This window comes from Sus scrofa, chromosome 15, assembly GCF_000003025.6.
Source record: "Sus scrofa isolate TJ Tabasco breed Duroc chromosome 15, Sscrofa11.1, whole genome shotgun sequence".
Classification (NCBI taxonomy): Eukaryota; Metazoa; Chordata; class Mammalia; order Artiodactyla; family Suidae; genus Sus; species Sus scrofa.
Window position 1 is genome coordinate 75,836,944 of NC_010457.5, and position 144,179 is coordinate 75,981,122.

The 144,179-nt window shown below is 39.0% G+C and overlaps 5 protein-coding genes and 1 long non-coding RNA gene across 19 annotated transcripts in view; 3 read left to right on the forward strand and 3 right to left on the reverse strand.

The window, feature by feature from the left end:
- On the reverse strand, positions 13,411-15,336 carry LOC110257198. The gene is made up of 2 exons (XR_002339480.1): positions 15,182-15,336; positions 13,411-13,923 (listed from the first exon to the last, which is right to left on the reverse strand). It is a non-coding gene; the product is annotated as an uncharacterized LOC110257198 (long non-coding RNA).
- On the forward strand, positions 13,917-38,007 carry BBS5 (Bardet-Biedl syndrome 5). Of its 3 annotated transcripts, none has more exons than XM_001926348.6 (12): positions 13,917-15,347; positions 18,450-18,532; positions 20,338-20,403; positions 21,746-21,795; positions 21,927-22,054; positions 25,510-25,645; positions 27,256-27,351; positions 29,430-29,492; positions 31,163-31,297; positions 34,860-34,943; positions 35,856-35,879; positions 36,025-38,007. In XM_001926348.6, the coding sequence occupies exons 1-12, from the start codon at positions 15,289-15,291 to the stop codon at positions 36,124-36,126; spliced, it is 1,026 nt and encodes a 341-aa protein (XP_001926383.3). In that variant the 5' UTR covers positions 13,917-15,288; the 3' UTR covers positions 36,127-38,007. The 3 variants fall into 3 exon arrangements, with proteins under 3 accessions (XP_001926383.3, XP_005671969.1, XP_005671968.1); XM_005671911.3 differs by lacking the exon at positions 13,917-15,347 and adding an exon at positions 15,396-15,627; XM_005671912.3 differs by lacking the exon at positions 20,338-20,403.
- Positions 38,751-56,846, forward strand: KLHL41 (kelch like family member 41). Its single transcript, XM_003359548.5, has 6 exons — positions 38,751-40,101; positions 44,936-45,093; positions 45,210-45,317; positions 48,677-48,862; positions 51,277-51,423; positions 56,101-56,846. The coding sequence occupies exons 1-6, from the start codon at positions 38,992-38,994 to the stop codon at positions 56,210-56,212; spliced, it is 1,821 nt and encodes a 606-aa protein (XP_003359596.1). The 5' UTR covers positions 38,751-38,991; the 3' UTR covers positions 56,213-56,846.
- FASTKD1 (FAST kinase domains 1) lies at positions 58,618-88,346 on the reverse strand (the record flags this gene model as incomplete). Its single annotated transcript, XM_013984245.2, is given in 15 exon segments — positions 58,618-58,814; positions 58,984-59,098; positions 59,712-59,793; positions 59,796-59,849; positions 60,760-60,873; positions 61,429-61,557; positions 63,503-63,631; positions 69,176-69,290; positions 70,954-71,440; positions 73,091-73,222; positions 74,240-74,350; positions 77,122-77,520; positions 78,392-78,517; positions 84,844-84,912; positions 87,964-88,346. Coding segments are annotated over 15 exon segments (2,556 nt in total), but the record flags the coding sequence as incomplete, so codon positions are not given.
- Positions 103,454-142,225, forward strand: PPIG (peptidylprolyl isomerase G). Of its 8 annotated transcripts, none has more exons than XM_021076271.1 (15): positions 103,456-103,610; positions 105,024-105,073; positions 107,662-107,708; positions 108,307-108,415; positions 108,507-108,581; positions 109,831-109,938; positions 111,197-111,241; positions 112,420-112,507; positions 116,752-116,781; positions 116,873-117,012; positions 129,777-129,990; positions 131,265-131,432; positions 133,264-133,351; positions 135,986-136,122; positions 136,322-142,225. In XM_021076271.1, the coding sequence occupies exons 4-15, from the start codon at positions 108,355-108,357 to the stop codon at positions 137,427-137,429; spliced, it is 2,262 nt and encodes a 753-aa protein (XP_020931930.1). In that variant the 5' UTR covers positions 103,456-103,610; positions 105,024-105,073; positions 107,662-107,708; positions 108,307-108,354; the 3' UTR covers positions 137,430-142,225. The 8 variants fall into 8 exon arrangements, with proteins under 8 accessions (XP_020931928.1, XP_001926896.1, XP_020931930.1 ...); XM_005671915.3 differs by having other exon boundaries at positions 108,339-108,415; XM_021076268.1 differs by lacking the exon at positions 105,024-105,073 and adding an exon at positions 106,812-107,040 and having other exon boundaries at positions 108,339-108,415.
- The window catches only part of CCDC173 (coiled-coil domain containing 173), a 27,091-nt gene continuing 26,070 nt past the window's right edge, over positions 143,159-144,179 (reverse strand). For all 5 annotated transcript variants that reach the window (XM_003133469.5, XM_021076275.1, XM_021076272.1 and 2 more), the window contains one exon: positions 143,159-143,611. In XM_003133469.5, the coding sequence (XP_003133517.2) occupies positions 143,267-143,611 (345 nt within the window). In that variant the 3' untranslated portion in view covers positions 143,159-143,266. The remainder of the gene's footprint in view (positions 143,612-144,179) is intronic.

Below are 144,179 nucleotides of genomic sequence, written 5' to 3' on the forward strand. Positions count from 1 at the left end.
GGGGTCGAATGGGAGCTGTAGCCACTGGCCTACACCAGAGCCACGGCAAGGCAGGATCCGAGCCACATCTGCAACCTACACCACAGATCATGGCAATGCTGGATCCTTAACCCACTGAGCAAGGCCAGGGATGGAACCCACAACCTCATGGTTCCTAGTCGGATTCGTTAACCACTGAACCACAATGGGAGCTCCCATGATGACTTTTTTAAAATAAAGATAGTATTAACATAATTCACTGTTTGGAAGTTCAAAAAATACTGCAGCGACATATTTCAGAGTACACTGCAATTGTCCTAGGTGTAAAGCAAAACAAAAACTAAAAAGCACTGTTTGAGTTCAGAGACTTTACGCCAACGCAGAGGATCCAGGGAAAGCATCTCGATCACTCATTTATTCATTCCTCAAAGATTTATTGAGCACTTGCTATGTAAGAGGCACCATGCAAATCACCATGCCAAGAGGTAGGCAAATCCGGTCACTCTCATGATAGCTCTGTATAATTAGGCCCTGCTCAGGGTAGTAAAAGGGTAGAGATTTAGTTTGGGATCCCTGTAGAGAACTTGGTCACCCCAAAAGGCCTCTCATAATTACTCGGCCTGAAAAATGTCATCATAATCCTACATCCCACAGTGTTGCCTGAGGTAATAGCCATCCATCACTGCTAAGGTGAGCAACAGTCATCTGTAAAATATCCATCTGGCAGGTGCCTTCCTCTTTCTGGGCACCACTGAAGGCCAAGAGACAAAGCCAACAACATTCACAAGAACAGTTTTATTTCATAACAGCACTTGTGTGTGTGTGTGTGTGTGTCTTTTTGCCATTTTCTTGGGCTGCACCTACGGCATATGGAGGTTCCCAGGCTAGGGGTCGAATGGGAGCTGTAGCCACCAGCCTACGCCAGAGCCACAGCAACGTGGGATCTGAGCCATGTCTGCAACTTACACCATAGCTCACGGCAACACCAGATCCTTAACCCACTGAGCAAGGCCAGGGATCGAACCCTCAACCTCATGGTTCCTAGTTGGATTCATTAACCACTTCGCCACGACGGGAACTCTCCCATAATAGCATTTTTGAGATACTTAGACAACATGAATTCACCTATTTAAACCGCACAAGGTGAGGTTTTGCATATTCAGAGAATTATGCAATCATTACCACTATCAAATTCCAGGACATTTTTGTTACTCCAAAAAGAAACCCCATATCCATTAGCAGTCACTCCCTCTTTAACCCTTTCCTCAGGCCCTGGAAATCACTAAACTATTTTTTGACTCTGTGGATTCCCTTATTCTGGAAATTTCATATAAATGGAGCCATACCACATGAACTGTTTTTTTTTTTGTTTGTTTGCTTTTTATGGCCACGCCTGCAGCATATGGAAGTTCCTGGGCTGGGGTCAAATCAGAGCTGCAGTGGAGGCCACAGCCACAGCAATGCTGGATCCAAGCCACATCTGCAATTTATGCCATAGCTCATGGCAACGCTGGATTCCTAGCCCACTGAGCAAGGCCAGGGATCAAACCCTCATTCTCACAGAGACTAGGTCAGGTCTGTAACCTGCTGAGCCACAATGGGAATGCCACATGACTGTTTTTAAATGGCAAAGGAAAGGGATCTTTTCATCTCTACTCCAATTACCATGACTTGATTGGGTGGATTTCTGCTTCCAGAAAAGTGCTTCTAGAGTTGCCAATATATAAATTTATACCTCCTTAGAGGATAATATATCATGGGCTTCGTTGAAGGAATTTCTTTCTTTCTTTCTTTTTTTTTTTTTTTTTTTTCTGCTTTTTAGGGCCGAAAACTGTGTTCAGTGGCATGATGAAATAACAATTGCTTTGGTCACTACATTTAAAGATTCCTGTTGTGAATTTAACAGTTGTCTGAAATACATTCTCATACATGGATTCTATAAACATGGAACTATAAACATAGTTTTGAAAAGCAATGAAAATGTTTCACTTGAAAAAATGAGATAATGAAAAAGCCTTTTCTTACCTAAGATGAACATTTAAATCTGTAGCTCAAAAAAAAATTTTTTTTAATTTATTTTACTTTTTTGTCTTTTGTCTTTTTAGGGGAGCACCACAGAATATGGAGGTTCCCAGGCTAGGGGTCCAATCGGAGCTGTTGCTGCTGGCCTACGCCAGAGCCACAGCAACAGTTTTTTGTTTTTTGTTTTGTCTTTTGTCTGTTTAGGGCCTCACCTGAGGCATATAGAGGTTCCCAGCCTGGGGGTCCAATCAGAGCTACAGCTGCCAGCCACAGCCACAGCCACAGCAATGCCAGATCCGAGCCGAATCTGCGACCTACACCACAGCTCATGGCAACGCCGGATCCTTAACCCACTGATGAAGGCCAAGGATCGAACACACAACCTCATGGCTCCTAGTCGGATTCGTTTCCACTGCGCCACAACGGGAACTCCTCAAAAAAAAATTATTAAAAAAAAATATAATCACTTGTTCCTCTAAAAAATTAAACATGGCTTGGGGTGATCAAATGATGCCTTTTTAAAAAAATGCTTTTAAAACAGAAATTATAATTAATCTAATTAAAAATATAGTAATTTTTGTCAAAACATAGATTCTTTTTTATTTTTTTAATTTGTAGATTCTTTTTTAGTCAATTTTTAATTTTTATTCCAAACTAGTGAAAAACACATAGCTCACTGGTTACTTGAGTCCACTCCTTGCGAGAGGAAGTTTTTATAAACTTGTCCCAGTTTATTCTGGGAACCTGGATATCTCTGGCTGTTAATCAGGAATGGTCAATGTTGAAGGGTTAAAAAGTCACTGATGTTGTCAAGAAGAGGTGTTTTGTGTGGGCTGGTGAGGAACACGGTGCTCCAAACCTTCCCCGGATTCCATCTCCGCACAGCTTAGATTGCGGTCTTACACAGCTCATCCACCCGACTCTCCTTTCATTTGCAGACAGACATTAAAAACCAGTGACTCAGTGAGAAAGGAATGAGTAAGGAGCTGAAAACATAAATAGAATCCTATTATGCCTGCTCCTCTTTCAAATATGCCTTTGGAGTGAGTGAGAGAGTGAATGAGTTAAAAAGCATGTGAATTTGAGCAACAAAATAAATCTCTAGAGGATTAGATTATAACCCAAAGAATAAATTAAATATCCATACATCCATACGGATATAAATAAATGACCAAATAAATAAATAAATGAAAGAGAAGGGGAAATCTTTCTTAAAATTCCAAAGAATATATTTAGTTACTTCCCCCTCCAGGATATGGAGCTTAATTGCCCTTCCCTTAAGTGTGGGCTAGACTTAAGTAACTCACTTCCAAAGAATAGAGCATGCAAAGAGAAAAAGAGCAACTGTGCTGTGGAGAACCCCCGGGGCAGACTAAGGCTGACATTATCAGTAACAAGTCAGATTGATATTTATGTTCCCTGACTTGATACATATGCTGCAGAACAATACATGCAATACAATCCCTTTTATTTACACACTTGCCACAGTTGAGGGTATGTGCATGTATGTAAGTATATTCAGAAATATATAGAAGAGTTTTGGGAGGAAATGGACCAAACTGCTAACAATGGCTACTCTGGGGGAGCAAAGTGTTTTTGGAGAAAAGGGGGCAGATCAAAGCATACTTATCCTCTTCATTCTATACATATCTGTGTTGTTTTAAAATCATGCAGCAATCATTTTTGTAATTTGTATTAATTTTTTAAAACAGAAATATTCTAAAACAGAGAGTGTGAGCTCTGGGGAGGAATTTGCCACTTTACATTCCATCGGTCTGGTCTCCTCCCAAATATGAAGAAATCCTCTTGAAAAGCATCTTTTGAAGACCTTTCCTGATTAGGGATTCTCTACTTTCACTATTTTCAAAATGCTTAATTCAAACCAACATAACTTAACCCTTCTCTTAAATTTGAATTTTCATTTATCAAGTCTAAACTTTAATGACTTTTCCAACTGGAATGTTAAGGCTTAGTTGGGTGGTGAGTACCTATGTCTCAACTACTCCAAAGGCCTTTTCTGGTATATCCAGGATGAAGCATTGATATATATCAGCTGTTGGAGTACCTATGATTTAAATGATGTCAAATGAAAGTGAAATATAATCGAAACATTGGTATGTGTGATTACATAACACCAAATTCTGTCAATGTGGAGATGGGTCCTTGTGAATTTGTTTCCATGTGACGTCATATAGATAGAATCTTTGGCTATCTTTTTCACAAAGCTGAATAAATGCTTGTTAATTAACTGAAGAATAATACTGCACTGAGTAAAATAGTGTTATGTATGGTGAATGCAATTGGAAAAGATAAAGAGTAGCTCCCAGGGCTCTAGGAAGGAGTCCAAGGCCTAACCTTTGACCACCCCGTGGTGAGGCAAGTAGCAAGTGTGTGAATAAGAGAATACACATCTCATAGACCAAAGAATCACTGAAGTGATAAGATGAAGTCTATGAGAATGACTATAAGAAGGGGAAAGAAAATTCTCTGTCTTCATTGAATCCCCAAGATACCATTATTTTCAAATGTGAAAATAGGCATTAAGCTATATGAACCTCAGGTGTCAGCAATATCACCTTGCCTCTAACAATGAGACAAGATTGGCTGAAACTTCACTCCAGATTCTGTGTGCTATCCAACCATGTACCCAAGATGCCTGTGAAATCCCAGAGGGTAAGCTTCTCATAGTTACCTCAGCCCCACGCTTTGACTTGCTCTCAATTAACTGGCTCAGATTATTCATTGGTGCATCTTCACAGCCCACACTCACCCTGACCCTGTTCTGAGCCATGAAATACAGCACCTTTCTGATTTCTACAGGGGAGAAAATATCCACACAAAGCTTTTGTATTTTAACAGATTTTGCTTAAAGTTTTGTGAGCTGAATGGCGTATCCATCACAATGCCACAGATAACTTAAAATCCAGAGTTAGATGTCCATGCTATTCAAATGACCTTCCGCCATTATGTTGAAATTGCCATTTCTACTTCAGCTACCTCCAGGCTTCATGCCTCTTCTCTCCCTGATTTTCCCCCTTCCCTCACCATATGTGTATTCTTTTTTTCTCTCTCTCCTTTTTGGCTGCACTTGAGGCATGTGGAAGTTCCCAGGCCAGGAACTGAACCCCTACCACAGCAGTGACTCAAGCCACATCAGCAAAAACACCGGGTCCTTAACCTGCTGAGTCAAGAGGAACTCCCAAAGAGTATTCTAAAAGTATACAAGCTGACAGCTTCAGGAAAACATTTTTCATACTGTTTACTTTTTGTTAATATAGATAATATTATAGCGTACAAAATGGATTTTCTAAGCTTTACTGGTTATGTTAGTAGATAATAGAAATTCTAAGAAATAGACAATAACTTATTTCTATAGCCCCTTTAATCTTTCAAATTTAACCTAGTGGTTAATGTACTGTAAATAGTTCGACATCATCAGATTATTTTTGTGTTCTGGATTTGCATGAAGAATAACAACGATTAAACCCATTCTATTCATAATGCTGTGAGAAGTTGCAATTTTATCAGCCCATTGAGCACTGAAGCTCAATTTGAGTGTACAAATCATACTGCAAAACAAAATAATAACCTATGTACTATTAATAGCATGCTATTAATATAGCTTTGGGCACCACAGTAGAGCTACTTTGGAGGTGTGAATTTAAATTGTTTGTGAAATGTTTTATAAAAATGACTAATAATGAAATATAAATAATTCCATTTTCCTTGTCAATTTCTCTACAGAAAATACACAGGAGCCATCATGTAGATTGACTTAGATCAAGGCCATGCAATGTACGTAATACAATGGATATTATGGTACTATTAAATAGATATCAATGAGCACCTTACTTTTGATAGGGTGATTGCCATAGAAATATCTATTGTTTTGTCAATGATGGTCTACATCTAAAAGCTTGCCCATTTTTCAGTGGAGGTTGGGGTAATATAAACATGAATTCAGGAGTATAACTTATAGTCTTATAGGTTTGGACTGGGAGAAGGGTGTATCCAGGCAGAGACCAGCATAAAGAAAAACACAGACACATACTGGAAATCATGAATTCAATAGCTCAGAATTCCTGATCATTGGCAAATAATGAGATGTAACGTTAGTGTTCGGGGGTAATCCGCCTTTATAATGATAAGAATAAGGATAATTATAAAGCCTGAAGCCCTTTAAAGGGTTAGAGAAGAGACAGTGAAGTATGATAAACAGAAGCAGAGTGATTCACTTAGAAGTCACTGCTTTCTTTCTAATTTGCCCAGATTGGAGGTCAATGGAGCTTTCTCCCAGGGAAAAGAAAAGACCTGATTTCTCCCATCAACACACGGGCTGCAGTTATTACAAAGACAACTAAGCGTCTTAGTAGGAAGGTATAAGGTGATGAGAACATAGCCTGCCTCATTTCCTCACATCCCTGCTCTACCCTTTGCTCCTATTCTGGGACTCGCCTATTCTGCATAGTCCACTGCCAATCTTACACTAAACGTCAACTCAATCCAATCGAGCAAGAACATCTCTTTTGGATGTGGTACATTAAGGAAATGAACATGTTTTTAAGCATGGAATACTGTTCCAGTGTATATTAATTGCTGATGAGTTTAGTCTGAAATTGAGAATTTTTGTGTTTCATTTGATAACATAAGCAGTTTGTTCCTTTTCAGTGATATAACTTTTTTTTTTTGTCTTTTGAGTTTTTAGGGCCGCACCCTCGGCATATGAAGGTTTCCAGATTAGGAGCTGAATCGGAGCTGTAGCTGCTGGCCACAGCCACAGCCACAGCCAGAGCAATGCCAGATCCGAGCTGCGTCTTCAACCTACACCACAGCTCATGGCAAGGCTGGATCCTTAATCCACTGAGCAAGGCCAGGGGTCGAACCTGTGTCCTCACGGATGCTAGTCAGATTCGTTTCCACTGAGCCATGAGGGGAACTCTGGTTTTACACTTTTTATATCTCAAGGTTATAAAGTATATTTTGGCATACCGGATGCCTTCCTAGTAAATTGTGTCTTTTCTTGGCAGAAGAAAAGACAATATCTTGGGGCATCCAAAATCTTGTGGACACTCAATGAAGGTGAAAGCTGATCCTTTGGAGGAAAGATTCTTATTATTACCCATGAACTGTCCATATTAATAAAGGTGTTCATTTTAAAAAAGAAATGTGTGGAGAAGGGAGAAGAAAGAACTCACTGACAAAGAATAGCAACTAATATTGTATTCTTGCTGTGACTCTACTGTGCTCCTTTGCTATACAGACTAGGCACTGTCTTTCACTAGGCTCTGATGTTGTTATATGTTTCCCCCATCAAGGGCCTTAACTTTGTTTTCAGGATAAGAATGAATGGGGGGTGATAAAATTAGCCAAAATGGGCTCTTTTATTACATATGTAGTTGTTAGAGAATAAATAGGTGTTCTTGAAAGGAGTGAGCAGGCAGGAGTAGTTCAAAAAATGGTGCTAGATACTATCCAAGGCAATCTACAGATTCAAAGCAATTTCTATCAAAATATCAATGGCATTTTTCACAGAACTAAAACAAATAATTTTTTGTTTGTCTTTTTATAGCCACATCTGCAGCATATGGAAGTTCCCAGGCTAGGGCTCAAATTGGAGCTGCAGCTGCTGGCCTATGCCACAGCCACAGCAGTGCAGGATCCAAGCTGCATCTATGAACTACACCACAGCTCACAACAATGCCGGCTCCTTAACCCACTGAGAGAGGCCAGAGATAGAACCCATATCCTCATGGATACTAGTTAGGTTCTCAACACACTGAGCCAAAACAGGAACTCCAATAACAAATGATTTTTAAATTTCTATGGAAACACAAAAGACCCTGAGTAGACAAAACAGTCTTGAGAAAGAAGAATAGAGCTGGAGGAATCAGGCTGCCTGGCTTAAGACTACATTACAAAGCTACAATAATCAAAACACTGGAACAAAAACAGACATATCAATCAATGGAACAAAATAGTGAGCCCAGAAATAAACCCATGTGCTTAGGGTCAGTTAATGTACAACAAAGGAGGCAAGAATATACAATGAAGAAAAAACAATTTCTTCAATAAATAGTGCTGGGAAAACTGGACAGCAACATAAAAGAATATAATTATTTTGTTTTCTAATACTATATACAAAAATAAACTCAAAATAGATTAAAGACCTAAATCTAAGACTGGAAACCATACAATGCCTAGAGAAAAACATACACAGAACATTCTTTGACACAGATCATAGCAATATTTTTTTGGATTTTCCCCCTAAAGAAAAAATAAGCAGGAGTTCCCATCATGGCGCAGTGGTTAACGAATCTGACTAGGAACCATGAGGTTGCGGGTTCGATCCCTGCCCTTGCTCAGTGGGTTAACGATCCGGCGTTGCCTTGAGCTGTGGTGTAGGTTGCAGATGTGGCTCGGATCCCGAGTTGCTGTGGCTCTGGCGTAGGCTGGTGGCTGCAGCTCCGATTAGACCCCTAGCCTGGGAACCTCCATATGCCACGGGAGCGGCCCAAGAAATAGCAAAAAGACAAAAAAAAAAAAAAAAAAAGAAAAAGTAAACAAATGTGACCTAATTATAATTAAAAGCTTTTTCACAGCAAAAGAAATCACTGACAAAACAAAAATACCATCTACTGAATGGGAGAAAATATTGCTAATGAATGACCAATAAGAGGTTAATATTCAAAATATATAGAAAGCTCATGCAATTCAACATCAAAAAAAAAACCAATCTGATTAAAATGGGTGAATGATTGGGGGGTGGGGGGATGTGTTTGGGTTGTGGGATGGAAATCCTGTGAAACTGGATTGTTATGATCATTATACAACCACAGATATGATAAATTCATTTGAGTAATAAAAAAAATTTTAATTAAAAAAATAAAAAATAAAAATAAAATGTGTGGATGATCTGAATAGACATGTTTCCAAAGAGGACATGTAGATGAACAAGCACATGAAAAGGTGTTCTACAATGGCAATCATCAGGGAAGAGCAAATCAATACCACAATGAGATACCACCTCACATCTGTCAGAATGGCCATCAAAAAGAACACAAATAACAAATATTGGTGAAGATGTGGAGAAAAAGGAACCTTTTACACTGTTGGTGGGAAGGTAAATTGGAGCAGCCACTTGTGGAAACAATATGGCAGCTTCTCAAAAAATTAAAAATGGAATTAGCATATGACTCAGCAATTCCACTCCTGGGTACATATCCAGGAAAAAAAAATGAAAACATTAATTTGAAAAGATACATGCACCTCAATGTTCACAATGTCATCATTTACAATAGCCAAGATATAGAAGCAACTAAATTGTCCATTAACAGATGAATGGGTAAAGATGTGCCCCCCCAACACATAATGGAATACTACAAAGCCATAAAAAGGAATGAAATTTTGCCATTTGCAACAACATGAATGGACTTGAGGATACCATGCTTAGTGAAATAAGTCAGACAGAGAAAGACAAATACTGTATGATATCACATGTGGAATCTAAAAAATACAAAAAACTAGTAAATATAACAAAAAAGAAGCAGATTCACAGATATATAGAACAAACTAGTGGTTACCAGTGGGGAGAGGGAAATGGGGAGGGGTAAAACAGGGGAAGGGGATTATGAGGTACCAACTATTATGAGTAAAATAAGCTACAAGGATATGTTTACAACACAAGAAATATAGTCAATATTTTATAATAATTATAAATGGAATATAACCTTTAAAAATTGTGAATCACTATATTGCACATATGTAACTTATATAATGTTGTACCAACTATACTTCAACAAAAAAAGTGGTGCTAGAACAACTGAATATCCATATAAAAAATAAAGGAATCTCATGGATAACAAAAATGAACCTCTAACTTTCCTTGTGTTATATATTAAAATTAACCTGAAACATATCAAGCATAAATGAAAATCTAAAACTGTCAAGACTTCTAGAAGAAAATATTGTGATCTTGGGTTGGGACAGATTTCTCAGACTGGACACACACACAAAAAAACATTAAATAGAAAAGAAAAATATCAATTAAATTTCATTAATGTTAAAAACTAAAAACTGCTCTAAGGAAGATAAAATTAAGAAATGAAAAGCCAAGCCAGAGACTGAGAGAAAATATTCACAATACATATATCTAACAAAGGACTTTGCTCTTACAAACTTCAATAATTAGAAAACCACTCATTGCACAATTATACCAAAAAAAGGGGGACAAACCAACCATAGAATTACACAGAACCCTTTTTAAAAATACATTGGCATTGGAGTGTTTAAAAAAAAAAAAAAGAAAAAGAAAACCACTCATTAAAAATGTAAAATGACAAAAATGTAAAACGACAGGAGTTCCCGATGTGGCACAACAGGATCAACAGCATCTTGGGAATACTGAGACGCAAGTTCTATTCCCAGCCCTGCACAGTGGATTAAGGATACAGCATTGTCACAACTGCAGCTTAGGTCCAGTCTGCTGCTCAGATCTGATCCCTGGCCTATGCCATAGGATGGCCAAAAAAAGAGAAAAAAAATGTGAAATGACATAAACACTTTACAAAAAAGCTTTACAAACGTTCAATAAGCACATGAAAAGATGGTTAATAGCATTAGTTAACAGGGAAATACATGTAAAACCACAATGAGGAGTTCCCACTGTGGATCAGTAGGTTAAGAACCTGACTAGTCTCCTGTGAGGATGCAGGTTTGATCCCTGGCCTCATTCAGTGGGTTAAGGATCTGGCATTGCAACAAGCTGTGGCACAGGCCAGCAGCTGTGGCTCTAACTTGACACCTAGCCCAGGAACTTCCATATGCTGCGGGTGCAGACGTAAAAAAAAAAACCCAAAAAAACACCACAATGAGTTACCCCTATATACATACCCACTAGAATGTCTAAAGTTAAAAAGATTGATAATTGATAGAGATGCTTTGTTGATGGAAATGCAAAATGGTACAACTGTGACGGAAAACAGTTGGCTATTAAACATACACCTATCGTATAACCTAGCAATTCCACTCCTAGGAATCTACCTAAAAGAAACGAAAATCTATATCCACAAAAAGACTTATGCATGATTGTTCCTAGAAATTTTATTAAGGATAAAAACCAGAAATTACCAAAATGTTCAACAGGTGAAACAAACTGCAGTATATCCATAGAATGCAAAACAAGACCTCAATAAAAAGGAACAAACTATTGGCACATGTATCAATATGGATGAACCTCAAAATATTCTGCAAAATGAAAGAAGCCAGATACAAAGGAGACTACATAGAGTAAATAATTTTTTTTTTTTTTTTTTTTTTTTTTTTTTTTTTGTCTTTTTGCTATTTCTTTGGGCCGCTCCCGCGGCATATGGAGGTTCCCAGGCTAGGGGTTGAATCGGAGCTGTAGCCATTGGCCTACACCAGAGCCACAGCAACGTGGGATCTGAGCCGCGTCTGCAACCTACACCACAGCTCACGGCAACGCCGGATCGTTAACCCACTGAGCAAGGGCAGGGACCGAACCCGCAACCTCATGGTTCCTAGTCGGATTCGTTAACCACTGTGCCACGATGGGAACTCCAGAGTAAATAATTTAATACACATTTATATAAAATTCTAGCACACTCAAAATTAATTTACAGTATGGCATATTATGTAGTGTGTTACCATATTTAAAATAATGAAAAAGGGAGTTCCTGTCATGGCTCAGTGGAAATGAATCTGACTAGTATCCAAAAGGATGCAGATTCGATCCCTGTCCCTTTCAGAGGGTTAAGGATCTGGTGCTGCCATAAGCTGTGGTGTAGGTTGCAGAGGTGGCTCGGATATGGCATTGCTGTGGCTGTAGTGTAGGCCAGCAGCTGTAGCTCCAATTCAACCCCTAACCTGGGAACCTCCGTATGCCATCGGTGAGGCCTTAAAAAGACAAAAAAAAAAAAAAAAAAAAAAAACTGTATAAAGCAAACAAGTGGGACCTGGAGTTAAGGGCAAATGTGCATGAAGATACAAACTTACTGTTTCACAGTGTTTTCTGTGGGTCAGGAGTCTGGACTGAGTTCTTTGTTCAGGGTCTTCCCTGAAATGGAGGTGTCAGCAAGGATGTGATCTCATCTGAGGTTTGGAGTCCTCTTCTAGGCTCATTCAGGTTCCTTGGCAGAATTAGTTCCTAGTGGCTCGTTGACTGTAATTCCGCTTTTCTTGCTGCCTCTCAGCTCTTAAAGGCTGACCTCAGTTCCTAGTCATGTGGCTCTCTCACAGCTTGGAGACTGTTTCATCAAAGCCAACAAAAATGTTTCTTTTGAGGGCTCACCTGATAAGGTCAGGCCCACCAAGGATAGCCTCCCTTTTGACTAACTCAAAAGGCATTAACATATCTGCAAAACTCTTCCATCTATGCCATATAACATAATATAGCCACAGCACTGATATACTATAATTTTCATAAATTCTCCCACATTCCATGGGAAGGAGATTACATAAGGTATGTATACCATGGGAACCTTAGAGGCCACCTAGAATTCTGGCTATGGTCCTCGACAATTCATGACTCTCCCAAAGGGAAAAAAAAACCGTTCACTCCTTTCATGGTTCCCCTCTCATCACATTATAGCATCAGCTCAGACGCCAAGATTTCATCATCTAAATCATTTATATCTGAGCAAATGAGGCTCCTGACTGTATTAAGAGCAGTTCCTTGAAGCACGATGCCCCTTGATGACCTGTGAAACTAAAGAGACTGATGATCCCAACATTCCCATCATTCAATGGTGGGACAGACACAGGACAACATTAGAGACATTCCAGTTAAAAAGTGGGGAAATGGAAGGTACAAATGAGTCACTGGCATATAAAAATTCTGACATCCATTCTGGCAAATGTTGGACTTTTATTAAATTTTAAGATCTGGGAATTAATCTTTCATGGCTCTTAGCTATGCCCTCTAGGCTCTTGCTTCTTTCCTCAGAATCATCTTTCCTTTTTCTTTTCTTTCTTTCTTTCTTTTTTTTTTTTTTTTTCCCTTTTTCGGGTTGCACCTGCAACATATGGAAGTTCATGGGCTAGGGGTCAAATCAGAGCTGCAGCTGAAGCCCACACCACAGCCATGGCAAGACTGGATCTGAGTCGCATCTGTGACTTATGCTGCAGCTTAAGGTAATACTAGATCTTTAACCCACTGAGCGAGGCCAGGGATTGAACCTGCATCCTCATTGATACTAGTAGGGTTCATTACCAATGAGGCACAGTGTGAACTCCCCATCTTTCCTTTTTCATGAAATGTAGTATATGTTTGCAGGTAACTTTATCAGCCTGCTTCCTACCAGTAGAATTTTGCTGGATTTAATAACCTCTGCCGTTTGTTAAAGTAGCACAACACTCCTGATACCAATATCTGTCTTAGATTTTTTTTATTTCTTTTTTTTTTTTTTTGTCATATTGCAGCATATGGACTTCTCTGGCCAGGGATCAGATCCAAGTCATAAACGGGGCAAGGCCAGGACCTTTGATCCCAGCTAAGGATCAAACCTGCATCCAAGCGCTCCAAAGACACTGCCTATCCAGTTGCACCACAGCAGGAATGCTCATCTTAGTTTTCTATTGCAGTATTTAACAAATGACCACATCTTAAAACAACAGACATTTTTTATCTGCGTTTCTATAGATCAGAAATCCAAGCATGACTTACCTGGGTTTTTTGCTTAGGGATACAAACTGGCTGCAATCCAGATATTTCCTGGGGCTAAAGCTTCATCAGAAGTTTTAATGGGGAAAAGATCTGGTTCCAACCTCATTCAGGTTGTTGGCAGATTTCAGGTCCTTGCACCTATACAACATGAGGCCACTGGAGTAAAGGAGGTCTCACAGCAGCTGGCTTCTTCAAGGAAAACAAGAGAGTCTCTCTTGCTCAGTCAGCTGAGATCCAGTCTTCTATAACATAGTATAAAGGAGGGAAGGATATTCCATCACTTTTACATCCCATCATCCTTTTTATATATTATTGGCTAGATGCAAGTCACAGGTTCTGCTCACATCCAAGGGCAGGGGACTATACAAGGGCATGACTCACTGGGGGCCACTTTAGTATGTGTCCACCACATGTTCCTTTGTCTCAGTTACACTCTTCAACCTGAGAAAAACTCCTCATGCCTTTCATATTAGTAGTATCCCATCTTTGGCACAGAGACTGATACACAGGAGCACCAGAGAAATTAAAGCTGCAATTATCAAGCTTTTTATCTCAGGACCCCTTCATGCTGAAAGAGCTTTTGTTTATATAGGCTATACCTACTGATATCTATTGAGCTATTTAAAAATTCACCGAATTCATTAAAAAGTAAAAATAACCTCACTATAAATGAACATGTTATATTTTCACATATTTTTCAAAAAATCTGTGAGGAGAGTAAGATTGCTTTACATTTTTGCAAATCTTTCTAATGTCCAGCTTACTGTTAAGACAGCTGTCTTCTCATTTCTCTTCCACAATCAATTCCACATCATATGGCCTCTGAAAAACTCCTCTGTATTGTATATGCAAAGATTGAGAGTTAAAAAGGCAAATAATGTTATTATGAATACACTGTGACCTTGTCAGCACCCTGCAAGGATCTTGAGGACCTCCTGGAATTCTCGGATCACACCTGGAACCACTGGTTTAAAGTGTCCCAAGCTGAGGAAAGGACGGCACTTTGATTCATTCAAAAAGTACTCATTGAGTGCCTACTCTGTGCTGGGCTCTGCTCGAAGGGAACTAGCTCCAGCAGGCCCCGTCCTCGGGGCACTTAGTAGAAGAAAGCTTAACGACCGCTTCAGTTCACTTCTGAGGGGAGACTTGAGTGATAAAGGACCGCCATGCAGAGATCTGGAGAAACAAGAGTTCCAGACAGAGAAAGAGGCCTCTGAGTCCAGCCGGGGTGGAGAGTGGGCAAAAGGCGCGAGGACTCCAAAAGGTGGGCTGGGCCAGTTGAGGAATTTAGTTTTAAGTCTAAATCTTAGCAGCAAGGAGAGATGTAGGGAATGAGTGGGGCAGCATAAGGAGGCGTGCCAGGAGGCGAGGAAGGTCGCTCATAAGTCAAGCACCCGCTCCTGAGAGCTGGCCAGCTACGCTTCCCTGAGTCGCACAATCTTGCCGAAAGCCTCAAATCGGCTTTACCAGTCGACTAGGGCCGGAAAGCGCGCAGACTACCTGGAGGAATTTTGGGCCTCGGCACCCCCCGTAGACGTCGTGACCGAGGTGGCTCCGTTGCCTTGGTACCGGCGAGACGCCGCTCGGCCTCCACCTCTGCGGACATCATGTCGGTGTTGGACGCGCTTTGGGAGGACCGGGATGTCCGCTTCGATGTGTCCGCACAGTGAGTCGCCAAGATTCCCCAGAGGCCTGGGACCTGTAGAGGGCGCCGCTGCGCGCGGTTTCTAGACTCGCGGGCGGAGCCTGAGACCCCCACCGCTCTCCTCGCGAGGGTGGGAAGAGGTTGGCGCCAGCTGTCCTCATCTCGGGATACCAGAGACTGGCTGGGGCCCTGCGGCCCTCCCGAGGCTGGCGCCACGGCCGGAGCACGCCTAGAATTGTACCCGGTTTCCGCCTCGTGAGATCTCCGGCCCAGTCTTGGCCACGGGGGACCTGTCAGGAAGGTGAACCCAGACACAGCAGGGACCACCTAAGGCTTGTGCGTCCAGCACACCCCAGTGAGCTTGGGGTGCCGGTGTCGCGTGGTGGAAGGAGGGACTCAGGAAACTAGGGTTCTGAAACTAGGTTTAGAATAGAGACACACATTGTGGGTCCTTAGAAAAATGACTTGACCGTTCTAAGCATAAGTCTCCCTGTGAAAACGAGGCAAGTGGGAATAACATTCTCCAAAATTCCTAGTCATGGAAACCTTATTTCCATTATAAGCATATATCTAGTTATTCATCCAAATCACCCACGAGAGGAAGGAGCCTCCTTTTGGAGCCTCTCAAACAGAAGTCCTGCTTTTGGAAATTTTCACGTTTTAAAGAGATAATAGTTAGAAACCTTCTGTCCAAGGTCCGGGGAAAAAAATGACCATTCTAGGTGCTGGAAAACAGTAAAGCTAAGGTGCTTGGGTCAAGGTATGGCACTTTTTAGCTTCTTCTCATTAATCTTTATTATGAACAGAACTTTATTAGATGGAAAATGAAATATTAATTTCCCAGGGTTAGCTGTGGCTAGACATCTAATACATGGTCTTATATCCTTAAAGAAGTTGTGAGGAAAGGAAAATTTACAAAGTTGTAAGCCACAGTTACATATTGCACACATTCTATGACTTTTTCTGCTTTTCTTGAAGTGGTTTTTTTTTTTTTTTTTTTCCTTTTCCCTATCTTTAGTCTTTTTAGGGCTGCACCCTTGGCATATGGAGGTTCCCAGGCTAGGGGTCCACTCAGAACTGAAGCCACAGCCTACACCACAACTCATGGCAATGATGGATCCTTAACCCACTGAGTGAGGCCAGGGATCAACCTGTGTCCTCATGGATACCAGTCAGATTCGTTTCTGCTGAGCCATGATGGGAACTCCTTGAAGCATTCTTGAGCAAAGGTCCAGTTCATGAACTTTTTCAGTTTATTAAACATTTATCAAATGCTTACTGTGTGCCAGTTACTGTGCTGACAGCTAAAGATGCAAAAATAATAGGAAATGATACCTTTTCTTTCCCATTCTAATGCAGGATATACACAGAGAAAACTAACTATAATAATGTGGTAAATACTGTCCTGGAAAAAGCAAAAAGCTAGAGGACCATAGATACAGAAAAGTTTATTTTACCTAGGGAAGACCTCAAAGAAAAAATAATATTTGAGTTGAGCCCTGACACATGGGCAGAGCCTTGCCAGTTAGATAGGAGAGTATTAAAAAATAAAAAAGAAAAGAAAGGAACAAAAAAATTAGATGCAGACTCTTGGAGTTCTAAATCTCACTGGTTGGAAGGCAGGGTCTGGCAGGTAGAGGAAGGAGGTGCAGATAGAAAGGTAAACTAGCTGGCTTGTGAGGTATTCAGTTGAGGATTTCGGTCTTAATTCTAAACAGTGGGATGTTTCTAGGATTCCATTTCCTAAGTGCTTTTCCAACAATCAGTTGATACTCACTTTAGGTTCCAAACCTTTTGAGTTCAACTGGTCAAACCAAAGGAAAAATGTTGCTAGAAAAAATTAGGGGAAAGGTAAAAAGAAAGAAATGGTGGTAATTGAATAGAAAGTAATTTAATTTATATATAGATAGATAGATAGATAGATAACCAGAAGAAAAACTATATATTAACATCTCCTAAGTTGTCATTTTGTGGCTTAGTCATTGGGGAAATGTTTGGGGTAGCTCCATTTGTGATTAGCTCTCCTTTTATGTATGTTACAATTTTGAGGTCTCCCCATTTTAGTTTTCTAGGATTGAAAGTTTTATAAACTAAAAAAATAAATAAATAAATAAACAGTGGGATGACTTGGAAGATTTTAAGCAAGGAAGTGATATGATCATGTCTGAATTTTCAATAGGTAATCGAGTTGGCTTTATTGAGAATGTGTTAGAAGGCTCTACCACATGTTCTGCTAGGTTTTTCTTTCTTTTTTTTTTTTTTTGTCTTATTGCTATTTCTTGGGCCGCTCCCGCAGCATGTGGAGGTTCCCAGGCTAGGGGTCTAATCGGAGCTGTAGCCACCGGCCTACGCCAGAGCCACAGCAACGCGGGATCCGAGCCGCGTCTGCAGCCTACACCACAGCTCACGGCAACGCCGGATCATTAACCCACTGAGCAAGGGCAGGGACCGAACCCGCAACCTCATGGTTCCTAGTCGGATTCGTTAACCACTGCGCCATGACGGGAACTCCTCTTTTTTTTTTTTTTTTTTTTGACACTCTAGAACACAGTCTGTCAGTTAGCAACCTATTTTTCATTCTTTGTGTCCTTGTATCTCCTTTATCTGATTGTTTACAATTTGTAATGTTGCTTTGTTCTAATCTGTTCCATCCATAACTGCACAACCCCTCTCCTCTACTCAGAAACCTTTGCAACTTCTCCACTGTCTGCAGGATAAGACCCCTACCTATCTGACTGGCGTTCTATGTTCTCCATATTCTGGTTCCTCTGTACTTAAGCCTGCTACATTTTTCACTACTTCACAGTGTGGACCTTCTTAACCCAGCCAGTCCAGTCTTCCCACATTCCCTTATCATATCTTATTTCTGGTCTTCAATCACCTCTCTCTTTTATTTCTCCAAATCCTACCTCTTCTTTAGTTCTGGCTTCTTTGCATGTCCCTGGTTATTCCAGGCGCCACTCTCTCCAGACTCTTGAAAACCATAGTTTTCAAATGCTTGAGCATTTTGTATCATTTATACTGTTGGTTATTTTATCTACATATGTCTTTTCTCTCCCTCCCTAGACTGTAAGCAAATGTAGTTGTAGCTAAAGAAAATGAAAGCCTTTATATTTATTTTAGACAAATGAAAACAAGACCTGGAGAAGTCCTTATTGATTGTTTAGACTCAATTGAAGACACCAAAGGAAATAATGGGGATAGAGGTGAGTATAGTATTTTTACATTTCTGGTTTAATTTACAAATGTAAAATCACATTAGCTGCAGAATGAGTTATGAAACAGCATTATATGTAAATGTAACTGTCAGAGTGGGAGAGTTACATCCACATAAGACTTTTCTCAGACTGGAAGAAAGGATGGATATTAAACCTATAGCTGGAAAATATTGATTGTCCTTCAGAACTCGGGTCTTCAGTGAGTCCTGGTTCTGACATCAACTTTGCCTCCTATAACTGTTTGCGAGGAGCATGGCTTTTGGCCCCTCTTGGCCTGGGGTGGTAGCAGGTCTGCTGTACTTGTGGATCCTGACACTCTACCAGTGCCACTGTAATAGGTCCTTCTGTAAATAAACCTCAATTATCCTAATTTAGGTGAGCCAGGTCTTTTCTGTTTGCCCCTGACTGATAGATGCAGTGTCTAAGTCTACTATGATTTTATGGGAACTTTACAACTAGCCATGCTGGGTGACTCATTATTTGTCAGATATACCACGTAAGGTTCTTTTCCTGAGAACCCCTTTCTTTGTATTTGGAGCTTCCTATTCTATCTCACTCCAGCATTAGTTTCTCACTCCAGATTAGTTTCTCTGATTTTAAATATTCTAGGGATTTATAGGGAGATAGGACTATGACAGGGCTATAGATTATTCAACAAAATAATTTCACGGTTATAATTTGTCGAAGAAACATTGGGTTAAACAAAGAGTTTTAATTGGTTCAGGATATTTCAGAACTATTCGAATACACTAATTGCATTAAATTTCTAAGACACATAGTTTACCATGCACAGATTTACTTGATTTTTTTTTTCTTGGAGCATCTATAGGGACTACTATTCCACAGGACATATTTTGAGGAATGAAGCTCATCTAACTTTGTATGTACTTCAGTGTAAGAACGTTACTTTGAGGCTAAGAGTAAAAGCATAAAGCCTTAAACAAACTTCAGCCTAGCCATAACTTCAGCCTAGCCATAACTTCATATGAGAAACAAGTTTACTCAAAGCAAAACAAACAAACAAACAAACAAAAAAACTAGGTCTGTAAGAATATGGCTCATTTATTCTTTTTAGCCCGCACTCATAGCACATGGAGGTTCCTAGATTAGGGGTCCAATAGGAGCTGTAGCCACTGGCCTATACCCCAGCAAAGCAGCAAAGCAGGATCTGAGCCACATCTGCGACCTACACCACAGCTCACAGCAACGCCGAATCCTTAACCCACTGAGCAAGGCCAGGGATAGAACCTGCATCCTCATGGATGCTAGTCAGATTCATTTCCACTGAGCCACAAGGGGAACTCCAAATATGGCTCATTTAAATGAGAACTGCTAAAAGAATGCTAAGAGGGCAGGAATTCATTTGGATATGAGAATTCTTTGAGAAGTGTTAATCTCACTGAATGACTTAGTAATTATACTACCCTGTACTCATACTCAGTTGTACACACATGACCTGCTGGGACCCCCAGAACAGCTTCTATTGAGAAAAAAAAAAACAACAGCAACAACAATACAAAGTTTTCTCCTCTGTCAGTTTGAGTCAGACCAAGCTGTTGGCAGTGAATACCTGTATTTCTTCTGTAACTATCAGATTTTGTAGAATTCTGAATCCCACATTTACATACCTTACATAGGGTAGAAATATAAAGTGTTTTCAATTACTAAATTTATGAAAAACTCTATGGGTGTTGCTTCTGGTATGGGCCCAGACATTTCCGTTCCACCTCATTCTGTACTGCAAAAACAGGTCCTTATTAAGGTAACCTGTTTTTCTGTTTGTTTGCTTTTAGGGAGACTCTTAGTAACAAATTTAAGAATTATCTGGCACTCTTTGGCATTACCCAGAGTCAATCTTTGTAAGTATATTTGTTAGCACAAAAAAAAAAATTTCCCAAGTGAACTTGCGCAGTGGCTCTTGATACCAAAACAAAGTGATACTGTGGAATATGTGAAGAACTTAAAACTTAAGAAATCCTGCACTAACCACAGACTGCATCAAAATGTAAAAGGAATGTTTTTTCAAGTCTGTCCGTTTTGTCTCCTGGACATATACAAAATTAGTGCTTTTACATTTAATGATTTTTGTCTGTTTTTGGCTTATCTTTGACAACTTGGTATAACCTGTTTCAAGTAGTACCAAAGAAGGGAGCTGTAACTTCTAATAAAAGTACAGCCTTTCATTGTATTAAATTTTGTTTCACTTGTATTTTTTAGCTATTGTAGATTATTCAGCTAGACTTTTTTCCTTGGTGTTGTGGTGCTAAGATTTTTAGTAAATAATACTGTATATGTTTTAGAGAAGCAAACTTCCTTTTCCTCTATGTTATGAATATTTTTGTTTGTTCAAAAGTAGAAATAACTTTCTAGTCCCTTTAATTATTTAACTTAAATTTGTAGTTATTTCATAATTTTTTTGTGTGTTTTTTTTTTGTATTTTTAGGGCTATACCCACAGCATATGGAGGTTCCCAGGCTAGGGGTCGAATTGGAGCTGTAGCCGCCGGACCTACACCACAGCAACAGCAACTTGGAATCTGAACCGGGTCTGCAACCTACAACACAATTCACAGCAACGCCAGATCCTTAACCCATTGAGCAAGGCCAGGGATTGAATCTATATCCTCATGGATGCTAATCAGATTCATTTCTACTGAGCCACAACGGGAACTCTAGTCCTTCATAAAAATTTTTTTTTGTTGTTTGTTTGGTTTTTTGTTGTTGTTGTTGTTTTTTGTCTTTTTGCTATTTCTTGGGCTGCTCCCGCGGCATATGGAGGTTCCCAGGCTAGGGGTCTAATCGGAGCTGTAGCCACCGGCCTACGCCAGAGCCACAGCAACTCAGGATCTGAGCCGCGTCTGCGCCTACACCACAGCTCATGGCAACGCCGGACCGTTAACCCACTGAGCAAGGCCAGGGATTGAACCCGCAACCTCATGGTTCCTAGTCGGATTCGTTAACCACTGCGCCACGACGGGAGCTCCAAAATTTTTTTTTGATAGGCAAGAAATAGATTTATTAAGATAGGATGCTTGTGAGATAATGCAAGCAGGCAAGCAAGGAGGCTCTGCCCCTTCATAAAATTTTTAAGTCGTATTTTTACACATATTTAATTTTTTGAATGTTAAAAAATTACATATACATATTTTTTTTCTCAGCTTATTGTATCATGTTCTTTAAATTCTTTGCTTTTGAATTTTAGCTATCGGTTACAACTGCATATTGAATATTACAACAAGAACTGCTAATTCTGTAAGTCTAAAAAATCTTACTGAAATACATATACTAAAGAAACAATACATATTTGAGTTTGATGTTTGTTTTTACTATAAATGAGAAATTGTTCTTAAAATCTGAAGTTGTAAATAAATTTGTCTTTACAGAAATTACGAGGCCAAACTGAAGCTCTTTATATACTAACAAAATGTAACAGTACTCGTTTTGAGTTTATATTTACAAATTTGGTTCCTGGAAGTCCTAGACTTTTTACATCTGTGATTGCAGTACACAGGTATGTTATTACTTTGTGGATTATTTAATATTTTTATAGAATATTTTAATTCTATGATATAAAAGGTTAGAGGATTAAGTTTAGTATGTGGTACTGTCTTCTTCCAAGTTCTATTGCAAACATCCTGAAGATAATATAGAACATGTTACATTACCACTTAGTAAACACTTTGAAAGTATTTATAAAACACATAAAACTGCTGAAGAGTCTATTAAATTAGCTACCAGAATAGTTAACAATGAAATAGATATTCAGCTATATTGACTATCAACTACATTGATATTCAGTGTAGATGACCAAGTTGAATCATTCACTTGAGGAATTAATAACATTATTTTTCTAATAGTAGAAGCCATGACTGGGTGATTTCTCTAAAGATTTTTATGGTTTTGTGGTTGTTTGGGTCTTTTGTTTGCTTAATTATTCTCTTTTTACTACCTCAGCTCTCTCTCTTTTTTTAACCCACATTAAGTACTATGAGGTACTTAAGGTTTTTTTTTAAAAAAAAAAAACTCAAGGTTTTTTTAAACCTTGGCTGAGATGCAGGCAAATATATATATATATATACATATATATATATATATAGTTTTAATTTGAATTTCTTTTATTCCTAGTGATGTTGAAATTTTTTGTATTTTTTGGGTATGTATAGTTTTTTTGGTTGTTTTTTGGTTTTTGGGGGGGCCACACCCACAGCATATGGAAGTTCCCAGGCTAGGGGTCTAATGGGAGCTACAGCTGCCTACCTATACCACAGCCATAGCAACGCCAGATTCGAGCCACATCTGTGACCTGTACCGCAGCTCACAGCAACACAGACTCCTTAATCCACTGAGCAAGGCCAGAAATCGAACCTGCATCCTCATGTACACTAGTCAGATTCGTTTCCATTTGAGCCGCAGTGGGAACTCCAATGATTTGTGAAATCTATAAAATGCTTTGATATGTTTAAGCTATAATTCACATAACAAAAGTTACCATTTTAAAGTTTGGAGTTTGGTAGTGTTAGTATATTCACAGTGTTGTATCACCATTATTCAATTTCAGAGTATTTTCATCACCTCAAAAAGAAACCCCTATAATAGTCCTCATTCCCTTCTTAGCCCCTGGCAACCACTGATTTACTTTCTGTCTGTGTTGATTTGCTTATTCTAGGCATTTCACATAAACGGAATCATGTCATTTTATGTCTGATTTCTTTCACTTACGTAATGTTTTCAAGCATGCTATATATGTTACAACATATATCAGTATGTCATTCCTTTTTATAGCTGAATAAGATTCCATTGAATGGACACATATTTTTCTATTCGTTCGTCAGTTGATAGACATTTGAGTTGTTTCCAGTTTTTAGCTATTATGAGTAATACTGCTAAGAAAATTTGTGTGTTAGTTTTTGTGTGAAAACATATTTTTTTAGTTCTCTTGGGCATATACCTAATTCTTATCTCTTTATTTCACTTAGAGAAGTAGCATGGAATGGAGTATGAAGGGAGCAAGGAAGCTGCTTTTCTTTAATAGTATAAAAATGTTATGTGTCACCCAAAACAAATTATAGCATAAATAGGTTCCACTTTTTCTGCTGGCTAAATATTGATAATTTACAGTACTAAAGGAAATTAAGACTTATAGGCAAATGTTCAAATCCTGCTCTTTTACAATTTATATATTAGAAGATTAATTAAAGTAAAAATCAGCAGTTTTAACAATGCATATTGTAATATCTAGAGAGTTCTCGTTTTGGCTCAGCATGTTAAGAACCCTACATAGTGTTCGTGAGGATGCAGGTTTGATCCCTGGCCTCGATCAGTGCATTAAGGACCCAGCATTGCCACAGGCTGTGGTGTAAGTCACAGTTGCAGATCAGATGCCCATTACTGTGGCTGTGGCGTAGGCCTGCAGCTGTAGCTGCAATTTTTTTTTTTATTTATTTTTTTTTTTTGTCTTTTTGCTATTTCTTGGACCACTCCCGCGGCATATGGAGGTTCCCAGGCTAGGGGTCGAATTGGAGCTGTAGCTGCCAGCCTACGCCAGAGCCACAGCAACGCGGGATCCAAGCCGCATCTGCAACCTACACCACAGGTCACGGCAACGCCGGATCGTTAACCCACTGGGCAAGGGCAGGGACCGAACCCGCAACCTCATGGTTCCTAGTCGGATTCGTTAACCACTGCGCCACGACGGGAACTCCTGTAGCTGCAATTTGACTCCTAGCCCAGGAACTTACGTACCACAGGTGCAGCCATAAAAAAAAATTCATATTGTTATTTCTATAAATGCCTTCTAAAGTTACTCAGGCTAAGAAAATCCCTTAGTTTTATTAAAAGGTTAAATAAACTTATATTTTTGTGGAGTCAGAATTAACCAAAAGTTAATCAGAATTTTCTTCTGCTTTTATTATTTATCAGTAGGAAGACATGGAAAGAAAGTTACAGGAATTTTATTACACACACACAGATACATACACTGTCTTAGGATCCCTTTTGGAGTTGGTGCAGATTTGTTCTAATTTTCTCTGTAGAGGTAGATGTGAGTATGATATTTTCAGGTTTCCGTGAGAAAAGTAATTGCACTCTTTTATGTCAAAAGAATAGTTGTGCCTTTGACTAAAACAAAGAAATGAAGAAAAGTTTGTTTTATAGTAAAAGTAATTTCCATGTCTATTTTTGCAAGTATTGTTTTTCAGCTTGAAGAAAATCTGTTTTCTCTCACTTGTGCCATACAATATATATTGCCTTAAAAATTAGACATCTGAAAAAGCAGGTTACTGAGATGAAATTTGTAAATACTATACCAAAATGCTAACAAATACATACAGTACAAAAGACTATAATCACCAAAACTTACTGAAAAGAAAAAAAATTGTCTTTTTTTTTTTTTTTTGTCTTTTTAGGGCCGCTCTTACAGCACATGGACATTCCCAGGCTAGGGATCAAATCGGAGCTGCTGGCCTACACCACAGCCATAGCCATGTAGGCTCAGATCCGTGTCTGCAACCTACACCACAGGTCACAGCAACGCTGGATCCTTAAGCCACTGAGCCTGAGCGAGGCCAGGGGTCAAACCTGCAACCTCGTGGTTCCTAGTTGGTTTCCTTAACCACTGAGCCACAACAGGAACTCCTGAAAAAAATTTATCTTGATAACTATTTAAGTGATGTATAACTGTGTATTTTTGTAGATAAGTAAACTTAACCAAGAAAAATCACATTTTTAGTTTGTGTTAGTCTGTTTGGTTTTTTTCTAAGGATTCTTACTTTTTCTATTATAGTTGATTTACAATGTTCTGTCAATTTCTGCTGTACAGCAAAGTGACCCAGTCATATATATATTTTCTTTCTTTTTCTCACATTATCCTCCAGCATGTTACATCACAAGTGACTAAGTATAGTTCCCTGTGCTATACAGAAGAATCTCGTTGCTTATCCACTCCAAATTGTTTGTTCTTTTTTATAGAGCATATGAAACTTCTAAAATGTATCGTGATTTTAAATTGAGAAGTGCACTAATTCAAAATAAGCAACTAAGATTATTGCCACAAGAACATGTATACGATAAAATCAATGGAGTATGGAATTTATCCAGTGATCAGGTACCATGCAAAGATCTAATGAACCTTTGGGGCAATGCTTTCTTTGGTAATCATTTTTCCATTTATGATTGGGTTTGTATATTAACTGTTAACATTAGCATTATACCTCTTGCTATAGAATAACATTCCGATTTTCATATTTTTATGGTTTTGTGCTTTTTTAGTCACATTTGTTATATGTAGACTTTAGAGCTGCAATGTACCTTAGAGATCTATTTTAGTCTCTGTTTTCTTACAAATGAAAAACTCAGACCCTAAGGGAATAAGTGACCTCACTCATCTGTTTTGTCCCACAGCCACACTCTTCCCCCTTGACTACACTACCCTCCACGTCATGATAACTACGACTAATGGAGGAGAGTCATAGGGTGGACAGTCACTGGAGCCTTTTAATCCAGTCTTCATGGAATTAAATATGTAACTCATTTTATGACTCCTACATCCGTTATTGTAACTTTTCATTTGCTCCTGAAATTGTGACCAGATGAAATGAAATAGTTGGAATAAGTAAATCAATTTCTAGTTTCCAACCTTTGTGGGTATCACAGCCTAGATTCTACTGATAAACACTGTTGTAAAGCTGTAGCATTTAATTAAATCGCTTCTTGCTGAACATTGAATCATAAGCTTAAATTGTAAAGAAACTTTTCTCATTTGAAAAGTTCTAGTTTTATACTATGACAGAGATTCTAGGAGTTCCTGTTGTGGCTCAGTGATAACGAACCCAACTAGTATACTTGAGGTCATAGGTTCGGTCCCTGGCCTTGCTCAGTAGGTTCAGTGATCTGGCATTGCTGTGAGCTATGTTGTAGGTCACAGATGCGGCTCGGATCTGGCGTTGCTGTGGCCGTGGCGTAGGCCAGCAGATACAGCTCTGATTTGACCACTAACCTGGAAACTTCCATACGCTGCAGGTGTGGCCCTAAAAAGACAAAAAAAAAAAAAAAAAGATTCCATAGGATATTAGTGGCTCCCTATCTGATTAACTCCTCCTCATCAGGAGTCAGAACACTTTTTTCTATAAAGGGCCAGATGGTAAATATTTTCGGCTTTGCAGACTGTTTTCTGTCCCAGCTTCCTACCACTCTAGTGTGAAACCTGCAATAGACAATCCGAAAACAAATGAGCATGGCTGTGGTCAATACAAATTTTATTATGAACACTGAAATTTGAATTTCATCCAATATTCATGTATCATGAAATATTGTTCTTTTGACTTTTTTCCAACCATTTAAAAATGTAGAAATTATTCTTAGCTTGCAGGCAGTCCATACAAAATGTGGCAGCAGGCCAGATTTGGCCCACAGTCCATAGTTTACCAACACCTGTTTGAGGTCATAGCTTTGATGTCACTTTTAGAAAGCTTCCTTCTGTGTGTTCCTTATACAGCTAGCAAGTACTGATGGTGCAATGATAGAGTCTTAACTTGAGAGTCTAGGCTCTCAGTCACCTAACTGACTGCCATCCAGTGAATTATGAAGTCATTAATATTCCATAATACTCAATTCTGTTATTTTATGATGCTATGATAAGCAGAATTATTTTGGTGTTTAGACAATAAAAAGTATTCAAGCATGATTATTGATGTATCTCTCGTTACTCTTTTACAGGGAAATTTAGGAACATTTTTTATTACCAATGTGAGAATTGTGTGGCATGCAAATATGAATGACAGTTTTAACGTCAGTATACCGTATCTGCAAATTGTAAGTGCATGCATTTTAATATTTAATGTAGAATAAATTATTTCTGTTCAACAGTTAATACAACTTTGGGGGGAGTTCCCATTGTAGCTCAGCAGAAACAAACTTGACTAGTATACATGAGGATGCAGGCTTGATTCCTGGCCCTGCTCAGTAGATTAAGGATCCAGCGAGCTATGGTGTAAGTCACAGATGCAGCTCAGATCTGGCATTGCTGTGGCTGTGGCGTAGGCCAGCAGCTGCAGCTCCAACTCGACCCCTAGCCTGGGAACTTCCATATGCTGAGGGTGCAGCCCTAAAAAGACAAAAAAAAAAAAAAAAAAAAAAAAATCTAATCATTCATTTGCCAAATACTGAGCACCTTCTCTACACTCAGTGATGAAACTCATTAGCCAGTATGCAGTTCCTGCCATCAAGGAGCTTTCAGTCTGGTGGAGAAAAGCAAACATGTCAAATAGAAAAGCATAGGATTTGATAGGAAGAAAATTATTTTTAGCCATCTAAAGAATATAAGAATTTATAATCATAGCTGGGAGAATGTGACAGAGCCTACATAGGTATTTGGTAAATAGGTGTTTTTTATTGTTCATTGCTGTTTTATATTGTCCTTACATATATTATAATTTGCCTAACCTTTGCTCTACTATGCTGAATAATTACTGAGAAGTAAACAGTTCTTTATGCTTTCTGTTCTTCAAGTAGGATACTTTTTGTTATTTAAAAATACAGTTGCCAAATACAGACTCTGGAATGAATTCAGCCTGGCCCAAACAACTTGCAATCTGATATCATCACAGTCTGTCACTGTGGCAGTCATATTCTAACTTCAGCTCTGTGTCCTCAGCCATTGCCCTATAGATGTATATTTATATATATCTCCTTGCCAGTTTCTCTTGTTCAGTTTTAACAGCCTGTGTCAACCATGGTTACCTGGGTAGATTACCTATTGACACCAGGATGTCCATGTTCTATGGTTCTTAACCAGGAATGTGTGTACTCCTGGGCAGTATGAAGTAGTCCAGGCATGGACACTGGGTTTTCATAACAACTATCATTTAGTCTGTCTATCTGTCTGTCTCTCTTTCTTTCTCATTATCTTTCTCAACTTCTAATGCCCAGATGTCCAGAAGTGTGCTTCATTGTCACCTGCCATAGATTATCACCTTTGTTGGACTTCTGGTCTGCTAGTCATGTCAGATTGCTCCATGGTTCTTTCTGCCAGCGGGTACATTTTGGGTCACTTTCTAGAGGTCATGCGTGTCATTATGCTTCTACCCCTCTACCCTTTTCCCAGGCCACTGATGTCACTGCTCATCTCTTGCTGGGAAAGCATCATCCTCATGTTACATTTACCAGTCGAGTTAATTACATTTGACCTATCCAAGCCTCCCTTGGTGCCTGGTGATAGATGAATGCCAAAACTTAGTATTTTTTAATTTCTTTTTTCTTTTTGGGGCAGCATCCGCACCATATGGAGGTTCCCAAGCTAGGGGTTGAATTGGAGCTGAAGCCACCAGCCTATGCCACAGCCACAGCAACACCAGATCCCCAACCCACTGAGCAAGGCCAGGGATCAAACCTACATCCTCTTGGATACTAGTCAGGTTCATTAACCACTGAGCCATGATGGGAACTCCCTTATTATTTTTTTTAATAAATGGAATGGAGGTTCTTTAAGAATTTAGCCATTTAAGAAACAGAAGGCATGTGTGACTTCTAAAAACTAACCCAGCCTTAGAAGCCCAAAAGACACTGGCTCTCCATAATTAAAAAATTGTTTGGCCTTTGGTTTAAAATATTCAGAAAAGTTGTGAACTCCCTGAAGCAGGGAACATTTACATCAGAAAATTTTGTACATATTTTAGAGATGTCATCTTTGTATTGCCTTACAAGTTTGCCACTGGTTCCAGTGTGAAAATTTTCGTTTACTTGACCTCTGTGGGAGTGTAATGAAGGAAAAAGGGAGAATTCTTTTTTTGGATTATGAAAAGTAGTTACTGTGTAAAAGTTGAAAAACTTAAAAAAGTCACTACCATCATATAATAAAAACAATCACTTTTTTCTTTTTCATTTAAATCTAGAGGTCGATAAAGATTAGAGATTCAAAGTTTGGCTTAGCTCTTGTCATTGAAAGCTCTCAGCAGGTAAGATACTTTATATTTTTATTAATCTTTAATAGGTTTTAAGAACTGTGACAGCCTATATTTTTAGTTTTTGTAATGTGGTAACTGGTTTGTATCCAAGAAGAATGTTAGCTATAACGTGAAATTATATGATGAGTTTGAAGTCATACAGTAATTGTCCCCCATAGGAAGAATCCTGCTTATGTGTCTCTGTTGGGCAGACTTATTCATTATGATTACAGGCGAGTGTCATTATCTCAATCTTTTTTTTTGTCTTTTTTGTCTTTTTTGCTATTTCTTGGGCCGCTCCCGCGGCATATGGAGGTTCCCAGGCTAGGGGTCGAATCGGAGCTGTAGCCTCTGGCCTACGCCAGAGCCACAGCAACGCAGGATCCGAGCCTCGTCTGCAACCTACACCACAGCTCACGGCAACGCCGGATCCTCAACCCACTGAGCAAGGCCAGGGACCGAACCCGCAACCTCATGGTTCCTAGTCGGATTCGTTAACCACTGCGCCACGATGGGAACTCCCATTATCTCAATCTTTACACAGCCCTATGATACAGTTACTATTTTCTCCCCATTTTATAGTCAAGAAAACTGAGGCCTGGAGAAGCTAGGAACTTTGCCTATGGTCTCATTTCTAGTAAATGGTAGGGCTAGGTTTTGGTTCCAGGTCTGACTGATTCACAACACTGTCTTTGAGCAACACAGGTATATGCAGATAGACATACCCTAATTGAGATTTTATACTATCAAACACAGATTATATTGTCTAATTATAAACTGCTTTGCCCCATTATGCCTGTTTTTTTGGGGAAATATGTTTAAATAAATCATTTACTTACTTATAAAATCTCTTCTAAATTTTAAATTTAGATGGGAAAGTCTGCTCACTCCTTTCCCCTGGCCTACAGATTGGTAACTGCCTTTCATTAAGCACTTACTATGTTCCAAGAACTACACCAAATGTCATATGTACATTATTTTACTTAATATAACAACATGATAACCACTTTATAGTTAGAAAATTAAAGTTTAGAAAGTTAAGGAAAGTAAGTTCCCAAGCTGCGTCAATTTGTTGCAAAACCAGAGCATGTGCTCTCAACCCAGAGCATGTGCTCTCAACCCAGAGCATGTGCTCTCACTTCTCACACCGTGCTTCAGTTTTCTAACATTTCTTTTCCAACAAACTGTCATGGTCAAGTTTCTTTCCTAATGCTTCAAGGAGGTAGCCTCAGATACACCATTCCCTTTCTCCTTTTAGTATATATAGTCTATTCCTTTTCAATGTCTAGCTCAAGGAGAATTTAGTACCTTTGGCCTTCACAAACTACAGTGTATTTTTTTTTATCTTAAAGTGTTAACTTTGATATTTACAGATGAAATTATGTGCTATCTGAACATTCATTGAAATAATCCTGAATAGGTGGGGGAGGAGAGTTAGAGCAGAGGGAAGTTATAGATGGAATAGGCCATAGGTTGTTACTAGTTGAAGCTGGATGATGGCTACATGGACATTTATTGTACTCTTCTATTTTTGTATATGCTGGAAGTTATTCACAATGAAACATTTTAAAAATCAGCTTACAGGTTGTGCTCTGAAATAAGGACAATGAGAGCTGTAGTTTATCATGCTATAAATACCATTCCTTAGGTTTGTTTGTTTTTTTCATTATTTTTTCTTGTAGAGTGGAGGATATGTTCTTGGCTTTAAAATAGATCCTGTGGAAAAACTACAAGAATCAGTAAAGGAAATCAATTCACTTCACAAGGTCTATTCTGCCAGTCCTATATTTGGAGTGGATTATGAGATGGAAGAAAAGGTAATTTGTTCAAGTGTGTGATATACAGAGTTTGCTGAATTGGCTTTACACAGTCTGTAAAATTCAGATATAAACACATTGTGTACAATTTAATTTTTTTTTTTTGTCTTTTTTTTTTAGGGCAGCACCCACAGCATATGAAAATTCCCAGCCTAGGGGTCGAATCAGAGCTATAGCCGCCGGCCTATGCCACAGCCATGGCAACTCGGGATATCCGAGTCACATCTGTGACCTACACCACAGCTCATGGCAATGCCAGGTCCTTAACCCGCTGAATGAGGCCAGGGATCAAACCCGCATCCTCATGGTTACTAGTCAGGTTCATTACCACTGATCTACAACAGGAACTCCCCACAATTTAATTTTATTTTTTATTTATTTATTTATTTATTTATTTTGTCTTTTTGTCTTTTCTGGGGCCGCTCCCGTGGCACATGGAGGTTGCCAGGCTAGGGGTCTAATCAGCGCTGTAGCCGCCGGCCTACATCAGAGCCACAGCAAGGCAGGATCCGAGCTGCGTCTGCGACCTTCACCACAATTCACAGCAATACCGGATCCTTAACCCACTGAGCAAGGTCAGGGGTCGAACCCACAGTCTCATGGTTCCTAGTCGGATTCGTTAACCACTGAGCCACGATGGGAACTCCACCCACAATTTAATTTTAAACTGTGCCGAAAATGAGAAATATACAGACTCTGCTCAATGAGTATGGCCCCTGGGCCAACCCTAATTTGTGCCTACCACCTGTCTCCTCCCTGGCTGCTTCACATTCATTCCTGACCAGCTAGGTAGTAGCCTTTCCAAGGAAGTCTCCATATGCAAGGCTCTTGCGATGTATTCAGACTCGAATCTCTCATTCGCACATATTTTTATTTTTATTTTATTTTACTTTATTTTCTGGCTGTACTTGGAGCACATGGAAGTTCCCTGGCTAGGGTTTGAATTGGAGCTATAGCTGCTGACCTGTGCCACAGCCACAACAACACAGCCACATCTGTGACCTATGTCGCAGCTTGTGGTGAGGCCAGATCCTTAACCCACTGTGTGGCCAGGGATCGAACCCTCATCCTCATGGGCACTTTGTTGGGTTTTTAACCTGCTGAGCTACAACAGGAACTCAAATAATTTTCCAAGTCAGAAAGATACAGTAGGTCATGGTTGAGTACCTCAAAGTTGGCCTACTTAAAGTCTTGTGATTTTTTCCTCAAAAGTAGTATCCCACTGATTTATCTATATATCTATTTACTATTTATTTTTAGCATTGTCAAAGTCACATGTTCTCAAAACCCTAAAGTTTTTCTCTTTTTATTTTTCTCATTATCTTACTTTACATATTCAATCAATTATACCAGCTCTCTCCCCTCTGCCTATCCCTTTCTCTCCATTCATACCATAGTCTATTACTCATTTTGCTTATAGAATAATGTTGTAGAATAAGCATAGTTCTTAGAACCTGACCAAACCTGACAACAGTCCCAATTTCACCCTTCAGTTGTGATCTAGGCAAATGTGAGCTTCAGTTTTCACACTATGAAATGAAGACAATCTCTCACAAAGTTTTTATTCATGTCCATAAAGTGGCTGGCACATGGAAGACACTCAGTGTTAGGTCTTCTACCCATTCTCTCGCAGCCTTTCATTTCTCCTCTTTTCACCCTTTTTGACCCACTACATAATAATAACAAGCCATAATAGCTTACTTTGTCACCTCCTGTAAACCCCTAAATCCACCTCTTCAGGGAGGTCATCCCTGACCATCCATCTAAAACAACAGCCCCCATCTCTGTTTTATCCTCATTCTGCTTGCTTGTTTGCTCGCATGCTGGCTTACTTTTTTTTTTTTTTTTTTTTGTAACACTCTTCAGTCTCCTCCACTATAAATAATCTCCATGAAGTCAGGGATTTTTGTCTATTTTCTTTAATCAATAGACCCCCAGCAATCAAAACTGGCACACAGTAGACTCTTAGTGAATATTCGTAGTTGTTGAATGACTGCGTTGAACACCTCCTCTTTGCAGTTCACTGCTCCAAGAACTTTATACGGATCTGATGCTCATTTAATCCTCCCAACTACACTGTGAAGTGTATTGTCATCATTATTATTATCCTCATCTCACAGTTAAGGAGACCGAGGCATAGATAGGTTAAATGATTTGTATAGTCACACAGCTCTAAACATGGCTGAAACATCAGCTGTCCTCAGACCAGGGCATCAGGTCACTTTCTCGTCAGCAGTACACATCTACGACCATCCGCCCTCCCCCACCAATTATCTGTAACAGCCCCCCTTCTCTGAGCTGGTGTCAAAGAATTTCAGTAGACTCCGGTCTGCCTTTCCCACCTCATCTGCACAGCCGCAGTGTCTGGTTCTGTAGGCTGTGTGTGGCCCAGCTCTAGAGAACACTGTCGACTTCAGTGTGAGTGATAGTCCTTGGCATTGTTCAGTACAACATTCCTGCTTGGCTCCTTCTGTCTCGTGGGACTCTTCTAGTCTGACCATGCGGATTATTCTTCAGCCACATCCTGTGGCTTCTCACCTTTGTTGATGCTCATCCCCTCTGCCAGGAATACCCTTTCCCTTAATCCTACCTATGAAAACCATCCTCATTCTAAAAGACCTAGGTCACATGCTAACCTTTTTTTTTTTTTTTTAACTTTTTTAACTTAGTGTTTTATTTGTTTTTTGTTTGTTTTTAAACTCAATGAATTTTATTATATTTATAGGCTAGCCTTTTCTTCATGAAAGTTTTGGGGGTGTACAAGCCAGAAGTTGTACTGTCTCCAAGCTCTTTTATTATAATAGATATTACATTTGTTACAGCTACTTTGTGTAGGTTGAACCACATGATATTATTAATATTTGACCATTTTTGACTAAAAGGCAATTTCATATAGTTCAACCAGCGTTTAGTTATTTATAAATGTGTTTTATCCTTCACTCCACTCCCCCTAGATAACACACCTTTTGTAGTAAGTGCAGAGAGTTTATACCTTATGTTGGTAGTATCAGTGTAGTACCTAATATACTAAAATATTTGAATATTTGAAAAATGAATTAATAGACATCAGCACTATATTTTATTCTGCTTTACATTTAGAATATTCCATACAAATCGTAGTTCTTTTTTTTTTTTCAGAAATTTCTTTTTCACAAATTCTATTTAATGTCTATTTTCAGGAAAATTGAAAATTTGCTGTAACACAAGTTAGGGTTTTTTTAAACTATCGCATAATTTTTAATGTTCAGAAAATCAGATAAAGTTCGAAGAGAGTTTTTTCTTTAAGCATATATCTAAGTATGTTAAGTTTGTGTAAATTTGCCATTTTAAATCTTTTGATGATGTTGACTTCAGATTTAAAGCTTAGGTTTAAATGACTCATTTTATTACTCATGTTAGTTTTAATAGAATGTAAGTTATGCAGTGATTTTTATAAGGCTTGAGTAGTTTGTAATTGTGATATTCTTTTACAAATATCTACAGTTCTCACAGCACACTTTACTAAAATTACTTGTTTAGTTAATATTGTCTCTGATGCATTTTACCATCTACTGATTTTTAGCCACAGCCCCTCGAAGCTCTGACAGTTGAACAAGTTCAAGATGATGTAGAAATAGACTCTGATGATCACACGGATGCTTTTGTGGTGAGCATCACAAAAGAAGAGCTACTAAATTTCTTGTGATTTTTTTTTTAATATCACAGTCATGTTTAATTAATGATTTAAGTATGTAACTTTTAAGAGTGTCTTTAACATTAGTTGGAGAGTAATTTCTTTTGTAAGTTAGGGATTTTGTGTGTGGGTGAGAATACTTGTGAATTACCGAACTGGGAAATCGTTTGAGAACATAATAATTCATAGGATTCAGATATGTGAAAAGTTTTATCATATTTTATATTTTAAATATAGTTAATTTAATTAATTTAGTATCTGTAGTTCCCGTAAGTAATCTTTATGAGATGGACCTCCTTCCTTTCAATTTATAGTTATATTAAAACAGATTCCTATTTGAACAGTAAATTTTCTTGTTTCCAAATTTGTGTTATTTAATTAACAGCCAAAATAATATAATGCTTTCTATACACTATGATCTGTAAATCTGACTAGAATACCTCTCTTGAAACATAAATTTTTAAGCTAAGTGTGAAATAAGTATAAAATATTTAATTATAAGCTACTGCTGCCTCAGTGTATTCATTTGCTGACACACTGAAGCGCTGATTGCTTTGTTTTGCCAGCATCTTCTAAACCAAAAGTAGGGGTGAAATTTTATAGGTTCTAAGTGATTCTTTTTATCTCTTTTTGAGTTAACAACGCTAATTATACACCAATTACAAAGCACATTTTCTAGCACTTAAAACATAACTCTTGAAGACATTAATAGTGATTGACAGAAGAAGTGAATTCTGTTGTAAGGCTAGGTGAGAAAACACACACAGCAACAAAATATAAAATACAGTTAGTTACAGAATTATTCTGTAAATTAATAGCTTGTTCCTTAGCCCATTAACCTATTATATGTTGACTATGTGAAATATAATTTTCTTTTTCTTACAGGCTTATTTTGCTGATGGCAATAAGGTAAGGATATTCTACCTATAGTATATATTTTTAAATTTTTCTATATTCCTATTTAGTATTCACAAACTTATGTGAAACCTTTTTTTTTTTCCTCTTCCTTACCCATCTTCTCTGTTCCCATCGTATCCTCTTATCTCCCAAAAAGCAACAAGATCGTGAACCTGTATTTTCAGAAGAACTGGGGCTTGCAATAGAGAAATTGAAGGATGGATTCACCCTACAGGGACTTTGGGAAGTAATGAGTTGATCTTGAGTTGAACTGGATTTCTGTTTAAAGATACCTCAAGATTAAAGATACTAGTTGCCTGCTATAAGGCATGGAATAGTTTTTACATTTACAGAAAAAGCTTTTAACAAAGTTTTTTAATGATTAAGGAAAAACTCATCGATCTAAAATTTTACTGCCAGTCTTCTAAAAATTGTATTTGAAATTGTAGTTGAAATTTATCTGGTTCATTGTACATTTTTTTACCCAATACTTGTAAATTATTAGTCTGTGGATATTAAAAGATTGATTCATGTCGAGTTTAATAAAGAATTTATGCAGCTACATTAAATGTTTTGAAAGTATTATCTAATTTAAAAAATAAGACTGTTCTTTTGGAGCAAAGTACTGCTTTTTTAATTATAAAAATCTGGTTTAGATATATTTATCACATAGCTCCAAATGTAAGCCAACTCTAATATAAATTACAAACCTTAAACTTGTCATTTTTATATAATAATTTCTGTAAAAACTAAAAAGTATAGCTAACTCTGGAGAATATCAACCCCTGTGTGAAATTCTGGGCACTATTTTGTAAGTAATTTCAATACAGTTTTGGCAAGAACACATTTATTTTGTAAGAAATAGTTTTAAATAGTTGATAAATAAATAGGTCATTTATTTACTTTCTCCTTGTTTCTATTCATTGACACTTCTTTGAAGTTTTCAAAAATAGGATATTATCTTCTGATTTCTTGGTCAAGTAAGATTTGGTGACCTCTCTGGCATCACGTTTTTTTACTACTACTTCAGTATAAAGGAACTTTTGTCAAATCGTTAAGATTAGCCGCAGGAGCCCTCTTTCTGTAGAGGGAAAGTGAGTGTGTAAAGCATTTAAAATAAGATGCGACGCTATGTACAAGCACAAACACGTAGTCAACCATGTGCTAACCTGAGTTTAATAAGGATCAATGAGCAAAAGCTATTGTTTTTTTTCATTTAAATAGGAAAGGATTTTTCCATTTTTGAGTGATGTGTTTATAATAATCTATATTGGGGGAAAATGTTGCTGAAAAATTTATGCAGGTCATAAAATGCAACAGGAATATTGTTTCAGTAGTTTTTCAAACAAAAGAGACTAAAATTGCTGATTAATAAGGAATAACCTCAAATGTCACATCATGGTGTTTGCATATGACTCGTTAATCTTTTCAAATGTTAGGTGTTACGTGTAAAGAGAAATGAGTCATTTATTGTTTTAACAAGGGAGCAGCTGTTAGTTTTTTTCTACTGTGTTAAAACCTTTAGTGGCATCTATATATGGAAACGAGTCAATGAGCTCTTCTCTCAGCTGTTGGTTTAGCAGCTGACAGTACCATTGACTTCACCGTGATGTAAAATAAGAGAAAAAACCTTTACTCTTGGATGGAGACCTTGAAGTTTAAAAATACATAATTCCCTGATTGGGAGTGGAATTCATTTGACAAATATTTATGGAGCACCCAAGAAGCCCTGTGGCTGTAGTGCTGAACAAAACAAAGGTCCCCCAAATCCCTGTCTTTATAGAGCTTATATTCTTTTGAGCATGTTTAACCTTTGAAACTACAGTGTTTCTACAGCCCCACTGCGTTATGACAGTATAATTTTGTGATAAAATAATTCATGAAGATGTATTGATTTTTTTCAAATAATGCCTTCTGCATCCCTTGGTTGATATGGTGTCCTATTCCAGTCAACAAATTACAGCTCTAGTTCTATATATATATTTTTTATTCATGTGTAAGTCCTCCTGTTTTTCAAGTTATATCGGTGAGGTAGCACTTTGTTCTGATTTTGCTATGTTCTGTTGATAGCATTGTTCTCATGGGGTTATATCTGTTCCGTTTTACTTTTTATTTAATTAAAGATCAACACTTAAAACCACAGTGATCATATTTTATGTGTGTATACCTTCAGTATAAAGGAACTTTTGTCAAATCATTAAGATTAGCCACAGGAGCTAATTTTTCTTTTTTCTTTCCCTAGTGTTAGCTTTTAACCTTTTTTTTTTTTTTTTTCTGGTCTTGATTCCTTTTAACTTTTGCCTTTAATTTGCTTGTTTTATTCTTATTATTATTTGCCACATCAAGTACTTTGTAGAGCAGGGCCAGGTGTGAACAAATTAGATAATTTTACAATTTAACTCAATACTAATTATAGTTTTTCCGCCTGAGAATAAAGATAATTTAGAATGTCTTAGAAAATTAGCAGTTTCCCTGCATTTATTTCAATCATGATGGGGAGTATTATTCTAAAGTTTAAAAAAAAAAACTGTAATTAGAGTAACTAAGTAGAAGTTTTATGTTTCCTACATCTAAAAGAAAATTACATATCCCACTGTTTTAGGTAGAAAATAAAAATTTGTGTGTAACAGTTATTGGAAAGTTATGAGTATCCAAATGAACTCACCTCATATTCTTGACCTTTGCATCATTAATTCAGATAGCCAAGTAGTTTGCCACTAGACCATTTTTAGCGGACTGACTCATTTTTATGATTCAGTTTTCTGTTAGTTCAATAAGCATTTTCTTGTGGTAGCCTTTAATAGCATACCTCCTAATACCTTATGTATTTTAAAGCTTTCCACCTCATTTAAATCTCTTGTTTCTTAGCTGTTTCCTTAGTGATTAAAAGTTCCAGTTGTGCCTTTCAATCTGTAACAGCTGCAAGAACAACTCTTCTTTCCAAACCAGCTCTCTCTCCTAAATTCCCGTTGTTAGAGTTGGTATCTATATTTAGCTGGTGGGATTAAATTGCAAAGGCTTCAAGCTGGGCAAAGCACACTGATCTGCCTTTTTACTGCTAGACCTGTGTGCTGTGAGGAGCTAAGGCCTTAGTGTCCCCTTCCTTACCCAGGTTACTCACAAAATGGATTCCCAGCGGGAACTCGCAGAGGAACTGCGGCTTTATCAATCCACCCTGCTTCAGGATGGTCTAAAAGATCTCCTGGATGAGAAAAAATTCATCGATTGCACCCTAAAAGCAGGTGACAAAAGTCTTCCTTGCCACAGATTGATTTTGTCAGCGTGTAGTCCTTACTTTCGTGAGTATTTTTTATCTGAAATTGATGAGGCGAAAAAGAAGGAGGTAGTTCTAGATAATGTGGATCCTGCTGTACTGGATTTAATCATTAAATACCTATACTCTGCCACTATTGATCTCAACGATGGAAATGTGCAAGATATCTTTGCCTTGGCCAGCCGCTTTCAGATCCCCTCGGTGTTCACCGTCTGTGTTTCTTATCTTCAGAAAAGACTTGCTCCTGGTAACTGTCTAGCTATCCTAAGATTAGGACTTCTTCTCGACTGCCCAAGACTTGCCATCTCCGCTCGTGAATTTGTGTCTGATCGCTTTGTACAGATTTGTAAGGAAGAGGACTTTATGCAGTTGTCTCCACAGGAGCTGATCTCAGTCATTTCCAATGACAGCCTAAATGTAGAAAAGGAAGAAGCAGTCTTTGAGGCAGTGATGAAATGGGTGCGAACAGACAAAGAAAACAGGGTTAAAAACCTTAGCGAAGTGTTTGATTGTATCCGTTTTCGCCTCATGACAGAAAAATATTTTAAAGATCATGTTGAGAAAGATGACATAATTAAAAGCAACCCAGAACTCCAGAAAAAAATCAAAGTTCTCAAAGATGCCTTCGCAGGCAAACTCCCAGAACCCAGCAAAAACACAGAGAAGGCTGGGGCTGGTGAGGTGAATGGTGATGTTGGTGATGAAGATTTACTTCCTGGTTACCTGAATGACATTCCCAGGCATGGAATGTTTGTCAAAGACCTCATCCTCTTGGTTAATGACACAGCTGCGGTGGCTTACGATCCCACGGAAAATGAATGCTACCTTACTGCCCTGGCTGAGCAGATCCCTAGAAATCATTCCAGCATCGTCACCCAACAAAATCAGGTATATGTGGTCGGAGGACTATATGTGGATGAAGAAAATAAAGATCAGCCTCTACAGTCATACTTCTTCCAGGTAAGAAAGGCTGTTTTCATGTAAGTAGAGACATGAGGAAAGACTGTTGCTCACCATCCAGTTAGTTGACTTGTGAATTACTCAGACTGCTTGGATTTTTATTCTATTTGACATCCTATCCCAGTCCCTTGCACTTTCCCTACTTAGAGGGCTGGAAAATATGTAGTCAGTTACTGCATGTTAATGTTTAATAAACGTTTAGGTAAAGAATGAGGTTCTAATTAATGTATAAGTGATGGCTCCCGATTTTCTTTGCAGTCTTTTACCCAAAATGTCATGTTTGTAGTTGATTGTGACTGTAATCCTTTAAAACCCAGTCTTTTAGTAAAAACAACATTTAATCATGTATCCTCTTTCTGAAAAATAGGTTACTGCATTTCCCCAACTCAAAGTACTTGACATATTACAGAAAGTTATAATTGATCTGATTTTCTATCTTTTGCCAAGTTTCCTTGAACTGATTTGAAGTTCTTGGAGGTAGCATTTCATCTCTTATACATGGTGATTGCCTAAAATATAATTCTGTTGAAAGTGAAAAGGACTTATATACATATTTTACACACTTTGGATTACCTTCTAGGAAATACAAGTGTCATTGATTTGAATTAATTAATCATATTTAGAAATTTTTATTTATGATAAATATGCAAATTTATTTAGATCAGAGTTATACTTGGACACTACTGCAACTTAGTCTGTTTTATGAGGCCATAGAAAGTTTCCAAAAAAATAAATCCTCCTCAACTAACAGATTCTTTGTTGTTTGTTTCAAAGGAGTACGTTTCATATCATCAGCGTATTATACTTTACCAGTTTATGAAGGAATCAGTGGCTTAACCTTCGTCTTTAATAATGCCAATAGCAGTACTTTGTAGCTGACAGATAGCTCAAACAAGTTTGTTTAGGTCATAACTACTCATGACCTGAGGCTTCTGGGCACTTGAGTTGGAAAGGCCAAAGATAAATAAGTGTAGAATGTCATACCACTGTCACTGAGTGCTCTCAAAGTGTGTAACATACTGTGCATTTACAAAATATATCCTTTAGCTAGCTTTTCTAATCTCGAAAAAATGTAATTGTAATAAAACATGTTAGTCATGCTTCTTAATTTTCAGAGTTCCATTAAAGAATGTAACTATGAAATATAAAATAAAATAGAAGCTATAATCATAAGTATTTGAATGAAGACCAGAGAATTTCCTAAGCTCTAATTTTAAATTCAGATAAATTTCAGAAATAGTAAATTCAATTGAAAAGGCAATAATTATATCTAGGAAGTAAAAGTGATATCAAAACCCAGACAGGGAGTTCCCATCATGGCACAGTGGTCAATGAATCCGACTAAGAACCATGAGGTTACGGGTTCCATCCCTGGCCTTGCTCAGTGGGTTAACGATCCCTCGTTCTGTGGCTCTGGTGTAGGCCGGTGGCTACAGCTCTGATTGGACCCCTAGCCTGGGAACTGCCATATGCCATGAGAGCAGCCCAAGAAATGGCAAAAAGACCAAAAAAAAATATTAATAAAATAAAAATAAAAACCCAGATACCTAGAAATCATAGATCCAAAGAATATCCTTATATTTATTCTCTTCCATCCTGTTAATAACCCTACTTTTATTAACACAGCCTCTCATTTCCGGTTCAAGAAATCTACTTGATGTTCTTTATAGCGACAAAAACAGTTGTGCAAAGTTGAAAGGGTCAACTCCCTGTCATTTCCCATGTCTTGCTCCTTTTTAAAAGCACAAATAGTGGATTAGAAGCCGGGAAAAAAACACCTGAACATAAAAGAGGGTTATGACTCACAAGAAAATATATGTATGAGAACTTCAGGTTTTGTATCTTCTGCTTGGTCACCTCTGTTTATTTTATTTTGTCTTTTTGGGGCCACACCCTTTGGCATATGGAACGTCCCAGGCTAGGGGTCCAATCGGAGCTGTAGCCACCAGCCTACACCACAGCCACGCTGGATACAAGCTGCTTCTGCAACCTACACCACAGCTCACCACAATGCCAGATCCTTAACCTACTGAGTGAGTCCAGGGATCAAACCCACATCCTCATGGTTGCTAGTCGGGTTCGCGAACCACTGAACCACGACGGGAACTCTGGCCACCTCTGTTTAAGATGTATTAAGTTAGAATTAACATGACCTTTGATTGCATACTAGAATTAGCTTATGAGAATTTTTTTACCCAGGTAAGAGAGGTTTTTTTCCATAAAATTAATTTCTTCTATCTTTAAACAGTACCACATCTGAAAGTAATTTAGGTCCAATCTCTAGTTTTAAGGATGAGAAAACTGGAGCCAGAAAGGTTAAATAGCTTGACAGCTCCTCTGTTAGGAACAAAAACAAAAACAAAAAAACCTGGCAGGCAGTCTACTGTCTCATCTACTGTAGGAAGGGCCCTATGGGTGATGCGGGGGGGGGGTAGACGATATTGTATAATATGGGCAGTATACTCTGGTTTGGACAGCTGCGTTCCCACTGAAAAAAACAAACTATGTATATATAGAGAGTGCATCGAATATCATTTAAGAGCTCTGTGAGCTTGGGCAAGTTATTTCACCTCTCTGTGCCTCAATTTCCTCATCTGTAAAACGGAGATAATAGAAGCGCCTATCCTGGAGGACTAAATGAGATTACCTGTGTAAGGCATGTAGTATGAAGCCTATCACAGAGTAAAAACTCCATAAATGGGTTGTTTTGTTTGTTTTTTTTGGCTGCACCATAGCTTGTGGAAGTTCCCAGGCCAGGAATCAAACTCACGCCACAGCAGTGACAATGCCAAATCCTTAACCACTAGGCCACCAGGGAATTCCTATAAATGTTTGTTATTGCTACTACATTACATACCACTTTCTTGGTAAAGGATTTTTTTTTTAAAAATGAAAACATTCGTGATCACAATCTAGATGTTGAAATTAGTGAAGACAAACTAACAATGTATGTGTGGGGATTAAACTGCTCATGTCCTCTGGTTTTAATTAGTGCTTTGCTTTAACCAAGGTTACTAGACCAGGTAGAGATAGGTTTCCATATAGACCCCTCCCTATATACTACAGCCTTTAATATAGGCCGCTATTCTTAGTATCCAATTATTCTGAGTTGTATTCTTTATTCTTCTCTCCTATAGAAGTAGCACTAGAGAGAACAGCAAATCTGTGCCTGTGCTTCCTCAGGAAGCCATTTTCTTGCGCCTTAGTGTCCTAAAATTCAAGGTGGAAAATCTTAAAATTACCAATAGTAAATACTAAAGCTGATACCAGCCATACCAGAATCACTGACCCCAGAGAATGGGCTCCTGGAGGGCTGTCTTAGGCTTGTGGCATTGGCAATTAGCAAAAACAAGGAAAGTTACTTCCAAAGAGAGGGGCTGGTGGTATTTCAAATGACTCCCAATAAAAGGCTAGGATGTTAAAGGCTGTAACACCTGCCTATATCTGAAGTAATAAAGTGAAGCATAGAGAATCTCAAAATGTGCAAGGAAAGAAAACAGATAATGCCTTAACATCCCAGTTGCCTGTGAACTGAGCGACAGTTCCAGCTGTCCCAGGTGCCAGCTTAAGAGCCTGTTAAATATAGCATTGGGGGTCACTCACATACTGTGACCCTCCCTACAGTGGCAACCTCTCTTTCCCCAGTGTCCTACAGTATTATGATTCCTTGGAATTCCCATAGTGGCTCAGCAGTAATGAACCCAACTAGTATCCTTGAGGACTCAGGTTTGATCCCTGGCCTCACTCAGTGGGTTAAGGATCTGGTGTTGCCGTGAGCTGTGATGTAGGTCACAGACGAAGCCTGGACCCGGAGTTGCTGTGACTATGGTGTAGGCCGGCAGCTGCAGCTCCAATTTGACCCCCCTAGTCTGGGAACTTCCATATGCCACAGGTGGACAAAAAATAAATAAGAAGTATTATGGGGAGTTCCCGTCGTGGCGCAGTGGTTAACGAATCTGACTAGGAACCATGGGGTTGTGGGTTCAACCCTGCCTTGCTCAGTGGATTAGGGATCCGGCATTGCCGTGAGCTGTGGTGTAGGTTGCAGATGCGGCTCGGATCCCACGTTGCTGTGGCTCTGGTGTAGCCCGGCGGCTACAGCTCCGATTGGACCCCTAGCCTGGGAACCTCCATATGCCGCGGGAGTGGCCCAAGAAATAATAGCAAAAAAGACCAAAAAAAAAAAAAAAAAAAGTATTATGATTCCTTGTTCAAACTTGAACAGGCAATGTGAGAAGACAAATTGACAAGAAATCTCACAGTTCTTACTAATCTCTGATGACTCTATTTTATTCTCACTTTCCTTTCTTCAAGTTCTGCAGATTTAGATACTTGTAGCTAATTTGGAAGGCCAAGCATATTTTCTCATTTTTCTGGGTATTTCAAAGGTCAAATATGATTCTTTGAGGATGTAGGTGTTTTGGGGTTTTTTTTGTCTTTTGTTTGTTTGTTTGTTTTTTGTCTTTTTGCCATTTCTTGGGCTGCTCCTGCGGCATATGGAGGTTCCCAGGCTAGAGGTCTAATCAGAGCTGTAGCCACTGGCCTACACCACAGCCACAGCAACATGGCATCCGAGATGCGTCTGCGACCTACACCACAGCTCACGGCAACTTTGGATCCTTAAGCCACTGAGCAAGGCCAGGGATCGAACCCGCAACCTCATGGTTCCTAATCGGATTCGTTTAACCACTGCGTCACAATGGGAACTCTGAGGATGTAGTTTTACTTGTGAGTTCTTTGATTATCTCAATGAATTCTGAACAAGTAAAGCATAGTGTATTTTTTGGTACATCTGTAACAAGCTCCACAATTTCTCATGGACTTTTTATTTCAGCTTGATAACATAGCATCTGAGTGGGTTGGACTTCCACCTCTGCCTTCGGCCAGGTGTCTCTTCGGTCTGGGAGAGGTAGATGAGAAAATCTATGTAGTCGCAGGCAAAGACCTTCAAACAGAGGCTTCGCTGGATTCAGTATTATGCTATGATCCTGTGTAAGTTGGCATGACATTCCCATTTCCTAATCATTCAGGTATATGTGGCCTATAATATAATTTTAGAACCTGAAATTTACTGAAAGCATATAAATTCTATCATCTTCTGATTTTAGGACGGCAAAATGGAATGAAGTTAAAAAACTTCCTATCAAAGTCTATGGCCATAGTGTGATTTCACATAAGGGAATGATATATTGTCTTGGAGGAAAGACAGATGACAAGTAAGTACCCTGAAATTTCCCTATGGTTTATAGCCAAGTGATTTTTTTTTATTACAAGAGTTCCTTCCTGTTTTCATTTGAATCTACATACTGAAATGGGACTTGGTTCTCACCTATATTTTGGAAAAAAAATTTCAGAATAAAATTTTGAGAAGTTATTGGAGAATATTAAAAATGATTTGTGAAGGAAAACTATAAAATTTTAAAGTTGCTAAAGTCAATTTTTATATGCTTAACATCTTACTGGAAATGAGCGTAATATCTCCATCTTAAGCCTTCTCACAGTGGAAAAGCAGCACTTAGGAGCATAATCAAGTCTTTTATTTGGCTAATTTATAATTATATTTTACTACATTAAAGCTAATGGATTTTTTTACTAATTTAACTATACGTAGATAAAAAGTGAGTGTATCTCTTTAATGTATTTAAAATATAACTAAAATAATAGTGCATTTTAAAATCATGGATTTGTACTTTACATTCAAGAGAGAGTTGAGTTTGAAACTGAAAAGAATGGTGACTGAAAAGGGGGCATTTCTTTCCTCAGCAGTGTTTTACCTAGTTACTCTTGGACAGGTGATATTCAAAATATTTAACAACTGATCATAAACAGGCACTGATCAAACAGAATAGATAGATGCCTGATATACCCAGTAGTACCCAAGCTATTATAAGAAAGGTTGGAATTTCACATTACTTGATGTCCCCTCAAGGGACAGGTAATTAGAGAAAAGATCTTATACCCCAAAAGGAGAAGTGAGTTCAGAGTGCTCCAGAAGTCTGTTAAGCCAATAAGAAACCTGTCTGGTAAAACAAAGATTTTTCAGTTTCAATACTGAAAATAAATTTCATGCCCCCTGAAAACTCTGCCTTATTTGGCTTGTCTTCCTCATTTGCCCAGATTGTTTAAGAGATGTCCAATCCTGGAACAGGAGCCAGAATTAAGAATTTAAGGGCAAAACGGAAACGGAGAGTAAAATATGGAAATATGCTAGAATTAAAGAACTCTATATTTTGTAGTTAATAATTGATGGTTAGCATTCCATTAAAGTGACATATATTACAGGAAACGTGATTTTAAAAAGCAATGGAGGAGTTCCCATTGTAGTTCAGCAAGTTAAGAACCCAATGTAGTCTCCGTGGAGATATGGGTTCAATTCCTGGCCTCACTCAGTGGGTTGCTGCAAGCTATGGCATAGGTTGCAGATGTGGCTCAGATCCAGTGTTGCTGTAGCTGTGGCATAGGTCTTAGCTGCAGCTCCAATTGGACCCCTAGACCAGGAACTTCCATATGCCACAGGTGCGGCCAAGAAAAGGAAAAAGAAAAAAGAAAAAAAAAGGTAATGGGTTTTTACAAAATCGAAGCATAATCAAAGTAATTTGTTCAGATACATTTATATTCTCCTTAATGCAAAATAAACATTTAAAGGAAGGCCGTATTATAAAACCACTGACTGCAAAATTTTATTTGGGGCATTTTTCCTGAGTAAATGGAATGGAAAATCTGTATTAGTGTTATGACTTTGGAAACATAGTGACCCTGCCAAATGATTTAAATTGTTTCCTTCAAGTGGTATTAGTAACCAGGAAATTGATATGTCAGTAAGAAACATACAGGTCTTGTCAGTAAGAACATATTAATCTTGAGAATATGATTAACCAAGACAGCATTGCTTGACAAATGCCAAAGTCAAGAACTTTGATATGAGTCATTACCTAAAAGTAAGCACTGAATTATGCTTGTTATTACCACTGAATTTGATTTTGGATTATGTTCTCCTTAAGTTTTAAGATAATAGTCATCGTCATATATTAGGGGAAATGCTTTACTCCAGATAGTTGGTCTTTTATAAAACCAAAGAAAAAAATCGTCCTCACAGAAAGTTGAGGTTTTGTTTGGTTGCTTTTTGGCTTTACCAAATATATCCAAATATGTATTATTTGGAATTTGAACTCCTATCAGTAAATGATGGATAACTTTAAGGAATCATAAGAACATACTAAGAAGGATAATTTAGGTAAGGCCAGGTTTTTTGGTATCATTTAGCATATAAAATTGTTTTCATTACTCATCAGCTCGAGTGACTAGTTGTCTAATCCGAGATTTTTTTTTTTTTTTTTTTTTTTGGCCACACCCTTGACCTATGGAAGTTCCTGGGCCAGGGACTGAATCTGAGCTGCAGCTGTGACCTATGCCACAGATGCAACACTGGATCCTTTAACCCACTGTGCGGGCCAGTATCAAACCCATACCTCCACAGTAACTTGAGCCACTGCAGAGACAACATCAGATCCTTAACCTGATGTGTCACAGCAGGAACTCCCCAGATTTCTTAAAATGTATTGGTGTATTTGTTGTAGACTTAAAATGAAATGTGCCATCATATTACATTTAGATTTAAAATAGGTACATTGACACCTAATTATTTTTAACTGATTCATTCCTAGGATATCCAGATAATGAAATGAGTAAACATTTTTGTTACTGAGGCACAATAAAGGTTTTATGAATTCTCTTAACTCTGTTCATGTTTTCCATTGAATTTAGAAGCAGATAGGATTAAAATATACTCTGGCTGGGCCTCCAGGCAATTGCCAAAAGCAAAGGTCCCTATTTCCCAGTAGTATAATTAAGTTATAAAAATAGTTCTGGTTCTCTTATCTGGAATTGTCCTTTGCTTGGTGACTATGTTCAGATTAAGAATTTTTCTGATCTGGAATTCCCTTCGTGGCTCAGCAGTTAACAAACCCAACTAGGATTCATGAGGATGTAGGTTCGATCCCTGGCCTCACTCAGTGTGTTGGGGATTCAGCCATGAGCTGTGGTGTAGGTCACAGACAGGCTCGGATCCTGCATTGCTGTGGCTGTGGCACAGGCTGGCAGCTGTAGCTCCAATTTGACCCTTAGCCTGGGATTCCATATGCTTCGGGTGTGGCCCTTAGAAAAAAAAGATTTTTTCTGATCCTCGGCTGTGCTGCATTTTTTTTTTTTTTTTTTTTTTGGTCTTTTTGCTATTTCTTTGGGCCACTCCTGCAGCATATGGAGGTCCCAGGCTAGGGGTAGAATCAGAGCTGTAGCTACCAGCCTACACCAGAGCCACAGCAACGCAGGATCCGAGCCGCGTCTGCAACCTACACCACAGCTCACGGCAACGCCAGATCCTTAACCCACTGAGCAAGGCCAGGGTCCGAACCCACAACCTCATGGTTCCTAGTCGGATTCGTTAACCACTGTGCCACGACGGGAACTCCTGTGCTACATATTTTAAAGGAGAAACAAAGCTAAATGATTAGTGAAGTTGCTTCTTTCAAAAAAGAAGTTTCTAAAAGGACCACTTTGTTGTGTTTTATATTTACAGAAAGTGTACAAACAGGGTGTTTATCTACAACCCCAAAAAAGGAGATTGGAAAGATCTAGCTCCAATGAAAACCCCTCGTTCCATGTTTGGAGTAGCGGTCCATAAAGGCAAAATTGTGATTGCTGGGGGTGTCACCGAAGATGGTCTTTCAGCTTCAGTTGAGGCTTTTGACCTTACCACCAACAAGTAAGCTGCTATTTCTTACTACACTATATGAATCACTATAATTTTTAATTTTTAACTTTTGGATAAAAATTAATCTTTCTCACTATAACATGGGGAGAGGAGGGTAGGGAAGCAAGAATTGCAGAGGAAGTATCTTCATCTGGGCTTCTCTTGCTATTATGGGTGTGAAATGCCTAACATTTTGACACATGATGTATGTTTGTAATTTGGAACACATGACCCTCAGTATAACATTGGAGTGATTAATTTGTCCTTACTTGTTTTAACTTTGTGAATTTAGTCATGCAAAGGCAATACTTCACAATAAGTCCATACATGTAGATGGATATACACATCTCTACTGAGTTACTTGATTTGAAGTATATAGTTTCTTTAACGATGAATGTTTCAGATGTTTCTTTTATACTCTTCCCCCTCCCATCTTTTTAGGGCCATACCCATGGCATATAGAGGTTCCGGGGCTAGAGGTCAAATCAGAGCTGTAGCTGCCGGCCTACACCACAGCCACAGTAATGCAGGATCTGAGCAGCGTCTTTGACCTACACCATAGCTCACGGCAATACCGGATCCTTAACCCACTGAGCGGGGCCAGGGATCAAAGCTGCATCTCATAGATACTAGTCGGATTTGTTTCTGCTGCACCACGATGGGAACTCCTGGCAGATATTCTTTATACAGAATTAGTTCTTTTCAAATTTTTTGAGCTCACACATCTGGATGAGTTTTATGCTCTTAGTTTAGCAATGAAGAAAAACTTAGAGCACTATTAATACTTTTTTTTAAGGAATTATGTATGCCTGATTACAAAATAGACTTTAGTTAATCTGAAAATTACAAATGGTTTTATGGAATTAGATTTTTATAATTAAAAATCATGTTTTTAGAATGACTAGCATCCATGAGGACACAGGTTTGATCCCTGCGGGCACAGCCCTAAAAAGACAAAAGACCAAAAAAAAAAATCATGTTTTTGAAGACTATAATATGGATAAACACTCACATTATAAGAAGTTAAAGAAGTGGCACAAAAATTGTAAATACTCTCTGTTCTTAGTTTTGTTCACATTATAGATGGATGTTTAAATTTATATGCATTTTTAAATGACAAATTATACCAAAATATTGATTATGATCATGAGTGATATTTTTTTTCTTCTATACCTTTCTATATTTTCTAGATTTTCCACGGTGTACATATATTACTTTTATAATTAGAAAAACTGATATGTTTATAGAAAAACTGAGATCCACCTTCAGTGCCAGAGTAATGGAATAGAGAGCTACTGAAATGACTAACTCATTCTAGACTCTCGATACTTCCAACTAATTTGATTGATTTTATATTTAATGGCCCTATTTCATTTGACTATTAACATTAGAAAGTTCCCGGAGTTCCCATTGTGGCTCAGTGGTTAATGAGTATCCATGAGGATTCGGGTTGGATCCCTGGCCTTGCTCAGTGGGTTAAGGATCCAGGCGTTGCTGGTGAGCTGCGGTGTATGTTGCAGACAGGGCTCAGATCCTGAGTTACTGCGGCTCTGGTGTGGCTGGCAGCTACAGCTCCAATTCAACCCCTAGCCTGGAAACCTCCATATGCTAAGGATGCAGCCCTAAAAAAACAAAACACACACATGCCAAAAAGAAAATTCCCTTAAATCCTTAATAGGATGAAGTGTAAGATATTAAAAAGAAAATTTCCAACCCTAATTCCTAAACTATCCTTATCACATGCTTCATTAAAAGGGGTTTGGAGATTTCTTAAGGAATAATGGAGATCAGAGTTTTTAAAAATTTGTATTAGCATTTGAATGAAATCTAATACAGTGGGCCTTGGAGCCCTAGAACTGCCCCCAAATTCCACTGTTATCACACATAATTTGATAACCACTGCTGAAGGTGCTAAATTATAAAGATGAAGTATTCGGGAGTTCCTGTCGTGGCGCAGTGGTTGACAAATCCGCCTAGGAACCATGGGGTTTTGGGTTCGATCCCTGGCCTTGCTCAGTGGGTTAAGGATCTGGCGTTGCCGTGAGCTGTGGTGTAGGTCGCAGACACGGCTCGGATCCCGCGTTGCTGTGGTTCTGGCGGAGGCGGGTGGCTACAGCTCCGATCGGACCCCTAGCCTGGGAACCTCCATATGCTGGGGGAGCGGCCCAAGAAGTGGCAAAAAGACAAAAAAAAAAAAAAAAAAGATGAAGTATTCAAGGCTTGGCATATCAAGGGCTTAAAAATCTAATCTGGTTACATCTTTCAAATAAAGGAATATTTAGATATTTTCAAGTAGCGAATTTCATCTTCTAACTTTGGATGCCTATGCTACTTGAACTTTTTAATTACAATCCCCTATAATTGTTCATTAAATATATTTAGTATTTTTTAAAGTTTTATATTAATTTATTTTTAACAATTCCTAGGTGGGAAGTAATGACTGAATTTCCCCAAGAAAGAAGCTCCATCAGTCTGGTCAGCCTGGCTGGGTCCCTGTATGCCATTGGTGGTTTTGCCATGATTCAGCTGGAATCTAAAGAGTTTGCACCCACCGAAGTCAATGACATATGGAAGTAAGTTTTCTTCACTCCAATTTCTGAAACAAATATTAAATTAAGTAACAGATAACTGATAAAACAATTTTGAAGTAAATACTAAGCCAGAATTTCCCAAGATGTATGCTACTTCTTGGTAGTGTACTAAGCACTCTTTGAACCTAACTGAACTTTTCCACATGCCACTTACTTAAGCAAGTACTGTTTCTAATTAGCTATGAGCTTAGGCAAGAACTTACAGGAACCTATTTCTTAATCAGTAAATGAGAGTTGGAGGACTGATCCTTTAAGCTCCCTTCCAGCTTTAAAAGTGGAAGGCTCCAGGCATCAAGTAGGCAAAAGCTACTTCAAACCACTTATCTTCCTACCAGAGAGTACTTTATTTCTTAAGAAAACAGCATTCTGGAGTTCCCATAGTGGCTCGGTGGTTAACGAATCCGATTAGGAACCATGAGGTTGCACGTTTGATCCCTGGCCTTGCTCAGTGGGTTAAGGATCCGGCATTGCTGTGCTCTGGATCCCAAGTTGCTGTGTCTGTGGTGTAGGCTGGTGGCTACAGCTCCAATTAAACCCCTAGCCTGGGAACCTCCATATGCTGCAGGTGCAGCCCTAGAAAAAACAAAAAGAAAAGAAAAAGAAAACAGAATTCTGAAGGAGTTTTTAACCCTCTTGAGTTTTCCATGAATTCATTAATTCTATTTTGAATCTAATTCAAATAGTTTTCCAGTTTTTGAGGGTTGAGTTACAAAAGCTTTTGAAAAAATAAAAAAGTGAAAAGCACAATCTATTTTCTCTCCCAGAGAGGTGCTGGGAAGTCTCCTAAGTATGACACTTGCAGCTGTTACTCAGTTGAACTATTTTACAGTTAAGCTTAAAATGAATGTATTTAAAGAGAAGGGGTGTGAGGAGTCACTGCTGTAGCGCAGTGGGTTAAGGATCTGGAGTTGTCACTGCAGCAGCTGGGGTTGCTATTGTGGCTTGGGTTTGATCCCTGGCCTGGGAACCTCCATGTGCCACAGGTGCAGCCCTAAAACACAAAAGAAAAAAAAAAGAAAAAAGAAATTTAGAATCCCAAGCCCCATCCCAGACCTACTCACTCAGTCAGAATCTTCATTTTAACAAGAGTCCCAGATGATCTGCTTGCACACTGAAGTTTTTAAGTACAGCTTTGGAAGATGATCAGATAGGCGGACCACTCAGTCTGAGAGTGAAAAGTAGATAACATCTATTCCATTCTTTTTTTTTTTAATGCAGTATACACTTTATTACTTTGTACTAATACATTCTCATATTACAAAGCAATTTAGTAGAAGAATGTTCCTTTTGATTTGAATCATCTGGATCTATTACATTCTTGAAACCATCACATGCCCTTTTCCCAGCTGGTGAACTGGAAGGCTGCAAAGCCAGTAGCTTGACCAAACAATTACTTTGTGCATCAGACATCATTTCCTTATGTTGTATCAGTAACTAGCTGTGTAGAGGGCAAGAAAACATGGCTTTAAAGGAAGTTAGCAATTACCTTTCTTGGAACATGGTGGAGGATAATGTGAGAAAAGAATGTGTATATATATATATATATATATATATTATACATATATTTTATATGTATATAAAGCTGGGTCCCTTTGCTGTACAGCAGAAATTGACAGAACATTGTAAATCAACTGTAATAATAAAAATGTTTTTTTAAAATAAAATAAAATTGTAGCCTACCTCCCAAACGACAAAAACCTATTACCTTTTTCCCTCCAAAGAAGAAAGAAAGAGAGAAACTGGAGATTTCCAGGAGAAAAGAGATTAGACTTAGCAAGACGGTGAGATAGGTAAAGACTGGAAGCAGCAGAAAAAAAGGGTGAAAAAATAGAGGGCTGAGAAGGTTAGGGTTTTTAGAAAATGGGAGTAGGCACTAAGAGTGAAGAGGCAGTGATCTTTCCTTTTTATTTTTGGCCATGCCTGAAGCATGAGGAAATTCCCGAACCTGGGATTGAACCCTTGCTACAGCAGTGATAACACCAGATCCTTAGCCCACTAGGACACAGGGGAACTCCAAGGCAGTGATTCTTAACACTGGCTGCATATTAAAATCAGCTAGGATGTTTTTTGAAATATACCAGTTCCTGGGCCTTCATGTAGACCAATTAAATCAGAATTTCTGCAAGTAGGACCTGGGCATCACTATTTCCTAAAACCTTCCCAGTTTACTCTAATGTACAGAAAGTGTTGAAAAACTCTGATATTAAGGAATGGTGCTATCAGCAGAGCCACTCTGGTTCCTAATGGTCATCCAAAGTCAAGTTGCATAGGAGGAAACTAGGCAGCAAAGGAAGTTTCAGCGTCCCCTGTTAAAAATACCTCTTATGTTACCGAAGGGAGCCTGAATGAGGGATTCCCTCAGATACATGGTTTATTTTGTGAGTAGGGCAATAGTTCTCAAACTTGCTTTCTCATTGGAATCCCCTAGGGAACTTTAAAAAGTACGATGCCTATGTTCCACCTCTGTTGAATATGATTTCATTGGTTTGGGGTATGGTCTGGGCTTTGGAACTTGCGAAAGTGCCCTGGATGATTCTAATATGTGGACAAGTTTGGGAACCACTGGATTTGGGAAAGGCAGAGGGAGCATTCATCATTATCTGCTTGGCTGTAAAATTTTAAATGTAGGTACAGGTATTTTCCATTTGGGTAATAACATTTGGAGCAATTAATTCTCAAACTTTGCTGCATATTAGAATCACTTTGGGAACTTTAAAAAAAATCCTCATGCCCAGGCCATACTCCACACCAATTAAGTCAACCTCCAAGCATGGGAGCCAGACATCAATATTTTAATATCCACAGGTGCTTCCAGTTTGCAGGTCACATTTGAGAACCAATGATCTGCAGTGGTTCTCAAGGCAGCATCAGCACCACCTGGGTACTTATTAGATACGCAAATTTTCAGGCCTCACCTCAGACCTACTGAAATTCTGGAAGTGAGGGCCAGCAATCTATGTTCTAACAGCCCTCCAGGAGACTCAGATATGCACTGAAGGTGGAAGCCACCGATCTATGGAAAGGCAGCTGCCTACTTGCCTTCAAATTACTGGTGAATTCACAGAAACAGGGATGAAAATAAGAGATGAAAACTATCAGTATACCACATCCTAAACCTAGAGATCTACTGTGATAGGGAAAAAAAATTTCTATTCTCATATATTTTTCTTTAAATCATTGCTACTTAGGGTTGGCTAAGGTGAAATAAATATAACTACTAGGAAACAAAAGCTTCATTTAACCTCTACCTCCTATGGCTTAAATGTGGACACTTTTTCATTAAGAAATTTAAAACTGTTCTTTATTGAATTAAAATTCTTGCTTCAAATTATGTATAGATAATTAAGGTTTTTCCCTTTATTAGTGGTAAAATATTTTTTGTCTACTTTTCTCTACATAAATGTCACTCTGGGAGTTCCCGTCGTGGAGCAGTGGTTAACGAATCCGACTAGGAACCATGAGGTTGCGGGTTCGATCCCTGGCCTTGCTCAGTGGGTTACGGATCCAGCATTGCTGTGGCTGTGGCGTAGGCTGGTGGCTACAGCTCTCATTAGACCCCTAGCTTGGGAACCTCCATATGCCACGGGAAGCGGCCCTAGAAAAAGGCAAAAAGACCAAAAAAAAAAAAAAAAAAAGTCACTCTGTGCACAGTACAACTGTTAGGGAGAATTACATTTGGACCATTGATGAAATTAAGTCAGATACTGCCTATCTTACACAGGCATCAGCTAATTTTAAAAATTGTTATTTTAAATCTCATTCGCTCATTATTGAATGATTTGGGGATGTTTTCTACGTGCCAAATATTGATAGCTTCTGGAGAAGAGAAGAAACTAAGGTGATAAGAGTTATTACCTGCCCTCAAATACCTCTGAACCTGTTGAGGACATAATTATAGGGAAAAAATTAAAATAGAATGATAATTGCTATAATAGATACTATGTAAAGGACAATGTGAGAAATAAAGAGAAAGCAACAAACTCTGCTTGAGGAAAGCAAGAAAGGCTTCAAAGAGAAGGCAGCGTTTGGGAGTTTCTCATACAGCGATGGCATTCCAGACATCAGGCAGAAGGAAAAGCAAACAGGTTTCAAAAGAATTCAGTTGTCTTTATCTTTAGAACCTTAATATTAAGAGCAGACAACAAGTTCTTACCTAATGTCAAGTGCAGTGTCTAAGAGCAGTATGCACAGAGGATAATAAAGGGGAAGGAGAACGGATTCCTAGAGAGTGACCACTAGTATTAGGGCCGTTCTAGGCCCTCCCTAATGTATGGGAAAAATTGGAACCATAATCAAAGCTACTGACAGTCCCCCCGTTCTTACTCTTTGCTGATCTTGACTCATGGGGACCACCCATCTTTATCAGCCAAAGGTGGATGATTAATTGCCTGTTACTTGTCATCTCTGGACAGTTTTCAATTCCCAGAGAAGGCTTAACTACTTAAGCATCCAGATTAAGTACTATGGCAGTAGTTTGGGCATATGCTCAGAGAATGCATATTTTTGGAGGAATTCAAGTGTTTAATCTACCAGTCAGGTGCATCCTCCTCTGGGTAAGAGCCAGTAGGATTTTCTTAGAGAACCACATTTGCATATATAACACAAAGAAGTCTATAGAACTATCTACTTAAAAACAACTTATTTTTTTTTTTCCATCAGGTATGAAGATGATAAAAAAGAATGGGCTGGGATGCTGAAGGAAATACGTTATGCTTCAGGAGCTAGTTGCCTAGCAACACGGTTAAATCTCTTCAAACTGTCTAAGCTGTAAACAAGAAGGTGGAAAAACATAATAGATTGGGAGGTGGTCTGTTGGGATAATAGGCTTTAATTTACCGTTTTTTAAAAAAGCCTATACAGAGAGTCATGTAGAAATTATTCACATTATTGTCTAAGAGATTAGCAGTGGGCTTCAAAACCTCAAAGTCATTGAATCTTCAGTGTAATAATCAAGAGTTTAAAACCATTTTCCAATAAGAAATTAAATATTAATTTGAACAGATTATTTCTTTTGTTAATCTCAATCAATTGTAAAGAGCTTCCTAAAATTGAGTTATGTACTAATCCTTTCATTTACATTGCTAAGGTAACTTTACACTCGTTTTCCATTACAAATGAAATTGGAGAATGAAATATATACATCCACATTTTTTAAAAATGTTTATAATAGCAAAAACTTTTCCTCATGCTTCAAGATATGACAAGAATCCTGTGCATTATATCAAAGATTATATGCCGTTAGAAAATGTTGGAAATGCTATTTGAGTATAATAAGTGGGTCTCATTTGAAGGGAAAAGCCTCTAAGTAAAAATAGTCAAATTCAAGTTGTCTTTCTTTTTTCTCCATTCTTTTTATGACACTGATATATGTGATTTAAATCAAATCATAAAGAATTTAATGAAAACTTGAAACAGTCTTCAAGTTATTAACTGCAGTATCTGTGGGAGAAGGTTGGAAGGTGGGTTTAGGATGGCTTGATTCTTTAACTGCTGGGGCAGAATTTGGGGCCAGTGGGTGGGATGAAGAAGGGTGTGTATACATTGGTTTAAGCTTTATCTATACTTTCAATGAAAAAGCTACCCACTTGCAAAATGTCTGAAAGAAAGAAGGTGACTGTGTTACTCTGTTTTCTGGGATGTGAAACGCTACATTCAGGCTATTTGTTCTTAGTGTACACAGTAGTTTGACACCTCAGTCTGTCCAAAACTATCACATTCAGTCTGCAAGTCATCAACTAATCATCACTATGGGTCTCACGTGCTTTCATAGACATGTTTGACTTCTAGCCTTACATGTGTTATTTTCTGAGAAGCTAAGGCTTGGAATTAATTTGGAGTATTCCATTATTACTTGTCAAGTAATTGCATAAAGAATATGAAATGTTCATGCAACTTTATTTTCTCTCCTATAAATATAGAAACATATTTAAGAAAAATCAGTTTTACTATAGATCTCTGGAGTAGAATCTTGAGTACTTTTTCATATTGAGAAATACTGAACTGTACCCTGAGTATACAATCGACAAATCTCAAAGGTGGGAAACTACAGGTTGTTTAGCAGGTAAATTGTTAGGAAAAGAAGGGAATGGAGGAGAGAGATTATAGATTAAGACAGACTTAAAAAGGGGGTTGGGGAATTATGGTATCTAGAGATACAAACCTGGGTGACAGAACTGTTAAGAGGAAGTCTTTACTATAAAAAGTATGATAGTAGCTACTTTAGGGGAGAGAGTGCTGATCAATGTGGACATGAGATTAAGTTGTAAAAATAATGCTTTGCAATGATGAAAATGTTCTGGGGAGTTCCCATTGTGGTTCAGTGGTTAATGAATCCAACTAGGAACCATGAGGTTGCAGGTTCGATCCCTGGCCTTGCTCAGTGGGTTAAAAGATCTGGGTTGCCGTGAATTGTGGTGTAGGTCGCAGACCCGGCTTGGATCCCAAGTTGCTGTGGCTCTGGCTTAGGCCAGCATCTACAGCTCTGATTAGACCCCCAGCCTGGGAACCTCCATATGCCTTGGGTACAGCCCTAGAAAGACATAAAAAAAAAAAAAAAAAAAGAAAAAAGAAAAAAAAAATGTTCTGGAAATAGTAATGACTGTTGTACAACTTTGTTAGTATACTAAATGGTATGTGAATTGTATCTCAGTGAAAAAAAGGACACTTCTGTTTATAACAACACCAGTTTTTTAGACAGAAAAATCATCAAAGAAAAATATAAAGATATATATACATGTATATACATATATGTGTGTGTGTGTGTATTCAAAGAAGGAACTGTAAACTCTTCAGTTTCTTAAAAGCTACCTGTCTTTTATGTTAAGAATTTAAAATAATTTCCCAATTAGATAAAGTATTTTCACTGTAAAATGTCTGTTTATTTTAATAGGTTTTCAATTGACCTTGACATCAGAGTTCCCTTTGTGGCTCATCGGTTAAGAATCCGACTGGTATCTATGAGGATGAGGATTCCATTCCCTGGCCTCGCTCAGTGGGTTAAAGATCCAGCCTTGCCATGAGCTGGGGCATAGGTCACAGACACAACTTGGATCTGGTGTTGCTGTGGCTGTGGTGTAGGCCAGCGGCTATAGCGCCGATTCGACCCCTAGTCTGGGAACCTCCATGTGCCGTGGATGTGGCCCTAAAAAAAAAAAAAAAAAAGACAATTGACCTTGATACCAATTCTACACTATTATCTTTTAATTGAGTCAAGTCACTTCATTAAAATAAGTTCAAATCTGATACACCGTGAAAACCAATGTTCAATAAAAACAACGATCAGATTTGCCTGCTCCAAATATCCGTTCTCTCAGGTAGTCCATCCGAGCACCCTTTGTTGACAATGCCATAGAGTTCCATTCAAAATGAGGGATCTGTAACATAAGTAATGTAGTATGAATGAAAGTTAGAAGGCAACAACAAAAAACATCAGGGAAGACCTCTCAGCATGGTAAGTCTACACCTTTCACATTAAAAGGTGACACTTATTAAGCCAATGTCTCTGGGTTTTTTAGAGGCTGAATTAATATAAATATTTCATACCTGAATTACATGATAGCCTAAAATTTCCAAATGTCGTTTTTTCATGGCAGATTTCCCTTTTAAATGAGGGGTATTTCTGCAGAATGCTCTTGAATCCAAAAATTCCAAAGCAATCCTATATAGGATAAAAATAAATATTTACGTCTAATATGACAATGAGAGATTGTTCAATTATAAGCCTTTCAGGAACAAGGTTGCATCTCTATAAACTGAAAAAAGCCAAATGAATTAATGAGTATACAAATTATTTTTCTACTTCAATTAGTAATTAATGACAAGTAATCCTATTCATTAGAATTAAATGAAATTATTGGAAGAATCTACATGCTTGCATCTATTTGTTTCTTTGTCCAATATATATGTATTATGCATCTACCATATGTAAGGTACTGTGAGGGACACAAAAATAGACACATCTTGTAAGTAACTATACATAGTAAGTAACTATAATGCAGTGTAGGTGCCATCAGAAAAGTAAAGAGGCATGGAAGAAGAAGATACTATTTACTTCCACTGAGGACAGCTTGAAGGTTAGTGCTTCAGAGATTGCTAAACTTTGGACAGTGAAGGATGGACATTAAGGCAGAAGCACAGGAAAAGCAAAGGTACATGGATAGAATGAACGAGATATATGAGGAGCAGGTTCTACTATAAACAATCCTAGATAGTTCATTGAATCGTGCCAAATTTAACATTGAGATAACAAAATCTGAAACTAAGAAAGTTACTTTTCAGCTCCTGGTGGCAGTCTCGATCCAGCTATTTGAGTATTTGATTCTGAGTGTATTTTTGGCAGTTTTCCCAAGGTTAATTATGGCTTCCATATGGAAGAGGGTTTTTTCTTTTATCCAAGATACATTCAAAACCTATAAGGAAGTATAGGAATCAAAAATATGAATTAGGTAAACTCATATGTAAAAGTTAAGATGTTTTGAATATATATACACACACATAGGCATACAAACACACAGACGCACACACACTCCAACATGCTGAGGAACCTCCCTAATTATCCAACTTATTTATCTAATTCAAGAGCACCTCTCCTTGAAAATCAACCAATAAAAATCAACCAGCATGGAGTTCCCATCGTGGCACAGTGGTTGTTGAATCTGACTAGGAAGCATGAGGTTGCGGGTTCGATCCCTGGCCTTGCTCAGTGGGTTAAGGATCTGGCGTTGCCATGAGCTGTGGTGTGGGTCGCAGATGCGGCTCAGATCCTGAGTTGCTGTGGCTTTGGTGTAGGGCGGTGGCTACAGCTCCAATTAGACCCCTAGCCTGGGAACCTCCATGTGCCGCAGAGCGGCTCAAGAAAAGACAGAAAGTCAAAAATAAAAATCAACCAGCAAGTATTACTACACTATTAATTAGCATGGGAGATGTACTTAGCATTGCACTAGGCCAAATCACACTGAGTTTTACTGTAATCCCCTTAACTCTCTTGATCACAACTGAAGGAAGCTAAACCAATTCATCTGAAAATCAGTAAAAATAAAGATCCAAGCATGTATCCTGTCTTTCCTGTATGAACTGTACATAAGGGTAACAAAATACGTGGTAATAGGAAAGTTCTTTTTTTTGTCTTTTTGCCTCCAAGCCATGTCTGCGACCTATACCACAGTTCAAACAGCAACACTGGATCCTTAACCCACTGAGCAAAGTCAGGAATCAAACCTGAGTCCTAATGGATACTAGTCAGGTTTGTTACCACTGAGCCACAACAGGAACTCCTAGTTTGGTTTTCTGAAAGTAGGTAATAACCTACCAAACACTTACCTATTGTGTAGTAATAAGGTGTAAGAACCGAGGCCTTTACAAAATTGATTCCTCCTAGAACCTCTGCTAACATTTTATAAATCTGCTGTTGTGCTCCATTCATGCTGCCAGTATCTTTATGAAAATAAAAACAATTAGTTCACTTAAAATAAGTTTTTGTATGAAAATCACTCCAAGTCTATAAACTGAAAAATAAAGATTAATATTTCCTTCAATGTAATACCATGTGCATTTTTCTACTAAATTTAGGGGAGGTTCCCTGGCTCTCCACCAAAGGAGGTTCAGGGTTCTAAATATTAAGAAATTCTTACAACACAAATTTCACCTACAAAATGGTTTCACTAAACAGTCACGGCACTCTTGGGAACTCTGGTGTCATGGTTAGGTTTTTTTTTTCTTTTTTTCATTTTTGGCCACCCCAAAGCATATGGAGCTCCCAGGCCAGGGATCAGATCCAAGTCGAAATCTCAACCTAAGCCAAAGCTTAGGCAACACCAGATCCCTAACCCACTGTGCCAGGCTGGGGATCGAACCCACGTCCCAGCACTCCCAAGATGCCACCAATCCTGCTGCACCACAGCAGGAGCTCCCATGGTTAGGTTTAACCATAATAACAGTGAACTACCTAATTAACTAAGCTTTACTTTCTGACACAAAGAAAACTCAAACCTTTATTATACTGTTGACAGAAGCGCTCATGAAACCAGGGAATCTGGTATTCAGGACATTCCAAGCAGACTGCTCTATTTAATTCCATAAGACGAAATTGGACCTTCATATTTAGAGATGAACATAAAACTGAAATTTAAAAAGTATATTAATGGGCTTTGATAGCCTAAACTTAGCAAAGACAATTCATTTTTCACATTCATTTATCCCCATTATTGGCTGTAACTTTTATTCTCATAAAGTCATTTCATTTGCATACACTTACTTTATGGTTTTTTTAAATTTATTTTCTTTTTAGGGTCACACCTTGGCATAAGGAAGTTTCTGGGCCAGGGGTCAAATCAGAGCTGCAGCCACAGCCACAGCAACACCAGATCCGAGCCATGTCTGTGACCTACACCACAGCTCATGGCAACAGTGAATCCTTAACCCACTGAGTGAGGCCAGAGATCAAACCTGCATCCTCGTGGATACTATTCAGATTCAGTTCTGCTGAGCCACGATGGGAACTCCTAATTATGAATACTAAAACTACATTTTAGGAGTTCCCTTGTGCTTTGGCCCAAAAAACAAAAACAAACTACATATATAAAAAAAAGAATACCAAAGAATGTTCATTGACCTAATATTCTACAGTTAGCAATCTATCTAAGGGAACTAAGATGAGGGCAATTACTCATGTAGAGCAATCTTCACTAACAGTAATGAAGAGGGAGTTCCTGGTGGTCTTACTAGTTAAGACTAGGAGCTTTCACTACTGCAGCCTGTGTTCAATCCCGGGTCTGGGAACGGAGATCCCACATGAAGCTGCTACACGCAGAAGTAAAAAAAGAAAAAAAAGTAATTAAGAATTGCAAACGGGGAGTTCCCATCATGGCGCAGTGGTTAACGAATCCAACTAGGAACTATGAGGTTACAGGGTTCAGTCCCTGGCCTTGCTCAGTGGGTTAAGGATGTGGCGTTTTTTTAAATTTATTTTCTTTTTAGGGTCACACCTTGGCATAAGGAAGTTTCTAGGCCAGGGGTCGAATCAGAGCTGCAGCCACAGCCACAGCAACACCAGATCCGAGCCATGTCTGTGAGCTGTGGTGTAGGCTGCAGATGCGGCTCGGATCCCTTGTTGCTGCGGCTCTGGCATAGGCTGGCAGCTACAGTTCCGATTAGACCCCCTAGCCTGGGAACCTCCATATGCCACGGGAGCGGCCCAAGAAATGGCAAAAAAAAAAGAAAAAAAGAATTGCAAACGGCCTACATGATTACAAATACATTTTTTTCGCCAGACCCACAGCATGTGGAAGTTCCTGGGCCAGGCATCAAATACATATCCCAGCAACAACCCAAGCCACTACAATGACAACGCCAGATCCTTAACCACTGCACCATAAGAGAATTCCACAAATAATTTTATTACTTCCATGCAATGGAAAATTCTGAAGACACTAAAAAATCATGACATTGAAAAATATTTAATGGTATGGAAAAGTGTTCAAAGTATAGTTCAATGACAAAAGGCAATATATAAAAGTGAATATATAATACAAATTTTGTTTTAACATATGTATATAGATCTATAAAGAAGACAGAAGAAATACTCCAAATCATTAAAAGTGGTAGTTTCACTTGGTGGTAAGATTATGAATAATCTTTTGCTTTCTAGATTATACTGTTCTATATTCTAAATTTTTTTATAATAATCAAGAAATACTTTTATAAACAGAAAAAAATGATTAACATTTAAATGCTTTAGTATGCAGGCAGAGCTGAAACTTGAATATAAAATATAAGTGCAGAGTTCCCACTGTGACACAGTGGAAACAAATCCCACTAGGAACCATGAGGTTGAGGGTTCAATCCCTGGCCTCGCTCAGTGGGTTAAGAATCCAGCGTTGCCGTGAGCTGTGGTGTAGGTCACAGATGCGGCTCAAATCTGGCATTGCTGTGGCTCTGGCGTAGGCCAGCAGGTGTAGCTCTGACTAGGCCCCTAGCCTGGGAACTTTAGGTGCGGCCCTAAAATGACAAAAGGCAAAATAAATAAATAAGATATGTGATACTTGATTAAAATATAGATACATACGTTCAAGTTGAGAATCTAATTTGGCTAAGAACTTGATGTTAAAAATTGCCTTTAGCAGATTTTCTGGAAAATATTCAATTGTAGCCAAGGAGGAACCAAGAAACACTAACATGATAGGATCCAATTTGCCTAAAACAAAATTAAGATTAAAAAAAGTATACATAAGTACGTATGTTATTCACATATACATAAATACATGTTATTAAGGTAAAATCAGGTTTTTCAAAAATGATACAAACAGAGCCTGGACAAAATTAATCTACACAGTTACAGGTTAGGATAATGGTGAAATAGAGGAGGAAAGGGGTCCAGGAGAGAGGGTACTATGCTAATATTCTATTTCTTTTTTGGGGGCCACACTCACAGCATGCAGAGGTTCCTGGGGCCAGGTTCAAACCCACACCACAGCAGAAACCCAATCCACTTCAGTGATAACACTGTATCACAGTGGATAACCCACTGTGCCACAAGAGAACTCCCAATATTCTGTTTCTTAATCTGGGTTTGATCCTTAGGTGATTCAATTTGCATAATTTCATACAATATACATACATACATTAAGGATATATGAATATTTCAGTGTTATAGTTATTATTATTATACTTCTATTAAAAAATTCTAAAATTTGAGTTCCCCTGTGGCACAGCAGGTTAAGGATCCAGCATTGTCACTGCAGAAGCTGGGGTCACTGCTGTGGCCTAGATTCAACCCTTAGCTTAGGAACTTCCACATGCCATGGGCGTGGCCAAAAGGTAAGTTTTTAAAATTGCCATTGGAGTTCCCATTGTGGCTCAGTGGGTTAAGGACCCAACATCGTCTCTGTGACGATTCAGGTTCAATCCCTGGCCTCACTCAGTGGGTAAGGATCTGGTGTTACCACAAGCTGGAGCATGGGTCACAGATTCAGCTGGGATCCAGTGTTGCTGTGGCTGCGGTGTAGGCCGGCAGCTGCAGCTCCGATTTGACCCCTGGCCTGGGAACTTCCACATGCCACAGGTGTGGTCATAAAAATATAAATAAATAAGTAAGTAAATAAATAAATAAAATTGCCTTGAAAAGAGAAAGATTCAAAACAAAAGGTCAGCAGAGTGTGTAAAAATAAGAAGTGATCCCAGACTCCAGGTACTGATGATAAAAGTACTCAGAAGGTGTTAGATTTCATTCTAAGAACTTTATAAACAATAATTCATTTAAATCTCACTTCAGTGTACAGTAGGAATGATTATTAGCTCTGCTTTATAAACCAAGTGTACTGAGGCACAGAGAAGTTAAATGACTTGCTCCAAGTCACATAGTTAGCAAGTGGACGGTGGAATTTAACCTGGAGAGTCCAGCTCCAGGATTCTGAACCACAACACTGTGCTGCTGTGCAGGGCTCTTCAACTTCCAGCTGCCAACTTCCAGCTGCATGTAGACATACATGAAGCTCAGGTCTCACCAAGCACTTCCTCCCTTACCTGTCACCCAGCAGCCTAGAGTATGTCCCAAAGTGTAAGACTTGAGGTTATTTTCCTGATTTGCCTCACCCAAGAGACATTTCTTTTTTATTTCTCTCTCTCTCTAGGGCCACACCTGCGACATATGGAAGTTCCCAGGCTGGGGTTGAATGGGAGCTGCAGGTGCAGGCCTACACCACAGCCATGGCAGCACCAGATCCTTAATCCACTCAGCAAGGCCAGGGATAGAACCCACATTCTCACAGACACTATGTCGGGTTCTTAACCTGCTAAGCCACAATGGGAACTCCCCAAGAGACATTTCTGATGAGAGAAGAAGGGGTCATCTACAGTGCCCCCTCAGCAATAATGTTGTTACAAAGGGCAAATAAAAGATGTTAAATCTTTTCAATGTTTTGCTGAGTTTATTTAATAAGGCAAGATCAAGTCATGAACAAGATTAATAGTGAGGATCTCCATTAGCAAAACTGATCTGTCAAAACTAATATTTATTCAAAATAAAGAAAATTAGTACTCCATAAGTTACTTAAAATTTTGTTTATATAGGTCTCCAAAACTTTCCCCCCCAAAAAAGATTTATTCTCTGAGTAAATCTTAAAAAAAACCCAAAGCTGCACTTCTCAGCCTCTCATCTCTTATATCCTTTGAGGAAAAAAAAAAAGAATGTGCTTTCATTTCCTTCTGGTTGTGGACACAGGACTGAACAACCAGGAGAGCACATTTAAAGTCTCATCTTTCAGTTTCAAGTCTCACCTTTCTATATATAGTTGTGTTACCAAAAGTGGGTATAAATATATGCCACTCATGCATACACCCATACCTGAATAAACACGCACATGCCACAGTCCCATTTTACTTCTCTATTAGACACAGTAATAGACGTCATTAGACACTATCCAGCTTATAGATCCCATAAAAATGTAGCAAGGTCCAGAGCATGATACTGACATAATATATTTACACTGATTTCACACCAGTCTAACTAGAAGGTCTAGAGAAACATATCCTAATATAGAGCCTAACACCTTACACCGGACATAGAAGCTTTCAGGTTAGTGTTTGTTGCTCGATTGACAAAAGAATGGGTATTTCTTACTCTCCAGGCACAGCAAAAAGCTCTGAGGAAGTTAATCTCTAGCTCTTTCTCCAACTGCATCTCCTACCAATTCTGTCTCCCTCATTCTACCCCTGCCACACTGAATCTGCTGTATCTAAAAGCAATCAAGCAGGAGTTCCCACTGTGGCTCAGCAGGTTAAGAACCCAACTAGTATCCATGAGGATGCAGGTCCAATCCCTGGCCTTGCTCAACAGGTTAAAGGACCCAGCACTGCCGCGAGCTGCAGCGTAGGTTGCAGACTCAGCTCGGATCTGGCGTTGCTGTGGCTCTGGCGCAGGCTGGCAGCTGTGGCTCTGATTGGACCCCTAGCCTGGGAACCTCCATATGCTGTGGGTTCGGCCCTGAAAATATAAAAAAATAAATAGAAGCAGTCCAGCATGTTCTCATTCTAGGGCCTTTTGCACTTGCTTTCCTTTGTCATGGGATTCTCTTCCTTCCCCACTAACGGACATGGCTCACTCGCTCACTCCATCCAATCTATATCAATGACATCCCCTCAGGGAGACAGTCCCTGACTCCCCGATCTAAGCAGCACTCCATTCCATCCACCCCACCATCTTCCTCCACCCTACACACCTGCCCTGCTCTCGTGTTCTTGAATATATACTTATCTCCACTTGACCTTATATATTTGTTTATTCCTGTCAGTCTCACCCTACCAGAATAAAAACTCAGTGATGGTAGAGCCTATCTGTTTTCATCCATCTATACCTCCAGTGACTAAAAGACTTCCTGACAAGGTTGTGAATGTTGGTCAGTGTCAACCAAAAAGGCAGCAACTATTGAGCCAGTTTTTTCATCTCTAAAACTCCCACATCATACCAACAAGTAAGAGTGAATCTGAGAGAAACCCCATAAAACCCTTTTCCTTGAAGGCCAATAGGACAAAATATAATTCAGGGCCCAAAAAGAGGATGAAAAGAAAAAATAATAATTTCCTGCCTCTGCTGTCCTAACATACTGCCTCTGCTACGGCCAAAAGCAGGCAAGAATATTTCTATTCCATTCTTTTCCAGTACTGAAACACTATTTAAAGACTTTAAGAGACACATAATAATTCGGCACCAGGAATTCCCTGGTGGTGCAGTGAGCTAAGGATCCACCATTGTCACAGCCGTAGCACAGGTCACAGCTACAACTTGGATTGGGTCCCCGGCTCAGGAACTTCCATAGGCCGCAGGTGTGGCCAAAAAGAAAAAAAAATTGTTTTGTTTAAAAAACCAAACTATTAAAATTGTGAAAAATAATCAAATGTTACATGTATCCAGGTATGATACAGGTACACAAAATCACATACAAGGTATTTTTGCTGAAAATGTTTAATCTGAATCTAATCAAGTATTTATACCTCACTTCCAGTTTACTAGAAATACAGAAGATGGAGGAGCGAGTTAAAAGAAGGCACTCAGACAAATTCAGAACGTGGAACAAACCACAACAAATGGCCAATCTCTTTTACAGAAAATAAATTTCAAGGAAAAAAAGGAAAAAAATGGCATAACAACTCTATGTTGGTTGCTTTTAAAAATTTATGAAAGACAATTTCGTGACAATTAGAAATTTTTATTATGGACTGAGAAGGTAGTAGGCGGTCCTTGTTCATTTTCTTAAGTGTGATACTTATATTGTACTTATCTAAGTCCTTATAACCTGAAGTATTTAGGGCTGACACTTCAAATAGTTCATCACACACACACAGTGGCAAAATGTTAATCATCATTTGAAAGCTACACTGTGGATATACAGTATACAGATGTTCATTACATTGTTCTTTCAATTTTAAAAACAGATAATAAAAAATCAGGAAAAGAAAAATCTTTTTCCTAATTCAATACAGAGCAAATAATTTTTTAAAAGCTAGAGAAGAAAAAAAAAAAAAAAAGCCAGAGAATATTCTAGACCGTAAGAGACTAAAGAGATAACAACCTAACAGAATAAGTGAAACTTGATCAGATCCTGGGTCTAAAATAACCACTCTAAATAAGTTATTTGGGTAATGATAAAGGAGTTTAAGGAGTTCCCACTGTGGTACAGTAGGTTAGTGATCCAGCTGGTCTCTATGGCATTGCCAGTTCAGTCCTTAAGGATCTGGTGTTGCCATACTGTGGCATAGGTCACAGATATAACTCGGATTCAATGCCTGGCCTGGAAACTTCCATATGCTGTGGGAATGGCCAAAAAGGGGGCGGGGGGGGGGGGATTGTGTATTAGATATTAGGAGAACTTAGGTATTGTGCTCATTTAGGAAGTTCTTACTCTTAGGAGGTGTATGCATAAGCAATTAGAAGTGAAGAGGCACAATGCCTACCACTTACTTTGAGATGGCTTAGAAAAAAATAAGGGGGCAAGAGAAACAAACAATGAAGCAAATATGGTAACAATTACCCAGCTAGTTTACAGATGCTATTAGTTCAATTCTTTCACTTTTTATGTAAGTTGACATTCTTCATAATAAAAGTTTTTATTTTTTAAATTTTTAATTTTTTTTTTTTTTTTTTTGCTTTTTAGGGCCTCATGAGCGACATATGGAAGTTCCCAGGCCAGGGGTCTAATTGAAGCTACAGCTCCTTGCCTATACCACAGCCACAGCCACTCAGGATCTGAGCCCCATCTGCAACCTACACCACAGCTTATAGCAACACCAGAACTTTAACCCACTGAGCAAGGCCAGGGATCAAAGCGGCGTTCTCATGGATACTAGTCGGGTTTGTCACCACTGAGCCATGACAAGAACTCCTAAGAGAAGTTTTTTTAATTGATCCAAAGCTTTTTTAAGATATAAAAATCATGGCAATTATTATTACCCTTTTTAAAAGGGCTGTGTCAGAGTTCCTGCTATGGTGAAATGGGATCTGCATCATCTTGGAAGTGCTGGGACACAGGTTCAATTCCTGGCCCAGCACAGTGGGTTAGGGATCCAACACTGACACAACTGCAGCTTAGGGCGAGACCACAGCTTGGTTCTGATCCCTGGCTTGAGAACTCCATGTGCCTTGGGGCATCCAAAAAAGAAAAAAAAGGGGGACAGTATGTATTAGAGTACCAGAAACAGTATCCTCCAACCTCTTCATCAATGTAGTACCAAACAATACACCTACTTAAGTGAGAATTGAGGTGCTGAATGCAAGTTCCAAAAAATTCATCCCTTTGAGGTGGATCATAGTTCAAGGCGCAGAATGGAAGAATAACACCAAGGATTGCAAAAGGATGAATCTGTAAAAATAGAACAAAAAAGTTATCACTCCAACTTTAGTGAAACAAAACAAAACTTAACCTAATTAAGTTAGGTTTAAAATTAGGTAAAAGTCTTTATCTAACATGCCTATAGTTAAATGAAAAATGTACCACTTTGTTTATTAAGTTTTTTCTACCTTGTTATATAATCTATTTAACCTCACCACCAATTTCTGACAATTTAGGAATAATGTAGTCAGTGGAGACATAATTTTCTGTTTTCACACCACTTATCTCACCCTTTATTTTTTTTATTTTTTGTCTTTTTCTAGGGCCGCTTCCCGCAGTATATGGAGGTTCCCAGGCTAGGGGTTGAATTGGAGCTGTAGCCGCTGGCCTACACCAGAGCCACAGCAACTCGGGATCCGAGCCGAGTCTGCAACCTACACCACAGCTCACGGCAATGCCAGAGCCTTAACCCTCTGAGCAAGGCCAGGGACCGAACCCGCAACCTCATGGTTCCTAGTCGGATTCGTTAACCACTGCACCACGACGGGAACTCCTTACCTCACACTTTAAAAAAATCTTTTTCTTTTTTCTTTTTTTTTTCTCACACTTTTGAATAGTTTTTTGTTTTGTTTTGTTGCCTTTTAGGTCCACACTCACAGCATATGGAAATTCTCAGGCTAGGGGTCGAATTGGAGCCATAGCTGCCGGTCTATACCAAAGCCACAGCAACTCAGGATCCAAGCGCATCTAAGACCTACACCACAGCTCACGTCAACACCAGATCCTTAACCCACTGAATGGGCCAGGGAACAAACCTACATCCTCACAGATACTACTCGGATTCGTTTCTGCTGCGCCTCGACGGGAACTCCTGAATAGTTTTTTTTGGTTGGTTTTAGTTTTTTTATTTTTTTTTTTTTTAAAGACTGCATCCACAGCATATGGAAGTTCATGGGCCAGACAATGAATCTGACCCACAGCTGCAACCTATGCCACAACTGTGGCGCCACCTGATCCTTTAACCCACTGCACTAGACCGGGGATCAAACTAGACCAGGGATCAAACCCACACCTCTGCAGCAACCCAAGCTGCTGCAATTGGATCCTTAACCCACTAAGCCACAGTGGGTATTCCATGACTTGCTTTAAATAGGATAAGTAATCATCACAGGATTATACAAAATAAGGAAAAGAAAATAAAAGTCATTCATCTCCATTATCATAATACAGCTAGTATTAAGAAGTTCCTTCTAGCCAATGAATTTTGACCACTGATCTTAACAATACTTGTAATGAACCAAAGGATGACTGCCAATCTCCCCAAATCTGTACTGCTGGAGGAAGAGGCTTTAAGAGGAGAAATGACAGGGAGCTCCTTTCATGGCTCAGAGGTTAATGAACCCGACTAGGATCCATGAGGATGCGGGTTCAATCCCTGGCCTCACTCAGTGGGTTAAGGATCCAGTGTTACCATGAGCTGAGGTGTATGTCGCAGATGTGGCTTGGGTCCTACGTTGCTGTGGCCCTGGTGTAGGCTGGCAGCTGCAGCTCCAATTCGACCTCTAGCCTGGGAATCTCCATATGCCATGGGTGCGGCTCCAAAAAGACAAAAAAAAAAATTGCTTGTGATAAACACTTATGCTTTTAGAAGTTGACAACTAGATAACACTAATGTGTAATATTTCAATTTCACCTTTTCGATCTGCTGAACGACCACTGAAGCTATCCTATCAAGGAGTGAAGTACTGAGGTAGTTACTTCTAGAAATGAAAGATGCAATCCCTGCAATGTTCATGTAATTAATTTCATCCATCAAACGCTGTAAGGTAACAACTGTTTCTTCAAGGAGAGAATGCGCAAACCAGTCTCCTTTCAAAGATTTAACTTCTTTCCATAACAGATTCAAATCGTTGCATTTCTGTAGTCTCTGACGACCATGGTAATCTAATTTTTGAAGTAGTTTCAACTGTTTCCCAGGAGTACTATCCAGATACGTGTGATCATACTGAATACATCTTAAAACAGATGTGGCAAAATCATTCAGGTCACTTAGGTCACACTGTGGTAAAACTGCTTCGATTTGAGATATCCTTGCTTCATCTAGGTGAGGAGAAGGAAGCATCGAAAGAGCACAGACTAGGAGGGCAATCTCACTAGGTACGACACTGACTTTCAAATAACTATAAAGGAAGAACAAAAATGAAAAGAACAAAATTAATACATCAGCAACAAAACCCAAAACCTATATAAGTATTAGAATATGAATATATAATTATTATTAAATAGGCATGATAGGCTTAAAATATAATTTTTTTTTTTTTTTTTGGCCTTACATGAAGCTGGTGGAAGTTCCCAGCACAGGGATAGAACCCATGCTACAGAAGTGACCCCAGCTGCTTCAGTGACAATGCCAGATCTTTAACCCACTGGACCACAGGGGAACTCCAAAATATAAGTTAATTTAAGAAGGGCTAGATAGAAGTTCCTGTTGTGGCTCAGTAGTAATGAACCTGACTAGGATCTATGAGGATGCAAGTTTGATCCCTGGCCCCGCTCCATGGGTTAAGGATCCAGTGTTGCCTTGAGCTGCAGTGTAAATTACAGATCCCTCATTGGTGTGGCTGTGGCCCTAGCCTGCGAACTTCCATATGCCACAGATGCAGCCCTAAAAACCTCCCCCCCCCAAAATAAGGACTAGATAAATTCAAAGATGACAGGTTCATAAAAGGTTACTAAGGGAAGGCTTAAGATGCTCTAAAGCACATCCCAAATTTTTTAGTGCAAAAATAAAATCATAGTCCCTGATAAACAAAAGGTCAGTGTCAGAACAGATAACACAGGACATACAATTGATCCCATTCTCTAGGCCTCCTTTCCCAAATCCCTATGGTAAGAGCCCCCCCACCAGGACAGCACGTGTTAAGATGCAAATTAAAAACTGGGAGCTTTTAAAGACTCTAGATTTAGAAGTACTGGAAGAGATAATAAAATCAAAATTAAAACAAAATTGAGTTGCCTTTTAAAATATTAAATTATTATATTAAAATAGTGATAATAGAAGTTCCCGTCATGGTGCAGTGGAAACGAATCTGACTAGGAGCCATGAGGTTGCGAGTTTGATCCCTGGTCTTGCTCAGTGGGTTAAGGATCTGGCGTTGCTGTGAGCTGTGGTATAGGTTGCAGACGTGTCTCGGATCTGGCATGGCTGCGGCGTAAGCCAGCAGCTGTAGCTCCGATTCAACCCCTAGCCTGGGAACCTCCATATGTTGCGGATGCAGCCCTAAAAAGGAAAAAAAAAAAAAAAAAAAAAAAAAATAGTGGTAATATTCAATGCTAGCAATGGCGCACTAATACAGGTTTTCTCATTCACTAACAGTAAACTTAAAAAGTTTGCGCAACCTTTCTGGAAAGTTGCTTAGCAGTATGGCTTAAGAACTTGTTGCCAATCTTATGATACTTGTCTAAAAATAAACCCCCAACAAACACAAATTCTCCCAGCTCCACTTGATATTTTTTTCCTCATCTCTCTTCCATGCCCCTTCTGCCAGTGCTTATATTTAATATATTTTGAAATGGAAATGAGGTCAGTAAAGTGATGGAGTTTTGCCTTCTTTAGCAGCTCCAACCTTTTCATGGTTATTTCATTCCTGCAGGAAAGGAGAATGCTTGACAGAATGGGCATGGAGAGATAAGTGTCTTAAATTTTTAATAATAACCCACCCATTACTGCTTTCAGAAGTTTCAACAACTCTATACATAATTAAAAAAACAAATATTGAAGGTGGATTATAAAATTAAAGACTGAACAAACACATTTATTTTAATCTTACCTAATCAGTAATTCTCTGAGTTTTACAAAAAAGTCTTTACTTTGAAAATGTAGAAAAATCAATGTTTGAGTTATCCTCAATAACTCCACTGGTTTATAGTTATCCAAATGTTTACATAGAATTGAAGCAATTCTAAAAAAGAATGATAAAACATATTATAACCAGTTCATTCATTTCTTCATTAAATTTTTACTGAGGAGCTGCTTCATGCCAGACATACTCTGTGCTAGAGAAACAGCAAAAAATGACACAAAGTTTTCTGTTGTTGAAGAACAGTTTCCAGATAGATGATGATAGAAATGTAAAACTGATTTAATTTTCTTCCTTAAATCCACTGGCCCTCTAAATGGAGATGTTTAAAACCAATGGGAAATGCAAAGAGGCAATAAATTGGAGGATTAGGGCAGAAGGAAAATTTTGTAAAGGAATATGTAAGGATGAAAAAATAAGTATATAAGTCTGAACCATATATTTTTTTTCTTCTAAAATCTGGTGAAGAAGCCAAAATACGATGCTATAATTTCAAGGTAACAACTGTAGTGTGAAACAATTTTAAGTCCATATAGATGTTAACTGTTCTACAGGAACTGTCCTTTTGAAAATTCAGGTCCTGCTCTATGCTCTCTACCTTCCTAGATTATGATGCCCTGTTTGAGAATAACAACAGCAGCAAATGAAATGAAAGATACTGTAAACAACTTAAAAATCTCTATTTTGAGGAGTTCCCATCATGGCTCAGCAGTTAATGAATCTGACTAGCATCCATGAGGATGCAGGTTCAACCCTTGGCCTTGCTCAGTGGGTTAAGGATCTGGCGTTGCCATGAGCTGTGGTGTAGGTCAAAGACGAGGCTCAGATCCTGCATTCCTGTGGCTGTGGTATAGGCCAGCAGCTACAGCTCTGATTCTACCCTTAGCCTGGGAATCTCCATATGCCTCGGGTGTGGCCCTAAAAAGAAAAAAAACCCCAAAAAACAAAACAAAAAAAACCCTTCTATTTTGAAAAACAAATTACTTAGAAAATAAACAATGACTTAACTCCTTATTTCTTCAAAACCAACAGATTACAGAAAAAATAAAACTTTCTGAAAAAAATAGCAACTTATGAATGCCAACTAAATTTCACATTATGAATTTCAGAAAAAAATACTTTTTAATCAGATGTGAATTTCTGCTTTCCATCTCTTCCATTGCTTCCATCACTGCCAGGGCCTGCTGGCTAGTCAGCTCCTCTGACATCAATAATATAGTTGACTTAAGTCTAGAAGCAAAGAAAAAAATTTTAATGTTAAAAACTAATGATTAGCTTATTAAATTTTTTAAAATAACATTTCTTACATAACAGAAAAAAGGAATAATATAAAAAAGAACTGAATTCAATATATGATTCCAATTTTCTCTCCAGATAATTGGGCATAATATAAAATATTACTGAATAAAGAAAAACACATTGTTTTCTTCAAAGTATACTTTAGGGCCTCAGTATAATCTTAAACTGTCTCTTAAAAAAACATAGATAAAACATTTTGGGGTTATTTATTTATTTTTGGCTGTGCCCACAGCATGAATAAATTACCAGCCTAGTATCTAACCCACACCACAGCAGCAACCAAACCACTGCAGTGACAACACCAGATCATTAACCTGCTGCACCACAGGAGAACTCCTAGATAAAATGTTTCGTTTTGGAGTTTCTTTTTTTTTGCTAAAATTTTAATTAATGATTTTCAAATAAGATTACAACAATCATAAAATACAATAAATTCAATGACATTATTCAGTAGTACAGAGCTAAGAAATGAACAATATTCCAACAATACCTCAATTTTTAAAAACTGAGTAAGATCTAACCAAGAAGTCAACATACCTGCATATTAACAGAACTCTTACATACAAAGTACTTGCTATAACACCATAAACTGGGAACTCCTGCTGTGGCTCAGCAGGTTAAGAACCTGACACAGTGTCTGTGAGGTTGTGGGTTCAATCTCTGGCCTCACTCAGTGGGTTAAAGATCCAGTGTTCCCATAAGCTGCAGATTAGGCTCAAATCTGGCATTGCTGTGGCTGTAGCGTAGGCCGGCAGCTGCAAGCTCCAATGTGACCCCTAGGTTAGAACTTCCATATGTAACAGGTATAACCCTAAAAATTAAAAAAACAAAACAAAAACTAATTTTCTATTCAGCCTGGAAAGTTCCACACCACCCTTTTCACCAACCTGATCAAGTACTTCAGAGCTTCTCCCCAAAGCTTTTCCCAGCCATTGTAGTCCAAGTTTTTCTCTCCTTTTCTGTCTGCTTTCAGCAATTACTACCTACATCACTAATTTTAGTATTTACTCATAAACTTTGTTGAAGTGTCACAATATTTACATATTTCTTTCCTTTTTTTTTTTTGTCTTTTTAGGGCCACACCAGTGGCATATGGGGGTTCCCAGGCTAGCGTCAAATCGGAGCTACAGCTGCCAGCCTATACAACAGCCACAACACCACCAGATCTGAGCCTCATCTGTGACTTACACCATAGCTCACGACAATGCTGGATTCTTAACCTACTGAGCAAGGCCAGGGATTGAACCTGTGTCCTCATGGATGCCAGTCAGATTTGTTTCCATCGAGCCATGACAGGAACCCAAATATATTTCAATTAACTCTTTCTATCCTCTCAAGTAGAATATAAGTTCTGTGAAGGCAAGGACTCAATTAAATTCAACTTCTGTACTGCCTTGCCGTAAGAGATTTTAGTAGTACTTGGGGACAGAAGAGAAAGATTCCAATAAAAATTTTTTTAATAATCATCTTGTTGCTATCTTGATACATCCTCTTAAAACATACCCTTAAATTTCTTCCTGTAATTTAAAGAACTCCCTTTGGGGGCGGGGGGCAAATCCCTGCATATGGAAGTTAACAGGCTAGGGGTTCAATCAGAGCTATAATTACCAGCCTTACACCACAGCCACAGCAACGTGGGATCCAAGCCACGCCTGTGACCTACACCACACCTCATAGCAACACTGGATACTTAACCCACTAAGTAAGACCAGGGATCAAACTCTTGTCCTCCTGGATACTAGTTGGGTTCATTACCACTGCGTCACCACGGGAACTCCCTAAAGACTCTTAAAAATACAACTCTCGGAGTTCCTATGATGGCACAGCAGAAACAAATCCAACTAGTAACCACGAGGTTGTGGGTTCCATCCCTAGCCTCGCTCAGTGGATTAAGGATCCGGCATTGCCGTGAGCTGTGGTGTAGGTCGCAGACGTGGCTTGGATCCAGCATTGTTTTGGCTGTGGCTCCAATTTGACCCCTAGCCTGGGAACCTCCATATGCCTGGGTGTGGCCCTAAAAAGCAAAAAATAAAACTCTCCATGAAGTCTTTACTAACAGTAATAATGCAGGTACCTCCATCATGTAGCTCCTGGAACCCCTGCTTAACTGAATCTACTAGTCACACTTATCTGTTTGCTCACACCTAGTAATCACCTAGTACTAATTTAAATATGCTCTATAGTCCAAATATTTCCATCTACATTATTATCTGGCAAAACTAGAACTTCTTAAAAGACAGGAAACATCAAAATCACCCAAACCTGACACTGGGAACATAAACCAACATACACAATAAATGATTTTGATGATGAATATGCAGACACCAAAGCATAAAATGGTCCATTATTAGGACTACTATAACCTACACTGGGGTGGGGGAGTCTTATCTCTTTGACATAAAGCCAATCATGTGGCTTAAGGAAGAATAATAGCACTTAAAATGATGTTCTCCCCAGTCCACTGCTATGTTGGCCACAGAGGGGATTATTGGCCCCCATTCAGAAAACAGTAGCAGACTAAGAGCTTGAGAAATTAGAATAATCAGGCAAAGAATCGAGGAGGAAAGCATAAGAGTTCTCCCTTCCACAGTGGAGTGGCGTGACTTTTCTGCCTTCCAGAACTGCAAGGAGATCTAAGCATGAAGGTGCCACATACTCACAACAACAACAAAAAAAAGTACAGCATTTCTAGCTGAACTTACCGATCCTTTTCTTGAGGTCCTGCCAGGGGTCCCAGAGCTACCAACAATTTTACAAAGTTAGCAGGGTGGTCAAACAGAGGAATCATTTCTGTTAGCCTCTTCTTAGCCATTAAAAAAAACTGGAAGTTATAAAACTGTAGAGAATGGTACAAACTAAGTATTTTACTGATGAAGTCCAAATCAAGGTGGTTCATATTGCTTAAAAATACCTGATTGCATCTTTCTAACAGTGGGTAATAACTATATTTAATATTTCGAAGAAATTGTACTATTCTTCTTGCTGTGTTGACCTGGGAAGGATCTATGGTGTCAAAAAGAAGCTCTGTTTTGTTCACTAATTGTTCTTGAAAACGTTGTGATATTAAAGAAGATATGTTGACCATCAAGACAGACAAGGACCTGAAAAAGGAAGAAGATGCAAAGATTTTTACATTACCTAAGAATAATGAGCAATTTTAAGACATTAAATGATTAGAAATAGAAAGGAACTGATGAAATTTATACCACAAAATTTTTATTTTAAATACTGGTGAGACTTAAGCGCTACTCTCCTAGAAATCAAACCCCTTTAGACAAGGAATCCTGTGATGGCCCAGCGATTAAGGATCTGTGTTGTCACTGCTGTGGCTCAGGTGACTGCAGGGAAATGGAGTGGTTCTATCCATGGCCTGGTAACTTCTACACGACATGAATATGTTCAAAAACAAAAACAAAATCCTGTAGCTTCTGTTGTGGCTCAGCAGGATAAGGGCATTGTCCAATTTTTAAGGTTAAATAATAATCCACTGTAGATATACCAAATTTTGATTGTCTCTTCCTTTGCTGATGGACATTTAGGTTTTTTCCACTCTTTGGCTATTGTGACTAATGCTTTTATGAACACTAGTGTATGCTATAGACTGAATTGTGCCCTCTCATCCCCAAATGCATATATTAAAGCCCTCACCTGCAACGTGACCATATTTAGAGAACAGGCCTTTAGGGAGATAATTAAGGTTAAATAAGGTCATAAGGATGGCAGGCAAACTTGTTAGCTTGCAAGTAAAGAAAAATCACAGATCTCAACAATCCTGTGTTACACTTTACATATTTTATCTCTAATTTCACAGTAACACTGCACAGTAGATACTACTATCCTTCTTTCACAGATGAGGAGAGTGAACTCCCAAGAGATTAAAGTCACAAAGTTTGGAAATAGCAAGTCTACGTATGTGTGTATCCAAAGCCCAGAATCTTTCCGCCAAGGCACAAGGCCCCTAAATAAATTTACCTTAAGTCCTGTATGCTTTCCAAGTTCCTATTTACAATATCAGCTATTTCTCCCATTAATGGACTGAAATATAAATGTTGATCCACCAGGCAAGAGGAAAATTTTGACAGCACACTAATATCAAATCTATTAAAGGAAATATATAAAAGGGATCATTACTATTAACTTTCACTTAAACCATAATGCACAGTTATAAAAAGCAATCAAAATTACACTTATCAATAAAATATATTACTAATCAAAATCAAATATATTACTAATACAAAATGAATTTTTCTAAAATTCTGATTACATATTATTATAAAAATAACCCAGGCTAAGAGTTAGAAAGCCAAATTCTACTGGAAGATTTCTTTTTTTTTTTTGTTTTTGGTCTTTTTAGGGCCGTATCAACGGTATATGGAGGTTCCCAGGGTAGGGGTCAAATCAGACCTACAGCTGCCAGTGTATGCCACAGCCACAGCAACACCAGATCCGAGCCAAGTCTGTGGCATACACCACAGCTCACAGCAATGCCTGATCCTTAACCCCCTGAAGATTGAACCAGGGATTGAACCTGCGTCCTCATGGATACTAGTGGGATTCTTAAGATGCTGAGCCACAACACAAACTCTGATATTCTTTAATAAAATGATTATTTACAAAAAGAGACAAACTTGAGACATGGTAACCAAATGTAATGTGTGAACCTTGTTCAGACATTTTAGAAAACTGCCTTATAAAACAACATTTAGGGAGTTCCCCTTGTGGCTCATTGGTTAACGAACCTGACTGGGATACACGAGGATGCGAGTTCGATCCCTGGCCTCACTCAGTGGGTTAAGGATCCAGGGTTGCTCTGAGCTGTGGTGTAAGTTGCAAACGTGGCTCGGATCCCAAGTTGCTGTGGCTGTGACTTAGGCCGGCAGCTGTAGCTCCAATTCAACCCCTAGCCCAGGAACTTCCAATGCCATGGGTGTGGCCCTAGAAAGCACACACACAAAAAAAAAAAAGAAAGAAAGAAAAAAGACCTGTAGAGGGCAATCAAGAAAATGTGAACTCAGGGAGTTCCCATCGTGGCTCAGTGGTTAACAAATCCAACTAGGAACCATGAGGTTTCAGGTTTAATCCCTGGCCTCAGTCAGTGGGTTAAGGATTCGGCGTTGCTGTGAGCTATGGTGTAGGTCGAAGATGTGGCTCGGATCCTGAGTTGATATGGCTCTGGTGTAGGCCAGTAGCTACAGCTCCGATTAGACCCCTAGCCTGGGAACCTCCATTTGCCTCGGGTGCAGCCCTAGAAAAGACAAAAAGACAAAAAAAGAAAATGTGAACTCAGTTATTAGGTGATACTAAGGAATAATTATTGTAGTTCCCTAGTGGTCTAGAGGTTTAAGGATTTGGAATTGTCACTGCTGTGACTCAGGTTCAATGTCAGGCCTGGGAGTTTCCATGTGCTGTGTGTGTGGCCAAAAAAAAAAAAAAAGGAACAATTATTCATTTTCATAGGTATAATAAACACACTGTGATTTTATATATATTTTTTAAAGAGTGCTTTTTGTTTCTCAGAAAAAACATACTAATGTATTTAGTGATGAAATGATACAACAAGAGTTCCCGTCATGGTGCAGTGGAAACAAATCCGACTAGAAACCATGTGGTTGCGGGTTTGATCCCTGGCCTCCCTCAGTGGGTTAAGGATCTGGCGTTGCAGTGAGCTGTGGTGTAGGGCACAGACTCGGCTCAGATCCTGCATTGCTGTGGCTGTGGCATAGGCTGGCAGCTAGCTCCAATTGGACCCCTAGCCTGGGAAAATCCTTACACTATGGGTGCAGCCCTAAAAAGCAAAAAAAAAAAAAAAAAAAAAAAAAGAAAAGAAATGATACAACATTTTAAACTATACTGAAGCACAGAGAGAGAACTAGAGGTGCTCTTGACAAAACAAGACTGCTACATATTGTTGACACTGGATGATGGGTACACAAGAGTTCATCAGGAGTTCCCGTCGTGGCACAGTGGAAACAAATCAGACTAGGGAATCATGAGGTTGTGGGTTCAATCCCTGGCTTCGCTCAGCAGGTTAAGGATCTGGCGTTGCCATAAGCTGTGGTGTAGGTCACAGACTCAGCTTGGATCTTGCATTGCTATGGCTGTGGCGTAGGCCGGCAGCTACAGCTCCAATTTGACCCCTAGTCTGGGAACCTGCATATGCTGCAGGTGCAACCCTCAAAAGACAAAAAACAAAAGACAAAAAAAAAAAAAAAAAATTAAGGAGTTCTCGTCGTGGCTCAGTGGTTAACGAATCCAACTAGGAACTATGAGGTTGAGGGTTCGATCCCTGGCCTTGCTCAGTGGGTTAAGGATCTGGCATTGCCGTGAGCTATGGTGTAGGTTGCAGATTTGGTTCAGATCTGGCATTGCTCTGGCTGTGGTATAGGCCAGCAGCTACGGCTCTGATTTGACCCCTAGCCTGGGAACTTCCATATCCTGTGGGTGCAACCCTCCCCTCCACAAAATTAAAGCAGATACAATAAAAATCAATGTAAAGTCATTTTTTCCTTTTTTTTAACTTTTAAAAGTTCGAGGAGTTCCTGCTGTTGTATAGTGGGTTAAGAATCCTACTGCATGGGCTCGGGTGGCTGCAGAAGTGCAGGTTCAATCCCCAGGCTGGTGCAGTGGGTCAAAGGATCTGGCATTGTTGGAATTGCACCTCAGATTCAGTCCCTGGCCTGGGAACTTCCACATGCTGTGATCTGTGGTGCAGCTTGAAGATGCAGCTCAGATCCTGCGTTGCTGTGGCTCTGGTGTAGGCTTGGCAGCAACAGCTCTGATTCGACCCCTAGCCTGGGAACCTCCATATGCCGTGGGTGCGGCCCTAAAAATGGCAAAAAGACCAAAAAAAAAATAATAATAAAATAAAATAAAAATTAAAAAAAAAAAAGAGTTCATTATACTAATCTCCTTGTGTGTGTGTGTTTGTGGCTTTGGGGGGGGGGCGTTGGTTAGGGTTTTGGGGTGGGGGGTGTTGGCCACCTCTGCATTATATGGAAGTTCCCAAGCCAGGGATCAAATCTGAGGCACAGCTATGACCTATCCCACACAGCTGCAACAATGGCAGATCCTTAACCCACTGTACCAGGCTGGGGTTTTTACTTTTTGGGTTTTTTCTTGTCTTTTTAGGGCTGTACCTGAGGCATATGGAAGTTTCCAGACTAGGGGTCCAATTGCAGCTGCAGCTGAGGGCCTACGCCACAGCCACAGCAACTCGGGATCTGAGCTGCATCTTTAAGCTACACCACAGATCACAGCAACACCAGACTGTTTAACCCACTGAGTGAAGCCAGGAATCAAACCTGTACCTTCATGGATACTAGTTGGGTTTCTTACCACTGGGCTGGATATTGAATTCGTGCCTTAACAGCGACCTGAGCCACTGCAGAGACAAAACAGGATCCTTAACATGCTGTGCCATAGGGGGGACTCCTAATCTCTTTACTTTTGTAAACATTTAGAATTTTCCATAATAAAGAGGGTTTTTAATTTGAATTTCAAAATATATGCTAATTATCCTTAAGATCCATCTTACAGTGCTAATTCAAAATAATCTATCCTATTTGAATCATTACAAATTATATAACAAATTCATAGATATTTCAGTAAAATCATTTAATTAACAGCTATGGCAATAACAAAAAAATTAATACCACAGGACACCATGACTATAAAATAATTGGAAATTAATACTCTATGACTCTGCTAGAAATTTATATAAGAATACAAATTAAGGTTTTAAAAGTTTTTTAACCTTAGTATTATAAAACAGTACTGCTACAGATAAAAAAAACCCATAGTGGAATTCCTGGCATGACTCAGTGGTTAACAAATCCAACTAGGAACCATGAGGTTGTGGGTTTGATCCCTGGCCTCAATGAGTGGGTTAAGGATCCAGTGTTGCCATGAGCTGTGGTGTAGGTCACAGATGAGGCTCGGATCTGGCATTGCTGTGGCTGTGGCATAGGCCAGCGCTACAGTTCCGATTAGACCCCTCGCCTAGGAACCTCCATATGCCGCCGGCACAGCCCTAGAAAAGACAAAAAAGACAAATAAAAAAAAAAATATATATATATATATATATATGTCACCATTATTTGAGGTTGCGGTTCAATCCCTGACCTAACTTAGTGGGTTAAGGATCTGGCATTGCTGTGAGCTGCGGTGTAGGTTGCAGACCCAGCTCAGACCTTGTATGGCTGTGGCGTAGGCCAGCAGCAGAAGCTCCAATTGGACCACTAACCTGGGAACTTCCGTATGCTGTGGGAGCAGCCCTAAAAAGCAAAAAAAAAAAAAAAAAGAAAAAGAAATGTCTGATTCATTAGGAAGTACAATTGTATATTTGCAATTTTGCAATTGTTTAACTAGTAGATAGTAAAAAACAAAAAAGAAAAGAAAAAGCTTTTACTCTACAACTTAATGCTGATTTAAAGAAAAAATTTTGTGCTGAAAACTAAAAAAAGTCGGCCTCCTTATCCAAGGGTTTCAAATCCACAGATTCAACCAGTGGCAAACCGAAAATATTTGGTTAAAAAACAAAATTCCAGAAAGTTCCAAAAAGCACAACTTGAATTTATCACACACCAAGCAATGATTAGCATAGCATTTTCATTGTATTTGGTGTTAAGAGTAATCTGAAAATGACTTAAAGCAGGTGGGAAGATATGTGTGGGTTATATAAGTGACTTGAGCATCCCTGGATTTTGGTACCCAAGGGGATCTTAGAACCAATCATCCTTGGATACCAAGGGAGGGAGGTAGTTTGGATTGTTCATGGAAGGACAAAGATTATTCTCCTTACCCTTAACAAAAGATAGCTACAGATAAAGAATGCAGAAATGCAGGAGTGCCCATTGTGGCTCAGCAGTAATGAACCCGACTCAGTATCCCTGAGGATGATCCCTGGCCTTTGTCACTCAGGTAAGGATCTGACATTGCTGTGGTTGTGGCATAAGCCACCAGCTGCAGCTCCGATTCAACCCCTAGCCTGGGAACTCCCACATGCCCAGGGTGTGGCCCTTAAAAAAAAAAAAAAAAAAAAAAAAAGACAAAAAATAAAATTTTAGTTTTCAGAAACAGCCAAATGAGCTCTGCTACTATCTCACCTTTTTGATAAATGCAGAGCTTTTCAGAGTTCCCATCATAGCACAGCAGAAATGAATTCCTATAGGAACTCTGAGGTTGAGGGTTCGATCCCTGGCTCGCTCAGAGGGTTAAGGATCCGGTATTGCCATGACCAGTGATGTAGGTCGCAGATGCAGCTTGGATCTGATGTTGCGGTGGCTGTGGCGTAGGCAAGCAGCTATAGCTCTAATTTGACCCCTAGCTGGGAACCTCCTTATGCCATGAGTGCGGCCCTAAAAAAAGCAAAGAAAAATACACAGCTTCTCACATATTCTTACAAATAAGTATAAATGATATAGAATATAATAGGCTTCTCTATACTTATAATACTCTGAACAAATTTCACATTTTTCTAGATTATTCATTATGGCAACATGCTAAAAATATAGCTGTGCATAGGGTAGGAAACAGATCAGAATTGATACTATTCACAGCACTATTTATATTAAGACACCTATAAGCTGTGTTCATTCACTCTTCATACAGATGAGCGATAGACAAGTGCCTATAGATGCCGCTAAAAGCATTTATATGGTTTTCTCCTAAATTGGTGGGTTTGTTTTTTTTTTTTCCTCATTTTATGGTTTCTAAACACTTATGTTTTTACTGACAGCCTAACAGAGTTATTTTCTTTCTGAAGCAGAACTCTTCCAAAAGAGAAAATTCAAACACCCTAGTCCATGAATATCAGTGACTCTACCTTATTTACATTTTGATTAACTATACATGTTTAAAAGCACACTACAGTTCCTGCTCTTGAAGAAATATTTGAAATACTTTTCTCTCTTAAGGAAAAAACACGTTCCTCATTCTTTTTTTTTTTTTTTTTTTTGGTCTTTTTGGCCATTTTTAGGGCCGCTCCCCAGGCATATGGAGGTCTCCAGGCTAGGGGTCTAATCAGAGCTGTAGCCGCTGGCCTACACCAGAGCCACAGCAACCCCGGATCCGAGCCGCGTCTGCAACCTACACCACAGCTCACGGCAACGCCGGATCGTTAACCCACTGAGCAAGGGCAGGGATTGAACCTGCAACCCCATGGTTCATAGTCAGATTCGTTAACCACTGAGCCACGACGGGAAGTCCGACGTTCCTCAGGCTTTTCCTACAAGATTTCACTGTACTAAAAAAACACACATTTACACAATCAAAAAACCCTCAGACTTAATTGAATTTGAATACTTTTTTTTTCAGTGAAGCTTGATAATTAGGCAGCAGCTCCCTATTCTTTCCCTACAAGATTTCGCTGTAATAACCCTGAAAAGGATAGCCCTGATCCTAGTTAATGAATCCAAAGTACTTGCCTTTCCAGTCTTCTCCATGCTTCGGTAACTAGTGCTTCAATTAGTGGATCATGGGCCTTTATACCAAACCTCAATAAAATCAAGAGAAAATAATTTTCCACACAGAAACATTTTAAAGTTACTAAAAATACACATGCAATAAGAATTATAATGAAAAGTGGACCTCAAAAACTGACACTTACGCAGTCAGTCTTTATTTCTGGTCTGCTCCCATTTCAGTATTCTGATTTCTTGGTACAATCTTTTTTTTCTTTTTAGGGCTGCACCTGCGCAGGCTAGGGTTCTAATTGGAGCTATAGCCACCGGCCTACGACACAGCCACAACAATGTAGGATTGGAGCTGCATCTGCAACCTACACCACAGTTCATGGCAATGCTGGATCCTTAACCCACTGAGCTGAGTGAGGGATCGAGCCCACACCCTCATGGTTCCTAATCAGGAATTCCCTTCTTGCTACAATCTAATAAACACTTACACTTTATCCCATTCCCTTCTCATTCTTTTATCTGTTCATCTTGATGCCCTCCACTGAACAATGAAAACATTCAATGATATATTTTATGTTTAAAAGATAGCTAACGTATTATTTTGCTCTGATTGCAAAAATATTTTATAGGAGAAAGTATATAAAATAAAGAAAAACTTTAATAGGGTAATAAAAATCATTTATAACTGTGCTATTCACCCATCATCATTAATTTGGAGATCTTCCAGTTATTTCTCTATACACATATGAAACATACATACTTCTTTTACATTTTTATATTCTGCCTTTTTCATTAAGTTAACATTACATTGTGGGCATTTGCCCATATCATTACATGTTCTTCAAAACATGAATTTTATCAGTTGTATACTATTCATTATGTGAATACAGTATCACTTAAACATTCACCTACTCACTAGAATTTTAGTTTTTTCAATATTAGACACAATGCTGGGATGGAAAACCAGTACAAGAATCTTGCATGTATCTCAAATTATTTTCTTAGGATAAATATTAGAAGCAAAATTATGGGGCCCAAGGGTATTTTATAGTTCTGGATGTATTTTGTACCACCAGAAGCATATAGCAGTTCATTCAGTAACAATGTGAAGCATATACCTTCCCTAACAATGGATATTTTCTACATATAATTAAGCCACATACATTATATGCTGTATGTATAAACCAATTTCAACATTTTTATAATGTTAAGATTACGTTGCCTCCAAAAAGTCAGACTTTCAGGTTCAGTCATGAAACAAAATCAAACCACATGCTATTTTTTTTAAGTGAATTTTGTTTTGGCATGTGGAAATTCCCAGGCCAGGAACTGAACCCATGCCACAGCAGCAACCCAAGCTGCTTCAGTGACAACGCTGGTTCCTTAACCCCCCGCACTATAAGGGAACTCCCCACATGCTATTTAAAAAACTTGAAAATAAAATTATATTTCACCCTTAAAATCCTTTTCTACTAAATCTGACTTAGGAGGGATACATAAAAATGTAACTTTTAGGCAAATCACCACGAAGCAGCATTTCTCCATCTGTGTGATGTTATTTTTCTTTTTTTTGCTTTTTAAGGCCACACTTGTGACATATTAAAGTTCCCAGGCTAGGGGTCAGTTTGGAGCTACAGCTGCCAGTTTATGCCACAGCCATAGCAACAGGATCCAAGCGACATCTACAGACTACACAGCAGCTCACGGCAATAGAGGATCCTTAACTGACTGATCAAGGCCAGGAATAGAACCCACGTCCTCAGGGATACTAGTGGGTTTATAACCCACTCCTGTGTGGAGTTCTTATAAAGTGTTCAACCCAATATTTTGTAGTTAAAGAAGTTTGGAAAATACCTCCACTCAAATATTCACAATATACATGAGCATATTAAAGGCCCTAGAGAGCCCTGTGATAAAAATCTGTTTATTTTATTTTATTTTATTTTATTTTTGTCTTTTTGCCATTTCTTGGACCGCTCCCACGGCATGTGGAGGTTCCCAGGCTAGGGGTCGAATCAGAGCTGTAGCCACCGGTGTACGCCAGAGCCACAGCAATGCAGGATCCGAGCCGCGTCTGCAACCTACACCACAGCTCACGGCAACGCCGGATCGTTAACCCACTGAACAAGGGCAGGGACCGAACCCACAACCTCATGGTTCCTAGTCGGATTCGTTAACCACTGCGCCACGACGGGAACTCCTCAAAATCTGTTTAATTTTGTCTGTTTCAGATTTTTCCCATGGAAAAAGCAAAACTGATTATCTTGGTTATTCCACAATGTACCTTAGCAAAAAACTTTGCAATCTGAGAAAGATCACTGAAAAGGGGAAGTCACCCATTTTTAGTCTAACACCACCCCCCAAAATAAGTAACACCTTAAGCCCCTTTCCTGTAAATGCTGACTCCCTAATGAAAACAACCGTATCTCTGCTTTGTGCGATGCTGACATCTATAGCTGCTTCAATAGCCCTTATAACTTGGATAATTTCCACCACAGAAACTAATAAACATATTCATTTAACTTTTGTGTTCTCTTCTCCTTTATATAGCTTCTGAACCTTCTATTTAGGGAATTCAGCTCTTCAGAATGCTGATTCCCTTGCAACAATATACAATCTCTTATTAAAATTTTTCCCATGGAGTTCCCGTCGTGGCTCAGTGGTTAACGAATCCGACTAGGAACCATGAGGTTGCGGGTTTGATTCCTGGCCTTGCTCAGTGGGTTAAGGACCCAGCGTTGCCGTGAGCTGTGGCGTAGGTTGCAGTTGAGGCTCAGATCTGGCATTGCTGTGGCTGCGGTGTAGGCCAACAGCTGTAGCTTTGATTCTATCCCTAGCCTGGGAAATTCCACACATGTAGGTGCAGCCGTAAAAAAAAAATTCCCAGCTTTATGGACATATGATTAACAAAAATTGTATATATTTAGGTTGTACAGTATAATGTTTCGACATACACATACACTGTGAAATGATTACCGTAATCAAAGAATATCTTCTAAATAACTTTAAAATAATAGACAATCAGATAAACTATTTATGGGAAAAAACATTGTTTTTCATTTTAAAGAGATTTTAGAAAATGTAAAACTAAACTACAATCATTTCTATAAAATCTAAAAGTACATTACTTACTGTTGTGTGATGTACAACACATTCACCAAGGTAGTGTCATTCATGAATTCCATTTTAGTTGTAGCTAAATCTTGAAGAGTAAGAAACTGGGGATGTTCTCTGATATATTCCACATTTTTTAACAAGCTGATCTTCTGCCTTTGAAACTGCCAAAGCATACTGAATGCACATCCCACTTGTTCTTCTGTAAGTATGGCTTTGTTTTTTTCAATTAGATCAAATATTTGTTCTTCATCTGTAGACTTAGTCATCTGGCTAATTAAAGGTTCAAAACTGAAAGGTCGAAACTGAAACATTCTCCAGGAGAATGGACAAATGGCTCTTAGGCGAAGCATGTTGTAAACAATGAGTCTAGGGGAAAAAAAACTATCTTTCCATGTACATCACAAATTTTCTTAGGTAATGAAAACCATTTGCAACTAGTGATCAGGTGCAGGATGCTGATATAAAAATAACTATTTCCTTCATGTATTTTGCTTCCATTATGATGACTCTAAAATCCCACTCCAACATGCAGATTCTATAAAGAAATTGGTTTAACAAGGTTACACTTATTATCAAATTAATTCCAAAATTCTGATTAAAATAAAAATTTTACCTGAATTAACTACACATTTTGTTCTTATCCTGAACCAGAGAGCAGGATTTGATCCAAAAGTAAATGTCCAGGAAAAGGGATTTCTTTCTGAACTCCACCTTTTTTTTTTTTGTCTTTTCTAGGGCCACACCCACCACATGTGCAGGTTCCCCAGGCTAGGGGTCTAATCGGAGCTGTAGCTGCCAGTCTACACCACAGCCACAACAACGCCAGATCCAAGCCTCATCTGTGACCTACACCACAGCTCATGGCAATGCCAGATCCTTAACCCACTGGCAAAGGTCAGGGATTGAACCCGAAACCTTGTGGTTCCTAGTCAGATTCATTAACCACTGATCCACAAGGGGAACTCCTCTAAACTCCATTTTAAAAATGTTTGTTGGAGTTCCCATCGTGGCGCAGCAGAAACGAATCCAACTAGGAACCATGAGGTTTCAGGCTGGCGGCTACAGCTCAGATTAGATCCCTAGCCTGGGAACCTCCATATGCCGAGGGTACAGTCCTAAAAAGATAAAAAGACAAAAAAAAAAGTTTGTTGGAGTTCCTGTTGTGGCGCAGTGGTTAACGAATCCGGCTAGGAACCATGAGGTTGCGGGTTTGGTCCCTGCCCTTGCTCAGTGGGTTAACAATCTGGCGTTGCCGTGAGCTGTGGTGTAGGTTGCAGACGAGGCTCGGATCCTGCATTGCTGTGGCTCTGGCGTACGCCGTACGCCGGTGGCTACAGCTCTGATTCGACCCCTAGCCTGGGAACCTCCATATGCCGCGGGAGCGGCCCAAGAAATAGCAACAACAACAACAACAACAAAAAAAAAAGTTTGTTAAATTTGACACTTACACAAAGTTTTCAAATTTGACCATACAGGTATAACGGGGAAAAAAATCCCAAACCAAAAAGAAGCATCTTTGTAAATAAGATTGAAACTGTTTGCAATAAATAAATACATTACCTTTAAAATTTCTATAAAGAATAGTCATTAATTCAGAGTCATAATGAAACAAATGCTTTTTTCAGGATACACTCTGGTATATTTGCTTTCAAGATAATAATCTCTCACTGCTTTCTCCTTGTACTCTAAAAGAACTCAAACAATTTAATCATTATTAACCTTAGATAGGTTTTAACCAATAAATGAGATGGTTAAGCCCTAATCAGGGAATATGAAGAAATTGAGTAATATATCAAAACTTGGTAAAGGAAAAAGAATAATTTTTAGGAGTCCCCATCGTGGCTCAGTGGAAACAAATCTGACTAGCATCCATGAGGATGCAAGTTCAATCCCTGACCTCACTCAGGTTAAGGATCCAGCATTGCTGTGAGCTGTGGTGTAGGTCACAGATGAGGCTCGGAAATGGTGTTGCTAAGGCTGTGGTGTAGGCCAGCGGCTACAGCTACAATTCAACCCCTAGCCTGGGAACCTCTGTATGCTGCAAGTGTGGCCCTAAAAAGACAAAACAAACCCTGAAAAAAAAAAAAAAACAAAAAAAAAGAATAACTTGTGAATTCCCATTGTGTCTTAGTGGTAACAAACACAACTAGTATCTGTGAGGACTCAGGTTTGATCCCTGGCCCAGTTCAGTGGGTTAAGGATCCTGCATTGCCCTGAGCTGTAGTGTAAGCTGCAGACATGGCTCGGATCCCGTGCTGCTGTGGCTGTGGTGTAGGCTGGCAGCTCCAGCTCTGATTCGACCCCTAGCCTAGGAATTTCCATATGCCAGTGGTGCAGCCCTAAAAAGACAAAAGAAAAGAAAGAAAAGAAAGAAAAAGAATAATTTGCTTTAAAAATACATTATAAATGTCTATATTTCTAGTTGAGAAACAATGGTTAGTAAAGCTGGCACTCAAATCATATCATCTATGTAAACTATTATATATAGAATAAACAACAAGGTCCTAGCATATAGCACAGGGAACTATACTCAATATCCTGTACACAAACTATTACATACAGAATAGATAAACAACAAGGTCCTAGTACATAGCATAGAGAACTATACTCAATATTCTGTAATAATGGAAAAGAATATGAAAAAGAACTTATGCATATGTATAACTGAATCACTTTACTAAACAGCAGAAGTTAATACAACACTGTAAATCAACTAACTCAATAAATTTAAAAAAATAAAAAAACATATCATCTAACACTTCTGCAACATTTTACAAAGGACTTTTAAGGTATGTTATCTGGAGTTCCAGTAGTGGCTCAGGGGAAATGACTAGGTCACAGGATTGATCCCTGTCCTCAAGGGGTTAAGGGTCTGTCATTGCCCTGAGCTGTTTGTAGGTTGCAGAGGCAGCTCCGTTGCTGTGGCGGTGGCATAGGCCAGTGGCCACAGCTCGGATTCAACCCCCTAGCCTGGGAACCTCCATATGGCAATGGGTGTGGCCCTAAAAAAAATAAAATGTTATCCCATTAAATTCTTTCACTTAACCTGCCAGGTAGACGCTATTATTTGCATCTCACAGATAAAAGTTAGGTTCAAAAAGGTTAAAGAAAACTACTCTAGTACTAATGAAGCTGGGACAACCACCCATTTCTTTCTACCCTTTCAACTTGCACAGCCTCATTACATCAACAAACCTACACTAAAAGTATGCCTCGGAATCCTCTCCAGGGCTACACCAAGCTATCTGTACACAAGAAAAACCGATGAGACAACATTGACTACTTTGTGGCAATCAGTACAGTATCCTGATCCCAGCCAATCTGGGTCACGCGTGTACACTAAAGACCCTGCACAAAGCAGGGAATCTTTGGGAGTTCCCTGGTGGGTCACTGGGTTAAATTATCCAAATGTAGCAAGGGTTTGATCCCTGGCTTAGGAACTTGGGGTGGAGTGGGTGGAGGGGGGAGAGACAGGGTATCTTCCCCTGTCTCCCGTCTATCCACGACTGAAAGTGAAAGAGTGAACACTGGTTAGTATACCAAGGTGTCAAGTCCCCAGCTAAGTGACCTTGCGGAAGTGACTTAACCAAAGGAGGGGCCTTGGACTATAAATGAGAGATAGGTATAAGCCAGTAACAAGTATAATTAATGCAGGGTAAACAGCAACACCCTTTGCAGGGGATAGACATCCTCCGCGCTTCGCACAAGGTGGCGCTGAAAGAAGAATGTGGTTTCTCGGTTCCAGCTAGGAAAGGGCTCAGCCCTGCCCGAGTCCTCCGCGCTCCCGAAAATCGGAAGAAGGCCTCTATTTCTCCGCCGAACCCAGGGTCCCCGGCCCGATAGGTCCAAAAACAAAACCTGTAGTCTCCACCCGGTCCTGAACTGAGGACAAGTTCTTCCCTGGATGCCCGGGAGATTTTCTGGAGGATCGCGGTGAAGACTGGTTATGAGAACTCAGAACTCCAGGATATTCTTGGTCCCTCAGCAAGGAACGCAACAGTCTAGGTTGTGTCGCTCACGCCTCCCTCATATCCCAGGATTTTTAGCCTTTCCTCGAAAGACATCACCTTTCCTCTTGGTGTCCATCCCCAAACCAGGAAAAACGGCCGGAGGAACACAGCACGCACTGCCACAGGCATGCACTACATACCCAGGCGTCGCGGCGAGGTTGGCGAATAGGCGTCGCTTACGCGTTTGGGGGAATTCTGGGAATTGTAGTTTCTCGTTGAGAGAGCATCCTGGGCACACATCTTAAAAGGGACAAGTCCTTAACGTCTGTGTTTCTCAACTAGATGAGGTTTTCTTCCAGTCTGTGGAAGACTAATGTTTTTATAATACACAATACAATGAATATTTACAAAAGTAAAATTTGAAAACTAAACATGGAAAAAAAGGGCAGATTTTTATTATGTTCAACATGTACTGAATAACAATCAAACAGCTATAAAAGCATCAGAACTCTCAAATTCTACACTTATGTCGTGGTAGGCATGTTCCCTGGTCAGGGACTGAATCCGAGCTACAGCTGTGGCAACACCAGATCCTTAACCCACTTCACCAGGCCAGAGATCAAAGCCACACCTCTGCAGCAACAGGAGCTGCTGAAGTCAGGTTCTTAACCCAATGGACTACAGTGGGAACTCCTCAATGACTTTTCTTTTCGTCTTTTTTGGCCACCTTGCAGCATATTGATTTCCAAGACTAGGGATCGAATCTGAACTGGGGTTATGACCTATGCCACAGCTGCAGCAACACCAGATCCTTATACTACTGTGCCAGACTGGGGATTCCCTACCCTTCCTGCTGCAGAGACACTGTTGATCCCACTGCCCCACAACGGGAGCTCCTCTCAATGGCTTTTCTTAATTCATTTATGAACCATCACCACAATCCATTTTAGAACATTTTCATAACTCCAAAAAGAAAACCTGTAACAATTTAGCAGTCATTCCTTCCACACTCACAACACTCTAAGCAACCACTAATCACAATCAAATTGCAGAGCACACTTTAAGTAGCACTGATTTAGATTGTTTGGGACCAGATCAACTGATATGAAAATGAGGTTGATCTGAATGCACAGAATAGGAGTTTTTGTTCTTACCACTGAGCCAGGACAGGAACTCCAGAATAGAAGTTTGAGAACAAAATGGGAGAAAATATGTAGGAATGAGACTCAGCATGACCTGTGTCAGTGCCCTTCAGTCAAAGACCACCAGGAATACATTTGCTGATATTCTGTGCAATTGTATGTTCAACAGAATACCAAGGCTGAGCATGAGTGCCAGAACAGCTCCTGGCAACAATAAGGCCTAAATGATAGTAACAGGACAATTTCTTCATTTGTTGGGGCTGTTTGTCCCCTTCTCACCCATTTGTGGAACTGTAAGGAGACAAGCCTGAGGACCAAATGCCAGAAGCTTGCCTTCCTCTGGAATCAGTGTTCATGTGAGAAAAGAAAATCCTTTTTGTTTATTCACTGTTAGTGATCTCAGAGAGACAGCAGTGAGTGATGGCTTGAAGCAAGATCTTAATTCCCTATTCAGGAATTGGACCTGGGCAGCCTGGATGAAAAACCAGGAATCCTAGCCACTAGACTAGATAGACGCTAAAAACAGAATTGCCCTAATTTTTGCCCATTGTTGAAAGCCAGAATGTTTCATGGAGGCAAAGTCTGTGAAAACAGGTACAAAGTTTATTGTTAGAAACATAGTACAACATGTGGGAGAGCACACAGAGAATTAATCTCTTTATCTAAGGCAGAAGTAAAGCAGTAATACACACCCAAGGAGGGGAATGAGGGTGTGGGCATCCCCCTGAATGAGGAATGTGCCGGAGAGGTGATTTAAATCACTTATATAGGACAGTTCTTCAGGTCTTTGTCTTCCTTTGGCCACTTATCTTGTTTAGTCTTTCACACCTGACCAGTCCCAGGGCCCTCCTCTATCTGTATGCTCATCTTTTGGCCAAGATGAATTCCAAAGCAAGACATGGTAGAAAGGTTATCTAGACTTATTATGGCCTGGTGTCCCCTCCCTTTCTAATCCAGAGGGGGTCTCCCTGTGCATGTGTAGTTGGGGTCTCCCTGACCCAGAGGATGGGAAATATGTGATCTCTTGGTCTTTTCCCCAAGCAGGGCTTAGCCCCTCTTTTGATGCTGCCATTATCATTGTTTAACAAGTTCACAGAAGACAAGTGCCAGTTATTTCCCTTGTGCCTATACTCTCTTGAAGTATAGATAGGTGGCTGGTTTTAACTGTTTATCCTGGAGCCCACCTATCTCCTGCCTCAGGAAGTATAAACAAGAGATAAGTTGCACCTATCTCCAGCCTCAAGAAATGTAAACAAGAGGCTAGGTGTACCTACGTCCTGCCTCAAGAAGTGTAAACAAGAGGCCAGTTATAAATGTCTATCTTGGAGCTCACCTATCTCCTATCTCATTAGTGACTTTTTTTTTTCTTTTTCTTTTTTATTTGTGTGTTTTTAGGACCTCACCCATAGCATATGGAGGTTCCCAGGCTAGAGGTTGAATTGGAGCTGTAGCTGCTGGCCTATGCCACAGCCGCAGCAACACCATATCCAAGCAGATTCTGAAACCTACAGCACAGCTCACAGCAACACCAGATCCTTAACCCACTGAGTGAGGCCAGGGATCGAATCTTTGTCCCCATAGATACTAGTCAGATTCGTTTCCACTGAGCCACGATGGGAAATCCATTAGTGACTTTTTTTTTACTTGAAGTCTAGGGCATTCATAACATGCATGTTTGTATGCAAGTCACACCTGAGAAAAAAATTAAAGTAATAATTTTTAAATCCACAGCTATAAAATTGAATTTCTGCTGATGATTTAAATCTGGAAGAAGCATTTTTTATAATAGCTAACAACTGGTTAACAAAGGGTAGCTCTAAATTTCGTCTTAGCAAATGTCAATGCCCTTCAGCCAAAACCCACCAGAAACCTGCAGCTGATGGAGTACTTGCTACAGCTCAGGAAAACAAATACTGTAGGAAAACATTGGCAGCTCAGTAAAAGAGTATTATAAAGATCCTATTATAGGATTTGGGCTTCGGTTGGGTAAATTTGAGAAGGGCCTAAGGAAGAAGAGGTTTGCTTTATCTTGGCTTCTGTCAGGAAACAGGGCAATTTTATGATTGGGTACCTAAATAAATTGTAACTATAGAGACGGTAGACTGAAGCAGGGATAAAGCTGAAATTGGTAGTATTCACTCATTTACTATTATGTGTTGCACAGTGAACTTGTCTGACCTTGAAGTTCTATGAGACTGCATATTCCCACAGGAGGACAGCATGCTTAAAACTGTGTCAGATTAATTTGAAATAACATTGATACTTAGCTATGAACATGAGATCAACATCGGATCAGTTTCTCCAATGTGAGAAACTTTTTTTTCTTTCTTGCATTTTTAGGACCTCACCCACAGCATTTAGGACCTGGAGGTCCCAGGCTAGGGGTTGAATCGGAGCTATAGCTTCAGGCCCATGCCACAGTCACAACAACTATCTGAGGCGAGTATGTGACCTACACCACAGCTCACAGCAATGCCCGATCCTTAACCCACTGAGCGAGGCCAGGGATCGGACCAGAATCCTCATGGATATCAGTCAGGTTCGTTAACTCCTAAGCCACGAGGGGAACTCTTTTTTTTTTTTCCCCTCACAAATTAACAAATGCTTCTTTTCCTGGAGTAGTTCTGCTAGTAAAAAACGTGTTTGTTGGGAGTTCCTGTTGTGGCTCAGCAGTAACAAACCTGACTAATATCTGCATCTGAGGATGCACGTTTGATCCCTGGCCTCATTCAGTGGGTTAAGGATCCGGTGTTGCTGTGAGCTGTGTGGTATAGGCTGGCAGCTGTAGCTTCAATTCGACCCCTAACCTCGGAGTTTCCATATACTCCAGATGTGGCCCTGAAAAAAAAATTGTTGGCTATAATGCCAAAATTATAGGCACCAAGTGAAAAAAATACATTAATTGGACTTTATCAAAATTAAAAACATGTATGCATCAAAGGACACTATCAGCAGAATGAAAAGGCAACCTACAGATGGGAGAAAATACCTGCAAATAATGTATCTGCAGGAGTTAATATTCAGAATATATAAAGAACACCTACAACTCCGTGACTAAAAATATTTTTTATGAGCAAAGGACTTAAATATACCTTTCTGCATGGCCATAGCACATGAAAAAACGCTCAACATCACTAATTATTAAGGAAATGCAACTCAAAACTACAATGAAGAGTTCCTATTATGGCTCAGCAGTAACGAACCTGACTAGTATCAATGAGAATGAGTGTTCGATCCCTAACCTTGCTCAGTGGGTTAAGGATCTGGCATGGCCATAAGCTGCGGTGTAGGTCATAGAGGAGGCTCTGATCTGGTGTTGCTGTGGCTGTGGCATAGATTGGCAGCTGCAGGTCCAGTTTGACCCGTAGCCTGGGAACCTCCATATGCTGCCCCTTCGGCCCTTAAAAAAAGAGAGAGAGAAGAACTAGACAAGAGAGAATTTCCATGACATTCCATCTTTTTTTTTCTTCTCTGTATTGGTTATACATTGCTGGATAATATGTATCCCCAAACCTAACGAATTAAAACAACATTTATTATCCCACAGTTTCTGTGAATCAGAAATTTAAAAGCAGCTTAGCCGAGTAGCTCTGGCTCACAGAACTCTCATGTAATTTCTCATGTAACTGAAAATCAGATGTCAACAAGGACTGCAATCATCTGAAGGCTTAACTGAGGCTAGAGGATTAATTTCTTTTTCTTTTTTTCTTTTTTTTTTGTCTTTTGTGTTTTTAGGGCTGCACCCATGCATATGGAGGTTCCCAGGATAGGCGTCCAATTGGAGCTGTAGCTGCAGGCTTACACCACAGCCACAGCAATGCCAGATCCGAGCCTCATTAGCGACCTACAGCACAGCTCATGGCAACGCCGGATCCTTAACCCACTGAGCAAGGCCAGGGATCGAACCTGCGTCCTCATGGATACTAATCAGGTTCATTTCCACTGAGCCACGAGGGGAACTTCTAGAGGATTAACTTTCAAATGGCTCACTCACATGGCTGTTGGCAGAACAGTTTCTTTATGGCTTTTTCCAGGAAACCTATTTCTTACTTCATGTTCCCCTCCGTAGACTGCTTGTCTTAATGACATGGCAGTGATTCCCCTAGAATGAGGTATTCTAGAGATACAGTAAGGAGGAAATTAAAATATCTTTTACAACCTAGTCTCCAAGATCACAAATTATCACTCTGCCTTAGTCACTGGAAGAAAGTCACATTATGGTATTGATGGACTTTTTTTTTTTTTTTTTTTACAGTCATACCTGTAGCACATGTAAGTTACTAGGTTAGGGGTCAAATTGGAACTGCAGCTGCCGGCCTACACCACAGCCAAAAGGGATCTGAGCTGCCTCTGCAATCTATACACTTAACCCACTGAAGAAGGCCAGGGATCAAACCACATCCTCACAGATACTATTCAGATTAGTTTCTGATGCCCCACAACAAGAACTCCAGTTAATTTTACTTATTTAATTTTCTTTTTTTTTTTTTTGTCTTTTGTCTTTTTGGTTGTTGTTGTTGTTATTGTTGCTACCTCTTGGGCCGCTCCCGCGGCATATGGAGGTTCCCAGGCTAGGGGTTGAATCGGAGCTGTAGCCACCAGCCTACGCCAGAGCCACAGCAACGTGGGATCCGAGCCGCGTCTGCAACCTACACCACAGCTCAAGGCAACGCCGGATCGTTAACCCACTGAGCAAGGGCAGGGACCGAACCCGCAACCTCATGGTTCCTAGTCGGATTCGTTAACCACTGCGCCACGACGGGAACTCCCGACTTATTTAATTTTCTTGATTGATTGTATTTTTAGGGCCATGCTCTCACAGCTTATGGAAGCTCCTAGGCTAGGGGTCAAATCTGAGCAGTAGCTGCCCGCTTATGCCACAGTCACATCTGTAAACTGCACTGCAGCTTGTGGCAACACCAGTTCCTTACCCCACTGATGGAGGCCAGAGATCAAGAATCCCATACGAGTCGGGTTCTTTCTTTTCTTTTCTTTTTTGCTTTGTAGGGCCGTACCCGTGGCATATGGAGCTTCCAGGGCTAGGGGTTGAATCGGAGCTACGGCTGCCAGCCTACACCACAGCCACAGCAACACAGGATCCAAGCCATGTCTGTGACCTACACCACAGCTCATGGCAACACCAGATCCTTAACCCACTGAGCTAGGCCAGGGATCGAACCTGCATCCTCATGGATCCTAGTCGGTTTGTTAATCATTGAGCCGAGAAGGGAACTCCACTAGTCGGGTTCTTAACCCACAGAGCCACAACCAGAACTTGTGTGATGGTTAATTTTATATGTCAGTTTGACTGGGCCAAGGAATACCCACATTTAATGTTATTTTTAGGTGTGTCCCTGAGGGTGTTTCTGGATTAGATTAGCATTTTAACTGGTGGACTCAGTACACTGCCCTCCCAAAAGTGGGTGGGCATTATCCAATCAATGGAGAGCCTTAATAGAACAAGAAGGCACAGGAAAGGGAAATTCACCCCTTTTGCTTCCTGCCTGGCTGCTTAAACTGGGAAATTGGTCTTCTAACCTTGGACTGGGATTTTTAGCATTAGCTCTCCTGGTTCTTAAACTTGGACTGGAATTAACACAACCAGCTCTCCAGCTTGCAGACAGCAGATGGTGAGACTTCTCAGCCTTCATATCACGTGAGCAATCCATAGTAATTCTCTTCCTATATACATCCCATTCCTTTTGTTTCTCTGGAGAACCCTAATATACACATATAATCAAATACTATGCAGACACTAGGAAGAACAAACTGTTTTTACATGCAACAATACTGATAATCTCATAGACACAACACTGAACAAAAAAGTCAGCCAGAAATGAATATATATATACATAATTCCATTTATATAACTTTCCAAAATAGACAAAATATGTGCTAGTGGAGCTCTGAACAGAGGTTATCTTTGGTCTGGGTTGGAAAGGGTAGTGTGGCAGAATTATTGGGTGGGGGAGAATGGAGTGATAAATTATTGGGTGAGGGCTTGAGGGGATCTTCCAGGATGCTGATATTGCTTAATCTTTTTTTCTTTTCTTTTCTTTTTTCTTTCCTTTTTTTTTTTTTTTTTTTTTTGTCTTTTTAGGGCTGTACCTGCTACATATGGAAGTTCCCAGGCTAGAGGTCCAATCAGATATGAGCCACCACCTATGCCACAGTCACAGCAATGCCAGATCCAAGACACATCTGCGACCTACAGCACAGCTCATGGCAATGCTAGATCTTTAACCCACTATGAGAGGCTAGGGATCAAACTCGAGTCCTCCTGGATACTAGTCGGGTTTGTTAACTGCTGAGCCATGACGGGTACTCCTCAATGTCTTAATCTACTAGAGATTACTCATGTATGTTCACTTTGTAAAAATGTATGGAGCTATACTTATGGTTTATGAATATATGTTAAACTTTCATTTTAAAATCCTTACCCTTAGGAATTCTTATCATAGTTCAGCAGGTTAAGAACCTGACTAGTAGCCATGAGGATGTGGGTTTGGTCTCTGGCTTTGCTCAGTGGGTTAAGGATCTGGCATTGCCATGAATTGCAGTGAAGGCTGCAGCCACCGCTCGGATCTGGCATTGCTGTGGCTGTAGCATAGGCTGGCAGTTGCAGTTCCTATTCAACCCCTGGTCTGGGAACCAACCTATGCTCTGGCTGTGGCCCTAAAAAGAAAAAAAAAGTCCTTATCCTTAAAGAAGGCATGCAAGGATTTTCCTTGTGGCATAGTGGGTTAGGGATTCAGTGTTGTCACTGCAGTGCCTTGGGTCACCGCTATGGCATAGGTTTGATCCCTGATCCGGGAACTTCCACATTCGTGTGACATCACCTCTCAAAAAAAGAAAATATTGGTAACTAGTAACATCATAGCAATCTTGTGTCTGCTTATGGTGTAGAATGGTCACACAAACTAATTATGCAAATAATTACCTTTTAATGGGATATGTGGCCCAGAGTTAATTTTCCATCAAAATGTCTTTTCTTATTTCTGGACACATGCCAATGTTACATTTCTCAGTATCTTATAATTGGGTTTGGCCCTGTGATTAGGTTCTGATGGAATTAAAGCCAAAGTGGCTCAGGCTACTACCTCGTTCCTTTTCCTGTCATCTGAAACTCAAGGTAATACATTCTAATCGTGCAATGTCAGGAGTTCCCACTGTGGTGCTATGGCACAAGTGGATTGGGATAAGCAGGCATCTTGGGAGCACTGCAACACAGGTTTGATCCCCACCTAGCACAGTGGTTAAGGATCCAACATGTGGCCAGCTGTGGCTTAGGTAGAAACTGTGGCTTGGATATGATCCCTGGCCTGGGAGGGAATTCCATATGCCTCCAGGGGAAGGGTCCAAAAAGGAAAAAAAAATATGCAACATCAAAGCCCTGGAGTATATTGGAATTACATATAAGAAACTCAAGGTCCTGACTGACTATGTGAAGTAGAGCCTCTGACCTGGCCCTTTCACCTCAGATCTATTATGTAAGAAAGAAAGAAATTCTCTGTTCTTTAAGTCACCATATTGTTGGAGATAACAATACCCCCTTTTCCTTGCAACAGCTTCCTTCCTGGAACAATACATCCATGTCAAATCTATTTCAGAAAATTTGGGATCTCACAGGCCAATGAAATTTCAACATATTTGGGCCCCAGCCAAGAACACTGATTTTTCATTTGTCCAAGCAGGACATCCACAGAAAGAAAACAACTACCATATTCTATAAAATTTATTTCATAAAAGGATAAGAACACTAAGAAAAAATAACAATTGAAACAAATAAAACATTTCTTGGAGTTCCCATCGTGGCTCAGCAGAACGAATCTGACTAGTATCCATGAGGACAGAGGTTTGATATCTGGCCTCTCTCAGTGGTTTAAGGTTCTGGCATTGCCGTGAGCTGTGCTGTAGGTTGCAGATGCAGCTCAGATCTGGCGTTGCTGTGGCTGTAGCATAGGCCAGCAGCTACAGCTCTGATTGGACCCCTAGGCTGGGAACCTCCAAATGCCACTGGTGTGACCCTAAAAAGACAAAACAAAAACTTAAGAAAACAGTATTGAAAACTTTGTCATGGTTCAGCCCACCAATCCTTGAATTAATGTTTGTAACGCTGCTTCAAAACTTCTCTCAAGAATCTCCTAAAATCTGTCCATATATTATATCTAAGTGCTTATTAATATTTTACTATAAAATAATTCTTGGAGTTTCTGCTGTGGCACAACAGATTAAGGATCCTGTGGTTTTTTCCTGCCAGCTCAGTGCTTAAGGATCTAGCATTACTGCAGCTGTGGCAATAGGTCACAGCTGCAACTCAGATTCAATCCCTAGCCTGGGAATTTCCATATGCTTCAGGTACAACCCCCAAAAAAACCCCCAAAAATTCTTCAGTGACTTCATATATAAGTCTATTTCTATAGGCAAATGGTAGTATATCCTAGGACAAGATATAGTAACGTTTTCTTTGCGCACCTCAAAATGTTAACTATAGTATAATGATCTGTAATATATCCTCAAAAATGTCTCTGGCTGAATAAACGAGAAAGAGGGAAAATACACCAATGTCACAGCAATGTCACTCCCACATTACCTCTACCAGTAAGTAGAAATCTAAAAATGTGTATATCATAGTTAAATGAAAATATATTCTGAAGGAAAATGAACAAAAATTAAACAAACCAATCCCAAAGAAATCTTCTTAACATAATCCTTATAATAAATCAGATCTCCCCCCTCCCTTGGCCATGCCCGCAGCACATGGAAGCTCCCTAGCCAGGGATCAAACCTTAGCCACAGTAGCAACCCCAGCCACTGCAGTGACAATGCCAGATCCTTAACATGCTGTGCCACAAGGGAACTCCTAAATCAGATCTTTTAAGGTATTGTAGAATTGCCCTCCTCACTGCAAAGTGTAAAACCACACAACATACAAAGAGTATGTTGTTGCTCTCCTACAACGAAGGCAATGGCTTAAAAGTGGCAGGGGCTGTCCTCTCAGTTTTATAGTTACGTAAAATTGATCGGGACCCTTAAGTGTACACCTGCCAAGCTGTTGTTGGTAATTACTAATTTACCTAACGAAAATGAGTGAAAATTTTAAGCGATTATAACTTATGTTCTTTTCATACAATAATACAATCTAAGACTTCTTAGGGTGGTTCCTTTAAAAGACACCCACCTTCTATCTCCAGATTGCCAGACTGGATTGCCCGATTGATTGCCTTGATTGCCGATGACTTCACCAAAAAGCAGGGGGAATTAATTCTAACATAATCTAGAGATTCTTAATCTCTTAAAACGTTAAATAACAGTAGGTGTCCTACTTCCCCTAAAGAACATTGGATTTGGAGTCAGACGTGCTTTGGTATTTAAGAACGGTGTACCAGGGAGGGAGGCACTTATCCTCACTGAACTTCAATTTCTTTACCCACTAAAACAATGATAAACTATATATAGGGACTGCAGGTTGGATCCCTGGTCTCATTCAGTGGGGTAAGGATCCGGTGCTGCCACTTGCTGCACAGGTCACAAACGTGGCTCCAACCCTATATTGTGGTGGCTGTGGCAGAGGCCTCAGCTACAGATGCCATTCGACCTTTGGCTTGGGAACTTCCATATGCAGCAAACAAAAACAACAACAAAACAATAACAAAGAGGTCCAATGCCCTTTGTAATTTTCTTCTTTCCTCATGTAGTGTTTTGTTCACTTCCGTGTTTTTTTTTCCCCCTTTTTGGCCACACCCCCGAACGCAGAAGTTCCTTGGCCAGGGGCGGAACCTGGTCCACAGCAGCAACTCAAGCGCAGCAGTGACCATGCCAGGTCCTTAACCTGCAGAGCCACAGAGGAACTCCTCACTTTTTCTTTTCGTTTGTTTGTTTTCTTTTTAGGGCCTCAGTGCCACATGTGGAAGTTCTCAGGCTAGGGGTCAAATGTGAGCTACAGCTGCCGGCCTAGAACACAGCCACAGCAAAGTGCCAGATCCTAGACACACCTGCGACCTACACAGCAGGTATTGGCAACTCCCCATCCTTAACCCAGTGAGCGCAGCCAGGGATAGAACCCGCATCCTCATGGATGCTAGTGGGGTTCTTTTCTGCTGAGCCACAGCGGGAACTCCCAGTTCTGTTTTTTAAGACTTGTGTCATAGCCATTAACTGGAAGCTGACCTGGAAGCTTCTAGGGTCTCCTTCCCATACCCTGGCAGAGGATCAATAAATGTTAATTAAAAGAGGCACTTCATTTCACCAACGAGGTGAACAATGATTGGTTACAAACATTCCCAGTCAGCTTACAAATAAAGCTTTAAGCTACCGATACACCAGGAATTTAACAAGCACCAAAATCCAAGAACTCTAGGGAGGGGGAGGTGACGCAGGCAAGGGATCACCAGGAGACGCGGTCCGCCGAGCCATGACGTACTTCCGGCGCGACGCTTTCCCTCCACGCCGGGACTAGGTGGTGGGGGGAGGGAGGCGGTTAGTGGGCTTTAGCGCCTTTTCTGGAGGCGGTAGATTTGAAGCGCTTTAAAGAACCTGACCCCGGGAAGAGGAGACCATACTGGTGCAAGTAGGTGGCTGCGGGCCCATATTGTTTCGGTGGCGTCCTTTGCAGCAGTTCTGGCGTACGAGAGCGGGAAGGGCCCGAGGAGGGGCGGAGCCGCCGCGGTAGGCCCGGGTGGATTTAACTGTCTTCCCCTCGAGGTATCGGGGCTGCCAGGCTCCAGCAGAAGCCCTTAAGGACTGTGGCGGGGGCTTTGCAGCTGTTGGGGCTGGAGGAGGTTTCCAGCCGCGCCTCTAGGGCCTGGAAAACGGCCCTCCTCCTGCCAGCCCCCGCCCTCTCGGCTCGGGCTCACACCTCCCTCCCTGACGCATTTTGCCGCACAAGCTATAATATGGCGGCAGCGACGGCGGCCTGAACTCTAGGGAGCCAGGGTGATTTTGATGCTTCATAATCGTAAGACTAAGCACGGATGCGGGGTAGGAGGGAGGATAGGTGGGGAAGCGGGAGGCGTTACCTGCCATCTTGTCAGATTAGGGTTGGAGAGTGGCAGGCGAGGAGCCTGGATCACAGGGGTTAAGATTAGACTGAAGACAGGCTTTTCCCCTACTCCGACCTTTTCCTCTCACAGCGGCTATCCTGCGTGGTGAAGTAGCACAGGCCACTTAGTTAAGCATTCTCCTGTTTCTCAAATCCAGGATGTTCCCTTCTCATCCCAGAGCTGACTCCAAGTTCTCCCACGTTTCTGAGGAGCTGTGAGCAGCGCAGGCCTTTCAGGCGATAATTACTCTTTAGGAGGAAAGCGATGGCTTAGAAGCTCCATATGCCTTGGAGGAAGTGTGAGAATTTGGCTCATCTTTAGTCTTTTAATGTGCTTAATCGAGGTCTGCGGGAATGGAGAACTTTCGGTCATTTTGGAAATGTAATAGAAGCACCATTTTGTGCAGTGATTTCAATTTCTTCCTATAACAATACTTTATGCAGGGCCAAGTTTTAGCAATAGTGATCATAAATAAGTCCAAGGAACAATTTAATGTTGTGGAAATTAGGCTGTTGTTAATTTTCAGTAGCTAAAACCGGATAGAAAAGTATGTGAGTGTGTCTGTTTTATTACCATTTGGCAAAGAAGGGCCAGTAGTTTCCCGGTTTGTAACGATGAAGAGGGGGTGTGTAAAACATTTTTTAAATGGAGGCGTAAAGGTACAGATATCTAGAATGGCTGTTTCTCTCATTCGTATTTTTTGTGTATCTGAAAATTTCTCCGTTTAATCTCCCCCCCTTTAAAAATTGTTAACCCTTTGAGATGAGATTATTCCTATGAAAAAATTAACGTACTTCTGCTTTAAACAGAGCTCATTTTACATTGTTTAACGTTTTATGATTCAGGATTATTGATACTCTAAGGTCTTAATGGGCCTTGTAGTAGGAGGCTGTGGTTTTTTTTTTAATTTTGTTTACTTTTTCAAGTTTTTGTATTTACAGGCTATTGTCAGTTGCCTTCCTCTGCTGTCAGGAGTATGCAGACTTACTAGGTTAGAAACTTTGGATTTGTTTCTGGCGCAGCTGTCTTTCTGAACTTCATTTTTTTTTTTTTTTCCTTTCATGTATGAAATGATACTTTGATTTCAGACTATCATCAGCTGTGGGCTTCAAAAATAAATATTCAAGTTTGTTAAAATTCTGTGTAAAATAAGTTTTCAGTAAGAACTCAGCTGAGTGAAGTGAAGAGCATACATTACATTTATTGTGACTTATTAAAGGCCTTTCGTTTTTGGTGCTTGTTGCAGTATTGGTGGCCTCTAAGTAAAGTCTTTGTGCTTTTGATATTTTGCATATTTTAAATTAGATTTTCTGCCAGGCAGCATCCATTCTTTATGCAGAGGGAAACTGGTAGCCATTCATAGTAGGATGAAATAGTTCTATTAGTTATCAGGACACCGTCTGCAATGCTTCAAGTGTTGCTCTTTTTCTTTAAGAAATACATGTTGATGTTTTCCCTTATTTTTTACTTATAGGATATTTCATTAGAATTATATTACCTATTTTCTGTATCCTTATGTACTAAGGTATCTTGTTATATGTAGTTAGAATCCATATATAATTAATTAAAGTGATTTGAAGAGTTCGTTGCAAATCTCTCTGCTAGAGAGTGATATTGCTCTTTTTTTATTTTCTTTGTCTTTATTATTAGCACCAAGCTTTATTTTCATTTAAGTGTCAATGGTTTGACCTGTTTTAATGCATATGTGGTCTTCATAAGAGCTCGGTGTATTTTTATTTCTATAGGGCAGATCTTGCATCTTGAAGTTTACTACTGACAGTATTATAAATACTCAGACAACTCCTGTAGCTGGGACTTTGTACTTTTACTGCCAGACAGGAAATCTTTTGCACTATGTTTCAGTTTTAGTGGTGGCTTAAAATGACCACCAGCTTGTTCTCAAAATTTAACTATAGCCTACTTATAAATATAGGTATCAATTTTTGATATTAATTTTTTTTTTTGGTCATGCCCACTGCTTTTGGTAGTTCCAAGTGACATCGCCAAGTCTTTAACCTCTGTGCCACCAGGGGACTCTAAAATGGTTATTTTAAAAACAGGAACAGGGAGTTCCTGTTATGGCACAGTGGTTAACGAATCTGACTAGGAACCATGAGGTTGAGGGTTCGATCCCTGCCCTTGCTCAGTGGGTTAAGGATCCAGCGTTGCTGTGAGCTGTGGTGTAGGTTGCAGACTCGGCTCGGATCCCAAGCTGCTGTGGCTCTGGCGTAGGCTGGCGGCTGCAGCTCCAATTGGACCCCTGGCCTGGGAACCTCCATATGCTGCGGGAGCGACCCAAGAAATAGCAAAAAGACCAAATAAAATAAAATAAAATAAAAACAGGAACAGTTCTCTACCTTGTTGATTTTTAAATTGCACAACGCCTATTTGTTTATGTATTAAGTCACATTTATTAAGCTATGTATTAATTGTGCTTAAGTTTTAGTTTAAAATTTATTCATAATTAAATCATTGTGTTACTGTCATAAGGTGGAAAATTATGTAAGCCATTATTGGAATATTTGTTAATAAGCTAATTTCTCCGGTGAAGCTGTAGTCTTAACCAGAAAACTCTTGCTTTTTTCCACTTGTGACTTGGAGGCAGTCACTTCAGTTCTCTAGTCCTCTTGTTCTCAGCCTATAAAATCAGAAGATTGGACCAGATTATCTGTTTGCTTCAAACCTCAAAGGTTCTTTTTTTTTTTTTTTTTTTTTTCCCCCTTTTCTAGGGCCGCTCCCGAGGCATAGTGAGGTTCCCAGACTAGGGGTCTAATCGGAGCTGCAGCCGCCGGCCTATGCCAGAACCACAGCAGCGTGGGATCTGAGCTGTGTCTGCAACCTACACCACAGCTCAGTGCTGGATCCTTAACCCACTGAGCAAGGCCAGGGATCGAACCTGAAACCTCATAATTCCTAGTTGGATTCGTTAACCACTGTGCCGTGACAGGAACTCCAAAGGTTCGTGATTTTTTATCTAAGAGTCACTGGGTTGAGTATCACATTCCTAGGTTATATGAGTTGCCCTCTAGAGAATTCGGGGTAAATTTAATCACTATAAGAGCTTAGATAGTTGTAGGTACAATATTAGGAATATTAGCAGAGATTTCCCAGTTAGTATATGCTTTTTAGTTTGGTACTAGCATAGTTGTACTACATTTTTATATCTCTTAGGTTGTATGTGCAAAAAGTTATTTAATACTGAACTTGGCAACAATACAGTTTTTCTCTTTAGTTTTAATTAGTTTAATTTTTTGTTTTTCTGGGTTTTTTTGCTTTTTAGGGCTGCACTCAAAGCATATGAAGGTTCCCAGGCTAGGGGTCGAATCGGAGCTGCAGTTGCCGGCCTACACCACAGCCACAGCAATGCAGGATCCGAGCTGCATCTGCGACTTCCACCATAGCTCATGACAACACCAGATCCTTAGCGAGGCCGCAGTGGAACCTGTAAACTCATGGTTTCTAGCCAGATTCGTTTCCACTGGGCCACAACAGGAACTCCTAAAACATTTTTAAATGTTTTAATGTTTTTCCGTGTTTTTTCCACCATTTTTATCAAATTTTTTTTGTTTTGTTTTCTAGGAGCAAAAGGATTGTATCAGTTGTCCTTGATTTTTCCCTATTTAAAGGTAATGTGCATGTTTAGTTTCCTAATTATATAGACTTAACACAATTTTCTGTTTGGGTTGGCAGTCTATATTTGGTTGTTAAAATAGAGGTTTTATTATGTAATGGCTAAACCTTTTATGTCTTTTCTAATTGCCTCACAAAGCACAATCTAATCTCTAAAAGAAAGAAATAAGAAATAATCTATGTGATTTGTGTCATGGAGGTAAATATTAAATTCAGGAGTTCCCGTCGTGGCGCAGTGGTTAACGAATCCGACTAGGAACCATGAGGTGGCGGGTTCGGTCCCTGGCCTTGCTCAGTAGGTGAAGGATCCGGCGTTGCCGTGAGCTGTGGTGTAGGTTGCAGACGCGGCTCGGATCCCACATTGCTGTGGCTCTGGTGTAGGCCAGTGGCTACAGCTCCGATTCAACCCCTGGCCTGGGAACCTCCATATGCCCCGGGAGCGGCCCAAGAAATGGCAAAAAGACAAAAAAAAAATATATATATATATATATATTAAATTCAGACTATATTTCTCATTTATGTTCCACAGAGTTTTGGTTTGGGTTTTTTTTTTTTTTTTCCAGATATTTATTAAAAAATCTTTGTTCTTTTTAGTCTGTTTGCCTGAAACTGTATTTTATTCATAGATTGAAGTATTGAACCATGGGAATAAAGGTTCAGCGTCCTCGATGTTTTTTTGACATCGCCATTAATAATCAACCTGGTAAGGAAATTAATGTTCCTGTTTAACATTTATACATGAGTATTTATTTTAAATTAGTAAAGAAATTTAAACCAACTACCTTCTTTTTCAGCTGGAAGAGTTGTCTTTGAATTATTTTCTGATGTGTGCCCTAAAACATGCGAGAACTTTCGTTGTCTTTGTACAGGTTTGTTGACATTTTTAGTTGCTCTAATAGTAGTCCCATTTCACATCAGTTTGATTTAATTTTTTATTTAACATGTTTTAGATTTTTTCATACATATTACTGCCTTCCTTTAGCATGTTGAGTATGCAACATTGACCAGGATGTGGAAGTTATTCTTAGAAATATTAGTTGTGATGGATTACTACACTCATTAGAAAAGCATGAGTGCTTTAAAATGAATTTTTTAATTTTTTCAAATAGGCAAGAAATAGATTAATTAAGACAGGACGCTTGTGACAGATGCAAGCAGACAGGTAAAGAGAATTTGCCTTAAATTTTTAAGAGGAGTGAAAATTCTGTAGTTTGAAGTCTGTAGGTTAAGAGAGGTATATTTTACTGAGCAAAAGCTTTCATCATTAAATATTTTTTAACTTTAAAAATGTTTATTTTAGGGAGTTCCTTTAGTGGCTCAGTGGTAATGAACCCAACTAGGATCCATGAGGATGTGGGTTCCATCCCTGGCCTGGCTCAGTGGGTTAAGGATCCGGCATTGTTGTGAGCTGTGGTGTAGGTCGAAGACAAGGCTCGGATCCCTGCTTGGCTGTGGTGAAGGCCGGCAGCTATAGCTCCAGTTCAGCCCCTGGCCTGGGAACTTTCGTATGCCGTGGGTGTAGCCCCAAAACGCAAAAAAAATAAATAAATAAAATAAAAATATTTATTTTAGGGCGTTCCCGTTGTGGCTCAGTGGTAACAAACCTGTCTAGGATCCATTAGGACTGGGATCCGTTAGGGTTCGATCCCTGGCCTTGCTAAGTGAGTTAAACATCTGATGTTGCCATGAGCTGTGGTGTAGATCACAGACATGGCTCAGATCCAGCGTTGCTATGGCTGTGGTGTTGGCCGGCAGCTACAGCTCCAATTCAACCCCTAGCCTGGGAACTTCCATATGCCGCAGGTGCAGCCCTAAAAGACAAAAAAAGAAATGAAACTATTTATTTTACTTAAATTTTTCTTCCAGTTTCATTGAGATGTATTTGACATATAGCACTGTATAAGTTTGATATATAGCATTTTGATTTTATTGACTTACATACATTTTAAAGGTATTATCACCAAAAGCTTAGTGAACATCCATCATCTCATATAGGTACAAAATTAATGAAGTGGGGAACAATTTCTTTTTCCTTGTGATTTCATCATTAATTTTGCTTTAATACTACTTTCTTAATTTCTTTTCTATTGAATGGGCTACAATTTTTCTTCTCCTTAGGTGAAAAGGGGACAGGGAAATCAACTCAGAAGCCATTACATTATAAAAGTTGTCTCTTTCACAGAGTTGTCAAAGATTTTATGGTTCAAGGTGGTGACTTCAGTGAAGGTAAGACTTCGATTGCCACAAAAGAAAGAAATATGTTTATTTTTTTGCTAAACACATGGATCTCAAAGTTAGATAAGTCTCTCAGAGTACTAATCCAGTTTTCTTCTCAGCCCACTTATCTAGATCAGAACAATTAGAGGTGCTCATAGGAATAGATAAAAAGAGAGAAACATAGGAAATAATTTCCTCTCTGATGTAATTAATTTTAGACATTTGCTTCTGGATAAAAAACAAAACACCATTCATCTTCTAGTCGCCTATCAGTGTTCATGTTTGATTTTGTCACAGCCAGTAATCCTTTACTACAATATAATTTTTACCTCTACTTATTGTAAAAACATTGAAACTGTATTTATAAAGACCCCTCAAAAAGGTATTAGTAATTTCTGTTAAAAGACCTACATAATCATTATTAGAATCTGAACATTCTTGGGAGTTCCTGTTGTGGCTCAGTGGAAACGAATCTAACTAGCATCCATGAGGATGCAGGTTCCATCCCTGGCCTTGCTTAGTGGGTTAAGGATCCAGTGTTGCTGTGAGCTGTGGTGTAGGTCGAAGTCACGGCTTGGATCCCGAGTTGTGGTTGTGGCATAGGCAAGCAGCTGTAGCTCCAATTAGACCCCTAGCCTTGGAACTTCCATGTGCCGTGGGTACAACCCTAAAAAGACAAAAAAAAGATTGTGAACATTCTTTTTTCTACGTGTCTTAAAAGGCTTTGTCACATTCTTATTGTTGCATCATAGGTAAAAGAAAGTAACTTGAAGTCTTGTCAGTATTGACTTTAATTTCCATTATGATTTGCTAGAACCTTTGAGTACAGTTGATTCAAAGTCATTTGTGGGGAGTTCCTGTCATCGCTTAGCAGTAACGAACCCAGTTAGTATACATGAGGATGCAGTTTCGATCCCTGGCCCTGCTCAATGAGTTAAAGGATCTGGCGTCGTTGTGAGCTATAGTGTAGGTCGCAGATGCGGCTCGGATCCCACATTGCTGTGGCTGTGGTGTAAGCTGGCAGCTACAGCTCCAATTTGATGACCCCTAGCTTGGGAACCTCCCTAAGCTTCGGGTATGGCCCTAAGAAAGAGACAATAAATAAACCAGACCTAGGACCCACCTTCCCTGGGGAAAAAAAGTGTAAAAAGCAACAACAACTAAAAAACAAAGTCATTTGTGTACCTGTTTTGTTAGAAGCATTTTGTTTTGGTAGCACCTTCAAGGAAATTACTGTTTTAACAGTTCTTATGATTTTTATTCTTAGGAAATGGACGAGGAGGGGAATCCATTTATGGAGGATTTTTTGAAGGTAAAAATGTTGACATTTAAATTCTTTTTAATGTTTTCTAGTATTTTATTAATTTGATCTTTTTGAATCAATAAGATTATTGATGTATTAATATCCAGCTACCTTCAACTAATCGGGAAGTTAATTTTCTTATGGAAAATTTTATGTGATGGACTTTTTATAAAAGTAGACATTTTTGTGTGTTTAGGACATTTGTACATCATATTATTTGAAGGTTTTCAATGATCTGTAATAAACTTACAGAATTGTAGTGTCATAATAGGAACTTCCATACCTCGATATTAATCTTTTTTCAAAGTGATTCACCTGTATTTCTTAGTAACAATATCAACATTTTTAGTGCATCCTTTTTTCTATGAGGATACATTTTTTTAATCCTTTTTATTCTAAATTTGGCTGTAATATTTTTCCCAAATCTAAGCTTTTCCTCTGGAATTTTTTATTGATGTGAAGATCGTTTTAAAAACTATAAATATGTGAGTGTGGAATCGATTTCATATTTCTCATCTTTCGCATTTGAGAGTGAAATTTTGTTTCATGTTCCACTTGCTTTTTTCTCATTCTAATCCAAAATTGGAAGGCAAGTTGCTCTTTTTTCAGTGAGTGATATTGTGGCAGAGATTAAGTTAATAAGTGTCTTTTAGTACTAAGTATAATATTGAAAGGGGGTTGATACAGTATTTTGATTTTATAGCAAGAGATTGAAGATTAGAAATAATTTTATCTGAAAAGATAGTAGAGGGAATTGGTTAATATTGGATTCTCTCTTCTATTAGCCTGACTTGTATCTAAATTTTGTCTGGCACTAAAGAGCACATGAGGGAGTTCCCGTCGTGGCACAGCAGAAACGAATCCGATTAGGAACCACGAGGTTGCGGATTCGATCCCTGGCCTTGCTCAGTGGGTTCAGGATCTGGTGTTGCCGTGAGCTGTGGTGTAGGTCGCAGACGCGGCTCAGATCCTCCATTGCTGTGGCTCTGGCGTAGGCCCTCGGCTACAGCTCTGGTTAGACCCCTAGTGTGAGAACCTCCATGTGCTGAGGGTGCGGCCCTAAAAGGACAAAAAGACAAACAAAAAATAAAAGCACATGATACGTACAGGAGATAAAAAAGAAATGAAAATGAATTTTGGGGGGAGATTATACCCTTATGATAACTGAAAACTTTGCTTCTCTGTAGATGAGAGCTTTGCTGTTAAACACAATAAAGAATTTCTCTTATCAATGGCCAACAGAGGGAAGGATACAAATGGTTCGCAGTTCTTCATGTAAGAATTTATTATCCGATGATTTAAAATATCCCTTTTTTGGTTTGTCATTTCTCCGTGTGCCTGCCACTGATAACTAATAAATAGGAACGGGATCTATAAAGGAAGAATTTTTGAAGGAGGAAGAGCAAAGAATTGTTGAAAGGAGAGTTGAACCGTACTGGTAAAGTTTTCAAATGATGAAGACTTTTGTCAAGAAAACACAGGAGCCACCTTGAAGGAATGGGGTTCCCACAGGCCAAATTAGAACAAATTGAGCATTGATTATTTTGGAAATAAATAATGATGGTATTCAGATTATCAAATAAAATAGAAATCCAGGAGTCCATTAAGATATAAATAATACATGAATAAATAACAAGGGAGAAAGAAAAGCTATTATTTAGTAGAATGCAATTAATAAATGCAAAAAGAATTACAGGGTTAGAGATGTCCCTATTTTGGAGTTGCTGTTATGGCTCAGTGGTTAACCAATCCGACTAGAACCATGAGGATGCAGGGTCGATCCCTGACCTTGCTCAGTGGGTTGAAGATCCGGCATTGCTGTGACCTGTGGTGTAGGTCACAGTTGGGGCTCGGATCGCGCCTTGCTGTGGCTGTGGCATAGGCCAGCTTCTACAGCTCCAATTAGACCCCTAGCCTGGGAACCTCCATATGCTGCAATTGCGGCCCTAGAAAAAGATAAGAAGACAAAAAGAAAAGAAATGCCCCTGTTTTACAGTCTCTCAGCAATAATTGATTCAGGGAAGAATTATCTATGGATTATAAATTTAGAGTGTAAGTTTAACGAGGAACATAAAATTTCCATAGAGTACCTTTTCATAAATTATTTAATTACGAGGAGTAAAATACAGTTATTCCTCATTATTCAAAGATTATATTTGTGAATTTGCCTACTCACTAAACTTATTTGTATCACAAAATCAATCTGCTAAAGTTTGCTTAGCAGTTCTGACTACAAAAGATTGTTACCAGGGCTCTTGTCAGCAGGTCGTATTTTTTATCATGTCCCATGAGTAAAGATTTGCTTTTCAACAACTGTAAATTTTTTTTGGTCTCAGAAGAACTTAATCTGTGAGCACCATATGGATTAGCCTAGTGGGTTTTATTCTGTATTTGTAGCTCCTTCAACAGTGAAAAATCTGTCTCCTATCATGTATAAGATTTCTACTCATTTGTTGAATCCTTGATTAAAAAATTGCTATCCTATACCACTGTGAAAAGTAATTTATTAACTAGATTTCCCTATTTCTTTATAGTAATTTTTGGTTTTGGGGTGAGAGTGTGTAGTTAAATTAACATGTTCAAAAATGACTTGGAGTTCCTGTCGAGGCTCAGCAGAAACAAATCTGACTAGCATCCATGAGGACACAGGTTTGATCCCTGGCTTTGCTCAGTGGGTAAAGGATCTGGTATTGCCTTGAGCTGTGGTGTAGGTCACGGTCATGGCTTGGATCCCATGTTGCTATGGCTGTGGTATAGGCCAGCAGCTACAGCTCCGATGCAGCGCCTGGCTTGGTAACCTCCATGTGCTGCAGGTTCGGCTCTCTCTCTCTCTATGTATGTGACTTAGATAAGGAGTTCCTGTTGTAGCACACGGGGATAGGCAGAGTCTGCAGTGCCAGGATGCAGTTTTGCTCCCTGGCCGGCACAGTGGGTTAAAGGATCCAGTGTTGTCAAAGTTGTGGCTTGGAACTCCATATGCTGTGAAGTGGCCAAAAAAAGAAAAAAATATTGACTTGGATTAGTACTTTATGGTGTAAATTTCTTATGGTTTTGTGTTTCAAACTATGTTAGATTCTTAGTTTCTGATCATATTTCGTTTGTTCTCCCTCTCTGGTTTATTTTTTGCCCTGCCCCCTTTTTAAAAAAATTTATGAAAGATTAACATTATCCCAAGAGTAAGAGCAAAGAGAATGCTCTTGAAGTATCATTCCCACCTAACTCTTTTTATTTGGGGGGGGGCAGGGTTCTTTTTAGGGCCACACTTGTGGCATATGGAGGTTCCCAGACTAGGGGTCAAATCAGAGCTGTAGCTGCCAGCCACGGCCACAGCATTGCAGGATCTGAGCTGCATCTGTGACCTACACCGCAGCTCAGGGCAGTGCTAGATCCTTAACTTGCTGAGCAAGGCCAGGGATCAAACCTCATGGATGCTAGTCAGATTCGCTTCCACTGAGCCACAACAGAAACTCCTTTATTTTCCCTTTTTCTTACACAGTAGATAGCATACTACAAATAATAATTTTAGCAAGTTCAAGTGATCAGAGCTGTTACAGTGAAAAAACAAAAATAAGGAGTTCCCTTGTAGTGGGTTAAGGATCTGGAGTTGTCACTGCTATTGCTCGGTTGCTGCCATGATGCAGGTTCAATCCCTTGCCTGGAAATTTCCACATGCTGAGGTGTGGCCAAAAAGAAAAAAAAATAACAGTTTATTAGTTTTAAAAATAAGGTAAATTTTTAGAGTTCCCATCGTGGATCAGTGGTTAACAAACCCAACTAGTATCGACAAGGACTCAGGTACAATCCCTGGCCTTGCTCAGTGGGTTAGGAATCTGGCGTTGCAATGAGCTGTGGTGTAGTAGGTTGCAGATGAGGCTTGGAGCTTGGCGTTGTGGCTGCAGTGTAGGCTGGCAGCTACAGCTCTGCTTTGACCTCTAGCATGGGACCCTCCATATGCTGCAGGTGTGGCCCTAAGAAGACAAAAGACAAAAAAAAAATAATAGTAATAAGGTAAACTTTTAAAAATACATATATATGTTAGAATTTTTTTTAGTAGTTGTGTGTTTCAACCAAAGTTTAGCTGAAATTGTGTTCCTTCTTCCAAATTTCTTGATAAGACCTTTTCTTTTCTCAGCTGCACCTGTGGCATATGGAAGTTCGTGGGGCAGGGGTTCTATTGGAGCTGCAGTTGCAATTTATCCCACAGCTTGTGGCCACACCAGATCCTTAAACCCTTAGCAAGGCCAGGGATCAAACTCATATCCTCAGAGACAATATCTGGTCCTTAGCCTACTGGGGCCACAGGAACTCCCAGTAAGTTTTTTTAAAATAATAAATCTTACACAATGCCCGTCTTCAGTCTGTTGTATCAACATATCTTTGTAACTACTCAAATAACAGCTTTCTTGACTGCAAAGCTTTAAGGTTGATGTGGAGAAAAAAGGGATTTTTTTTTTTTTTAACTACTTTTTGATCATTTTGGGTTTTGTGCAAAGTTTTAACGCAGATCTTTTTTTTCAATGTGAAGTTTACTTCATGTTAAGGGTAACAAACTCCAAGGTCCATAGGTCTTAGACAAATAACATAAGGGAGTAAAGGCTGCTAGGATAGGAAAAACTAAACCATTAATCTTTATATTAGAGAAAAAGGCATACTCACCCTGATCAGTTAATTATTGCATGCAAGGTGCCACGTCTTCTGGGTTTGTAAGGGTCTGGAATCTCGACTTTTATATAGAAGCATCTAAATTTTTAAATGTTGGCAGCTAATATAAAATTTATAAATACCATATGGACCACTTTTGCTCAGGCTCAAGAGAACATGTGTGAGGGCATCACAATATGACCTGGACTTTAACTGTTTAAAATTTTAAGATTGAAAAGCACTATTGTTCTCATTGTTGTGCAGTGGAAACAAATCTGACTAGTAACCATGAGGATGCGGGTTTGATCCCTGCACTCAGTGTGTTAAGGATCTAGCATTCCTGTGAGCTGTGGTGTAGGTCGCAGATGTGGCCCAGATCCCTCACTGCTGTGGCTATAGGCTGGCAGCTGTAGCCCCGATTTCATCCCTAGCCTGGGAGCTTCCTTATTCCGAGAGTGCAACCCTGAAAAAAAAAAGGGAAGAAAAACACTGTCGTTAAACCCATAAACTAGTGGAATGGTTTGATAAATTATGCCGGACAGTAGAACATTGTACAACCATGAATATTCAGTAAAAACCCAGTCAAGTGCAAAAAAAATCCACATGTAGAAATAACACGAAAATGTCAACTTTAATTTCATGTACGTTTTCAGCCATATTTTATCATCAACACTTTTTTGAAAATACGTTATGTGGAAAGCATCTTGCATTCAGTTCTATTTAAGGTTAAGGTAAATGCCATTCTATTATGTTGAGAGAACATGATTTCTTTTTTTGCTACTTTGTTTCCAATGCAGTTATTTTCTTTTCCTTTTTAGAGATGCTAACTTTGTTTTTCTCTGACTTTGTTTTTATTCTTATCCGATGACTTCCAAAAGAACAACAAAACCAACTCCTCATTTAGATGGGTAAAGATTATTTTAATTTATTATACAATCTACTTTAAATTTATGTTAAAATAAGAAGCTTTTATTTAATCATCTTTGTTTGACTTTTTAGGCATCATGTTGTTTTCGGGCAAGTGATTTCTGGCCAAGAAGTTGTGAGAGAGATAGAAAACCAGAAAACAGATGCAGCTAGCAAACCGTTTGCTGAGGTGCGGATACTCAGTTGTGGAGAGCTAATTCCCAAATCTAAAGGTAAAAAAAATTATATATTTCTGGTAACTCCTGTGCATACAAAACAGAGACACTTAAGAGTTCCTGTCGTGGTGCAGTGGTTAACGAATCCGACTGGGAACCATGAGGTTGTGGGTTCGATCCCTGGCCTTGCTCAGTGGGTTAAGGATCTGGCATTGCTGTGAGCCGTGGTATAGGTCGCAGACGTGGCTTGGATCCCGTGTTGCTGTGGCTCTGGTGTAGGCCGGTGGCTACAGCTCCGATTAGACCCCTAGCCTGGGAACCTCCATATGCTGAGGGAGTGGCTCAAGAAAAGACAAAAAGACAAAAAAAAAAAACAACACAGAGACACTCTAATTAGTTGGCAGGAAATTTCCACTAAAGTGAATGTAAATAGGAAGTTTTTATATTTTTTAAAATGTTTTATCTTACTTCATGCTTTGTTCATTTATCATGAAACTGTGTGGCTTCCTTTGTCGTTAATTTGCTGTAGTTCATTCTTCCACTTCCACTTTAATTTTTTGGTTTTTTTTTTTAAGTGTTAGTGGTCTAAATAGCATGGTAAATAATTACTCTTCTAGGAAAAGAGATAGTAGAGGGAGGATGACAGTTGAAGAGATTTAACCCAGACTAAGAAACTTTACACGAATAAATTATTTTTCCCTTCATGTATTGCTTAGATTCAGAAGTGTCTAGCATGTTTGAGAAACTTCTGTTACTTAGACAAGAACACTTGAAGTTAACATGACTAGTAGTTGGACATGAATTTATCTGAAATGGTAAGAACTTGTTTTAAGTCTTCATGTTATATATGAAATATATAACATTTATTGTTTATTACACATATTGGGTCTGACACTCTGAAAGTAATAGGGTGAGATTACCTTCAGATCTGTGTAGAAAGCAAAAAAATATTAAACTGACCTATTCCTCTTCTTAATTGTCTAGGGAATAATAAATAATATTAGTACTCATTCTTCATGGTTAACAAATGTGTGAGTCATCTATAATCTTTTCTGATCCTTACAAGAACCGTATGCTAATGTTTCCCTCATTTTACAGATATAGTCAAAGAGATTGTCATTTACCATATCAGGAAACTAGGCTTCAAGCCTAAGTTTGCTGGCTCCGGATCTAGAGCTTTTTCTCTTAGGTGTTGCTAACTCATTAAAGTCTTTAATATCCTTCTCAAAAGTGCCCTAAGTAGAACATTCTGTTCTCAAGTTGTAGGTATATCGATATGCTCTGTAACATTTAGAAATAACACATTTTGTTTTGTTCTAGTTTAAAAAGACACAGGATGGTCATGGAGAAGGCTTATTTTAAATTTCCTTTCTTTGCATTCTACTTTAATTGCGGTGATTTCATTTTCTTTTCTGTTATGACACATATATACCTTGTAAACCACTGCAGGAATATTGCTGCAGTTCATAATGGGACTGTTTAATTAACTTCTTATGGGAGTTCCCGTTGTGGCACATCTGAATCCGACTAGTATCCATGAGAATGCTGGTTCAATCTCTGGCCTTGCTCAGTGGGTTAAGGATCCGGAATTGCTGTGAGCTATGGTATAGGTCACAGACATGGCTTGGATCCGGCATTGTGGTTGTGGTGTATTATGGCAACTGTAGCTCCAATTCGAACCCTAGCCTAGGAACTTCCATGTGCCCCAGGCGTGACTCTAAAAAGATGAAAACAAACAAACAAACAAACAAAAACTGTTTATGTTCATGAGTCTGGCTATAAACATATTTACAAACAGCAGTTAAAACATATGCCTTCTGTTCATCATGATTCAGAAAGAATGAGGTGTTGCTGGGTATCTCACATTAAAAAAAAAAAAAAAAAAACTTAAGAAGCAGTCTGTATTAATCCTTGCAAATTTTAGACCCTGAATCTTTAGCTATTTAATTCTTCAAAGTGTTGTGGGTACCATTGGAATATTTTGGTTTAAGGCATTTATTTCTTCCCACATCACCTAGAAAAATCTTCATCTTTTATTCTGGACTTAAGTGTTCTTTGTTTTTTTCCTTATGTTTTATACACTTTAAGGATATCTCCTTATAAAAGTTAAGGATGCTGTGTGGTTTACATATTTAGAAAAAGATTGAGATAATTAAAAAGCTTACATCTTTAACCGTAAAATTATCATAAGTCCTCTAATAAATTATTTGTAAAGATTCTTTTGGTACTGAATGGTAAGTGTTTGAATATTTGCTGAAAGGATGAGAAGGTGAATGAATGTCACTCTTTATGTATTATTATGTTTTGTAATGTATTTTCACCTGAAGTGATAAATGCTTATTTTGTCCATTCCCTTGTGGCCAGGAAGTTGTGCTGAAAGTTGATGTAGTGTTCTCGTGTGTGTTCCTCACACATGCTAAGGAAGCATACCTTGCCCTTATCAATTAGGGAAGATTTGGCCCTTTGTTAGTGTCTGCCCAGGAGTTACTGAAAAGATCAGATTTTTTTTTCAAGCCATTCCTTCTATGCCTGTCCTGTTCTGAGTCACAGTGTGGAAAGAGGGAAAAATCTTTATGTTTGAAATCACACAGTTTGTCACTTGTTACCCTCTAGTCCTTCAGTTACTATTCAGAACATTGGTCAGAACGGATTTTGTCAGCATCTGTTTTTTTTTTTTTTTTTTTTTAGGCAGAGCTGTGTCTTAGATTGCATTTTTAAGTTTGATGGCCTTATAGCTTTAAATTGGAAATAGCCAAAAAACTTTGTACAGCACAGTGGTGTTCATCATCATTATATTTAAAACCTTGTTTGAGAGATAAACACCCCAGTGTAAAAGGAAATAAATACAGAATCTTTTTTTTCTTTTTCTAACTTCCTGAAAGAAAACAAAAAGACTTCTGAAGAGATCTGACTGTCTGGGCCCACCTGTATATGGTCTTGGTGAGTCTGGGCAATCTTCTTGGGCCTTTCTCCCTATGCTCTTGTGAGATTGGAAATTCTAATTTTTGTGGCTATTTATATGTGCCTGAAAAGGTTCAGAGTCAAGGGGAAGATCCTTCCAGCATATGCAGAGGTAGAACATTGGAGGAGGCTAATTAAAAACTGCATCCCTGTAGAGGCTACCAAGGAGCAGAGTGGAGGATGGAATACCGACCATGAAACCACTACCTTGATAAGGTGCTTCCTGATTTTTTAGGAGTTAGCATGATCTCAGGTCATGCTGGTCTCTTCAGTGTTCATTGCAGTTGTTAAAGAGAGGTCTGTCCACTTTAGCCTTGTAGCAAGAGATGGGGCCAATGATATTATGGAGTACATAGAAACATAAGTTCTTGGTTATGGCAACATGGCAATAAATAAATAGTTACATAAGCAGAAGTCATGCATATATATGTTAGAAAGCAGATTACTTGCAGTACGGAAAGAAAAGCACAATAGAAGAAGCAGCGTGAATCTTGTACTCAGGAGACAGTGGAAATGCATATCAGGAACTCATTTGTATAGTGACATGATCTCATTTCAACATTCTTATTCTGGAATTAAGAGCCACGGTGATGGCACTTTTAATGGAAAATAACAGGATGTTAAACTTAGAAACTGATTAAAAGAGGAGACCCAGTAATTTAAAATGAAAATATCTAAAAGATATAGTTTTTAGTTTTTTTAGATACAGTTCTGCTTATCCAAATCTTATTTTGATGATGGCCTAGAAATTTCCTTCAGTATAAAGATTTCACATCAAATTCATTGTTATAAGATTTATAGCTCTCAAAAAAACTACCAAGGCAACATTTTCTTACCTTATGTTTTTACAAGTAAAGTGTTATGGAAGTGGAAGTGTGTTTTTTCACCTAAACGTAATACTAGTAAAGTCAATACCCAGTAGTATTACACCATACCCTGGCTTGCTCCCAGCAAAGGTCAGTGAACAAGGGTTGGGAAATTCTTTTACATTCTGATAAGGGAACTGTATAGTCTAAGTAAAATAAACTGACCAGAAGTGGCCCAAGAGTAAAAAAGTGTTGCTCTTCGTAGTTCCTTTTTATACATTATGATTCCTAACTTGCATTGTGTTTTGCTTTTAGTACTGCTTCATTTTATCTTTAGCATAGTTATATGCTTGTACATGATACTTTGAAATAGATTTTATGTAAATGGTTTAGGCAGGAAGTAGGGGTTTTTGGACAATGGGATGAAAGCAATGTTTTCAGTCTTGGAGGGTTTTTTTTGTTTGTTTGTTTTTTTTTTTTTGTCTTTTTGCTATTTCTTTGGGCCGCTCCCGCGGCATATGGAGGTTCCCAGGCTAGGGGTCGAATTGGAGCTGTAGCCCCCAGCCTACGCCAGAGCCACAGCAACACAGGATCCTAGCCGCGACTGCGACCTACACCACAGCTCTTGCGGCAACGCCGGATCGTTAACCCACTGAGCAAGGGCAGGGACCGAACCCGCAACCTCATGGTTCCTAGTCGGATTCGTTAACCACTGCGCCACGACGGGAACTCCACAGTCTTGGAGCTTTTACAATATCTTCAGTTTTTAAATTTAATACATTTTTCTTGTTCAAAATTTAGAAAATGTTAAGGATCATCAGTGAAAAGTCTCTTTCCCATCTCTGTCCATCAGTACCAATCCCCAAATTATGTATATCATTCTACATGTATGTGAATGTTGATCATGCAAGGTGAATTCCTAGAAATAGAATTAACATTAAGAGTTGCCATTGTGGTGCAGCAGAAATGAATCCAGCTGGTATCCATGAGGATGCGGGTGGATCCCTGGCCTTGCTCAGTGGGGTCCAGTGTTGCCATGAGCTATGGTGTAGATTGCAGACATGGCTTGGATCCCGAATTACTTTGGCTGTGGTGTAGGCTGGCAGCTGCAGCTCCGATTTGACCTCTAGCCTGAGAATTTATATATGCTGAGGGTGCAGCCCTAAAAAGCAAAAAAAATAAAAAAAGAATTAACAGATTATAAGGGGTCATTCATTTGTAATGTTCGTAGACTCTGCCATTAAAATATAGGAAAATTAATTTCTCTATACTTTTTGCAAAGCCACATAATAGCAAACTCTAATCTTTGCTAGCCTTACAGGTTTTTTTTAAGCTAGTATTAATCAGCGTATCTCTAAGGTATTTGATGTTACCACCTCTTTAGAAGCCATTTATTTTTTAAATTTTTTGTCTTTTCTAGGGTTGCTCCCAGGGCATATGGAGGTTCCCAGGCTAGGGGTCTAAGCAGAGCTGTTGCCAACGGCCTACTCCAGGGCCACAGCAACGTGGGATCCAAGCCTCGTCTGCAACCTACATCACAGCTCATGGCAATGCTGGATCCTTAACTCACTGAGCAAGGCCAGGGATCGAACCCATAACTTCATGGTTCCTAGTCAGATTCCTTTCCACTGAGCCACAATGGGAACTCCCCCTAGAAGCCATTTATTTTTATATGAACCTTTACTTTCCTATTTTTACCCATTCTGTTCTTCCTGTGTGAAATTCCAAGCCTAGTACTGTTGTTTCCTTTTGTTTGAAGAAATTCCTTTAGCCATTTTTTTAAGGGTAGGTCTGCTGGTAACAAACTTAGTTTTTTGAAAAGGTCTATTTCCCTTTTTTCATGAGGTGTATTCTTTACTGCATTTAGAATTCTGGGTTGGCAGTTCTTTCAGCACATTAAAAAAAGTTTTAGGCCACTTCCTTCTCGCCTCTCTGGTTTTATTTAAATCATTCATTGTTGCCGTGTAAGTTTTAATTTTTCCTCAGCTGCTTTCGGTATTTTTTTTTCCTTTGCTTTTAGTTTTTAGAAGTTTGATTTTTATGTCTTTGTGTGGATTACTTAGAGTTTATCTTGTTTGAGGTTTGCTTAACGTCTTAAATCTCTAGGTCTGTAGGGCCACATGGGGGAAATTTCATTTAAAAATTATTTTAGTTTCAAATTTTTCTCCGTCTAAGATTCTGGTAACACAGATAGTCGTTAGGTCATTTTTTAAAAAATTATTCTGCAGGTCTCTGAGGCCCTGCAGCTTTTTTTTTTTTTTTTTTTTTTTTTTTTTTTTTTCGGCCATGCCTTCAGCATGTGGAAGTTTCTAGGGTAAGGGAGGAACCATCCTAGTTGAACAGCTTTATAGGGATATGCAAAAATTACACAAACACATACCTACTAAGCTACTGGTTTATCACTTGTGTTATGAACCACGTTTAAGCACAGTCTGCTACTAAAATTTTGCATCTAATTTCATATCACCCCCCCTTTCACTACTTTCTAGTAATTCACAAACCGCATTCACTTCTGCAAGCACTCCCCATGGCATTCTCAAAGTAAAGTGCCATATTTATTGTCAGTTATGTATTTCTTAACTATTTAACATGTGTAAAATAGTTCGGCTATTTTTATTAGTTTCCCATTCTCTTAATATGTCACTGATGAGGTTTTTGAACTTTGTGTCCCTAACCTCCCCTTTCCCATAAGCTATGTAGTTTTTACTGTGCAGTGTTTTTCATAGTACAGTGATTTATGGAAGTGTGTATATTATGTAACAGCAGAATTAACTGCTTCTCCAGAGCCTTTTTACTTTACTCTTATCCTTATTCACTGTACTCACCAATAAATCCATATACAATTTATGGTCAGTGTTTCTAAATTTATTATGACTTAATGTATTTTTTCAGATGCTGTATGCTATTAAATTCAGGCTTCTTGGTCCTGCTTTCCAAGTAGATAGTAAATTCTTTGAGGATAGTAGTTTCCTATGGAACTTCCCTATATACACACAATTCTTTCTCTTCATGTCCTGGCATTGTGTTGAATATATATCTATGTATTACTCAGTTAAATATACTTGTTGATCTGAGAAGGATGAAATTTCAGTCAGATTCACCATGTGCCTAAATCTTTTTTTTTTTTTTTTGCCATTTCTTGGGCTGCTCCCAAGGCATATGAAGGTTCCCAGGCTGGGGGGTCGAATTGGAGCTGTAGCTGCTGGCCTATGCCAGAGCCACAGCAACGCCAGATCCAAGCTAGGTCTGCAACCTACACCACAGCTCACGGCAACGCCAGATCCAAGCTAGGTCTGCAACCTACACCACAGCTCACGGCAACGCCAGATCCTTAACTCACTGAGCAAGGCCAGGGATCGAACCTGCAACCTCATGGTTCCTAGTCAGATTCGTTAACCACTGAGCCACAATGGGAACTCCAAAATCATATTTTTAAATATAGGTTTATCCAGATTTTGAAACTCAAGCTACATTCTCTTAGAGCTAATATTGATATTGTCATGCGTCTGTTTTTTCCTTTTTCCTTTTCTATTTATTTAACTGCTATTTATCAGTCATTTTATCTTTTTTTTTTTTTCTGAGCAGATTCACAGGAAAAAGGGACATGCATTTTACTCAAAAATGGTATTGACAAACATCAAAAGAGGAAACCTTTTCAACTTTAGGGCTTTCTAAAGTTCTCTTGGAATGCATCTTTCCTAAAATATAATTTAATTTCCTTTTATAGTTTATGTCTTCTGATTTTGGGCAGATTATTTTACCATAAAAATAGTTGTAAATCTTTTTCTGGCCTTCCATATTGTTGTGATATCTTGCTTCACTTAAATGCTTAGATAAAAGGTGATGTGAAAACTAGTTCATTGTGCCACAAGAGAACTCTTTTTTTTGGTCCCTTCAACATTTATATCTTGTTCCCATTCTCCAGTGCAGCAGCATCTCATCAGTGCTTAGAACAACAGTTTTGACAGTGAACCGCAAGTCTTTGGTCAAATACATAGTAACTTCAGCCAGATTCTTACTGTACTGAATTGAGTTAAGAGTTTCAAGAGTAATTTGGCCAACTGCCAAATCCTTGGGTATTCCAGAGGCTAACAGAAAGATTACAAACCAGTTGTTAACCCTTTCAATTAAGATCTGTAAACAGATAGCTGACAGTCCAAAGATGTATTTCTTTGTCCTCTCCAATTTTTTTAATTGTGGAAAATATTAACATACACAGAAGTGATTGAAATAGTATAACAAAACATCCATGTTCATTACCCAGCTTCCCAGCTTAAATAATTAATTCATGGCCAATCTCATGTTACCTATACTTGACCAGTTCGCCATTTCCTCTTTTTTTTTTTTTTTGTCTTTTCTAGGGCCAAACCCATGGCACATGGAGTTTCCCAGGCTAGGGGTCTAATCAGAGATGTAGCTGCCTGCCTACGCCACAGCCACAGCAACTCAGGATCCGAGCCATGCCTGAGACCTACACCATAGCTCACGGCAACGCCGGATCCTTAACCCACGGAGCAAGGCCAGGGATCGAACCTGAAATCTCATGGTTCCTAGTCAGATTTCGTTAACCACTGAGCCACGACAGGAACGCCTTCATTTTCTCTAATTTTGAAGCAAATTCTAGGCATGGTGGGGTTTTTTTGGGTTTTTTGTCTTTTTTTTTTGTCCTTTTAGGGCCAAACCCACGGCATGTGGAGGTTCCCAGGCTAGGGGTCAAATCAGAGCTGTAGCCACTGGCCTATGCCAGCAACTCGGGATCTGAGCTGCATCTGAGACCTACAACCACAGTTCACGGCAATGCCCGGTCCTTAACCCACTGAGCGAGGCCAGGGATCAAACCTGCAACCTCATGATTCCTAGTCAGATTCGTTTCTGCTGCGCCACATGGAAACTCCTAGGCCTGGTGTTTTATTGATAAATACTTCATTATTTATCTCTAAAAGATGACTTTTTTTAATTAAATTTTTTTTTAAGGGCCGCTCCTTTGGCATATGGAAGTTCTCAGACTAGGGGTCAAGTTGGAGCCTATGCCGGAGCCACAGCAGTGCTAGATCAAAGCCATGTCTGGGACCTCCACTGCAGCTCACAGTAACACCAAATCCTTAACCCACAGAGTGGAGCCAGGGATCAAACCAGCATCCTCATGGATACTAGTTGGATTCGTTACCACTGAGCCACAGTGGGAACTCCCAAAGATGACTCTTTTAAAAAAATACTGTAATCATATGTAGACATATATATACATATATAGTCCCAAATATAAAAAATTCTTACAGTATTCAAATTTCTAATTTCATTAATGTTATTTATTTATTTTTTTGTCTTTTTAGGGCTACATCAGGGGCATATGGAGGTTCCCAGGCTATGGATCAAATTGGAGTTGTAGCCTCTGGCTACACCACAGCCACAGCAACGCCACATCAGAGCCTTGCCTTCGACCTACACCACAGCTCGAAGCAATGCCGGATCCTTAACCCACTGAGCAAGGCCAGGGGTCAAACCTGGGTTCTCACGGATGCTAGTCAGGTTCGTTTCCTCTGAGCCATGATGGGAATTCTTCATAGTGTTAATTTTTTGATGTTCGAATTTGAATCCAAACCAGGTTCCAGCATTTGAGTTGATCTTGTAATTTTTTTTAAAAGATTCTCCCACTGTCTCCTTTTATGTTTTCTTGAGATTTATTTGTTGAACAAACTCAGTCATTTGTACTATAGTATTTCCATTATTGCATACACTAAAATTTACTGATTGCGTCTTTGTGTCATGTAGTGTGTTCTTCCTATTCTCCTATTTCATATAATTTTGTAGTTAGGTCTAAAAAATTGATAAGGTACAGTTAGGATTTATTAAATTCCTTTTGATGGGTGTAAGAGTCACTTATGATGTGTTGTCTCTGTGCTCAGTAGGGCCATTGGTGGTCATTGCCTCATTAGGATTTGTAAAATAGTGATATTCTCTTTTGTTGTTGTTTTTTAGGGCCACACCCCCAGCATATGGAAGTTCCCAGGATAGGAGTCAAATGAGAGCTATAGCTGCTGGCCTATACCACAGCCACAGCAACACTAGATCCCAGCCACCTCTGTGACCGACGCTACAGCTCATGGCAGCACTGGATCCTTAACCCACTGAGTGAGGCCAGGGATTGAATCCACATCCTCATGGATACTGGTTGGATTCGTTTCCGCTGCACCACAAGGGCAACTCCCAAAATGGCAATATTATAAATTCCTTCTTCATTTATTCCTGGAGTACTTTTAATAAAGAGCATCTTCCCTTCATCTACTATTTGGCTAGCCAGTGGTATAGTTCATCTACAAAAAGGATAAATGCTATGTATTTTATTTACAATGTCATTATGAACTGATGGATTTTAATATGTTTGATGTGTTCCAGTTTCTTACAGTTACCCATATATCAGTATTGTTCCAGCTTTGTCCTAAATTCACTCACTCACTTTTTTTTTCTTTCTTTTTCGGCTACCTTGTGGCATATGGAGTTCTGGGGCTAGGGATCAGACCTGATCCGTAGTTGCAACCTAAGCTGCAGCTCTTGCAACACAGGGCTCCTCACCCACTGTGCCAGGCCTGGGATTGAACCTGCACTTCCAAGATGCTACTGATCGCATTACACTACAGCAGGAACTCCATTCACTTTTTAAATTAAGGCATGGTTGACTTAAAATATTAGTTTCAGGTGCGCAACAGTGATTTGATGTTTTTGTTTTTGTTTTGTCTTTTTGCCATTTCTCGGGCCACTCCCACGGCATATGGAGGTTCCAAGGCTAGGGGTCGAATTGGAGCTGTAGCTGCTGGCCTACGTCAGAGCCACAGCAACGCAGGATCCGAGCCCTGTCTTCCACCTACACCACAGCTCACGGCAATGCTGGATCCTTAACAACTTTATGGTTCCTAGTCAGATTCGTTAGCCACTGAGTCATGACGAGAACTCCCAATGTTTTTATACATTACAAAATGATAACCATAAGTCTAGTTACTCACTGTCATGATACAGAGTTATGACAGTGTAATTGACTATATTCCATATGCTCTATGCTACATTCCCATGACTTGATTTATAACTGGAAGTTTGAACCTCTTAATCTATAAACTTGTTTCCCATCCCTTTATCTCCCTCCCCTCTAGCAACCACTAGCTTCTTCTCTGTCTCTATGAGTTCTGTTTTGTTATATTTGGGGGTTTTTTTTTGTTTTTCAGATTCAACATGTAAGTGAAATTATACAGTATTTGTCTTTTTCTGTCTGACTTATTTTCACTTAGCCTCCAGTACTCTCTAGGTCCATCCATGTTGTCACAAGGAGTAGGAGGTTCTTCCTTTTCTACGGTTGAGTAATACTCCATTGTGTGTGGACTGGAACCTGCATCTTTATCCATTCACCTATCAGTGGACACTTAGGTTGCTTCCATAGCTTGCTATTCTAAATAATGCTATAGTAAATGTTGAGTTGCATACACATCTTTTTTTTTTTTTCTCTTGGCTGCATCTACAGCATGTGGAAGTTCCTGGGCCAAGGATCCAACCTTTACCACAGCAGTGACCCTAGCTGTTGCTGTGATAACACCAGATCCTTAGCCTGCCGTGCCACAATTCCTGAATGTATCTTTTAGAATTAGTGTTTTCATTTTCTTTGGGTAAATATCCAGAAGTAGAATTACCGGGGTGTATGGCACTGGTGTTTTCAACTTTTTGAGGTGCCTCCATACTATTTCCCATATTGGCTGTGCCAATTTACATTCCCACGAACAGCACAAGAGTTCCCTTTTCTCCACATCCTCATCAACACTTGCTATGTGTGGTCTTTTTGATAATAGCCATTCTGACATGTGTGAGGTGATATCTCATTGTGGTTTTGATTTTCGTTTCTCTGATGATTGGTGATATTGAGCCTTTTTTCATGTGCCTGTTGGCCATCTGTATGTCTTCTTTGGGAAAATGTCTGTTCACTCCTCTGCCCATTTTTTAATTGGATTGTTGAATTCACTTAAGTTCACCCTGGTTTGAATAGCAATACTGTTAGCTAGGTCAGGCTCTATCCAGTCTGTCAGTTTTCCCCAATTCCTGGTTCACTTCACTTCACTTATTTGTGTTAGTTTCCTGGTCCTTAAAGCATTTGTTTTGGGACCTCTTTTAAAATTAAACTTCCTTAACCCAAAATAAAATGTAAATTTGCAGTTATTCTTTGTAGAGACACCCCTCCCCCAGCAGATAGTTCTTAATCATTGGCAAATGACTACCACTACTCCTGGTTGTAAGTCTGCTCTTCAGGTAAGCTAAATTTCTTAATCAGTGGAGGAATGCTCAAGCTTTGAATAAGCCCGTACCAATGGATTTGTGGTTCTTAACTTTCCACATTGATGCAGTGTTTTTTCCTAGCACTTCCCTCACTTCAGTTCTATTTCCAATCATGGTAATAAGAGAAAAAGTTGAAAACTACAAAAAGATTAGAATCTAGGAATCTTGAATGTTACTTCTGTGCTTTTAAAAAACTCATTCAGGCGTTTCCTAAAATTAACATAGTTTAGTATTTTAGACTTAACCTATTATTTCTCCAAAATTCTTTAGCTTAATAGATGTAACTCTGAGCCATGAATCTACAGATCTGGATTCCAATCCTGACTCTTAACTCCTTTCCTGTACCCCTCAGTTCAAATAACTGGATGAGCTAAGTGTTAAATATTGGACTTTAAGAATCTGCAGGGGTTCCCATCATGGCTCAGTGGCTAATGAATCTGACTAGGAACCTTAAGGATGAAGGTTCGATCCCTGGCCTTGCTCAGTGGTTTAAGGACCTGGTGTTGCCGTGAGCTGTGGTATAGATTGCAGACGCAACTCGGATCCCGCATTGCTGTGGCCCTGGCATAGGCCGGTGGCTACAGCTCCAATTCGACCCCTGGCCTTGGAACCTCCATGTGCCTCGGGAGCGGCCCAAGAAATGGCAAAAGACCCCCCCCCAAAAAAGAATCTGCAAAAAATCTAAATTTCCACTTAAAGTATTTGTAAAAAGTGTTGACCAAACCAATTTGCTTTTTATTAAAGCTAAGAAAGAAGAAAAGAAAAGGCACAAATCCTCCTCCTCCTCCTCCTCATCATCCAGTGAATCAGATAGCTCAAGTGATTCTCAGTCATCTTCTGATTCTTCTGATTCTGAAAGTGCTTCTGAGGAGAAATCAAAAAAGAGAAAGAAAAAACATAGGAAGAATTCTCGTAAACACAAGAAAGAAAAGAAGAAGCGAAAGAAAAGCAAGAAAAGGTATTAATTTACTTTTACAGTACTGGCTTTGTATTCTAATTCCCTGCTGTTTATATATAAATCCATTGGGATTTTCTATCAAATATATGGGAATATGAAAACAGAAATGGTTCATAACATGAAGTATAAGGCCATTCTGATATTCTGTAGTCCACAGATTAAATTTTAGTATATTTTAATTTTCAACAAAACCATTCAGTTACTTTTGTCTGAACTCATTGAACTAATGTTTTGGTTGTATAGGTTTGTATTTTAGGGCAGGAATATGAAATCAGTGTGAATTATAGGGAACCAGTGATTTTCCTTATTTTCTATAGCAGCCTCTTTTGCTATTTTTGTCTTCCCCAGCCCCATGTTAGCATAAGGGTAGAAGGCAGATAACGTCAGCCTATTTACTTTCTTGTCTGTTTTTTTCTGAAATAATCTGTATATGCCCATTGCCTCTAACGCAGTTTCTTTGCTTACATTTATTTTATTTTATTTTTTGTCTTTTCTCTTTTTTAGGGCCGCACCCACAGCATATGGAGGTTCCCAGATTAGGGTTCCAATCAGAGCTGTAGCTGCCGGCCTACACCAGAGCTCACAGCAATGCTGGATCCTTATCCCACTGAGCGAGGCCAGGATTGAACCCGAATCTTCATGGATACCAGTTGGGTTGGTTAATGGCTGAGCCATGATGGGAACTCCCTTTGCTTTTTTTTTTTTTTTTTGTCTTTTTGTCTTTTTGCCATTTCTAGGGCCGCTCCCGCGGCATATGGAGGTTCCCAGGCTAGGGGTCCAATTGGAACTGTAGCCACCGGCCTACACCAGAGCCACAGCAACTCGGGATCCGAGCCACATCTGCAACCTACACCACAGCTCACGGCAAACGCCGGATCCTTAACCCACTGAGCAAGGGCAGGGATCGAACCCAAAACCTCATGGTTCCTAGTCCGATTCGTTAACCACTGCGCCACGATGGGAACTCCCATGCTTATATTTTAAAGAATTATAAATTTATCAGTGTTGCCCATGGAGTATTATATTTTGGTTCTGTTTTGTTGGAAAATATTTTGAGAGTGTGATAACAGGGACATTTGGTTGGGGTTTTGGTTGGTTTTGTTTGTCAGAGGAACGAATATTTTCCCCATGTAATTGCATCTTTGATCGGTGATAGTAGACAGGGTGGTGTATATATTGTACCTATTATATAGGAAAGAAATATCAACAGTTGGAAAATTGGGGTAGGTACATAGTAACCAAATGGAATTTTTTTTGTGTGTGTTTCTATTAAGCGCATCTAGTGAAAGTGAGGCTGAAAATCTTGAAGCACAACCCCAGTCTACTGTCCGTCCAGAGGAGATCCCTCCAATACCTGAAAACAGATTCCTGATGAGAAAAAGTCCTCCGAAAGCTGATGAAAAAGAAAGGAAAAATAGGGAGAGGGAGAGAGAAAGAGAGAGGTATGTGAATATGTTTATTTTATAGCATGGCCTACAACATTCTCTACCATAGAACTTTTCTTTTTCTCCTAAAACCGTTTTTTGCTTTAAAATGAGATTTAATTGGTGACCTTGTCCAAGGTTGAAATTTTTTAATAGGGTGATGTTTAGCAAAGTTCGTTTTTGCTAATCACATAGGTGAAAAGATAGGTGATTTAATTAGACACATTTTGAGTAAAAGTTACTCTTAAAAAAAATAAGCACTGCAAGTGGCATTCCGAACAAGTGTTTTACTCTGTTAAATTTGTATATATGAAACTTTTAAGCAAATAAGAAAATGGGGGAAAATGTTATTTTCCTTACCTGGTTTATAATATTGTGGTAATGAAAATTGATAGCGTATTCAAGTACTTTGAAAATTTTTCTGTATAAATTCACATTACTATTAGTTCTGTTAATTCTTTATGAATTATTTTAATAATTATGTCCAAAAATAGAAAAAGTAGATGTATTTCTCTTATTTATGATCAGAAATATATTGTTAAAACATAAAAGTGATAAAATCTGAGCATTCCCCCTGTATTTTCACAATACAGTAAAAATATAAAAGTAAGTCTTAGTTACTTAAAACGAGGTAATTTTGATGGATTGGATTGAGTTTACTTTTTCTCAGTTATTAGGAAGGGATGTTTCTAAGGGAGTTAGATATTAAGGAGAAAATAGTTGAACTACTTTTGAATGCTCTTTTTTTTTTCTTTTTTTCTCTTTATATAGCCATACTTGCAGCACATAGAAGTTCCTGGGTAGGATTTGAATTGGAGCCTCATCTGTGATCTGTGCTGCATGCCAGATCCCTAACCCACTGAATGAGGCCAGGGATTGAACCTGCATTCTCACAGAGACAATGTTGGTTCCTTAACCCACTGAGCCAGAGCCAGAACTACTTGAATCACTTTCAAATATAACTTCATGGATTTTTTTGGAGGGGTGGGAGTTGCTCACAACCACAGCATGCGGAAGTTCCTGGGCCAGGGATCAAATGCATGCCACGGGAGCCACCCGAGCCACAGCAGTGACAATGCCAGATCCTTAACCTGCTGAGCCACCAGGGGAACTCCTACATGAATATTGTTAGTGCTAATTAAATATCAGATCTTCCCTGGTAGCCTAGTGGGTTAAGGATTTGGTGTTGTCACTGCTGTGGCACAGGTTCATTCCCTGGCTTGGGAACTTCCACATGCCACTGGCATGGTCAAAAAATAATATTAACTCATGTTATTTGAAAATAAATAGTTTCCCTTTTTGGTATAAAGCATGATAAACATTTTGCTAATTCAGACCATCTTGTCTTTGCTTAATTCACATTAATTATACTTCTCTATAGTTTTAGTACCAGTAAACAACTGCTTGTAGGAAAATAAGTTACTTTAGAATAAGATAGTTTTAAAATTGTTTTCTCAACAGCATGTAGTCTACTCAGAGTTCTTATGTTCCTTAGTACTATCAAGCTGGCTTCATGTTAGTAATGATCATGTAACAGTGTTCCTCAGCAGAACACAGTGATGTCTGAAGGTAGAATAGTTCTTCATCCTCACACATTACAAGCTAAAGCATTCCTGACTGAGGCTAATAGGTACCAATAGCACCTCGCCTTTTTTCTAGTCATTGACAGTTGGAAAAAAATGCTCCTGTACTTCTCCAGATACCTAATAGGAAATGACAACATTCCTGATTGAGAACCACTGATTATATGTATGATTTTAAATTTATTAGTTTAGGTTAGTAAAACTATATTCTCCAGATTTATTTTTATAAAATTATATGTTTTAATTTTCCCTTTGCTTCCTTCTAGTAACCTACCTAACTCCCAGCCTGTTTCATACCAGAGGCGACTCTTAGTTACTAGGTCTGGCAGGAAAATTAAAGGAAGAGGACCAAGGGTAGGTAATTTTTTTCCCGGAAATCTAATAGTATTGCATTTATCTTAAGTTTTTTGCTTTTTAGGGCTGCACCCACAACATATGGAAGTTCCCAGGCTAGAGGTCCAATCGGAGCTGTAGCCTACGCCACAGTCACAGCAGCAGGGGATCCGAGCCACAGCTGTGACCTGCACCGCAGCTCATGGCAATGCTGGATCCCCAATCCACTGAGCAAGGCCAGCTGTCAGCCTGCATCCTCATAGATACTAGTTGGGTTTGTTACTGCTGAGCCACAACAGAAACTCCTTAAATAATTTTAGAGTGTTTCCTAAGTACTGTTTTACACAAAAGTAGTTAAAATTTAGAATAGATGTGGATATTGAATGACATGTTCTCTTTTCATAGTAACTTCCTCTTTTTATAGTAACTTCTTTGTATTGGTTCTTCCACGCTGAAAATCCATGGGATATTAATGGATTTTACCTGTACATGGTATAAAATGAGATTGAAGTCTTTCTTATGCCCCCTTGTTACTTCCTAACCACTCTTGTCTCTACTTTTGTTAAAAATTAACCTTATTCTTGGAGTTCTCTAGTGGCTCAGTGGGTTAAGGATCTAGTGATGTCACTGCTGTGGCACAGGTTCAATCCCTGGCCCAGGAATTTCTGCATGCCACGGGTGCAGCCCAAAAATATTAATGATAACCCTATTCTTTTTTTTTTTTTTAAATCATTTTGGCCGCCCTGAGGCACATGGAGTTCCCAAGCCAGGGATTGGATCTGAGCTGCAATCACGACCTAAGCCACAGTTTCAGCAATGCTGGATCCCTAACCCCCTGTGCCAGGCTGGGGATCAAACCTTCAACCCAGCATTTTCAAAGACTGTCGATCCCATTGTGCCACAGTGGGAACTCCATAACCCTATTCTTATATTTCATTTTCTTTCTCTCTCTTCACTGGATTCTTACCAGAATTTAAATATCTTGTGTTTTAAAAACTTTTAACAAACATGACCATACTTAGTATATTATTTCTTTACTTCCTACTCATTTCTCAGGCATTTCAGTTTATCTTTTGCCATTCTGCTGAAAACACCACTTGCTTTATGGTCTGCTCAATGTTACATCCAGTGAATCCTTTTCAGTCTTTCTTTTGTCTTTTTTTTTTTTAGGGCCACACCCACAGCATATGGAGGTTCCCAGGCTAGGGGTCAAATTGGAGCTGTAGCTGCTGGCCTACACCACAGCCACAGCAATTCCAGATTCAAGTTGCATCTCTGACCTACACCGTAGCCCACAGCAACAGCAGATCCTTAACCTACTGAGCACGGCCGGGGGTCGAACCTGCTTCCTCATGGATGCTAGTCAGATATGTTTCCCCTGAGCCACAACAGGAACTGAAGTCCTTTCAGTCTTTCTCTTATTTAACCTTCCTCTTTGTACTACCCTTTCCCCTTTGCTTCCATCATACTTTCTTCCTGTCTCTGGCCAATCTATCTTAAATTTCCAATGCTAATTCATACTCCTCTACCTGATCTTCAAGTATTGTAGTACCTCAGGGTTCTAAGTCTTCTCACTCTGAGTATATGCTTTTTGCACAATCTCATCATTCTTTTAGCTTCGCTATGTACCTGTATTCTGATGACTGAAGGGTTTTATTTGTTTTGTTTTGTTTTGTTTGTCTTTTGAATTTTAAGGGCAGCACCCGTGGCACATGGAGGTTCCCAGGCTAGGGGTCGAATTGGAGCTGTAGCTGCCAGTCTGCCACAGCCACAGCAGTGCGGGATCTGAGCCATGTCTGCGACCTACACCACAGCTCACAGCAACACCAGATTCTTTACCCACTGAGTGATGCCAGAGATAGTGAACTCTTGTTCTCATGGGTACTAGTTGGGTTTGTTAACCATTGAGCCATGATGGGAACTCCTGATAACTCAGTTTTTCATCTGCTTTTCTGGCACTAAAGACTTATTCAGTGGCCATTCAGGTACCTAATAGTGACTTCAGAGTCAGCATATACTTACATGTTGAGCAAATCACTTCTTCTTCTGACCTGATGCTCCTTTTAGTGTTAGTTCCTAAACTCAGTTGACAGACACCACCACCTGTGCAGTTACTTACACCTGAAGCCCAAGAATCATTTTGTTTCTCCTCTTTCCTACTTTATATAACTTACCCAGCACCAGTCCCATCAAACCTTCCAAATACTCTGAAATCTGTCTGCTTCTCCCAAGTTACACTCCCACCGTCCTTAGTTCAGTTCACCATTGTATATTCTCTGAACTGTAAATGGCTTCCTAATTATTCTCATGGAAGTTCTCAAACTTTGTTGCCTTAAGACCTCTTTACTCTTAAAAATGATTGAAGATTCAAAAGAGTTTTGGTTGATGTGGGTTTTATCTGTCAGTATTTACTCTTTTAGAAAATTAAACCCAAGAAATACTTAAAACAAGAATATGTAAGCACACATTTCATTAGCATTGAAAACAAAGATATCAAACCATGTCATGCCTCATTGATTTCCTAACTGAAAATTGGGAAAGAGGGCACACAAATATCAGGCATTTTTTCTTAACCTAGAAATATGTCCACTTTAATAAGTATTGTAATGCTTTTGTATTTTTATGTTAATTGTTTTCCCTCTATTTTTTTTTAAGCGTTATCGAACTCCTTCTAGATCCAGATCAAGGGATCGTTTCAGACGTAGTGAGACTCCTCCACATTGGAGGCAAGAGATGCAGAGAGCTCAAAGAATGAGGGTATCAAGTGGTGAAAGATGGATCAAAGGGGATAAGTAAGATTTAATTTTTATTTTAAATGTAGTAACAGTTTTTTTTTTAACTATTGTACATAAAGTTACTTTATATACAGCCATTTCAGTTGTTTCTGAATATCTTAAGGACAATAGAATATCTCGTCAGTTAATGATATACCATTCTTTTCCTAACAAAGTTTCCCCAAAAACTTTTTTCGTTTTTTTTTTTTCCTTTTAGGAGTGAGTTAAATGAAGTAAAAGAAAATCAAAGAAGCCCAGTTAGAGTAAAAGAGAAAAAAATAACTGATCATAGGCATGTGTCTGAGAGTCCAAACAGAAAAACTGAAAAGGAAAAGAAAGTTAAAGACCATAAATCTAATAGCAAAGAGAGAGACATCAGAAGAAATTCAGAAAAAGATGATAAATATAAAAATAAGGTAAAGAAAAGGGCCAAATCGAAAAGTAGGAGTAAGAGCAAAGAGAAATCCAAAAGTAAAGAAAGGGATACAAAGCATATTAGACATGAAGAAAAGAGGATGAGGTCAAGGAGTAAAGAAAGGGATCATGAGAATGTTAAAGAAAAAGAAAAGGCTGATTCTAAAGCAAAAGATCAGGAAAGGAGTAGAAGTAAAGAGAAGTCCAAACAGTTAGAATCCAAAAGTAATGAGCACGATCATAATAAAAGCAAGGACAAGGACAGACGTGCACAGTCTAGGAGTAGAGAACGAGATGTAACTAAAGGCAAACACAGTTACAATAGCAGAACAAGGGAACGAAGCAGAAGTAGGGACAGGAGCAGAAGAGTGAGGTCTCGAAGTCATGACCGAGATCGCAGCAGAAGCAAGGAGTATCATAGATACAGAGAGCAGGAGTACAGGAGAAGAGGAAGGTCACGGAGCCGAGAGAGAAGAGCAACACCAGGACGATCAAGAAGTAAAGATAGAAGGAGGAGGAGGAGAGATTCTCGGAGCTCAGAAAGAGAAGAAAGTCAAAGCAGAAACAAAGAAAAATACAGAAACCAAGAAGGTAAAAGTTCACACAGAAAAGAAAATTCCGAAGGTGAGAAGAGAATGTACTCTAAAAATCGTGATCATAGTAGCTCAAATAGTAACAGGGAAAAAAAGGCTGATAGAGATCCAAGTCCATTCTCAAAAATGAAACAAAGTAGTCAGGACAATGAATTAAAGTTCTCTACTTTGAAAAATAAGGAGGATGAAAAGACCAGATCCTCAATGGAAGAAGAAAACCAAAAATCAAAGGGTCAAGAAAATGACCACACACATGATAAAAATAAAAAATTTGATCATGAATCAAGCCCTGGAACAGATGAAGACAAAAGTGGATGAGTGAGTTACATAAACTTATTTCCATTCTGTCTCAAATTTTAAGTTTTAGAGACTTGCTGATGAATCTCTTTTATGTTGTTTTCTTCTCTTCATTGTTTTGGGGTTATGTTTGTCTTTTTTTTTTTTTTTTTTTTTTTCAATGTGGACTTTATTGAGTTGATCTTTTGATAATCTGCAACCTGGATAATTTGTACTGCTAAAGTTTTAATAAACTTGAAATGAGAAAAACATTTTGGTGTAATATTGTGTGCTGTGTGTTTAACTATTTCATGTATGCATTTTTGTGTTGCAACAATCAGCTAATAGCAAACATGCTACACCCTAATTTGTCTGATCAGCCAGTTGGAAACAAGCATAACTGATTGTTGGAATACATTGTTACAAAAGCTTGTGTTACTCATGATTAAAATAACTTTGGAAGCCACTAGATAAAAGAAATCTTGTATAGATTTTTCAATTACATTTATAATAGACGCTTGCAGCAGCAGCTTTTAAGTACATGGAAGTGGGACCCTAATAACTTGTTATTAAGTCATCACTTTGATTTTATAGTAATTTGTGCTTTAAAATAAATATTTAGTTATTTATATTGTACTTCGTATGTTATTCTTCTTAGTTTTACTGGTAGCTTATTTCATATTAATATTTTTCCTGCCTAGTTTTGTTTTATTTAACTGTCTATAAATATAGTTGAGTATTTTTTTTAAGCTAATGTACTGATTGGGCCGGGCTTGCTGTTATACAGCATCTGACAAGAACTATACCTTGAAAATCAGATTGTAATTTTCAATTCTATGTTGCTTTTGGTCTGAAGAGATTAAATTGTTGCTTTGGGGGAATGTTTTATCATCATCATTACCCTTCTCTAAAATGAAAAAAATACTTTTCTCACTAAAACATACTGCTTGTGCAGGTTTTTAAGTTAGATTCTAAAAATGGTTAGTATTGACATATTAACTTCTGAGATTTCTCTTTTTTGGCCACTGACCTATATACAGTGTTAACTGTGCATGGTTGTCTTTTTTTTTTTTTTTACTTGAACTGACTTCTTTAATTCTCATAGCTGTGAATTTCAAATGGCAAGAAAATGCATCTTTATATATATATACAGGCTGTAGTATGTTTATCACTCGGGTTTCTTTCTACTCTGGTGGCTTTATACCATAACTTATCATTATTTTAACTTGGCTTGTATAATATTGCCACGTAGAGTAGAGGTGAAAATTGTGAAATTTGATATCTTACAGAGTTAAACACTAAAGATATCCAAAGTTTATTTAGAATTTTGTGTTGCTTATTGCTATTTTAGGAATGTGTGGCCTTTTAAATACTAAACATCCAGTAAACACAAAACCTGCCTCATTTGAAAAGAAATTTCAGAATTCCAATTAGTAGTTGCCCCCTAGCGTGTTTTGTACTTTAATATTTGTCAATGTAGTGTCTACTCTGTTACCAGGTAACTCCCTGGTAGGCTCCATAGCTACTCAGTGCTATTTCTACTGAGGAAAAGCAGTGCTTATTAACATAATACTTACAATGATTAATACACTAATGATACATTTGGCAATGTGGTAGCCATTTTTACATAATAGGGTAATTGTAAGATTGTTTAGATTTTTTTTTTTTTTTTTTTTTTTTTTTTTTTGGTCTTTTTAGGGTTGCATTCGCAGCACATGGAAGTTCCCAGGTTTTAGGGGTTGAATTGGAGCTGCAGCTGCCAGCCTACACCACAGCCGCAGCAACGAGGGATCTGAGTCATGTCTGCGACCTACACCACAGCCCACAACAACGCCCGTTCCTTAACCCACTGAGCAGTGATCAAACCTAAGTCCTCATGGATACTAGTCAGGTTCGTTACAGCTGAGCCGTGATGGAAACTCCTGTTTAGAATATCTTGAAACAGGAGTTCCCGTCGTGACGCAGTGGTTAACGAATCCGACTAGGAACTATGAGGTTGCGGGTTCGATCCCTGCCCTTGCTCAGTGGGTTAACGATCCGGCGTTGTCATGAGCTGTGGTGTAGGTCACAGACATGGGCTCGGATCTGGCATTGCTGTGGCTGTGGTGTAGGCAGGCAGTTGTAGCTCCGATTAGACCCATAACCTGGGAACCACCATATGCGCAGGTGCAGCCCTCAAAAGACAAAAGGAAGGAAAAAAAAAAGGATTTCTAGTAACCAATTATATTTTAAGAGAAAACTCATGCTAAGTAAACATACTTCTATGTTTTCTGACCCCCAAGCTTTACCTACTAAGAATTATAGACAAGTAACTATTGGGGGAAAAATTAGTAGTTTCTATAAATAGTATTCTGATGTGGTTATCAAAAAAGCAGTTGCATTCCCAGGATTTATAGGCCTTTAGAAAAGTCTGTTTTTACAATAAAACAGATGGTGAAGGAGTTGAGTGAGAGATGACAATCAGCTAGATTTTATTTTAAGAATATAGATAACATTTAGAAATTGATCAGACAGCATTAACTGAACTTCATCTGCTTTTGGCATCTGATTAGCACACTGATCAAACATCCTTTCCTTTGATTACATTTTTAATAGTTGTGACACCTGTAGTTTGTTCTTTGAAAAACTTTTCCTAAAAGTCAACTATTCTTCCCTGTCAAATTGATTTAATAGTATGTTTGAGCTCATAGTTTACCTGAAAGTATCTTTGACTTAATATCCTCTTAAAGATATTTAAATTGGTTTGTTTTTATTGCTTGATTGGCAACATCTGAGAAATTTTTCATGACTATTATTTCATGTGAATTCTTTTTCTGGATAAACCATATGCCACAGAAATTGGCACTGCAGAGAGATGAATGACACTGCAGAGAAGCGACTAGGTTGCTTTAAATTTTTTTTAGATTTATAGTTAGTGAGTTCATAGAGCATTATAGTTTCTATGTTTCCTAATCAGATTCCTCACTGAGTTTCAAAGAATTTGTCTTATAAATCTATCTTTGCACAAGTGTAATATTGATTCATATTAGCTTTGCCTAATGGCCTTTGATTCTTGTGCTCAGTGGAATATATTCAAGTGAAAAGTAAAGATTTCTTAATATGAGGGAAAGGAACACATTGGGCTTCTGGTATTTTGAATAATGGTATTCACTGACAATTCTAATTTATTTTCAAGTTAGTGTATGAAACAAATTAGTATGGTTTTTAGTAGTTAATTTTGCTTCACTCTAGGTGGCAGTTTTTTTTTTTTTATCACATTTTGAACCTTTATAGTAGATTTGTGTAGAAACTTGTTTACTTTGACCAAAAGGTCTTTTAAATGTATACCACATAGTTGTTACAAAGACACATAAAATGGGTTATTTTTTTGTTTCCTTTGGTTGTATTTACTGTTAATTGTTCAGCTTAGTATTCATACATTTATAGCTGAATAAACTCTCCAAGGATTGTAGGTTTATAACCTAATTATTGTGAAAAGATGTTTTGTTACAGATACTTGTTTAAAAAATAAACTCCAGAAGTGGAACATTGGTTAATAGTGAGCTTTAACTACCTTTAAAAGGATTCAAGCAAATTTAAAAATCTGGCCTTTGGTATGACACAAGAAGTATAAAGGAAAAGAAAAATCACATAAGTGTTAAAAATTCCATCAGCAGGTTTGGAGGATGGAGTTATTGAGGGATGCTGATTTTATGTACATGAGGGTGTGGTGGGATTGATTTGTGTGTCTGCCTCCATGCCCCCCCCCTTTTTTTTCAAGCAAATTTCTATACCAAAAGCACATGGTGTATATTTTGTTCTTTGTGTGTTTATAGTATTTAAACAATAAATGAATTGGGGATTTGTTAATGGGGGTGTTAAGAGTTGTGGCTGCTCTCTTTGTGGAAGAGAAAAACAAAATGAAGTTAATGCACTTCTTTTCCTAGCTAAAGTCACTGTGATGTATATTTTTTTAATGAAATTTAGGAATAAAGCTGTTGTTGCAATTGTATAATTAGTTTCAAAATGCTGCTTCTCTTATTAGTTTAGTAACTGTTTTCTGCAAATTGCATTTTACAGAATTTAAACTCAAAACTGTATCAACTTTTATAGTTAAACATTGTATTAAATAAACTATACTATAATAAAGTTTGTTTTTGTATTTTTTTAATTATTGTATTAGCTTATTCAGCCTTTATTAAAAACTAAATAATGATAAATCCATTAAGATACTACTTTAATTTTACACATAGGGTTACAGAGTTTGTATTAGGAAAAAACTGAGCAATGAGTTTAACAGTGCTTATCTTCTTTAAGAATTTAGCCAGTAGTGACAATTTCCAGGTTTAGGAATAAGTTCTAGTGTAATTGTTTAATCCTAATGCTTCAGGTTGCAGTGTGTCTTTTGCCTTAGCAAACTTTTAAGGTTATACTTGGAATTTGCATTACTATCTACTGGAATGTTACCCTTTTGCTTTTTAATTCCTCCAAATTTCTCAGCATTGGGAACACTGTATTATATTCTGTGCCTGCCAGTTTTAATATAACACCATTGTAAAGCCATATAAATGTTAATTGAGTTTTGTAAAACAGATTGTCTAGTTTTTGGTTTCTTGTTTTAATTTAAATTAGACATATTTAGGGAAAATGAACCTAGTTAACATGAGAGTTAGTCGCTGAAAATATATATGCTTAAGTAAAAATGTTCTGACCATTCAGTGGTTTGTATGTTTTAGGTGATTATTAAACTCTCAAATTCTGGAGTGTTTTTAAATGTTTTATTTAGCCAAGAGAATATGTAAAATGTGAGTGCTTCATATGGACCGTGCCAATTGTGTATTAAAACACTTTTAGTATCAGTTTGCTTTTTTTGTTTTCATTGCTTTCTAAGTTTCTTCCTAAACATTTTGTAACCTAATATGTATTTCTTTCCTAAGTGCTGCTTCATAATTTTTACCTCTCCCTGCCTTACAAAATTCAATACCCAAAATGTGTTTGTTCTAATTTACATCTTTGCCACAAATTTTACCTATGTTTCTTTTGTCAAATTAGCAGATTAGAGCAGATGTGTACTATTTTTAGGTAGGTACTGGTTTCCACTTGGAGCAATGAAAAAGTTCTGGAACCAGATGAATGATAATGGTTGTACAATATTCTGAATATACTTAATGTCACTGGATATTACTGTTACTAATTTGCTTTCTAGGGCCGCACCTGTGGCATATGGAAGTTCCAGGCCTAGGGGTTGAATCAGAGCTGTAGCTGCTGGCCTACACCATAGTTGACAGCAACGGCAGATCCTTTAACCCACTGAGCAAGGAAAGGGATCAAACCTGCATCCTCATGGATACTAGTTGGGTTTGTTACTGCTAAGCCAAAACAGGAACTCCAACATTGAATATTTTTTTTTATTTATTTTTTGTCTTTTTGCCTTTTCTATCTAGGGCTGCTCAGGCGGCATATGGAGGTTCCCAGGCTAAGGGTCTAATTGGAGCTGTAGCTGCCACCAGCCACAGCCACAGCAACAAGGAATCCGAGCCCCACCTTCGACCTACACCACAGCTCACGGCAATGCCAGATCCTTAATGCACTGAGCAAGGCCAGGGATCGAACCTGCAATCTCATGGTTCCTGTCGGATTAGGTAACCACTGAGCCACGACGGGAACTCCAACACTGAATATTCTTAGATTATTAAAACTATACATTTTGTGTATATCTTCTATCAGAATAAAAAATGTAATCTGATTTAGTCTTGCGTGGCAAAGGATCAATTCGATCAGACATAATGGTACTTAGATGAAAAGCAGCTTTATTAACAAAATTATAAGCATAATCACTTGAATTTGTAGCTGAATATTAGCTACAACTTAGTCTTCTTAATCTTAAAAATAAACTTTTTCTACCATGTAAAACCTAGCCTTCCCTTTGACTTTTGAAAATTATTATATTTTGATCCCTGAGAGTTATAAAAAGGGAGCTGCACTCCAGTGATATCATTGACCTGATAGCTGGGTCTTAATCCACCTCTGTCCACAAAAACTGGTCCATGACCACCTCCGGGTCCTTCCTGTACAGCTTTTACAAGAGGATGCATATATTTATTTGTTGATTTAGACTCGAGTTCAATTACTTCTCTGGCATAATCCTGAAATTCCTTCTCCTTTTCAGCAATGAGAGCTTCAGTAAGTCTGCAGTCCTCTAATTCTGCTTGTTTTGCTTGCTTTACTTTAAACTTATTTTTGGCCTATTTGGGAAAGAAAGAAAAAATATTTCATATTGGTAAAAAATCTGTTTTCTAAATATTACATAGTATTTGATGTAGGTAGAATGTATATACTCACTGATATTTGACAAGGCTTGATTTAACAATATACTGAAATTTATTTCAGAAATTCTCCCATGCATATCATGTCAAAGAAGTGTACCTCAATAGCCTTATGTGATGATATACTTTCAAAGGATATAGCATGAAATTTAGATAAATAACCAAGTTTAGAATCCTGTTTCTATCATGTATAAGATAAGTATTTTGACAAGTGTGGAACACATACCAGTCACTGTCCCCACCCATCCACTATTCTGGAGGAATGCACCCAAACTCACTATCCCAAATCAGCTAGGTATACCACGTGACCCAGCCACATAAGATTAAATTGGCAACGAACATCTGAATAAAGTTAAACCAATTACATTCTGTTTCCTAAAAATCTGAAGTTGGAACAAGCGTCATTTATTAATGTAGGGTAATCAGGAGTTAAGTTGAATAAAACTCCAAACAAAAGCCAGTTTACTACTATTTCATATATATATGG

What these genes read in the sequence shown, in the direction of transcription:
- BBS5 (XM_001926348.6), top strand. Translation starts at nt 15,289, where the DNA reads ATGTCGGTGTTGGACGCGCTTTGGGAGGACCGGGATGTCCGCTTCGAT. An exon ending in CGCTTCGATGTGTCCGCACA is followed by an intron (nt 15,348 to 18,449) that starts GTGAGTCGCCAA and finishes TATTTATTTTAG; the next exon opens with ACAAATGAAAACAAGACCTG. An exon ending in GTATACCGTATCTGCAAATT is followed by an intron (nt 27,352 to 29,429) that starts GTAAGTGCATGC and finishes ATTTAAATCTAG; the next exon opens with AGGTCGATAAAGATTAGAGA.
- KLHL41 (XM_003359548.5), top strand. Translation starts at nt 38,992, where the DNA reads ATGGATTCCCAGCGGGAACTCGCAGAGGAACTGCGGCTTTATCAATCC. An exon ending in GTATTATGCTATGATCCTGT is followed by an intron (nt 45,094 to 45,209) that starts GTAAGTTGGCAT and finishes TTCTGATTTTAG; the next exon opens with GACGGCAAAATGGAATGAAG. An exon ending in GGAGGAAAGACAGATGACAA is followed by an intron (nt 45,318 to 48,676) that starts GTAAGTACCCTG and finishes TTATATTTACAG; the next exon opens with AAAGTGTACAAACAGGGTGT.
- PPIG (XM_021076269.1), top strand. Translation starts at nt 108,355, where the DNA reads ATGGGAATAAAGGTTCAGCGTCCTCGATGTTTTTTTGACATCGCCATT. An exon ending in CGCCATTAATAATCAACCTG is followed by an intron (nt 108,416 to 108,506) that starts GTAAGGAAATTA and finishes CTTCTTTTTCAG; the next exon opens with CTGGAAGAGTTGTCTTTGAA. An exon ending in TTATGGAGGATTTTTTGAAG is followed by an intron (nt 111,242 to 112,419) that starts GTAAAAATGTTG and finishes GCTTCTCTGTAG; the next exon opens with ATGAGAGCTTTGCTGTTAAA.